The sequence below is a fragment of the Myotis myotis genome, unplaced genomic scaffold, assembly GCF_014108235.1.
Source record: "Myotis myotis isolate mMyoMyo1 unplaced genomic scaffold, mMyoMyo1.p scaffold_m19_p_10, whole genome shotgun sequence".
In the NCBI taxonomy this organism is placed as follows: domain Eukaryota; kingdom Metazoa; phylum Chordata; class Mammalia; order Chiroptera; family Vespertilionidae; genus Myotis; species Myotis myotis.
In genome coordinates this window covers 369,093-505,062 of record NW_023416314.1, presented here as the reverse complement: position 1 = coordinate 505,062, position 135,970 = coordinate 369,093, and the positions used below count along the sequence as shown (strand labels likewise).

Below are 135,970 nucleotides of genomic sequence, written 5' to 3'. Positions count from 1 at the left end.
GGGCTGGCTGGGGGCTGCAGCGGGGTGCGCACCCACGGACTTCCAGCGGCAGTGCCGAGCGGCCCCGGAGCCACGCAGCCTGCCCCCCGCGCCCCCCCCTCCCCCCTCCGCTTTTCCGCGCGGCTGAAGAGCAACTGGAGCAGAAGGCATAGAGCCAGCGGAGCAGAAGACCTCACGGAGGCCCCGCGTGGGCGCCCGGCGGGCTTCCGGGAGGGAGAGGCGGGCGTTCGCACCTGCCCAGCCCATGACCTCAGGCTGCGCCGCACCCCGACCCCGGCTGCGATGGGATCGGACCGGGTGTGGGAGCCGCGGAGGTGCGGAGGCTCAGCCTGATGCACGTAAAGGAGTCGGCGCGTGCCGGTCCCGGGCGGCGCCTCCTTGGTCCCCAGAATCAAGAATTGTCCCCCCACCTCCCCAGCCACAGGAACAACTCGGGTTGTAGCGGAAACCGGGGCGACCTTTGTTGGGGCTCCAGCAAAGGAGCCGAGGCCCTGAGATTCCCTCTCCAGCTCCGCCTGCAGGAGCCGCCGCACCCCCGCGCACCACCACCTACCAGAGCCCGGCGGGCGTCGCCTTAGGACCCAGCGGGCGGAGTGTGCGCCTGCGCCCTGGCGAGGCGGGGCCTCGGAGAGCCAAGTCCAGTCCCCAAGGTCCAGACTTAACCCCGCCACTCACAGTCCTTGGGCGAGGACGCGCTCCTTAGGGCTGGACAATTCTGTTTTCTTGTCTTTAAACGTATTTTTATTGATTTCAGAGAGGAAGAGAGAGGTAGAGAGAGAAACATCAATGATGAAGAGAATCATTGGTTCTGCCTCCTGCACTGGGGAGCCCGCCTGCAACCCGGGCATGTGCCCTGACTGGGAGTCCAACCCTCCTGGTTGTTAGGCCCACGCTCAACCACTGAGCCACGCCAGCCGAATTTGCATTTTTATACACCAATAATGAACTCTCAGGAAGAGAAACCAAGAATACAATCGCATTTACCATTGTAACAAAACAAAAAAATAAGGTACCTAGCCCGGCCCACGTGGCTAAGTGGTTGAGCATCCACCAAGAGGTCACCAGTTGGATTTCCAGTCAGAGCGCATGCTGGGGTTGCAGGCACCATCCCCAGTGTGGGAGCATGGAGGAGGCAGCCAGTTGATATTTCTCTCTCATCGATGTTTCTATCTCTCTATCCCCCTTCCTTCCCTCAATTTTATATATATTATATTAGAGGCCCGGTGCACAAAAATTTGTGCACTCGGGGGGGGGAGAGGGGGTCCCTCAGCCCGGCCTGTGCCCTCTCGCAGTCTGGGACCCCTCAGGAGATAACGACCTGCTGGCTTAGGCCTGCTCCCAGGTGGCAGAGGGCAGGCCCAATCCCTAGGTGCAGCCCCTGGTCGGGCTCAGAACAGGGCCGATTGGGGAGTTGGGGCGCCGCCCCCTGTCATGCACAGAGCAGGGCGATCGGGAGGTTGTGCTGCCACCCTCAGTCATGCTCAGGGTAGGGCCGATTGGGGGGTTGGGGCACTGTCCCCTGTCACACTCAAGGCAGGGTCGATGGGGAGGTTGCGGCGCCACCCCCTGTCACGCACAGAGCAGGGCCCATCAGGGGGTTGGGGTGCCGCCACTCTCACACTCAGGGCAGGGCTGATGGGGAGGTTATGGCTCTACCCTGTCACACACAGAGCAGGGCTGATCAGGGGGTTGGGGCGCCTTCCCCTGTTACAAACAGAGCAGGGTGGATAGGGAGGTTGTGGCCCCGCCCCCTGTCACACACAAAGCCGCAGGGCAATCAGGGGGTTTGGGCGCTGTCCCCGTCACACTGATCCCGGTGCCGGGGGGCCTCGCGGCTCCGCTGATCCCAGTGCTGGGAGGCATATTACCCTTTTACTATATAGGGTAGAGGCCTGGTGCACGTGTGGGTGCCGGCTGGTTTGCCCTGAAGGGTGTCCTGGATCAGGGTGGGGGTCCCCACTGGGGTGCCTGGCCAGTCTGGGTGAGGGGCTGAGGGCTGTTTTCAGGCTGGGGGTGACTGAAGCTCCCAACCACTCCTTTTTTTCTTTTTCTTTTTTTCTTTTTTATTCTGGGCCAGCTTTAGCTTTGAGGCTTGGCTCCAGCTCTTGGGCCTCCACTGCTGAAAGTGGGTTTCTGGCCTTTGCTTACAATGTTGCGATCCTGCTGGCTGAAGCCTGGCGGACTAAAGCAGGTTTCTGGGGTTTTGTTTAGCTTCTATATTTGTTACATAGTTGCTTAGAGTTGCAGCTCAGAGGCCTGCAGCGGCAGGCAGGGAACGTTGGAGTCCTCCGTCACTGAAGCAAGCAAGCCTCATGTTAGTTTCAAGCTGCCTGGCTGCCGGCCGCCATCTTGGCTAGCAGTTAATTTGCATATTGCCCTGATTAGCCAATGGGAAGGGTAGCGGTCATACGCCAATTACCATGTTTCTCTTTTATTAGATAGGAGATATATATATATATATATATATATATATATATATACACACACACACTAGTAGAGACCCGGTGCACAAAAATTTGTGCACTTGGGGGGATGGGGGGTCCCTCAGCCCGGCCTGTGCCCTCTCACAGTCTGGGACCCCTCAGGGGATGACCTCCTGCTGGCTTAGGCCCGCTCCCCAGGGGATTGGGCCTAAGATGGCAATCAGACATCCCTCTGGCAGCCCGGCAGCCCTTGGGGGATGTCCACTTGCCAGCGGGGAGCCGGCCTAAACTGCAGTCGGACATCCTTAGCGCTGCTGAGGAGGCAGGAGAGGCTCCCACCACCACCGCTGTACTGGCAGCCATCAGCCTGGCTTGTGGCTAGGCAGAGCTCCTCCCATGTGAGAGCGCCTTGACCACCAGAGGGCAGCTTCTGCATTGAGTGTCTGCCCCCTGGTGGTCAGTGTGTGTCATAGTGACCAGTCATTCCCAGTCGTTCTGCTGTTAGGGTCAGTTTCCATATTACCCATTTACTATATAGGATAGAGGCCTGGTGCATGGGTGGGGGCTGGCTGGTTTTCCCTGAAGGGTGTCCCGGATCAGGGTGGGGGTCCTGCTTGGGTGCCTGGCCAGCCTGGATGATGGGATGATAGCTGTTTGCAGCTGGTCACACCCCCTTCAGGGTGGGGGTCCCCACTGGGGTGCCTGGCCAGCCTGGATGATGGGATCATGGCTGTTTGCAGCTGGTCACACCCCCTTCAGGGTGGGGGTCCCGCTTGGGTGCCTGGCCAGCCTGGATGAGGGGATGATGGCTGTTTGCAGCTGGTCACACCCACTTCAGGGTGGGGGTCCCCACTGGGGTGCCTGGCCAGCCTGGATGAGGGGATGATGGCTGTTTGCAGCTGGTCACACCCCCTTCAGGGTGGGGGTCCCCACTGGGGTGCCTGGCCAGTCTGGGTGAGGGGCTGAGGGCTGTTTTCAGGCGGGTGGGCGACTGAAGCTCCCAGCCTCTCCTTTTTTCTTTTTTTATTCTGGGATTAATTTACCTTCTATAGCTGTCACTGGAGCTGAGAGCAGGCTCCAGCTCTGAGGCCGTTGCCGGCTGAAAGCAGGTACCTGGGTTTGTTTAGATTCTATAATTGAAACTCTGCTGCCATCACTGGCCACTCTAAGCTCTGAGGCCAAGCTGGCTGAAAGCAGGTTTCTGGGGTTTGTTTAGGTTCTATAATTGCAACATTGTTTCATCCGGAGCTCAGAGCTGAGCTGCGGCAGGTGGGGAATGTTGACTTCCTCCATCACTGGAGTAAGCAAGCCTCATGTTCATGTTCGCTTCAGCTGCCTGGCTGCCGGCCGCCATCTTGGCTGGCAGTTAATTTGCATATCTCGCTGATTAGCCAATGGGAAGGGTAGTGAAGTTATGGTTAATTACCATGTTTCTCTATTATTAGATAGAATATATACATATATACATATACATACATATATATATACTGAGTGGCCAGATTATTATGACCACCTGACGTTTGTAGGCAAATTAGCTATAATTTTGCGCTGAAGTTGCTTGAGGGCCAGATCATTATAAACGTCTGAATAGCACAACATACCAAAGTATCGTTGTTGATCAAGTTCATCCTATCATGTTGATGGCGTATCCCAATGGAGATGGCTTCTTCCAACAAGACAATGCACCAAGCCATGGTGCTCATATTGTGCAGGAGTGGTTTTAAGAATATGAGGGAGACTTTACCTTGCTTAGGTGGCCCCCACAATCACCAGGTCTCAATCCAATGGAGCATTTGTGGGACGAAGTTAAAAGAGCCATCAGGGCCCTAACCAGTTTGGCTCAGTGGCTAGAGCGTTGGCCTGCAGACTGAAAGGGTCCCAGGTTCAATTCTGGTCAAGGGCATGTACCTTGGTTGCGGGCACATACCCAGTAGGGAGTGTGCAGGAGGCAGCTGATCGATGTTTCTAACTCTCTATCCCTCTCCCTTCCTCTCTGTAAAAAATCAATAAAATAAATTTTTTTTTAAAAAAGAGCCATCAGGCAGCACATTCCACAACCATCAAATCTCACAGAACTGGACAGTGCTATTCATCAGGCATGGTGTCAGATTCCTCGCATCACCTTTCAACATCTCGTGGAGTCAATGCCAAAAAGAATCGCCGCAGTATTGAAGGCAAAAGGTGGCCCAAGGAAGTACTGATGGGATGGTCATAATAATCTGGCCATTCAGTGTGTGTATGTATATAAATATATATATATATATATATATATATATATATATATATATATGATCTTATATAACTCAACACTAGGAAAACAAACAATCCGATTTTAAAATGGGCAAAGGAGCCCTAGCCGGTGTGGCTCAGTTGGTTGGAAGCATTGTCCCGTACAGCAAAAGTTGGTGGGTTTGATTCCGGGTCCAGACCCAGGCAAGAGGCAACCAATCAATGTTTCTCTCTCTCTCTCTCTCTCTCTCTCTCTCTCTCTCTCTCTCTCTCTCTCTCTCCTTTCTATCTCTAAAATCAATTTTAAAACAATAATAAAATAAAAAATGGTCAAAGGACCTGAATAGGCACTTCTCCAAAGAGGACTTGCAGGTGGCCTATAGACATATGAAAAAATGCTCAATGTCACTAATCATCACAGAGATGCAAATTAGAGCTACAATGAGGTATCACCTCACACCTGTCATAATGAATACCATCAATAAATCAACAAACAACAAGTGCTGTCGAGGATGTGGAGAAAAGGGAACCCTAGTACACTGCTGGTGGGAATGCAGACTGGTGCAGCCATTATGGAAAACAGTATGGAGTTTCCTTATGACCCAGCAATCCCACTTCTGGGAATATATCCTAAGAAATCTGAAACACCAATCAGAAAAGATACATGCACCCCTATGTTCATAGCCAGTATCTAGAAACAGCTCAAATGCCCATCAGTAGATGAGTGGGTAAAAAAAGATGTAGTACATTGCCCAGCTGGCATGGCTCAATGGTTGAGTGTCAACCTATGGACCAGGAGGTCATGGTTCGATTCTTGGTCAGGGCACATGGCCTGGTTTCCGGCTGGATCACCAGTAGGGGGCATGCAGGAGGCAGCCTATTAATGATTCTCATTATTGATATTTCTATCTTTCACTCTCCCGTCTTCTTTGAAATAAATAAAAACATAAAATTTGTTTGTTGTCCCGGTGCACAGGACAACACCCAATCAACTGAGCCACAGCAGCCAGAGCTTAATTTGGCCAGTTTTTTTTTCTTTTTTAATATATTTTATTGATTTTTCACAGAGAGGAAGGGAGAGAGATAGAGAGTCAGAAACATCGATGAGAGAGAAACATCAATCAGCCGCCTCCTGCACATCTCCCACTGGGGATGTGCCCGCAACCCAGGTACATGCCCTTGACCGGAATCGAACCTGGGACCTTTCAGTCCGCAGGCCAACGCTCTATCCACTGAGCCAAACCGGTTTCGGCAATTTGGCCAGTTTTTACAGAAGAAATTATGCCTCTGATCATTTGATCCTATCTATGTAAAACTAGATTTTTTAAAAAGGTAATATGTGATCACAGTGAATTTTCTCCCTAAGGCTTAAATAAAGAGAAAGCAGTTTCCCATTTAAAAAAGAAAAGAAGCCCGGCCAGTGTGGCTCAGTGGCTGAGCATCAACCTATGAACCAAGAGGTCACGGTTCCATTTCCGGTCAGGGCACATGCCCAGGTTTCATCACTAGTTTTGTTTTTTTGTTGTTGTTTTTTTTTTTTTTAATATATTTTATTGATTTTTTACAGAGAGGAAGGGAGAGAGATAGAAAGCTAGAAACATCGATGAGAGAGAAACATCGATCAGCCGCCTCCTGCACATCTCCCACTGGGGATACGCCCGCAACCCAGGTACATGCCCCTGACCGGAATCGAACCTGGGACCCTTCAGTCCGCAGGCCGACGCTCTATCCACTGAGCCAAACCGGTTTCGGCTTCATCACTAGTTTTACCATGGTTAATTGGAAATGGTTTCCGTCCATCTAATTCATAGAGATGCCTATCTACATGAACTAATGCAATAAAATGAAGGTCTACTTTTTCATCTATATTTGGTGCCTCAGTCTGACCTTCATGGGCACTGGTCTCCTGAGTAACTCGAATAGCGTCATAGTTCTCCAGGTATCTGGCTCGTTCTTCAGGGCTCATTGACACAGACTCCTCTAGGAATTTCTTCAAGGTTGATCCAGATTCAAAATGCATCTTGTCTTTATTGTTGGCAATAGCATGGATCAGTCCAATTGTTCCACAGGCATTGCTGATTGTTTGCTTCATGAAATATACTGACGATTTAACATCTTGTCCCTGAGATTTTATTTTTTCCTCCTCTTCTGTTCTGAATACTTCATACTTTTCTGTAATAGGGAAGAGAAGTAATACTGCACATACTGGTCTTGGTACCATGCTAAGGAGTTCAGGATCCATTCCATATACATCAACAAATTGCCATTTAGGATGCAGACCTAATTGTTTGAGAAACTGGTTGGTGACCTCGGGGTTGGCCTCCAGCGGCAGCCAGCGGTGTCGCTCCATGGCAGCTCCGCCTGGCCACTCACCAGCTCTGACAGCCTTTGCGGTCACCCTGAATCCATTTATTAATATGGTGGTTGCAAATGGGGATTTTTCTCAATATATTATTCCTTCTATATTCATGAGTTGATAATCTTCTGTAAAGAGCTTTTCTCCCTCCCCCTCCTCTCTTTAAAAAGACTAGTATTGCCCAGCTGGGTATGGCTTAGTAATTGAGTGCTGACCCAGGAATCAACAGATCACCGGTTCGATTTCCAGTCAGGGCAAATGCCCGGGTTGCGGGTATGGGCGAGAGGCAGCCAATCAATGATTCTCTCTCATCATTGATGTTTCTATTTCCCTCTCCCTCTCCCTTCCTCTCTGAAATCAATAAAAATACTTTTAAACAAAAAGAGCAACTGGACTTAAAAGAAAATTCTTTTTTTAAAAAAAAAAAGAAAGAAAGAAAGATTCGTATTGTCCTAGCCAGTTTGGCCCAAGAATTGGAGCATTGTCCCCCAGACTGAAGGTTCCTGGGTTCAATTCCAGTCCAGGGCGCATACCTCAGTTGCAGGCTCAATCCCTGGCCCTGGTTGGGGCATGTGCCAGAGGCCAATCTATGTGTCTCTCTCACACTAAAGTTTCTATCTCTCGCTGTCTCTCCCCCTCCATTTCACTCTCTCTAAACAATGAAAAAAATGTCCTCAAGTGAGGATTAACAACAACAAAAGATTAATATCATTGTATTTGATGTATTATAATATGTGGCCACTATAATCTACATTATTGCTCAAATCTATACTAATAAAAGGGTAGAGCCAGTGGTCCTGGATTGCAAGAGGTATGTCTGACTGCCAGTACTCGGACATCCCCCGAGGGGACCCGGATTGGAGAAGGTGCAGACTGGGCTGAGGGACCCCCCACACCCGTGCACAAATTTTGTGCACCAGGCTTCTAGTTGTCTCACATTTGGTCAGTGGGAGTCCTTATATGTTTAACTTTTATTTATTTTAAAATATTTTATTGATTTCAGAGAGGGAGAGAGAGACAGAAACATTAATGATGAGAAAGAATCCTTGATCAGCTGCCTTCTGCACATCCCCTACTGGGAATCGAGCCCACACGTCCAGCATGTGCCCTGACTGGGAATTGAACCATAATCTTCTGGTTCATAGGTCACCACTCAACCACTGAGCCACACCAGCTGGGCTTTTAAATGTTTTCTATCATTCATGTTATACATTATTATTAGCGTAAACTTGGAAAAGACCAAAAAGAAGTTTTAAATGCCAGTTGAAGATTGCCACTTATAATAGAGCATTTCTGATTTTATTCTTTTGTGTATATATATGTGTGTACATATATATCTTAGAATATATAAATATAATCTTTCCCATTGACTTGAAGTTTTCCATTTATTTGTCAGCCTCTCCAACTACATAAATTCCATGAGGATAGACTATGGTCCCTTTACCACTCTACATAGGTAGTGTTTGGTTCAGAGCAAATACTCTGTAAATTAGTAGATGAGCAATCACTCAGATCATATAAACATTTTATATATTGATTTTTTCTGTTATTACATAAACATTTCTAAAAATATATTTTTATTGATTTCAGAGAGGAAGGGAGAGGGAGAGAGAGAGAGATAGAAACATCAATGATGAGAGAGAATCATTGACCGGCTGCCTCCTACAAGTCCCACACTGGGGATCAAACCCACATGTGCCCTGACTGGGAATTGAACCATGGCCTCCTGGTTCATATGCTCAACTACTGAGCCATGCTAGCTGGGCTACACAAACATTTTTACAGAGTTAAGGACTTTGAGCTGAGGAAAGTGAAACAATCAAAATGCTGTTTGCTACAAATTAGTTTGCCATTGAGGAGCAATAGATGGAAGAAAGAGCAGAAAGTGGACAGAGCTATAGTTTCAGTGAACTTTCTAGTAGAGAGAGACAATGGGAATATAGAATCTTGCCTCAGCCACTGCTGATGTTACTAGTTGGCTAGAGGGGAAGGGAGTGGATCCCAGAGTTGACATCAACCAGATCTAGAAAGTCTGGAGGAGTTTCCCTCAGCCACAGTTTAAGGGCAGAGACACCTGACAAGGGCCCTGAAAATTGCCCAGAAATAGAGTTTAACAGTGCTTCACACCTGCAGTACCAACTTAGGTACAATCAAACCTCCTCTTAGCCACAGCTTATGTTGTTATTTGCCTATCTTCTCTCATTTAAGTTCCCTAAAATAAAATATGAATTATATAACCCACTTCAGCATAGCTATGAAAATGAAGTAAAAAAGTTGAAGAGGAGGAGGAGGAGGAAGGAGGAGGAGGAGAAGGAAGAAGAGGAGGAGGAGGAGAAGGAAGAAGAGGAGGAAGAAGAAGAAGAAGAAGAAGAAGAAGAAGAAGAAGAAGAAGAAGAAGAAAAGGAGGGGGAGGGGAGGGGAGGGGAGGGGGAGGGGAGGGGAGGGGGAGGGGGAGGGGAAAGGGAAGGAGAAGGAGAAGGAGAAGAAGAAGGAGGAGGGAAGGGGGAGGGAATGGGGAGGGGGAGGGGGAGGGAAGGGGAAGGGGAAGGAGAAGAAGAAGAAGAAAGAGGAGGAGGAGGAGGAGGAGAGAAGGGGAAGGGGGAGGGGGAGGGGGAGGGAAGGGGAAGGGGAAGGAGAAGAAGAAGAAGAAAGAGGAGGAGGAGGAGGAGGAGAGAAGGGGAAGGGGGAGGGGGGAGGGGGAGGGGAAAGGGAAGGAGAAGAAGGAGGAGGGAAGGGGAAGAGGGAGGGGGAGGGGGAGGGTGAGAGGGAGGGGAAGGGGGGGAGAGGGAGGGGAAAGGGAAGGAGAAGGAGAAGAAGAAGAAGAAAGAAAGAAAACATTGTAAAACATCTTAATGATCAAGTCATAGTAGGGACTCACATGCTAGTTTTCTCACTCTCTATTTCCCAAGATATAGAGAAATAAGGAAAGGAAATGAGATGACATCACAAAAAAGCAAGACAGACTTTACTAAGAGATAATAAAAGCTAATGTGAATAAATGTAAATCAGCCCAGCTGGTGTGGCTCAGTGGGTGAGCATTGATCCATGAACCAGGAAGTCATGGTTCAATTCTGGTCAGGACATATGCTTGGGTTATGGGAGTTGCGGGCTCAGTCCCCAGTAGGGGCCATGCAGGAGGCAGCTGATCGATGGATGATTGTCTCTCATCATCGATGTTTCTATCTCTATCTCTCACTCTCCCTTCCACTCTCTGAAATCAATAAAAACATTTTTTTAAAAATATATTTTATTGATTTTTTACAGAGAGGAAGGGAGAGGGATAGAGAGTTAGAAACACTGATCAGCTGCCTCCTGCACACCCCCTACTGGGGATGTGCCCGCAACCAAGGTACATGCCCTTGACCGGAATCAAACCTGGGACCTTTCAGTCCGCAGGCTGACGCTCTATCCACTGAGCCAAACCAGTGCTGGCAATAAAAACATTTTTTAAAAAATAGAAATAAATAAATGTAAGTCATACTGGATGCCTGGAAAAAAAGCTATCATTTTGATACTGTCAAAATGTTAATCTTTTCCAAGTTCTTTTGGAGTTTTAGAACAGTTCCAATCAAAATTTCAATAGTATTTCTTGAAAACTGGACAAAATTATTTTAAAGATCATCTGGAGGAAAAAATAATCATCAGAATGAGAAGCTTGACCAAAAAAAAAGTAAAGAGGAGCATTTCCATTGCCAAATATAACAATTCTAAGGTTATGGTAATTGTATGGTTTGCAGTGGTTCTCAACCTTCCTAATGCCATGACCCTTTAATACAGTTCCTCATGTAGTGGTGACCCCCAATTTCATTGTTACAAATTGAACATAATTAAAGCATAGTGATTAATCACAAAAACAATATGTAATTATATATGTGTTTTTTCCGATGGTCTTAGGCGACCCCTGTGAAAGGGTTGTTCGATCCCAAAGGGGTCGCGACCCACAGGTTGAGAATCACTGGTTTAGAGTATAGACAGTCATTAAAGGAACAAGATGTACTAGAAACAGACCCTTGCATAAATGATTTTTACTACAATAAAGAAGATATGCTAGCCAGCATGACTCAGTGGTTGAGCATCCATCTATGAACCAGGAGATCATGGTTTGATTCCTGGTCAGGGTACATGCCTGGGTTGTGGGTTCCATCCTCAGTGTGGGTGTGCAAGAGGCAGCCAATCAATGATTCTCTCTCGTCATTGATCTATCTATCTATCTCTTCCTTCCTCTCTGAAATCAATGAAAAAATATATTTTTAAAATAAACTATATTAAAAAAAATTAACAGTGGAACACGGGGAAATTCCTGGAAAATGGATGATAGATTCCTAGTGTGTGTTTGGAGTATGAGTGGAGGGTGGTGGAAGGAGCACAGAGTGACAGAGGACCATAAACCAGTGATGGCAAACCTATGACACCTCTGACACGCGAACTCATTTTTTTGGTTGATTTTTCTTTGTTAAATGGCATTTAAATATCCTATATAATAAAAGGATAATATGCAAATTGACCCTAATAGCAGAACTACTGGGAATGACTGGTCACTATGACACACACTGACCACCAGGGGGCAGACGCTCAGTGCAGAAGATGTCCCCTGGTGGTCAGTGCGCTCTGCTCACCCAAAAACCAGGCTGATGGCTGCCAGCATAGTGGTGGTGGCAGGAGCCTCTCCCGCCTCAGCAGCGCTAAGGATGTCCAACTGCATCTTAGGCCTGCTTCCCGCCAGCAAGTGGACATCCCCCAAGGGCTCCCGGGCTGCCAGAGGGATGTCTGACTGTCAGCTTAGGCCCAATCCCCCCCGGGGAGCGGGCCTAAGCAAGCAGGTGGACATCCCCCGAGGGGTCCCAGACTGCGAGAGGGCACAGACCGGGCTGAGGGACCCTCCCCCCCAGTGCACAAATTTTGTGCGCCAGGCCTCTAGTATAAAATAAATATCAAAAAATATAAGTCTTGCCCTAACCGGTTTGGCTCAGTGTATAGAGCGTCGGCCTGCGGACTCAAGGGTCCCAGGTTCGATTCCGGTCAAGGGCATGTACCTTGGTTGCAGGCACATCCCCAGTAGGGAGTGTGCAGGAGGCAGCTGATCGATGTTTCTCTCTATCCCTCTCCCTTCCTCTCTGTAAAAAATCAATAAAATATATTTTAAAAAAAAAATTATATATATATATATATATATATATATATATATATATATATATATATCTTGCCAAAACCGGTTTGGCTCAGTGGATAGAGCGTCGGCCTGCAGACTGAGGGGTCCCAGGTTCGATTCCGGTCAAGGGCATGTACCTGGGTTGCGGGCACATCCCCAGTGGTAGATGTGCAGGAGGTGGCTGATCGATGTTTCTCTCTCGTCGATGTTTCTAACTCTCTATCTCTCTCCCTTCCTCTCTGTAAAAAAAATCAATAAAATATTTAAAAAATATATAAGTCTTTGTTTTACTATGGTTGCAAATATCAAAAAATTTCTCTATGTGACACGGCACCAGAGTTAAGTTAGGGTTTTTTCAAAATGCTGACACGCTGAGCTCAAAAGGTTCGCCATCACTGCCATAAACTGTGGATAGGAAATAGGGAAGGGGAGAGTTTTTAGGTCTGTAACTCGCTCTCCCTCAATATTACATCATTACGTGAGACAGTTCATTGCTTGCCCTTATTACTGCTTAAGGGCAGAAAACAGCAACCAGTTGAATGTCAACAGGTTGGGGCATCAACTTTCAACATAGGTACAGGCAGGCGGCCTGGATCCTAGCATTTACTCTGCCACTTCAAAATCTGAAGGGCAAAGTGCTTCTAAGCTAGCAAGAGAGCTCTCCAGAAGGGAGTTGCACCGCTGTGGATGATTTTAACATTGGAAAAGTCTTTTTTTTTTTTTTTTTTTTTTTTTTAGAAGTTAAGCACCACTAGGGCATAGATCTTTTTTTTTTTTTTTTAATATATTTTATTGATTTTTTACAGAGAGGAAGGGAGAGAGATAGAGAGTTAGAAACATCGATGAGAGAGAAGCATCGATCAGCTGCCTCCTGCACATCTCCTACTGGGGATGTGCCCGCAACCCAGGTACATGCCCTTGACCGGAATCGAACCTGGGACCCTTGAGTCCGCAGGCCGACGCTCTATCCACTGAGCCAAACTGGTTTTGGCTGGAAAAATCTTTGATCTATATCTCATACAGAAGCCCAATTCTTCAGGGGGGCATATGCTAGGACCTGATCATTAGCCCTTCCTCACAAGTCTGCCAGCCAAGATGGCAAATATCCCAGGGGAATATGAGCTCAAGGGGGAAAGTCTAGACAACTTAAGGAAGAAATCATTATAAGAATGAATTAAACAAATTGAACAGCCTATAATAGACAAGGTACATTGGTGGGACAAGGAGTTAAAATCAACATATTAAAATAACCTCAAAATATTTTTTTAAATATTAATGAAAATATTAGAAAAAACAAGGTCATCAAGGATGTTTTGCTTCTAGTAATTTTTCAGGTCAATCCTCCTGCCAGTAACAATAAAACTGCTGATCAAATTGTGAAATAAGTGCTGGAAGATATCAAACAGCAACCAAAGCACCAAGTTATCAACTGACTTTTGCTGTTAGCTGTTATACAGCAAAATTGTAACCCAACTGAGCAAGTGGGCTCATTGACCACCACTCAACAGAAAGACCAAGTTCTGATGCAATGGTCTTTTGCAGAGAAAATGATTTAATTATAAGGTGGTCAGATAAGGAGACAGGAGACAAAGTTCAGATCTTTCTCCCCAAACAAAGGCTTGAGATGAGTTTTAAGAGGTGAGAGTAAGAGGTGTTATACATGCCATGTGGGCGCCGTCGCGGCGCGGTGCAGCGCGGGGTCGCCATGGCGGACGTGCAGCAGCTTCGGGTGCAGGAGGCGGTGGACACCATGGTGAAGAGTCTGGAGAGAGAGAATATCCGGAAGATGCAGGGCCTCATGTTCCGGTGCAGCGCTGACTGTTGTGAGGACAGCCAGGCGTCCATGCAGCAGGTGCACCAGTGCATTGAGCGCTGCCACGCACCTCTGGCTCAAGCCCAGGCCCTGGTTACCAGCGAGTTGGAGAAGTTCCAGGACCGCCTGGCCCGGTGCACCATGCATTGCAACGACAAAGCCAAAGACTCCATAGATGCAGGGAGTAAAGAGCGTCAGGTGAAGCGGCAGCTGGAGAGTTGTGTGACCAAGTGCGTGGATGACCATATGAACCTCATTCCCACCATGACCAAGAAGATGAAGGAGTCTCTCTCATCCATTCAGAAATAGCAGTCTTTGCCATTGGCCATGGAGGCTGAGGGCAGGAACCTGTTTAAAATGAAGAGTGCGAATGTTGGTCTTTTAAGCAGTGTAGGGATGAAGAAATTAAGGATGGCAGCAAGTTTAAGGCATGTGTCACTTGCCTCTGGACAGGGTTCTTTTATGTTTATTCCTAGAAAGTGAAATGGGGGGAAAAAACTGGTGCTAAAGTTTGGGTCAGAGAGTTTTTGAGGGCCTAAATTTTATGTGGCAAATGCTTATCCTGGCAGCAAGCATTTCCCTCAAATGAAGCCAGAGCCCTCTGAGGTACCGACAAGCTGATAGTGTCCTCTAACCTGCCAGTGGTCTGGTGGGAGGGGAGGAGAGGTGTTTCTGTTTGTTGCCATCCTCCTGTTTACCAGAAGCATTACCACACCATTGTCCATAAGCTGTGAAACAAAACCCATGAGGTTACTAATTGAGAAGCGGAAAAACGGTTTCTGAGTATTTGTTTGGTTTGGTTTGGTTTTAGGTACAAGGGCATAAAGTTCATTTAAGATGTGGAGTTGAGGGAGGTAGTTTGGATAAGAACTTGAAAAGGTTCCTTTGGATAGATATCGTTTCTGTCCCAGATGCTGACATGCATTTAAATGCTCACACATTACACCTTTCAGCTCGGAAACCCTACAGAAACATGAGAGGCAATGTCACCCTGGACATGGAAGCAGACCTTCCTTCTCACTGGCTGCCATGATGGGTCCTAAGCCTGTCTACAGCAGAGTGACGGGACCATCTTGCCGTGGTACTCCACCTTGAAGGGCAAGAGGGTTTTGATTGTGCTGTATACCAATATCCAGGAATAAACAGTGAGAGAGGAACTGTTGCTGCTTCATGAAGAGTTACGAAGTACTGGATTTGGGAAAAAAACCTGGTTTTCAGGAATGAAACCTGAATCCAGTATCGCTTACGTAGCCCCCTCAAATAACAGAGCCCTACTGAGACAATCTTTTGGCAATAGGAAGATCAAGGGAGAAAAAAGAGGGGCAGCCCCCCATTACCAAATACCACTTTTGCCGGGCCCTTTGCAACATAGAGTGTTCCTACCCCAGCTCTGGCACCTTACTGTTTTGATAAGGAGCTGCTGTCTTTTTACCAACTTATTACTTGAAATGATAAAATAGCTTGTCTGTTTGCTGTTTCAAGACTGTGATATATTTTCCTAATGGTCTGGTTTTAAAAAATAAATAAGGTTTAATTTTCCTCTAAAAAAAAAAAAAAAAAAGAGGTGTTATACATATTTTAAGTTCTGATTTTTTTTTAAATTTTACTACAAAGATTTATTTTTTTAAATATATTTTATTGATTTTTTTGACAGAGAGGAAAGAAGAGGGATAGAGAGTTAGAAACATTGATGAGAGAGAAACATCGATCAGCTGCCTCCTACACACCCCCTACTGGGGATGTGCCCACAACCAAGGTACATGCCCTTGACCGGAATCGAACCTGGGACCCTTCAGTCCGCAGGCTGATGCTCTATCCACTGAGCCAAACCGGTTACGGCCAAAGATTTAATTTAAAATCACAGTGTCTCAGCCAGGATACCCACCATTAGGGGTACCTCCAAGTCCAAAGGCTTCAAGGGGCTCCTCCAGGCTCAGCAGCAAGGAGCTGACAGGGTAGCAGCTGTAGTTCTGGCCCCTCAACTTTCCTCCTGAGGGTGACGTCCACTCAAGTGCTCACTGGGGCAGGTTCTGGTGCTGTCGCGGTCACAGGCTCCTTCTGCACTAGTTCAGGCTCATCCTCACCATCATGAGGTGGGTGCACCAGAACCTTGTCTAAGATGCCAAACTCCTAGGGCACCATGGGGCTCATGTAGCGGTCTTTGTCCATGGCTGACTCAATCACCTGTAGGCTCTGTTTGGTGTGCTTGGCATAGATGCTGTAGAGCTGCTTCTTGAATTTATGATCTCTTCTACCTGAATGGTGATGTCTGTGACTTGGCCCCGGGCACCCCCAGAAGGCTTGTGGTTCATGATGTGTGAGTTGTGGAGTGAGTGGCGCATGCCTAGGGTGCCCACAGCGAGAAGCAGGGAGCCCATGCTGGTGGCCTGGCCAACGCACCACGTGAAGATGGGGTTCAGGATGTACTGCATCCTGTCGTAGATGGCCAAGCCCGAGGTCACTATATGCTGCCAGGTCTGTTGATGTACATGTGGATGGGCTTCTTGTTGCTCTGCAGGAGCAGCAGGTGCGCTATAACCAGGCTGGCCACACTGCCACCGATCGAACCCATAACACACACACATGATGCGCTCTCTCAGCAGCTGTGAGTAGATGTCATAGGCACTCTCGCTGCAACTCTGTTCCTCCACGATGAGAATGAGCGTAATAGCTCCACTGTACGGCCAGACCCAACTTGGGTTCCGCTGTGTGGGGATGAGGGTGGCGAGATGAGGCCACAACGCTGATGTCTCTGAGTCAGCAGGTGGGTTGGCTGGTGGTTGGCTGATCTAAGATGGGCTCACGTAGTCTGGCATGTTCCAGCAGAATAGCTTAGTTTTAGTCCCATGGCAATTCCCACGGAAAGGGTCTGAGACAGAATCAAAGCATGCAAGCCTCCTGAAGCCTAGTTCCAGAAATGGTATATTATTGCTTCTGTGTCTTCTATTGGGCAAAACAAGATATAAGACCACCAAGATTCAAGGGATGGAGAAACAGACTCCAGCTCTATTGGGAAGAGCTGAAAAATCACATTGCAAATGTTGTAGATGAAAAATTGCAGTCTTTATTTTTATTTTTATTTTTATTTATTTTTTAAAATATATTTTATTGATTTTTTACAGGGAGGAAGGGAGAGAGATAGAGAGTTAGAAATATCGATGAGAGAGAAACATCGACCAGCTGCCTCCTGCACACTCCCCACTGGGGATGTGCCTGCAACCAAGTTACATGCCCTTGACCGGAATCAAACCCGGGACCTTTCAATCTGCAGGCCGAAGCTCTATCCACTGAGCAAAACTGGCCACGGCTATTTTTTATTTTTGATAAACCTGCCATTCACAGCAAGATCCCAGAGTGAAGAGGAGCACAGAGAAGTGAGCCTACTATTTGGTGCTGTTTGCATCACCAAGGCATTTACCAGTTCAGAAGGAGCTGCTGGGAGGAAGAGAAGTTCAGCACAGCTTTCAAAGGTCTGCTAGGACTGGGGTAACAAAAATTGGAGTTCAAGGCCCACCAAGGAGAAGGCACTCTGAGAAATAGCCCAGGTATTGAGGGCCTCTGCAGGACTGTATTTTAGAAATGAGGATAAGCATTAAATATACAATCTTCACAAAGACTACAATCCAATCAAATCAGCTGAAACCCTGGTTGGATTAAGGCAGCAGTTCTCAAAGTGTAATCTTCAGACGCCTGAGGTTTTTTTAGGGGGTCAGGGAGGTTAAAACTATCTTTATGATAATACTGAGCTCTAATTTGATTTTTTTTTAGCATATTAACAGCTGCACCGATGATGTAAAAGCAAATGGAATATTCAGTTGTTGGCCCCCTGGTGTGAATCAAGACATTGACATGAAGCCACACTTTGCTTTCTTCACTACCACACACTCAGAGTTTAAAAAGGAAAAGGGGCAGTGCTGAAGTCAAATTCTGAGGTGCGGAGTGCGCGGAGCGGGCTGGCGGCGGAGGGCGCGGTTGGCCTTTTCAATCGGGAGGGAGTCGCAGACTCTGAGCTCCAGATACAGGCGAGTCTTTAGGGACCCAGACTCAAACGGGAGAAGCGGGACTGTCTGGCTTCAGTCAGAGCGAGTACAGCTTTCTCTCCGAGGTTTGCACCGGGTGCTGGGACTCAGAGAGGCAGAGCCCCTGGGGACAGGACTGAGAGCCGCCATAACTGCTCTCTCCAGCCCACCCTGTTGATCCTGTGTGACCCGCTCCGCCCAAGCCCTGCACAGAGGCATTTGCCGGATAGCCTCAGGCAAAGGCTAGATTAGCACCTCCCTAGAGGACAGAAGTTCTCTCACTGCAGACACAGCTGATTCTCATAGCCACTTGGCCTGGAGGTCAAACCCTCCCTGGTATTAGCTACAACAATCAAGGTTTAACTTTAAGACTGTGCACAAAGACCACTAGGGGGTGCACCAAGGAAGCATAACAAAATGCAGAGACAAAGAAACAGGACAAAATTGTCAATGGAAGATATAGAGTTCAGAACCACACTTTTAAGGTCTCTCAAGAACTGTTTAGAAGCCGCCGATAAACTTAATGAGATCTACAAGAAAACTAATGAGACCCTGGATGTTATATTGGGGAACCAACTAGAAATTAAGCATACACGGACTGAAATAACGAATATTATACAGACTCCCGACAGCAGACCAGAGGAGCGCAAGAATAAAGTCAATGATTTGAAATGCGAGGAAGCAAAAAACACCCAACCGGAAAAGCAAAATGAAAAAAGAATCCAAAAATGCGAGGGTAGTGTATGGAGCCTCTGGGACAGCTTCAAGCGTACCAACATCAGAATTATAGGGGTGCCAGAAGATGAGAGAGAGCAAGATATTGAAAACCTATTTGAAGAAATAATGACAGAAAACTTCCCCCACCTGGTGAAAGAAATGGACTTACAGGTCCAAGAAGGGCGGAGAACCCCAAACAAAAGGAATCCAAAGAGGACCACACCAAGACACATCATAATTAAAATGCCAAGAGCAAAAGATAAAGAGAGAATCTTAAAAACAGCAAGAGAAAGACAGTCAGTTACCTACAAGGGAATACCCATACGACTGTCAGCTGATTTCTCAACAGAAACTTTGCAGGCCAGAAGGGAGTGGCAAGAAATATTCAAAGTGATGAATACCAAGAACCTACAACCAAGATTACTTTATCCAGCAAAGCTATCATTCAGAATTGAAGGTCAGATAAAGAGCTTCACAGATAAGGAAAAGCTAAAGGACTTCATCACCACCAAACCAGGATTATATGAAATACTGAAAGGTATCCTTTAAGAAGAGGAAGAGGAAGAAAAAGGTAAAGATACAAATTATGAACAACAAATATGCATCTATCAACAAGTGAATCTAAGAATCAAGTGAATAAATAATCTGATGAACAGAATGAACTGGTGATTATAATAGAATCAGGGACATAGAAAGGGAATGGACTGACCATTCTTGGGGGGGAAAGGGGTGTGGGAGATGCGGGAAGAGACTGGACAAAAATCGTGCACCTATGGATGAGGACAGTGGGTGGGGAGTGAGGGCGGAGGGTGGGGCGGGAACTGGGAGGAGGGGAGTTATGGGGTGGGAAAAAAGAGAAACAAATGTAATAATCTGAACAATAAAGATTTAATTTTAAAAAAAATTAAAAAAAAATAAAAAGGAAAAGGCCAGTTTCGCTTAAGACTCTCCTTTATTAAGCAGGAAAAATAATTGACTTTATTAATTTTGAACTTGAGCACATATCTTTTTAATATTTTTAAAATATATTTTATTGATTTTTTACAGAGAGGAAGGGAGAGGGATGGAGAGTTAGAAACATCGATGAGAGAGAAACACCGATCAGCTGCCTCCTGCACATTCCCTACTGTGGATGTGCCTGCAACCAAGATACATGCCCTTGACCAGAATCGAACCTAGGATCCTTCAGTCTACAGGCCGACGCTCTATCCACTGAGCCAAACCGGTTAGGGCACTTTTTAATATTTTGTGTGATAAAATGTGAAGTATCCCAAGCACTTCTGCTGCTTATATATAGAAGTACAATGGCTGTCTGAGAAAAAGCACTCATGCAATTGAGTTGTGAGCTGAGCACAGCCTCTCCTTTCATGGAACATTGTTTTTACTTGAAAGAACAACTGAGAGACAAGCTATGGTTCCCAGCTATGGGTATTTGGCAGACATTTTCTCCAAAATGAACAAAGTAATCCTGTCATGTCAAGGAAAATAACTGATAGTATTTGTTGCCAACATTTTTAAATTTCAGCTTGACATCTTTCCACTATTTTTGGTTGTTTGTTTGTTAATCCTTATTGAGGATATTCTTCCACTTAGAGACAGTGGAAGGGAGAGGGAGAGACAGAGAGAGAAACATCAATGTGAGAGAGACACATGGATTGGCTGCCTCCTGAACACACCCTGACCAAGGCCTAGGATCGAGCCTGCAACCAAGGTATGTGTCCTTGACCAGAATTGAACCCAGGACTCTTCAGTCTATTGTCCAACACTCTAGCCACTTAGACAAGCCAGCTAGGGCCAGCTTTCCACTCTTTTGTCATATTTCCAACAAGATCAGTGGTGATATTACCAAATATCATTTTTTGGTTTTGTGTAATGGAACGTGTTAACATTTGCATAATTCAGTGAACCAACATTTTCCAAATGACCAATGCATGAAGTTAAAAAAGCATGCATTTCCCTGGCTTGTGGTCACGTGTGGGAAGCAACCAATGCTAGATGTTTCTCTCGCTCTTCCCCTCCCTCCCTCCCACTCTTTCTAAAAAATCAATGGAAAAAATATCCTTGGGTGAGGATTAACAACAAAAAAAGCACGCATAGGTAAGAGATCCAAAGTGCAAGCTAGACCAATAGATTTACTTTTTATTTATTAATTTGGAGAGAGAAAGAGAGAGACATCGATTTGTTGTTCCACTTATTTATGCATTCGTTAGTTGTTTTCCTGTATGTGCCTGACCAGGGATGGAACCCAAAACCTTGGTGTATCCAGGCAACACTCTAACCAACTGAGTACCTGGCCAGGGCTAATGTCTTTTTTTAAGCCAGGCATTATAGAAATTTCCAACCAGAATAAACAATCCTAATGCTCTCAAAACTTTTAAAAAACAATTATCTTTGGTCTAGCTTCAGCACCCATGCCGGCCATTTCCCGCCTCACAGCCGGGGTCTCCTCACAGCCTGGGTCTCCTCACAGTTGGGGTCCCTCACAGCCGGGTCTCCTCACAGCCGGGTCTCCTCATAGCCGGGGTCTCCTCACAGCCGGGGTCTCCTCAGCCGGGGTCTCCTCACAGCCGGTGTCTCCTCACAGCCGGGTCTCCTCACAGCTGGTGTCTCCTCACAGCCGGGGTCCCCTCACAGTCGGGGTCTCCTCACAGCCGGGGTCTCCTCACAGTTGGGGTCCCTCATAGCCGGGGTCTCCTCACAGCCCGGGTCTCCTCACAGTTGGGGTCCCTCACAGCCGGGTCTCCTCACAGCCGGGTCTCCTCAGCCGGGGTCTCCTCACAGCCGGTGTCTCCTCACAGCCGGGGTCCCCTCACAGCCGGGGTCTCCTCACAGCCGGGGTCTCCTCAGCCGGGGTCTCCTCACAGCCGGTGTCTCCTCATAGCCGGGGTCCCCTCACAGCCGGTGTCTCCTCACAGCCGGGGTCTCCTCACAGCCGGTGTCTCCTCACAGCCGGGTCTCCTCACAGCTGGTGTCTCCTCACAGCCGGGGTCCCCTCACAGCCGGGGTCTCCTCAGCCGGGGTCTCCTCACAGCCGGGGTCTCCTCACAGCTGGTGTCTCCTCACAGCCGGGTCTCCTCAGCCGGGGTCTCCTCACAGCCGGGGTCTCCTCACAGCCGGGGTCTCCTCACAGCTGGTGTCTCCTCACAGCCGGGGTCCCCTCACAGCCGGGGTCTCCTCACAGCCGGGGTCTCCTCACAGTTGGGGTCCCTCACAGCCGGGTCTCCCCACAGCCGGGTCTCCTCATAGCCGGGGTCTCCTCACAGTTGGGGTCCCTCACAGCCGGGTCTCCCCACAGCCGGGTCTCCTCATAGCCGGGGTCTCCTCACAGTTGGGGTCCCTCACAGCCGGGTCTCCTCACAGCCGGGGTCTCCTCACAGCCGGGGTCTCCTCACAGTTGGGGTCCCTCACAGCCGGGTCTCCTCACAGCCGGGGTCTCCTCACAGCCGGGTCTCCTCACAGCCGGTGTCTCCTCACAGCCGGTGTCTCCTCACAGCCGGTGTCTCCTCATAGCCGGGTCTCCTCACAGCCGGGTCTCCTCACAGCCGGTGTCTCCTCACAGCCGGGTCTCCTCACAGCCGGGTCTCCTCACAGCCGGTGTCTCCTCACAGCCGGGTCCCCTCACAGCCGGGTCTCCTCACAGCCGGTGTCTCCTCACAGCCGGGTCTCCTCACAGCCGGGTCCCCTCACAGCCGGTGTCTCCTCACAGCCGGGTCTCCTCACAGCCGGGTCTCCTCACAGCCGGTGTCTCCTCACAGCCGGGGTCCCCTCACAGCCGGGTCTCCTCACAGCCGGGTCCCCTCACAGCCGGTGTCTCCTCACAGCCGGGTCTCCTCACAGCCGGGTCCCCTCACAGCCGGTGTCTCCTCACAGCCGGGTCTCCTCACAGCCGGGTCTCCTCACAGCCGGTGTCTCCTCATAGCCGGGGTCCCCTCACAGCCGGTGTCTCCTCACAGCCGGGTCTCCTCACAGCCGGTGTCTCCTCACAGCCGGGTCTCCTCACAGCCGGTGTCTCCTCATAGCCGGGTCCCCTCACAGCCGGTGTCTCCTCACAGCCGGGTCTCCTCACAGCCGGGTCTCCTCATAGCCGGGGTCCCCTCACAGCCGGTGTCTCCTCACAGCCGGGTCTCCTCACAGCCGGGGTCTCCTCACAGCTGGTGTCTCCTCACAGCCGGGGTCCCCTCACAGCCGGTGTCTCCTCACAGCCGGGTCTCCTCACAGCCGGGTCTCCTCACAGCCGGGGTCCCCTCACAGCCGGGTCTCCTCACAGCCGGGTCCCCTCACAGCCGGTGTCTCCTCACAGCCGGGTCTCCTCACAGCCGGGTCCCCTCACAGCCGGTGTCTCCTCACAGCCGGGTCTCCTCACAGCCGGGTCTCCTCACAGCCGGTGTCTCCTCACAGCCGGGGTCCCCTCACAGCCGGGTCTCCTCACAGCCGGGTCCCCTCACAGCCGGTGTCTCCTCACAGCCGGGTCTCCTCACAGCCGGGTCCCCTCACAGCCGGTGTCTCCTCACAGCCGGGTCTCCTCACAGCCGGGTCTCCTCACAGCCGGTGTCTCCTCATAGCCGGGGTCCCCTCACAGCCGGTGTCTCCTCACAGCCGGGTCTCCTCACAGCCGGTGTCTCCTCACAGCCGGGTCTCCTCACAGCCGGTGTCTCCTCATAGCCGGGTCCCCTCACAGCCGGTGTCTCCTCACAGCCGGGTCTCCTCACAGCCGGGTCTCCTCATAGCCGGGGTCCCCTCACAGCCGGTGTCTCCTCACTGCCGGGTCTCCTCACAGCCGGGGTCTCCTCACAGCTGGTGTCTCCTCACAGCCGGGGTCCCCTCACAGCCGGGGTCTCCTCACAGCCGGGTCTCCTCACAGCCGGGTCTCCTCAGCCGGGTCTCCTCACAGCCGGGTCTCCTCACAGCCGGGTCTCCTCACAGCCGGGTCTCCTCAAGCTGGGATCTCCTCACAGTTGGGGTCCCTCACAACTGTGGTCTCCTCAGCCCGGGTCTCCTCACACCGGGGTCCCTCACAGCCGGGGTCCCTCACAGCCAGGGTCTGCTCACAGCCGGGTCTCCTCAGGGCTAAGAGCCGCCTGGTGCTCAGGGGCCGCCTGACGCGCGTGGGCCTCCCCTGTGCCCGAGCTGCGGCCGTGACGCTCGCTCCATGGCGCTTCCTATGGGGCCTCCTGAGCGCGTGGCATTGGCCGGGACACCACCGTGGACGAGCGGACCTGGGCCGGAGGGACTGCACCGCCCACGGGCTCAGGTAGGCCAAGCGGCCTGGCGGGTCCGCAGCCGCCGGGAGCGCCTGGGGTGGCGGAGAGGAAGGGCCGGAGCTGCCTGGGGCCTACCCCGCGCCTCAGGCCTCCATCTGGAGGGCGGAAGCGCCCACCTGCGGGTGCCAGCGGCGGTGGCAACTGGTCTGGTCCACGTGTTGGGCGGTCGGCGCCATTAGCAGTGTCGGAGGGATGGCGTGTGCGCTCTGGGGCGGTGACAGGGCCTGGCCCTGCTTTCATCTTGCATTCAGGCGTCTGAGGAAGTGAGTGTCAGGTTTCCTTGGGTTTGTTATTGTGGCGACGGCGACAGCGACGGTGACGGTGACGGAGAGGACAGAGGGACCAGGCGTCCTCGTCCTCGGGGAGGCGCCATCGCCAGTGCTGTGGGTTTGTTGGTTGTCCTGGCTTTGTCTGTGGTGACCTTTCTCCCGAATACCTTTTTTCTTCTTCAAATGGCTTGTTGGTTTACATGAATTTTTTATATGGTCTGGAAATGAACCTTGTTAGAAATATTATTTTCGATCGATGTGATCTCTATATTGACGTATTTTACCAAATGTTTTCTGTTTGTATGGGATTAGCCAAAGTGCCCTTGTGTTTTTTGGACTTTTCGTTCTTGTTCAGGAAGGTGACATTAACTATGGTATATGTGGTCTTCTGTAAAACAGCTTTGTTTCACTTGAGCCTTTTATACAGTTGAAATTTATTTTTTGCCTATGATTATGGGATAAAAAATTTTTTTTTAAATTATTTCACATAGGTAACCAGTTTGGCCAGCATAATTTATTAAATGGTCCAGTTCAAAGCCAAAAAGAACCACACAATACCACGTGGCAGTGAAAAGGAGCAAAACTATTGATACATATCACAAGTGGGATGAATTTCTGGAGAACTGGGCTGAGTGAAAAAAAGATAAAGCGAATCCCCAAAGTTTACATACTATATAATTCCATATATATAACATTCTAGAGTGTGAGTCTAAAATGCAACATTATTTTGTTCTGTATCCTGACAGTATCAATGTCAATACCCTGGTTGTGATCATGTACCATAGTTTTGCAAGTCATTTATTGGGGGACACTAGGTAAAGGGTAAATGGATCTCTTTGTATTATTACCTAAAATCCATGTAAATCTATGATTATCTCAAACTAAAAAGGTTAATTTAAACAACAAAAACATTTTTTAAATATATTTTTTATTTATTTCAGATAGGAAGGGAGAGGGAGAGAGATAGAAACATCAATGATGAAAGAGAATCATTGATCCACTGCCTCCTGCACACTCTCTGAGAATGTTCCCTTAACCAGAATCGAACCAGGGACCATTCAGTCCACAGGCCGATGCTCTATCCACTGAGCCAAACCAGCCAGGGCTGCAAAAAGCTTTATTGTTTCTACTTGGTCCATGGCTTGGGAGACAGCTCCAGAGTGGTTAAAAAACTGCCTCAGCCTGGCTGGCTTGGCTCAGTGATTGAGTGTCAACCTATGAACCAGGAGGTCAAGGTTCAATTCCCGGTCAGGACATATGCCAGGATTGCGGGCTCCATCCCCAGTGTGGGGCGTGCAGGAGGCAGCCTATCAATGATTCTCTCTCATCATTGATATTTCTATCTCTTACTCTCTGAAATCAATAAAAATACATATATTTTTAAAAGCTGCCTCATAGCTGCTGGGAGAGGCTGAGAGAGAAGTCCCAACACAGGGGATGCCAATGGGCCCCTCAAAGGCTGGTGGGCTCTGGAGGGTCCTTGTAGTACTTGAGAGTAAGCCTTTTTGAAGAGACACTCGCCCATCCCAGAGTGAGGGACAACCAGCCTGGGGAGTTTAGGCAGGTAGTTGTCCATCCTCTTGACTTTCACCTCCTCATCTAGGAAGTGGCTCTCCAGGAAGCCATAAAGATGGGGTCTATGAGGGCAGAATCCAGGGCATGCAGACCCAAAGGGCCTGGTTCAGGTTGTCCTGTAGAGCCATGGCAGCTCCCATGGCCTGGTGGATTCTACCCCATTCATCTTGGGACAGCTTCTGTAAGCCCTGGAAGAAAGCATGGCCACCAGGCTGGTTCTGCTTCTTCTAGAGATGCTCAGCGCCCTTTTACTTCTTCTTGGTCAACTCGCAGAAGTGGCCCAAATCCTCCAAAGTCATACCGCTGCCATGGAAATAGAAGCCAAGAGAAAGAAGGAGGCCTTGGAGGCCAGGGGATGCAGGTTGCCCAGGCAATTGACAACATTCTTCATCTCAGGGGAATAACTGTGATGAATCTGAGGACTCAGGGTTGGTCAGCAATAAGGGGCTAAACACACAATACAAAATGGATTTGTCTTGTCCCAGAGTAAGGGGACAGCTGAGAAGAGTTCCAGGAGGTTGCAATTGGAGAGAAGGTTGGAAGATGGAGAGTCCCCAGGTCTTCTCTGTCCAAACACTGTTGAAGCATGAAGCAAGAGACAGACCTGCCAGGACCACTAGGCAGGCTGTGAAAAAGAAATTAAGAAAATAATCTCTTTTACAAATCTCTTTTACAATAACCAAGTAGGTGAAAAGTCTGTACACTAAAAACTACAAAACACTGATGAAACAAACTGAAGGGTAGGGTCAGGGTGGAGCGAGTCAATGCGGGGAGGGGAAGGGCACATCGGTATTACTACTTTCTTTTTTTTTTTTTGGTATTACCACTTTCAACAATAAAGATAATTTTTTTAAAAAGAAAAACAGCTCTAGTTGGTTTGGCTCAGCGGATAGAACGTCCCCTTGGGAACTGAAGGGTCCTGGGTTTGACTCTGGTCAAGGGCACATGCCTGGGTTGCAGGCTTGATTCCCAGTAGGGGGTGTGCAGGAAGCAGCTGATCAATGATTGTCATCATTGATGTTTCTATCTCTCCCTCTCCCTTCTTCTCTGAAATCAATAAAAATATATTTAAAATAATAATAATAATAATAATAATAATAAATATCTTGCCCTGGCCAGTTTTTTTAAAATAAATCTTTATTGTTCCGATTATTACAGATGTTCCTCTTTTTTCCCCCCATAGCTCCCCTCCACCTGGTTCCCACCCCACCACATGCCCTTACCCGCCCCCCCGCCACTGTCCTTATCGATAGGTCTAAGATTTTTGTCTAATCTCTTCCCATACCCCTCTCACCCCCTTCCCCCCAAAAATTGTCAGTCCACTCCTTTTCTATGCCCCTGCTTCTATTATATTCACCAGTTGATTCTGAATAATTTTTAGATTCACTTGTTGATAGATATTTATTTGTTGTCACTTTGTTGTTCATAGTTTTTTTAAATTAAATCTTTATTGTTCAGATTATTACAGTTGTTCCTCTTTTTTCCCCCCATAACTCCCCTCCACCCGGTTCCCCTCCCACCCTCCGACCTCACCCCCCCCCCCACTGTCCTCATTCATAGGTGCACGATTTTTGTCCAGTCTCTTCCCGCATCCCCCACACCCCTATCCCCCACAAGAATAGTCAGTCCACTCCCTTTCTATGCCCCTGATTCTATTATAATCACAAGTTTATTCTGTTCATCAGATTATTTATTCACTTGATTTTTAGATTCACTTGTTGATAGATGTGTATTTGTTGTTCATAATTTGTATCTTTACCTTTTTCATCTTCTTCCTCTTCTTAAAGGATACCTTTCAGTATTTCATATAATCCTGGTTTGGTGGTGATGAACTCCTTTAGCTTTTCCTTATCTATGAAGCTCTTTATCTGACCTTCAATTCTGAATAATAGCTTTGCTGGATAAAGTAATCTTGGCTGTAGGTTCTTGGTATTCATCACTTTGAATATTTCTTGCCACTCCCTTCTGGCCTGCAAAGTTTCTGTTGAGAAATCAGCTGACAGTCGTATGGGTACTCCCTTGTAGGTTACTGACTGTCTTTCTCTTGCTGCTTTTAAGATTCTCTCTTTGTCTTTTGCTCTTGGCATTTTAATTATGATGTGTCTTGGTGTGGTCCTCTTTGGATTCCTTTTGTTTGGGGTTCTCTGCGCTTCCTGGACTTGTAAGTCTATTTCTTTCACCAGGTAAGGGAAGTTTTCTGTCATTATTTCTTCAAATAGGTTTTCAATATCTTGTGCTCTCTCTTCTTCTGGCACCCCTATAATTCGGATGTTGGTACACTTGAAGCTGTCCCAGAGGCTCCTTACACTATCTTCGTATTTTTGGATTCTTTTTTCATTTTGCTTTTCCGGTTGGGTGTTTTTTGCTTCTTCGTATTTCAAATCTTTGACTTGATTCTTGCGATTCTCTGGTCTGCTGTTGGGAGTCTGTATAATATTCTTTATTTCAGTCAGTGTATGCTTAATTTCTAGTTGGTCCTTTATCACAACATCAAGGGTGTCACTAGATTTCTTGAGGGTCTCATTAAGTTTATTGGCAGTTTCTAGAAAATTCTTGAAAAACCTTAAAAGTGTGGTTTTGAACTCTATATCCAGTCGTTTGCTTTCCTCCATTTCTGTCATTTGTGTCCTGTTTCTTTGTCTCTGCATTTTTTATGCTTCGTTGTGTCGATAGAGTGGCTTTCTGTGCTAAGGGTTCTATAGGGCCCAGTGGCTCAGCCTCCCCAATTACCTGAGGTGGACACTCTTGGTGCACCCCCTTGTGGGCTTTGTGCACAGTCTTGTTGTAGTTAAGCCTTGATTGTTGTCGGTAACACTGTGGGGGATTGACCTCCAGGCCAATTGGCTGTGACAATCAGCTGTTTCTGCAGTGGGAGAACTTCTGTGCTAGAGACACCCCTCTGGGACAAGATTTACTTCAGTGGGGCTTTGGTGCTCACTGAGTCTGCCCCCTGAGTGTGTCCTTTATGGATCCGAGGAGCTGCAATCTGGATGGTCCCCCTCTGACCACCGGGCACACTGGCTCCTGGATCTCTAAGGAGGTGCTAATCTAGCCTCTGTCTGAGGCTACCCAGCAGAAGCCAGCTGTGAAGCAATGCAAGATGCTGTGGGGCCTTGGGCCAGCTGCAGTTTGTTAAGTAATTTTCAGATTGCAAAGGGCCAGGCCTTTTATATGCAAAAGGCTCTGTGCATGGCTTGGGCGGGGCGGGGTCCCAGGGGATCAACAGGGCGGAGCGAGCAGTTATGGCTGCTCTCAGTCCTGCCCTCAGAGGCCCCGTTTCTTAGTGTCCCGGCAATTGCTGTGAGCACCTCTGAGAGAAAGCTGCCCTCGAGTTCCAACCGATGCCAGACAGTCCCGTTTCTCCCGTATGAGTCTGGGTCCCCAGAGACTCACCCGGAACTGGAGCTCAGAGCTTGAGACTCCCTCCCGATTGAAAAAGACAACCATGTCCTCAGCCACCAGCCCGCTCCGCATGCACCTCCGCACCTTTGTATTCTACTTCTGCACCACACCTACTCTGAGTCTCGGTATGCTTTTCTCTTCTAGTTGTAGAATTTCCACTCAGCCAGCCTTCCTGTGGTTCTGGATGATGTCCGTTCCTTCTTTTAGTTGTCTTGTTCATAATTTTTATCTTTACCTTTTTCTTCTTCTTCCTCTTCTTAAAGAATATCCTTCAGCATTTCATATAATTCTGGTTTGGTGGTGATGAAGTCCTTTAGCTTTTCTTGTCTGTGAAGCTCTTTCTCTGACCTTCAATTCTACATGATAGCTTTGCTGGGTAGAGTAATCTTGGTTGTAGGTTCTTGGTATTCATCACTTTGAATATTTCTTGCCACTGCCTTCTGGCCTGCATGGTTTCTGTTGAGAAATCGGCTGACAGTCATATGGGTACTCCCTTGTAGGTAACTGACTGTTTTTCTCTTGCTGCTTTTAAGATTCTCTCTTTGTCTTTAGCCCTTGGCATTTTAATTATGATGTGTCTTGGTGTGGTCCTCTTTGGATTCCTCTTATTTGGGGTTCTCTTCGCTTTCTGGACTTGTAAGTCTATTTCTTTCATCAGGTAGGGGAAGTTTTCTGTCGTGATTTCTTCTAATAGGCTTTCATTATCTTGCTCTCTCTCTTCTTCTGGCACCCCCATAATTCGGATGTTGGTACGTTTGAAGTTGTCCCAGAGGCTCCTTACACTATCTTCGTATTTTTGGATTCTTTTTTCATTTTGCTTTTCAGGATGGGTGTTTTTTTGCTTCTTCGTATTTCAAATCTTTGACTTGATTCTTGGGATCCTCTAGTCTGCTGTTGGATCTCTGTATAATATTCTTAATTTCAGTCACATGTTTAATTTCTGACTGGTCCTTTTCCATTTTTTTGGCATTCTCATTAAGATCCTTGAAGGTCTCACTAAGTTCTTCGGAGGTTTGTAGAAGATTCTTGAGTAACCTTATCACTGTGGTTTTGAACTCTATGTCCAGTAGTTTGCTTTCCTTCATTTCTTTCATTTGTAACATGTTTCTTTGTCTCTGCATTTTGGCTGACTGCGAGGACTCGCTGTGTCTATAGTCGAAGAACTGCTGTGCTGGAGACACCCTTATGGGGTAGGACTTGCTTCAGTGGGGCTTTGGTGCTCACTGACTCTGCCTCTTGAGTGTGTCCCTTATGGATGTGAGGAGCTGAAATCTGGTATCTGAGCACTGGGTACCCTGGCTCCTGGATCTCCAAGTCAACCACTGTGTGAGTCCACCCAGCAGGAGCTACAGCGATGTCAGCAGATTTCTCCTCTTTGTTTGGGGTTTGGAAGTTTTGGAGCTCTCTGACCCAGCTGCAGTTTTATAGGTTAGGCTGCAAAAGGGTAGTCGTTTCCTTTGCCCTGCTTGGGTGGGGATGTAAATTGAGTGGGGCGCGGTCTCAGAGAATCACCAGGGCGGAGCAAACAGCAATGGCTGTCATCAACTATCTCCACAACTCCTCGCGCGTCTCTGCGTCCCCCAGTGCCTCTGCATCCCCGAGTCCCGCGCCCCCACAGCAACAACGATCCCTGCAAGCAGCTCTGTGAGAAAGCCACCCTTGCTTTCCGGCCCGCTGCAAGACAGTACAGTTTCTCCCTGTAGGAGTCTGGGTCCTCAGAGTCTCGCAGTAAATGAGTTCAGTGCATTCGAGAGCTTGTATCCCCTTCTGATTGAAAAAAAACTGCGCACCCAGGTGCAGCCCACCTCACTCACGCCTCCGTACCTCTGCTCTTGGTGCCTCTGCACCTCCTACCCAGTCTCAATGCACTTTTTTCTTTCCTTCTAGTTATAGAACTTCCACTCGGCCAGCTTTCCCATGGTTCTGGATGATAGCTGTTTTGTCTTTTAGTTGTATTTTTAATGTGGTTGTGGGGGGCCGCATGTACAGGTTTATACTTTATGCCGCCATCTTGGTTCCTCATCCTGGCCAGTTTTGCTCAGTGGATAAAGCACCAGCCAGTGGACTGAAGGGTTCTGGGTTTGATTTTGGTCAAGGGCATGTGCCTTGGTTACAGACTCCATTCCCAGCCCAGGTGGGGGTGCCTGCGGGAGGCAACCAATCCATGTGTCTCTCTCACATCAGTGCTTCTCTCTGTCTTTCCCCCTCCATTCCACTCCCTCTAAAAATCAATGGGGGGAAAATATTGGGTGAGGAGTAACAACAATAAAAAAAAAAAATAGGTATCACCTCACACCTCTCAGTATGTCTGTTATCAAAAAATATCGGTGAATCCCAACCTGTCTGGCTCAGTAGTTAAGCATTGACCTGTGAACCAGGAGATCACATTTGATTCCTGGTCAGGCTACATGCCCGGGTTGCAGGCTCAAATTGGCTGATCAATGATTCTCTCATCATTAATGTTTCTATCTCTCCCTCTCACTTCCTCAAGGAAATCAATAAAAATATATTAAAATATATATATTGATGAGGATGTGGAGCAAAGGGAATACTTGCACATTTACATGACAGTGGAAATATAGATCGGTACAGCCATTATGAAAAACACTAGAGGCCCGGTGCATGAAATTCGTGCATGGGGGGGGGGTGTCCCTCAACCCAGCCTTCACCCTCTCCAATCTGGGACATCCTTCTCACAATTCAGGACTACTGCCTCCCAACCGCTCACCTGCCTGCCTGCCTGATTGCCCCTAACTGCTTTTGCCTGCCAGCCTGATCACCCCCTAACCACTCCCCTGCCAGCCTGATCGACGTCTAACTGCTCCCCTGCCAGCCCGATTTCCCCTAACTGCCCTTCCCTGCCAGCCTGGTCGCCCCCAACTGCTCTCCCCTGCAGGCCTGGTTGCCCCCAACTTCCCTCCCCTGCAGACCTGGTCACCCCTACCTGCCCTCCCCTGCCAGCCTGGTTGCCCCTAACTGCCCTCCCCTGCAGGCCTGGTTCCCCACAACTGCCCTCCCCTGCAGGTCTGGTCCTTTTCAACTGCCCTCCCCTGCAGGCCTGATGGCCCACAGCTGCCCTCCCTGCTGGCCATCTTGTGGTGGCCATCTTGTGTCCACATGGGGATGGTCATCTTTGACCACATCTTGTGTGTTGGAGTGATGGTCAATTTGCATATTATCTCTTTATTAGATAGGATTATGGAGGTTTCTCAAATAAAACTAACCTGGCCAGTGTGCCGGGGCTGACCAACAGACGCTGAGTGACAGATGAATGTATTATTCTGACATAACATTTTCTGTGAAAGAGAGGGCTAAGGGATTGCCTGGCTCAATGAATCAGACAGTCCCAATTGCCCTCTTGATAGGCTTTTATTGTAGCAGCAGTTTGAGATAAAGTTCATCTTTTAGATACAATCAGTAAGGTAAGTAATATTGGGAGGACACATGTATTTGTAGGGTTCTTTAAGCAAGGACACTCAAAGACTAAGCATATGCATTTCAGTAAACACCCAGGGGTCTGCACATGCACAGACTTGTTTGGAAAGGTCAAGGAATAATTAGGGGCATTGCTTTTGGCACTCCCCTAATTCAGAATGCTGATAAACAAACTTTCTAACCAAGTCTCATGTGCTCTTCAACATATCCCCCTTTTTTGTTTTGCTTAATGTAGAAGACAGAGGGAAGTGATGAACTTTTTGCTTTGGAATGTCAGGGTCCACAAAGTGCATTTACTGCACCAGTTCCAATTTTACAGACTATAAGAAAAACAAAAAGAGCAATGGTTAATTATTTGAGATGTGTGGAGTGTGAGTAGGCTCCAATAATTGCTCAGCCACTGTCATCAGCTTCATCATTCCCCAGGTTATTCCAGGGACCATCTGGGTCTGGCAAAGACACAGTATTTGGTGCTGCAGAGACCCAGGCTCAGATTATTCATTTCTGGAAGAGGATTGGTCCCATGCCATCCCATGATGCAAATTGGTGTCACTCCACTTCGCCCACCAGCCAATCAGATGAGCATGCAAATTAACCCAACAAAGATGGCGGTTAATTTGCATACATAGGCGCCCAGCAGCCTGGGTCCCAGGAACATCATCGGCACCCAGGTCACTTTGAGGTAGGCCCCGTGTGGGCCCTGAGCAGCGTAGGAAGGGCCTGAGCCAGGGGGCTCCTGGTCAGGGCTGAGACTGCAATCAGAGCTGAGGGGGCCCAAGCCTAAAGCCTGGGCAGGGGCGGAGCTGGCGATCAGAGGGAGCTGGGGGGCCCCTGCCCAGACCCCGAGGCTTTAGGCCTGGGCTGGGGCTGAGCCGGTGACCTGTGTGAATTACAGAGTAAACACCTTTTCTGACTGCTCATTGGCTAAACTCCCTGTATGCCACTGGTAATATTCTTAGTAACTTGGGTAATAAGAATCCAAAAAGGTGATCTAGGGTTTTTCCACCATTCTCCTGGAGAAAAAAACCAAGGACCGCTGCTGGAGGGCTAAGAACTGTCATATCCTGCTCTAGCTGGTTTGGCTCAGTGGATAATGCCTTGGTCTGCCAACCACAGGGTCTGGGTTCAATTCTGACCAAGGGCATGTACCTAGGTTGCAGGCTCATCCCTGGCTGGGGCCCAGGTCAGGGCTCATGCAGGAGGCAACCAATCAAAGTGTTCCTCTCACTTTGATGTTTCTCTCTGTCTTTCCCTTTCTCTTCCACATTCTCTAAAAATCAATGGAAACATATCCTCAGGTGAGGTTAAAAAAAAGAAAGAAAGAAATAAATGTCATATCCTATGAAAGAAAGACACATCTTGAAAATGCCTAAAGAAAATTGTCATTTTTTCATGGTGAAGGGACTCGAGTCCGTGTTGATGAAAACACTTTGGTGGCTGCAGTGACTGGCAGTGGCTGCAGCAGTGGGGTGATGGGGCTGGTGCCTTCCCCTGATCAGCCCGGTCTCCACCCACAAAGGGAGGCCAGACTGCAGCTTAGGCCCACTCCCCAAGGGACATCCCCTGAGGACTCCCAGTATGTGAGAGGGGGCAGGCTGGGCTGAGGGACCCCCCCCCTCCAGTGCACAAATTTTGTGCACCAGGCCCCTAGTCTATATATATAAAAGGCTAAGTGACTGACCATATGTCCATCTGACCATATGACCATCTGACCAACCATCCGGTACATATGCCGTGCACTGGCAATTTAAAAATAAACGTTGACGTACATGCACGATACATATAAAGCTCTTGCTGGCACCCCTTTTGAAAGGGACTTGTTCATTCATTGTAAACCAGATCTCAATAATCTGAATGCCACTAAAATGAAACAAATCAGTATCCTGTTTCCAACATTAGATGCAATGATGTATCCTATTCTTTTTCCACATGGTGAAAAAGGCTGGGGAATGGATATTGCATTAAGACTCAGAGACGACAGTGTAATTGACAATAATACCAGACGAAATGTAAGTATGCGAGTCACACAAATGCAGTATTATGGATTTCATCTAATCCATCTAGGATACGTTCAATCCTATTTTAAATGGGGAAAATTAACTCAACAGTATATTGTTGATTCATATTCAAAAATGAAAGCCAAATCAGATAAATTTTATTAAAGCAAAGCAATCTAATTTGATAGTTGAAAAATATAGTGGTTTGATGGATTATCTCACATCTAGATCTGAAAATGACAATGTGTCAGTTGGTAAAATGATAATACTTCTGTCATCTTTTGAGGTTAGTCCCAGAAATATGCAGCAGTGATATCAGGATGCTTTGGCAATTGTAATGAAGTATGGCAAGCCCGATTTTTTTGTAACCATGATGTGCGATTCTTTGTCCTAAAAATGAGCATGTTCATAAACTAAATGAAGAAATTTTGGATATACTCAATGGAAATTTTCACACCTATTTGAGTGATGATTCCATCTATTCAACAGATGATGCCGAAAAGGAAAATTTTCCCATAGAATTTCCTAATAGTATTACTCCTTTGGGAATGACATGTCATAAATTAAAATTGAAAGTAGGTGCAATAATCATGCAGCTGAGAAATCTTAATAGTAAATGGGATCTTTGTAATGGTACTAGATTTATTATCAAAAGGTTGCGAACTAGCATTATCAAAGCTGAAGTATTAACAGGACTTTCAGAAAGAGAAGTTGTTCTGATTCCAAGAATTGATTTGTCCCCATCTGAAACTGGCATCCCATTTAAATTAATTCGAAGACAGTTTCCCATGATGCCAGCATTTGTAATGACTATTAATAAATCACAAGGACAAACTCTAGACCAGCGTTCTCAACCTGTGGGTCACAACCCCTTTGGGGGTCGAACGACCCTTTTACAGGGGTCACCTAAGACCATCAGAAAACACATATATAATCACATATTGTTTTTGTGATTAATCACTATGCTTTAATTATGTTCAGTTTGTAACAATGAAATTGGGGGTCACCACAACATGAGGAACTGTATTAAAGGATCGAGCAGCACTAGGAAGGTTGAGAACCACTGCTCTAGACAGAGTAGGACTATTCCTACCTGAACCCGTTTTCAGACATGGTCAGTTATATGTTGCTTTCTCTCGAGTTCGAACAGCGTGTGATGTTAAAGTTAAAGTTGTAAATGCTTCAACTGGAGAGCATTATGCTAAGTGAAATTAGCCAGCCAGAGAAAGATAGATAATCTCACTCATTTGTGGAATATAGAGAACTACATAGACTGATGAACAGGGACAGATCCAAAGGCAGAGAAACAGCAATCAGACTATCAATCCCCAGAGGGAAAGTAGGGGAGGGTCGGGGTAAGGGGAAGAGATCAACCAAAGGACTTGTATGCATGCATATAAGCCAAACCAATGGACTTGGACAACAGGGGTATGAGAACATGAGGAGGTGGGGAGGTTTGGGGTTAATGGGGGGGGATGAGGACACATTTGTAATACCTTAACCAATGAAGAAATTTTTAAAAAAGTTGTAAATGCTTCATCACAAGGGAAATTAGTCAAGCACTCTGAAAATGTTTTTACTCGTAATGTGATATACAGGGAGATATTAGAATAATGTTAATCAATTTATCAGTCATTGTTTTAATCAGTGTTTTTTTATAACATGTTTTTGTTGTTATATGTCTTTGTTGTTATATCATGTTGTTATTGTTTATTTATTAATCAATTTATATATTATTTTCATATATATTTTACTAATTTTCTTTCATCTCTGACACTTCTATTATAGAGAAAGGGCGAATAGCGATATTAAAATATTTCTTCTAGTTAATTTCCTTTCAATGTGCACGAATCCCTGCACCAGGCCACTAGAATAATAATTCAGAAGGAAAATTATAGATAATATTCTTCCTCTTTCTAAAATCAATAAATCAAAATTTAAAAAAGACCTTAGTCTTTTTAGCTTATGGAGATAATTCAATGAAATATAAACAAACTACAACACAGTGTATCAAAGACAGACTGAAAAGCTACAGCACTGCCATCCCTCTCTAACACCAGCACTACTCATTGCTCTTCAAGTTCATCCCCCAAGGAGAAGGTGGATAACTAAAAAGATCTTGATTTTTTAAATATATTTTTATTGATTTCAGAGAGGAAGGGAGAGGGAGAGAGAGATAGAAACATCAATGATGAGAGAGAATCATTGATTGGCTGCCTCTTGCACACCCCGCACCAGGGATTGAGCACCACAATGTGCTCTGACCGGGAATGGAACCTGGGACCGTTCAGTCCACAGGCCAACACTTTACCCACTGAGCCAAACCAGCTAGGGCTAAAGAAATCTTTATACCATGGCTCTGAGAAAGCAGATTTCTGACAAATCAACTGGTGGTACAAAGCCGCTCCCAGAATGTGCCCTCTATTGGAGGGGTGAAGAAACCTCATGTTTACAGGCCTGGAACCTCAGCACTCCCTGAAATTAGACGTTATCAGAAGTCCACTGAACTTCTGATTCGCAAATTTCCCTTCCAGCATCTGGTGTGATAAATCGCTCAGGACTTCAAACAGATCTGTGCTTCCAGAGGGCAGCTTTTCGCAGGAGCAGGAGGCCTATCTGGGTAGCCTTTTTGAAGACACCAGCCTGTGTTGTGCCAAACGTGTAACAGTTATGCCAAATGGCATCCAGCTGGCACACCTCATATGTGGAGACCATGCGTAAGAATCCACTATGATGCCTTAGCCAATTTGGCTCAGTGGATAGTGTCAGCCTGTGGACCAAAAGGTCCCGGGGTTCGATTCTGGTCAAGGACATGTACCTCGGTTGCAGGCTCTTCCCTGGCCCAGGTCGTAAAAAATTAATGGAAAAATAACCTCAGGTGAGGATTAAAAAAAAAAAAAAAAAAAAAAGAATCCACTTTGATGCCCAGTTGTGTGACTCAGTGGTGGAGCATTGACCCATGAACCAAGAGGTCACTGGTTCAATTCCTGATCAGAGTACATGCCTGGGTTTGGGGCTGGATCCCCAGTAGGGGGCATGCAGGAGGCAACTGATCAATGATTCTCTCTCATCATGGATGTTTCTATCCCTCTCTCTCTCTCTCTCCCTTCCTCTCACTCTAAAAAAACCCATTTAAAACATATATTTAGAGAAACCAAGATGGCGGCATAGGTAAACACCGGAGTTTGCTGCCTCGAACAAACACTTCAAAAATACAACTAAAAGACGGAACAGACATCATCCAGAACCACAGGAAGGCTGGCTGAGTGGAAATTCTACAACTAAGGAAAGAGAGAAGCATACCGAGACTCAGAGGAGGTGCAGTGTGGAAGTAAAATACTAAGGTGCGGAGGTGCATGCAGAGCGGGCTGGCGGCTGAGGACAAGGTTGTCTTTTTCAATCGGGAGGGAGTCTCAGGCTCTGAGCTCCAGTTCCGGGCGAGTCTCTGGGGACCAGGCTCAAATGGGAGAAGCGGGACTGTCTGGCATTGGTTGGAACTTGAGGGCAGCTTTCTCTCCAAGGGGCTTGCAGCAATTACCGGGACACTGAGAAGCAGAGCCTCTGAGGGCAGGACTGAGAGCAGCCATAACTGCTAGCCCCGCCCTGTTGATCCCATGGGAGCCGACCCCCCCCCCCAAGCCCTGCAGGGAGGCTTTTGCTGGATAGCCTTAGGCAAAGGCTAGATTAGCACCTCCCTAGAGATCCAGGAGCCAGGAAACCCAGAGGTCAGAGTGGGACCATCCAGTTTGCAGCTCCGTGGAACCATAAAGGACACACTCAGGGGGCAGACTCAGTGAGCACCAAAGCCCCATTTAAGCAAGTCTTGCCCCAGAGGGGTGTCTCCAGCATAGAAGTTCTCCCACTGCAGACACAGCTGATTGTCACAGCCAATTGGCCTGGAGGTCAATTCCTCTCAGTGATAACTACAACAATCAAGGCTTAACTACAACAAGACTGTGCACAAAGCCCACAAGGGGGTGCACCAAGAGTGTCCACCTCAGGTAATTGGGGAGGCTGAGCCACTGGGCCCTAGAGGACACACAGCACAGAAAACCACTTTATCAACACAGGGAAGCATAAAAAATGCGGAGACAAAGAAACAAGTCACAAATGACAGAAATGGAGGAAAGCAAACTACTGGATATAGAGTTCAAAACCACACTTTTAAGGTTTTTCAAGAATTTTCTAGAAACTGCCGATAAACTTAATGAGATCTACAAGAAATCTAATGAGACCCTCGAGGTTGTAATAAAGGACCAACTAGAAATTAAGCATACACTGACTGAAATAGAGAATATTATACAGACTCCCAACAGCAGACTAGAGAATCGCAAGAATCAAGTCAAAGATTTGAAATACGAAGAAGCAAAAAACACCCAACCGGAAAAGCAAAATGAAAAAAGAATCCAAAAATACGAAGATAGTGTAAGGAGCCTTTGGGACAGCTTCAAGCGTACCAACATCCGAATTATAGGGGTGCCAGAAGAAGAGAGAGCACAAGATATTGAAAACCTATTTGAAGAAATAATGACAGAAAACTTCCCTTACCTGGTGAAAGAAATAGACTTACAAGTCCAGAAAGCGCAGAGAACCCCAAACAAAAGGAATCCAAAGAGGACCACACCAAGACACATCATAATTAAAATGCCAAGAGCAAAAGACAAAGAGAGAATCTTAAAAGCAGCAAGAGAAAGACAGTCAGTAACCTACAAGGGAGTACCCATACGACTGTCAGCTGATTTCTCAACAGAAACTTTGCAGGCCAGAAGGGAGTGGCAAGAAATATTCAAAGTGATGAATACCAAGAACCTACAGCCAAGATTACTTTATCCAGCAAAGCTATCATTCAGAATTGAAGGTCAGATAAAGAGCTTCATAGATAAGAAAAAGCTAAAGGAGTTCATCACCAGCAAACCAGTATTATATGAAATGCTGAATGGTATCCTTTAAGAAGAGGAAGAAAAATAAAAAGGTAAAAATACAAATTATGAACAACAAATACACATCTATCAACAAGTGAATCTGAAAATCAAGTGAATAATCTGATGAACAGAATGAACTGGTGATCATAATAGAATCAGGGGCATAGAAAGGGAATGGACTGGCTATTCTTGTGGAGGAAAGGGGTGTGGGGGATGCGGGAAGAGACTGGACAAAAATCATGCACCTATGGTTGAAGACAGTGGATGGGGAGTGAGGGAGGAGGGTGTGGTGGGAACTGGATGGAGGGGAGTTATGGGGGAAAAAAAGAGGAACAAATGTAATAATCTGAACAATAAAGATTTAATTAATTAAAAAAAAACCCATATATTTAAAAATGAAATTTAGTATGATTATTGCCCTGGCTGATGTGGATTGGTGGTTGGCATCCCCCAGTAGACCTAGGAGTTCCTGGTTTGATTCCCAGTCAGGGCACATGCCCAGGTTGCAGCTTGGCCCCCAGTAGGGGGCGTGCAGGAAGCAGCTGATCAATGATTCATCATTGATGTTTCCATCCCTCTCTTCCTTCCCTTCTCTGAAATCAATTTAAAAAACGTAAATACAGCCCTGACTGGTTTGGCTCAGTGGATAGAGCGTTGGCCTGCGGACTGAAGGGTCCTGGGTTCGATTCCGGTCAAGGGCATGTATCTTGGTTGCGGGCACATCCCCAGTAGGGGGTGTGCAGGAAGCAGCTGATCAATGCTTCTCTCTCATCAATGTTTCTAACTCTCTATCTCTCTCCCTTCCTCTCTGTAAAAAAATCAATAAAATATATTTTTTAAAAAACCGTAAATACAATAAATAATATAAGAACAAACTCTTGTGCTCGCAACTGTAAACCTTTTCCCAACTCTGTACATGCAAATTCTCTGTACTATCTGCTCAATTTATCAGTGAACCTAAAAAATAGTCTATTAAAAAGATTTGTAGGCCCTACTCAGTTTGGCTCAGTGGATAGAGTGTTGGCCTGAGGACTGAAAGGTCCTGGGTTTGATTCTGGTCAAGGGCACATGCCTGGGTTGTGGGCTCAACCCCCTATAGGGGACATGCGGAACGCAGCCAATCAATGACTCCCTCTCATCATTTATGCTTCTCTCTCTCCCTCTCCCTTCTTCTCTGAAATAAAAATATATATTTAAAAAAATTTTTTAGGTTCAAAACTTTTCTGACCTGTTCAACCTTTAGAGAAAATTATAACCTTAATAGTCATTATTCAACTGCTTAAACATGCAAATGACTGACTGGAGTGATCTTCCTTTGGTAAAATAGGCTCCATCACAACTGATGGACAATCCAAATTAATTGTGCTGTGAATGGGAAATCTTGTGTCAACATTCTGTGTCAGAGTAGTAACAGCAAGAACTAATAGCTCAGAATTAAGTTCAAACCTAGGTGAGGCACTAACACCCCTAGTTCCTTGGACAAATTACTGAATCGCTATGAATTCTTGATTTGTAAAATGCAGTTATTTTTAAAATGGAAGTTACCTAAAAGATAAAAGTGACCCTTGCCGGTTTGGCTCAGTTGGTAAGAGCTTTGGCTTTTGGACTGAAGGGTTCTGGGTTTGATTCCAATCAACGGCACATACCTGAGTTGTGGGCTTGATCCCCAGTAGGGGGTGTGCAGGAGGCAGCCGATCAATGATTCTCATCATTGATGTTCCTATCTCCCGCTCCCTTCCTCTCTGAAATCAATAAATATATATATTAAAAATAAATAAAATAGTGGTCCAGAGAGAATCAAGATGGCGGCATAAGGTACAGACCTGTGCGTGCTGCCTCCCACAACAACATTGAAACTACCAACTATAAGACAAACAGTTGTCATTCAGAACCATGGGAAGGCTGGCCCAGTGGAAGTTCTACAACTGGAAGGAAAGAAAGAAGAGCATTGAGACTGAGTAGGATATGCAGAGGCGCCAAGAACAGAGGTACGGATGAAAGGGCGAGTCGTCATGGGGCCTGACCACGCTGCTGGCGGCCTCGGGCACCGACTCCCCAGCCCGCGGCGGGAGCCTGGCGCAGGCTGCCACCCGCCCGCCACCCCCGGACCGGACCCATGCGGCAGCAGCGGTGGCGGGGCGGGGCGTGTGCCCTCACCCGAGGAGATGGAGGAGGAGGCGATCGCCGGCACCCCCGGAACGAGACGGAGGACGTGGACTTCCTGTCTGGGCTGGAACTGGTCGATCTGCTGGACCCCCGGCAACCGGACTGGCCCCTGGAGCCCGGGCTCAGCTCGCCCTGGGGGGGGCTAGGACTGCGCCCTCCATCTTGCCCTGGGTCCTCCATATTTGGGGTGGCCGCCATGTGCTCAGGAGAGTGCCTTCTTCCCGAAAGCCCAGGCCCCTGCTGGCCACGCCCAGGATTTCTTTACCCGACTCGCTCCTGGCCAATCGGCGGGGCCCACAGTCCCCTCCCCTGCCCTTACTATAAAACCCACAATCCCATCAGGCCTCGCTCTCTCGGCCACTGGGGCTTACCGTTGCATCGGTGAGTGTGGTTGGGGAGCCGAACTAGTTCGAAATGAAGGACTCTTTGCTTTTGCATCAGACTCGCTGGCTCCCAGGTGGGCTTTTTGGGAACCTTGAAATCTGGGCACAACACGGAGTCGCACGCCAGGCGGACTGCAACTGGATGTGCGGTTTTTTTCAATCGGAAGGGGTTACAAACTCTCGAATCCACTGAGCTTGTTTGGGGCGGGATCCTGAGGTCCCAGACCCCTACGGGGAGAGGCGGGACGGCCTTGCAGCGGATCGGAGAGCGAGGGTGGCTTTCTCACAAGCTGCTCTCTGGCACTCGGGGTCATGGAGACGCCATTGCTGTTTGCTCCGCCCTGGTGATTACCTGAGACCCCGCCCTACTCAATTTACATCCCCACCCAAGCTGTGCCAGTGGCACAAAAGGAACCACCTGCGCTTTTGCAGCCCAACCCAACAAACTGCAGATTTCAACTCCTCACATCATAAGGGACACACTCAAGAAACAGAGTCAGGTTCGGAGGAAGCCGGAGCGAGACCCGGCTGGGCCGGCGACATGGAACCGCTGTACCAGCAAACACACAAGCAGGTCCACCAGATCCAGTCTCACATGGGACGCCGGGAGATGGCAGACAAGCAGTCTGTGCACTTAGTAGAAAACGAAATCCAAGCAAGCATACCAGATATTCAGCCAGCAAGCACCTGGAGATTTTGTCCAGCAAGGAGCCGCCCAACAAAGGACAGAATGCCAAACTTCGTGTTGACTTGTTAAAGTATGATGTCCAGCACCTGCAGACTGCTCTCAGAAACTTCCAGCATCGGTGATAAGCAAGGGAGCAGCAGGAGAGAGCAAGAGGAGCTTCTGTCTCGCACCTTCACCCCCAACGTGGGATGCGGCCCCCCCTGCGAGGCTGTGTGAGGCTGAGACGGCCCCTGCAAGGCTGCGACGCGCCCTGCGAGGCTGTGACGGCCCCCACGAGGCTCCGACGGTCCCTGGGATGCCAGCGGAACCGCGCGAGCCGCCCAGATGGCTTCATCGACAGCCCGCGAACCAGCACGCAGCCCCACGCACAACTATCACCCGAAGGGCGAGAGGGGCAAGAGCAGCTGCAGTGTTGCTTTCTCCTCACTTTTGGTAGCGAAATCCTCATTTTAAACATAAGAGGACATTATTTTAAAAAGCCATTACGTGGCTCCATACCCTTTCTGAGTAGAGCGTGAACAAGTCGTGAGAGACCTTTCCAAACACAGGGACACGTTGTGGATGGAAATAGCTACATTTTCCATGTGTATGACCTTTGACCCCGCAACAAAAAGCATACACCTATGGATGAGGACAGTGTGGGTGGGGGGGGTAAGGGCAGAGGGTGGGGTGGGAACTGGGTTGAGGGGAGCTATGGGGGAAAAAGGGGGAACTGTAATAATCTGAACAATAAAGATTTATTTAAAAAAAAAATAGTGGTCCAAATGTCAGGAGACGAATAAAACCCCAATTTTGTCTTCCAAAAAAAGAACATATATGATCTCAACTAATTCCAAAATGTTAATGTTTCAGTGATAATTTTATTATTCAAGCTTCTAACTTCCAAATTTTCTATAATATCCATTATTTATATTCAGTAAATAAAGTTTTAAAAACCACAGCACAAAAATTGTAGAAAATAATATTTTATTGAAAGTTTCTCAATTAACAATGGAGCAAAAGTACAATTTGACTCAAATCCGCCCAACCAGCCTCAACTGCTATTGAAAGAACTCAAACACACAGGACAGGGTGGGACCCTTAGGTTTCATTTCTGCCAATGTGGCAAAAAAAAGGGGGTGGGGGGGACACACAACCAGGCTCCCCTCGATCTAGGAACTGAGGTGGCAGCCCTGGCTCCTGCTACAGACAGAACACTGGAGGCCAGGCTCCCAACATCAGCCTAGTGGGTAAAGGCCTCTCCCTTCACCCGCAGGCCTGCCTCAGAGAGGTGGCGTTTTTACATTCACGCCATGTTCTCTCCTTCCCTAGGTCTTGGGATAGGGACTCACAGTAGAAAGCACACTTTGGTCAGCCCAAGGGGTCAGGGGGTTGAGGGAAAGGCTGTCTGGGCAGGCAGAGGAGAAAGGGGGGCACATAGTCAAGGGATATGGAGTACCAGGCTAGTGCGAAGAGGCAGACTGACAGTGCTTGCAGGATGCTGGCATTCCTGGCCGAGTCCACAGGTGGGAGCTACAGGGCTTTCACAGGGCTCAGCCCTGGAGAGGTGGCTGGATTCCCTTCCCTTTCTCCGTCTATGCTGGCCACTAGGTGTTGGGCGTGCAGGAGAATCGACTGAGATTTATTTCAGCAAGTCTAGACGGAAGGGCTTTGGGCAGGAGGCTGCCCAACTTACAACTGCAAACCAAGGAAACCCGAGGAAGAGGAGCCAGTGAGCATGGAGGTTTAGGGAAAGAGAAGGGCGGAGAGGAGAAAAGAGCATGAATAGGCACTCAGAGAGCAAACTTGGGAACCAAGGCTCTGCAGACACTGGCTGCTGTGTGACCTGGATTGCCTGTGGAAGGGAAAGAAGAGCAGGGGTGACGACAGAAGATGGGGGACTCTAATAACCAAGGACATCCTTCCTTCCACTACCAGGTCTGCCAACACTGACGACCATTCTCTTACCTACCCACAAATTTTAAGATAGAATAGTGACTTTTCCCAATTTGGGGCCCGGGTAGATACAGAACCAGGGGATAAGACTGGGGAACAGAACAATTTCAACTGTAACCACAGAACTACTCTGGAAGAAACTGGTGAGATAGATGTCTCTTCCTTCCTCGTATCCACACCTTCAGTCACAGGTGCAAGAAAGGAACTTAAGCCTCTGAGGACAGGACTAAACCCTCCCCCAACCCGCGATGTTTAATAAATAGTGGTAGGAGAAGGGGATGGGAAGGAATGTGGAACTGGAAGGTGGGGGTTATAGTTCATCATTCTTCAGAGCTGGCCTCTGTCCTGTAGGCTGCTGCTTCTGTTCAGATTCTGTTGGGAGTTGGGGAGACAAAGGAACAGCAGCAGATGAAGTAGAGGTCACTGGCCCCAGTTCTGTGCAGATACTTCCCCCAGACCCTACTCGGCTTCCTGGCACCTCCCACTCCATCCTCACCTGCTCCAGAGCCTTCCAACTCCAGAGGCCCCGTGTCTGCCGGCTCAGATCCTCCTGCTAAGGGAAGGAACAGTTTAGGGTCTGCAGAAAGAAAGAAAGGGCTAAAGCGGTGGTTGGCCAACTTTTTCTGTAAAGAGCAGAGAGTACATATTTTAGGATTTGTAGGCCACACTCAGTCTCTGCATTTTTTTTTTTTAATAACCTCATGGCTGTCCAAAACCAAGCTGTGCCTGCCCGTTTGCCAACCCCTAGACTAAGCAATGTCCATATTCCCAGTTTCCCCAACTCACGAGTCTCTTTCTCAGGTTCTAAAATGGGCTTTGCATCTTCAGTCTGGCCTGAAGGAAAACCAAGAGTGAAAATGTGATTCCAGAGGGAAAGGTTTTCTTCTGCCCAGCAGCACCTGGAGCCAGGTACCCTGCCTTACCTGGTGGGTGGATGACCGTCTCCCCCTGGTCATTGGCACTGGCATTGAGTGGAGGTTCTGCCCGGGTTTCATTCTTATCCTTGGGCTTGGGCCGGGGCTTGGCAAACTTGGCCTTGTTGAGCAGATACTGCACCTCACGGTCCAGGGCCATCATCTTGGCTTCGATGTCTTTGGAGAGCAACACTGGCTTCTCTGTGGTGGGCAGCTTGGCCTGCTCGGCCAGCGTTGCATTCTTCCAGGCCTGTGGATGAGGCCAGCACAGCTCAGAGCTAACAATGGAGACAGCAGACATCTCTGTCCCAGATGACCCACAACTGCCTCAGGTTCTTCCCTTGGACCTCATCACTCTGCCACCTTTGGTCATCAACCCCACCCGGGTAAGCAAACTCCTTAGAATGGCATTCAAGGCTCTCCACAAGGGAGTCTCAACTACACATTTTTGTCTCATATCCTATTGCTTTGTAATTCCAGCTGAACCACTTGATTGTTCCCTTCTCTTTTAAAAAAGGTATTATTTTTTAGTGATTTCAGAGAAGAAGGGAGAGGGAGAGATAGGGACATCAATGATGAGCGAGAATCATTGATCAGCTGCCTCCTGCATGCCCCCTACTGGGGACCAAGCACCATAACCCAGGCATGTGCCCTTGACCAGAATGGAATCTGGGACCCTTCAGTCCACAGGCCGACTCTGCGCCAAACCAGCTAGGGCTGATTATTCCCTTCTTGTCTCTTCACTTCCGGGCTCTGGTTCAAAAAATGTCCCCACACACCCAAAAGTTTCTTCACATGACAAATCCTTCTCACCTATCCAAACCCCGGGCCACTCTTGGAGTCCACCTCATGCCCTCGCTCCTCAAGCAATCCTTCTCTAACCTCACAGGAATGGGCCCTGTTGCTCCTCCAGTTTGACCACTCCTGGCTCTAACCCTTGTTTAGGACAATCAGACATGGCCTCAAATGCAACATCTTTGCCTTCCTAACTAGCTGCTAAGCCAGGGGGCAGAGGCCTGCCGAGTCTCCATTTCTCCGCACCCCCATGCTGCCTAGGATGGCACGCTTTGCCAGGTGAGTACCCAGTTAAGTATTTACACAGGGATTACCCAGGTCTCATTGATGACTCTCTCTAAGGTTGTCATCTCCACCTCAGTGAAGATCTGGTCCATCTCTGGGATAAGCCGGGCCCCTCTGGAAGCCAGAGGAGAGACAATCAGCTCAGGAGGAAGTGGGGCCTGGGGAGTGGGCGTGGGTCATGGGAAATTGAAGGGAACAAGGTCAGTGGGCGTGGCAAGACTGAATAAGGAAGAAAGGGCCAAGGAGCTGCTCACTTGAGGAACATGCTGGAATGGTTGAGGAGATTATCAAGGGCAGACAGCCGTTCAGGCCACTTCTTACGCTCTTCCACCCGAAAAAACAACCCGTGGCACAGTTTTCTCAGCTCAGCCAGCTTCTCCTTCAACATCTGATGGAGAGGGGTTGAAAGGATAACAGGACAGCCCTGAAGCCAGCCCCACAACCTTCCGTATGGCCTCATTCCCCGGCTCTTCTGACCTCCTCCGACCCTGGAAGGAGACTCCCATCCACCCACCGTATCCTGGGAGACCCCTCACCACTGTGGTGGCCCCAAAGCCTTCATCCTCCAGCCAAGTGGAAGCGGCACTGAGTCTCCCGGAGATCTCCTCACGCTGCTGCTCGGTGGACACTTCCTGGTACTCGGACTGGTATAGCTTGTCCTGGGGAGGTGCACCCAAGGGCAAACATGCAGCCAGCAGAGGGTGAGGCTGAGTCAGACCCTCCCAGACACAGGGCCCAGGGTAATCGTGACTCCCACCCTACCAACCTGGGTCTCAAAGATGAATGCTTCCAAGCTGTTGGCAGCTTGCTCCCGCTCCTGCTTCTCTAGATCTCGGGCTGTCAGGTCTTGAAGTCTGCGGGACAAATGGAGAGATAGGCAGAGGGAGAGGCATGCACACTGGAGGCACCACTGTGCATCCTGCCCACCTCCGAAGGCACACACCTACACCCACAAACATACACTCAGTCTTGACTTACTTCTGTGCCGAGCGGGCCAGCTCGTCCTCGGACAAGTCAGGTAGGTCCAGTACAACCAGCTCCACCCCGACCTCCTCGACCATCCTCTGCTTCCGGGAAGGCTTCTGCTTCTTTTCCTCCCCTGGGGCTGGAGGGACACCCTCAGACCTTGCTTCCCCCTTGTCACTTGGCTTCTGTGGAGAAAGATGAAGATGTCAAGACAAGCTCAGACCCTTCTATCTCCACAGCCAGGGATCCAGGGGAAGAGAAACAGGCAGAGATCTGCTCCCTTCACATCTGGGTCCAGCCTGGAGCTTACCTGGGCCTCAGACTTGTCCCCATTTTCTTTGTCTGTAGCCTTTTCTCCCTCAGAGGCCACACTGCCCTTAGGCTCAGGGGGTGGGGGCAGAGAGGTGTCCTCCACTGGGGGCTCTCCTTCCTCCCGGTGCTCCGCTTGCTCTCCAGGCTCATCCTTGCTCCCCTCAGCAAGGCTTTCCTCTTCCTCCTGGAAAACAATCACAAGCCACAGAGGACAGTCAGGACCTTGGGAGAAAGACCAGCTTCCCAATGCCAGGCCTCATGGCTCTGAAGAGATCTCAGTGTGAAGACAGACAGGACAACTGCAGGGAGACAGGCACTGCACTGCTTCAACTGCAGCCACCTGGTCAGACGAGAGGGTCTGGAGATGAGGGAAGTGGGCTGAGACCTTGAGCACAGAGACAACTCCGAATGCAGAGGAGGGTATGCTTGCTTGTCATGGGCTAAGGAGAGGGAGAGCTATTACACTAGGCAGCTGGGACACCCACCCACTCCCTGTCCCACACACCAGCTCCCAGGCTCTCCTGGCTCCATTCTGGGCTTACCTGAACGGTGCTGGTACCATTCTCCTTGGAATCTGCTGTGGTGCCTCCTCCAAACAGGCTGGAAATGGTGTTGCCAAGTTCTAGGGGTAAGAAAGCCCAAGGACTCAAAGGGGACCCTAGCAGTGGCCCTGCCTCCTCACTCAAAGGCAAGGCGTGCTCAGCTCCCCAACATGCACAAAAGTATCCCCCCCACACATACACACACTCGCACACACGCATCTCACTGGTCAGAGTCGATTCTTCTTCTGGGCTGTCTTCCACCAGTGTCTCAAACACAGACTCCACCTGAAAAGAGGGTTCAAGAGGAAGAAACACATGTGCTTTTGCCACGAACCTCCTGCCCTGGTAAGTCTGTGATGCACATTTATGACTCCCAGCTGTGCTGGCTTATTCTCCCACCGACCTTCTTCTAAGGGCTCTTGGATCAAGCCCCCGGCCCCACTTGGATTATGGGTCCTCTGAACACAGGTCCCTTTTTGCCCCGAGCCTGCACTTCTCCATTGGGCAACAGAATGGCCATTGTTTCCACACTATGTATGCTCAGAAAGATCTTAGCCCTCAGAATTGTTCTTCAAAACTGGGTTCCTCGGCTATTGTACAGACCCTGACATTTACAATGCCCATAAGCATTTACAGGCTATAAGAAAGGCTACACCACATCCCTGCCTGGTTAACTTCATTTAAAGCCACTCCGAACCCTTCTCGTTTCTCATCTTCTAGAAAGGCTGGGAGGCTGGGCCTCGCCGGCACCCCTGTGCGTACCCTGTCCAGGCTGAGCACGCCGCTCTCATCCAGATTGAAGTGAGCCTTGATGCCCTTGGACTCATGGTTGGGGTACTTCCTGAAGCTTTCGCCCACACCTTTGAGCTTCACTGTGGTCAGATTCTGGGAGCCAAACACCCTGGTTGGGAGAAAAGAGCAGTTCAGGGGAACCCGCTCAGCCTGGCACAGGATGCTGAGGCCCTCCCCTAGGACACACTCAGGAGGAGGGCAGCACCCTCTAGAGAAGATGCTTACCCCAACCCCAACCCTGGGCTAGCCCTGTAGCCCCCGGTCCTTCCCCCGCCCCAGCCCCTCACCGAAGATCCTCAGGCCCCAGGAAGCCCAGGTCACCATAGTTGATGTGGAAGTTGAAATCATGGCTGTAGCGGTTAAAGGTGATAACTTTTCGTTGAGGGTAGGGCCCCATCCGGGAGAAAAGAACACGCTTATTGTGCTTCAGGCTGCGAACGCCAGCCTCCTCGTCCACCTCCCTGGTGAACTCAACCTACACGGCAAGCAGAGGAGGCACAGGGAGAAGCCAAGAAGTTCGGGGATAAGGGCGGGTGAGAAACATCGGAGGGCAGAAAAACAAAGAAACAGACTGGAGTGGGCAGAAGGGGAGTTCACACGTGGAGGGGGGAAGGAGACTTGCCGCCAAGCACACAGGCTAACTCACCAGGACAGGGTAGATCACCGCATCTCGGACTATGAACGGCTTCACCTTGAAGGCTTTGCTGAGCGCGGCTGCCTGGTACACAGCGCCCATGGCGGCTGCTTCGTCTGCATTGATGTTCTTCCCTAGCTCCTCCCTGTCAAAGGCCCGAGCGTCAGGACCGTCTATTCTGTAGCTCCCAGCCTGGCCTCCCTCCTCTCAGCCCTGCAGTCCTCGCCCCAGACTCACTTGCCCACAGCCTTCAGCAGCACCTCCTGAACTTTGGGGACCCGAGTGGCCCCACCCACCAGGATCACCTGCTCAATCTCATCCTGCAGAGGGAGAAAGAATGTGAGATGGGATAGCAAGTAACGGACTCCCTCCTCAGCACTGCCTCTGCCTCTGATGTTCCTGCTCCCTCCTCCCACCGCCTAATCACCACTATCCCACCTGCCTCCTGCCCCAGGCCCGCCGCCCACGCCCCACTCACCAAGTTCATTTTGGCACTCTGGAGGGCTTGCTGCACAGGCCCAGGCACCCGCTCAAATAAGTCTGCACACAGCTCTTCGAACTCCGCTCTAGTCACCTTTGCCTTGAAGTCCACGTCATCCATGAGGCCCTCAATCTGGAGAGGACAGGCATGTCAGAGTTCCCGCCCAGGCCCCGCTTCCTGGGCGGGCAGGCAGGAATCAGGGAATGGGACTTCCCAAGGACGGCAGGAGGCATGGGGAGAAGGGCTGGGCCACGCCAGGCACAAGTAGCCTGGTGCTAGGCAGTGGGTCTTCCACCCTCTGAGTGAAGAACATTGCCCTCAACCAGCGACATGTGGGCACCTGTGCCATGTGGTCAGCGTTGGCACTCAGGACAGTTTTGACTCGATTAGCCTCTCGCAGCAGCTTGGCCATGGCACGGGGGTTCTCCCTCACGTCCTTTGCGCTCTGGCCCTTGCGCTGCTCATTGAAGAGCCCAGCCAGGTGCTCACGCAGCCGGAGCTCCATCTCCAAGCCTCCCAGAGTGCGGTCAAACCTGCTCAGGAAAGGCAACAGGAGCAACCCCCCAAGGACCCCTTCACCTACACAGGGACCTGACTCTCCCACACGGAGACACCTCAGTGACAGTTCACCCGCCCATTCATTCAACTGCATTTACGAGGCATCAACTATGTACTTGTCTCTGGGGATGTAATTGTGAGAAGAAAGATAGGGTTCCTGCAGACAAGGAGTATACAATCTAGCAGTCAAATAAATGTGAAATTTTAACCACTCCACGTGTTTTAAAGGAGAGGCAGACAATGCTGTTAGAATCTGTAATGAGCAAGTTCAGCTATTTCGAGATGTTGGAGAAAGTTCTGTGCAGAAGTGAGCTTAAGCTGAAACCTGAAGGATGGTTCAGTTAACTAGTGAAGAGAAAAGGCATTCTAGACAGGAAACGGCCTGGGAAAGACCGTGAGAGCATGGTCAGTTCCCAGCGAGGGCAAGTATGGCGAAAGCTCCAAGAGCAAGAGGCTCGGGTTTAGAGACAAGCGCGCTGGCACAGCCTTATACGCCCAGGTAAAGGTTGAAGCCACTGAAGGGGTTTGAAGCAACGTGTTATAATCAGGTTGGCCTTTTGGAAAGAGCCCTCTAGCTACAATGTGGAGGAGGAACTGAAGGAGCCCACACTGGAAGCAGGCCTTTGGAATGCTCCAAGTTAGAGGTGACGGTAGCCTGAACTAGGATGGTAGTAGTAGAGATGGACGGAAAAGGATGGGTTCAAGAAATAAGGTAATGACAGTGGTAAGTTATTAAGTAAACTGGAATGGTAAGACAGCGAATGGACTGAATCTGACATCCTACATATGGCCTACAGCCTTGTGTCTTCTTAGAAGTCAGTAGGTTCCCTGCCTTTCAACCTTCCCAAACTGTCCTCCCTGCCTCCATCCTCCCGTGGTTTTTGGCAGAAGTACCCTACAATGATTGACAACACCGTAACCAGACAGCATTCCTGCAAGGAGCAGGAAAGTGAGGCAACTGCCCCTCCAAGCAGACCCCCCGACCTGAGGGTCTCTCAGCAAGCAGCCTTCCTCCCAGAGCCCACCTACCCGACTCCCTGGATCTGTAGCTGCGGCTGCATCCCCGCCTCCTTAGTCTTCACTGTCTGGTAGGTCACGATGGTGCACACAGTGCTGCCTGAGCCCATGTCATAAAACATGATGTTCTACAGAGACATCAAATCAATCGTCACAGGAACTTTATCCAACTCCAGGGTGCCTGCCTGCTCCCATGGGGCTGCACCAACTCTCAGCTAAAGGCCCAATGGCTCCATCCAGCTGGGGTGGCTCTGGCTGAGCGTCGACCTATGAACCAGGAGGTCACGGTTCGACTCCCAGTCAGGGCGCATGCCGGGGTCGTGGGCTCCATCCCTAGCTTAGGGTGTGCAGGAGGCAACCAATCAATGATTCTCTATCATCATTGATGTTTCTATCTCTCTCTCCTTCTTCCTTCCTTTCTGAAATTAATAAAAAAAATATATATTTTTTTTAGTGGAAAAATAAAAACCCAATGGCTCCAACAGGGGCTGAGCAGAGTAGGTCTGTGCTAACAAATGCAAGATGTGGCCTCCATCCTCAGAGCAAGTCACCTGCAGTCTGGTCAGAAGTTCCTCCCTGGCTCACCTGGGCAGTGGTGTTGATGTCTTTCCGACGGAAGACACCGTAGCTGAGGGCGGTGGCGGTGTTGTCATTGATGAGCTGCAGCACTTTGAGGCCAGCCATGCGAGCAGCTTGCAGCACAGCTCGGCGCTCGGCCTGATTGAAGAAGGCTGGCACGGTGACCACTGCATCCTTGATGGGCTGCTCTACAGAGGGCAACAGAGCAAGGTTCCCACCAGCTCCGTCCCTTAGGCGAGGGTTGTCCAGTCTTGGAACGATTGACATGTTGGACTGGACGGATAATTCTTTGTGGTGGGGGCTGTCTTGTGCATTGTAGGGTGTTTGACGGGATCCCTGGCCTCTAATCACTCACTGCCAGTGGCAGCTCCCCAGCTGGGTAACCAGAAATGTCTTCAGACAGAGCCAAATGTTCCCTGGGAGACAAAATGGCCCCCATCTGAGACCCTAGGGAACCTGGCCACCATTGGCCTCATCTTGGCTGCTTACCTGCAAAGTCTTCAGCCAGGGAACGGGAGTAATTGAGAACCATGCCCAGTACCTCCTCAGGTGAGAACTGCAGCTGCCTGGGGGGAGGGAGGGGGGAGTTAGAGGCGAGGACAGCCAGGCAGGAAGGGAAGCCGCTTCCCCAGCAGAGCACTCACGGGCTGATCTGGAAGCGCACAGTCTGCCTCTGCGGGTCAAAGCCCAGCTCATGCTCTGGGAACCGCTCTCTGTAAAGGGCCACGTGGGGGTTATCCTCCTGCTTCCCCAGCAGCTGCTGGAAGTAACGCAGCGTAGCCTTTGGATTCTTGATGGCCTGAGAGGAAGTAAAAAGGAGCAGAGCATTAGGCTCCGAGCCCGCCACCACCTCCCTCTGGCATCAGAGTTGCTAAGGGCATGGCCTTGGCCTGTCGCCTCCTCCCCTCTGCTCACCACCTCTGGGAAGGGAGTGGGCTGCCAGCTCACCATGCTTGCTGCACTGTCTCCAAAGAATCTTTCATTTTCCTTCAGGGTCACAGTCACTGGGGTTTTCCTCCGGGATTCTCTGAGGAACAGACATTGGGCCCAGGTTCCCTTAGCAGGGTGTGGCCACAGGAGCCGAAACAACACACACTCACTCACTCACACACCTAAGTCTGCTGTGGGCACTTCGAAGAACACAGCAGCTTAGAGCCCACAGTTCCCACCCCCCACCCCCCGAGGCACTGGGGCTGCCCTCACTTGTTCAGGACAATTTCCATGGGAACTCCAGGTTTGACGATAGCCACCTTCATGGACTCGCTGCCCAGGTCCACTGACATCACTGCCAGCATGTCTGAAAGGGAAATCCATTTGTCAGTTAGTCCCTCTTCCCCTCCCTTCCTGAGGCGCCTCTCATCAAAGCGCACACTTTTCCAAGGAGAAGGTGAGATAGTAAAAGACATAAAGGAAAGGCCTGGGTCCTCATCGGCCCTTCCCACCATGTCTCCTTCGCCCTTCACTCATCTATTCCTCCTTCCATCCCGCTGCCGGGTACACACCACTCAGTGCCAACAGGTCCGCCAAGAGCAGAGCCATCAAGGCCCAACCAGCTCGCCTCCTCTGCGTCCTGCCCATGGCTGCCATTCTGCCCCTGGGGAGTAGAAAAACAACCCTTGTAACTGGATGCTCTGAGCGAAGGAGACAGAACCTCACCCCCAAACTGAGACGCTTTAAGGTTCATACCTACTCCATTCGCACCCGGGCCGAGCAGCCTGCATGCCCTCCTCTCCCCCCGATGAGGACGAAGCCTCCCATCACGCCCGGAAGGGCCCAAAGCCCCAGGTGAACCAGCAAGGACAGGACACGGGGCCCAGACACTTCTACTGCACAGGCAGCAGCGGCCGCCCCGCTGCACGGGTCCTGCCGTCTGACACCGGGGCTGTGGCCAGAGGTCCCCGCCCCCGGCTCCACCACCTCCCCGCACCGGCGCCTTCCCACACGGGAGCTCCCCGCCGGACGGAAGGCCAGGCCGGGCCTGGAGGGAACGGAGAGGCGGTGACGTTGAGGGAGGCCGGGATGCTCGAGGGCCTGCCTACTCCTCGGCATCCCTTCGGGTCGCGCCCCGGCCCGCCGCCGCCATGGACGCTGTGCGGGGACGTCAGGTGCCTCGCTCAGCGAGTCCGGCGAGCCCGGAGTCCACCTAAGCCTCACCCGGCCAAGGTGGCGGCTCCCCGCGCCGGGAACCGGTCCCTGCCCACCCCTAGGGCATGGGGGCGCCCCAGGACCAAGCCGTGGGGGCCAAGCGCCCCAGTGTCCGTGCGGCCCTCGCTCCCACTCCCGACCCACTCGCAGAGCCGGCGCGCTGCCTCCCACCCCACCCCACCCCACCGCCACCTCTACCTCGGCCTCCGCTCCAGCGGGCCCAGCTCCGGGACAAACGCGGCGCGGGCAAACCACGAGGCCGGCAGCGCGCCCCAGCCCGCGCCCTTCACGACTCCCCTCGCTTTGCAAACTGTTACGGTAGCCACCGACCTCTCCGCGGCGTCTCGCGCACCAGCTGCCCGGACGCGGCGCACGCTCATTGGAGCCGCCGCCGCGCCGCCCTGCGCCGCGCGCCGGGCCCCGCCCCCACCGCCCGCCGCGCGCTCCCATTGGTCCACGTCTAGGCCCGCCCCTCCTCTCCATTGGGCCACGTCCTTTGCCCGCCCCTCCGCCGTCGCCCCTCCTGGTCCGCCGCGGCGGCCCAGGGCAGAGCCACGTGCTGGCCGACGTCACGGGCCAGGCGCCCGCCCGGGTGCTCGCGGGACCTCTCCAGCCGCGCGTGGGTGCCTGGCTGCCGAGTGGGGAGTGACGGGGCCTGGCGAGTGGGCGCTCTTCTTCCGGTCACCGGGGCGTCCCTGGCGCCGAGTGGGACTGGCCGGCCTCTGTTCTTAGCCTCGCCGAAGGGGCGCTCGCCGCCGGTTGGTATGGAGCTGCCCTGGGTTTGGGGTAGAAATCAGAGCGGCTGCGCTTGGGTTCAGCCCCTCGTCAGCCCCCTTTGTGTCACCGAGGGGGGAGCAGAAACACCCAAAGATATGTGCGCGGCGGGTCGGAGATCGCACCCGCATTAGCGGCAGAATTTGGCCTAAGCCCCATGTTGTAAGAGAAAGAATATCCCAACACCACATACCTCTTCTTTGTGAGGCTCTATTGGCGGAGCGTGTGTGCACCCCTCCTGTTTCTGTTCCCTTGAATCTTGTTCATTAAAGCAGGTCCGGCCGAAACCGGTTTGGCTCAGTGGATAGAGCGTCGGCCTGCGGACGGAAAGGTCCCAGGTTCGATTCCGGTCAAGGGCATGTACCTGGGTTGCGGGCACATCCCCAGTGGGAGATGTGCAGGAGGCAGCTGATCGATGTTTCTCCCTCATGGATGTTTCTAACTCTCTATCTCTCTCCCTTCCTCTCTGTAAAAAATCAATAAAATATATTAAAAAAAAAAAAAAAAAAAAAGCAGGTCCGGCCGGTGCTGGGCGGTCCTCGCGCCCTGCTCTGCCCGTACAGCGCCCGCCCGCAATGTGCGCAGGCCTTGAGAGCGCACATTCTTCACTGTTTCCAGTTTTACTTGAGATGAGCGTGCTTTTCTTTTTTAAATATATTTTATTGATTTTTTACTGAGAGGAAGGGAGAGAGATAGAGAGCTAGAAACATCGATGAGAGAGAATCATCCATCAGCTGCCTCCTGCACACCTCCTACTGGGGGTGTGCCCGCAACCGAGGTACATGCCCTTGACCGGAATCGAACCTGGGACCCTTCAGTCCGCAGGCCGACGCTCTATCCACTGAGCCAAACCGGTTAGGGCGAGCGTGCTTTTCTTAAATGTTTTCGTCTTTCCCAGCTTTGACGCCTGGCCTTCCTTCACAGAAGCCCTCCTGAGAACCTGGCTGCCGGCCAGGACTCGTTTAAGGAACTTTTATGTGTTCCTTTCCCTACATTTTTCATGAGGGAGACAGAGTAGTCGGGTGTCAAGGCTTAGAAGATAATTCTACTGGCAGTGCCAGGGAGAGGTCTAGTTTTCTTCCCTTCAAGAATAGTGCAGTCTTAGGTAAAAGAGAAATTGGGCCCCAGCCGGTGTGCTCAGTGGATAGAGCCTTGGCCCACGGATTGAAGGGTTGCAGTTGGATTCTGGTCAAGGGCATGTACCTCGGTTGCAGGCTTGCGGCAACCAGTCAATGTTTCTCTCCCTCTCGTCTCTCCCTTCCACTCTCTCTAGAAATCAATGGAAAAATAAGTTATTTTATTAAAAAAAAGAGAAATTGGTAGAAATAAGGAGAAATTCACTTAAATTTTTTAATAATTTTTTATTGATTTCAGAGAAGAAGGGAGAGAGAAACATAAATGATGAAAGAATCATTGATTTGCTGCCTCCTGCACGCCCCCTACCGGGGATCGAGCCCACAACCTGGGCATCAAGCTCACAACCCGAGCATGTGCCCTTGACTAGAATCGAACCCGGGACCCTTCATTCTGCAGGCTGATGCTCTACCCATTGAGCCAAATCGGCTAGGGCTTGCTTAAATTTTTAACACAACTTAGTTACACAAATACAATCTTGAAAAGGACTCAGATATTCCAGCTAAAGCTAAATCCCTTAGACGCCATCGGCACCCTCTCTCCGGAGACGGATGCCGGTGATCAGTGCAGTGTGCAGCCTCCAAGCCCTTTTCCTCTACTTTTACACACAGACCATGCCTCTTGAAACTTGTAGGCACTGTTCTTTTATAAATGGTAAAATTTTACGCAATAAATTGTTTGGAACGTGCCCTTTGGGGGGTAACTAATAATTATGTAGCATTTTCCATATCCGTATCATTGCTGTTGCTCAGTGGTTAGAACATTCGATAGTGGGTGTTGTTTAGCTATAATGATGGACATATAAGTTGCTATTTCAGTCCACAGAGAAAGACTTTATTTCTCAATAACTGACTCTACTCTTGACCATCTGTCCTGTATGGTAGGTTTTTTCCCATCTGTTTCGAACAGTACACATTTTAACATCTCTTGGGCCTCTGTCATATGTAAGCACTGCGTTCTGTACTGGGATTGCAAAGATGGGATGACCCTGTCCTTTCCTTTAGAGAAATCAGACTGTCGGGAAACAAATTCTGTATTTTAATGGTTTCATGTAGTTAAAAACCCATTGAATGGCCCTAGCCTGTTTGCTCAGTGGTTAGAGTGCCGGTCCTTTGACCAAAGGGTCCATGTTTGATTCCCGGTCAAGGACACATACCTCGGTTGCAGGCTCAATCCCCAGGTGCATGCGGGAGGCAACCAATCCGTGTGTCTGTCTCACATATGTTTCTCTCTCTGTGTCTCTCCCCCTTCCACTCTCTCTAAAAATCAATGGAGAAATATCCTCAGGTGAGGATTAACAACAAAACGATTGAATGGCTGCAAATTGGGAGACTAGGAAAGGTAGCTTCCCCTGCCCCTAAGTGAGCTCTCAGCCCAGAACGCCCTTGGTGGGAGCACAGCTTTACTGAGCAAGGGCTTTGACCTGTGTGTGTCTGTCCCCTGGGAGGTGCAGCAGGTGCAAGTGCTCTGGGGAGCCACCTGTTTTGTTCTCTGACTAGAGAGGAGAATAGCGTTTGTAAAAAAAATAGGGAAATGTTTCATGTAAAACACCTGATTTAGGTTGACCAAAGCAGCTGAATCCACTGGTTCTTGTCCAGAATAACTTGTTAATAACATTTGAGGCCTACATCCCTTCCCCATAATGTTCAGAAATCTAAGGGAAGTTGCTGTCCTGCAGGACCTGTGCCAAACTGACAAGAGTAAAATGAACTCAGTTAGCAAGGGCATATGCATACATTATTAACCATGCCCGTCACGTAATGGGCTGAGGGTCATATTGTTCAGGGCAAACATCCTCCTGGTCCAGATTTTAAAAAATTAGCTGTCACCCAGCACCTTCATGCTTAGGTTTATATCTAACAAATGTAGACATGTGTTCACCAAGAGACAAACAGTTTTATTTATAACGGCTGGAAATTGAATACTAATGCCCACCAACAGTTAGATGGATAAAAAAGTTTTGGTAGATTCACACCATGGAATTGTACATAGCAATGAAAATGAATGATCTGCTATGACACATGACAACATAAGTGAATGCACAAACATAATATTGAATGAAAGCCAGGAGCCAGCAAGTACATATTTTATGTTTCACTTATCTAAAGTTTAAAAACAGGCAAAATGAAGCTGTAGCAATAGAAACTGGGATAGTATTTACTTTGTGGGGAGGGAGTGTTTAGAAGTGATTGGACAGTTAGGTTGTTCCTTTTTGCTATTATAAAATTATAATAGACATCTTTATGACACATTTTTATGCAAATGAATCCATTATCATCTACTTAAGATAAATCCCCAGAAGTGAAAATGCATGCTTAAATTCATCTTTTTAAGCATTTTATACACACTGCCAAGTTGCTCTCCAGAAAGGCTTGCCAATATGCAGTGAATGACAACCCCTGTATCTTTAACACTGGAAAGTCTTGGTATTATGAATTTGATAGGATATGGGGTGGGAAGTGAGGAGTCAAGGATTGGGAACATTTTTTGGCCTGCATTGAATGTCTCCAGAACAGAGAAAGCAAGACGTTGAGGATTCTTGAATTCTGTGACTTCATGATACCATAGAAAATTATTCAGACTTGAATGGTCTAAAAAAATAATTCAGTTGAGCACCCAGAATACAGGGCTTTGGAGTTTGACAGGCCTGGATTTGCCTGAGAACTCCACCACTGCCTGCCGATGTGACTCTAGGCAAGTTGTTTAGCTTCCCTCAGCCTCGGTTTCCACTTCTTAATAGAGGCATGATGGTACTTGCTTCACAGGGTTGGTGAGAAAATTAAAGAAGGGGAGATATGTCGACAGTTTCGCTCAAATAAACTCACAGAAATTCCCCCAAAAAATTAAAGAAGGGGGTATTGTGCTTAACACAGTGCTTGAGACATCCTAAGCACCAAATACACATTAGTTAACATTGTTTTTCTTACTAGTCTAGAGAGATAAAACTAAAAGTTGATATTGCAGTGTTAAAGTCTTGGTTAAATGCTTTGCCAAGTTCATGGGGAATTTTATTTACTTTTTGTAGGCTGGATTTTTCACAATCAAAAACCAACAAGTTGCCTTTTTGTTCTTTTTTTATTTTAATATGTTTTTATTGATTCCAGAGAGAGGAAAAGAGAGAGATAGGAACATCAATGATGAGAGAGAATCATTGATTGGCTGCCTGTAACCCGGGCATGTGCCCTGACCTGGAATTGAACTTGGACCTCCTTTTAAAAAATGTATTTAAAGTACTGGAAGTACTAGCCATTGCGATCAGACAAGAAGAAGAAATAAAAGGCATCCAAATTGGAAAAGAAGAAGTAAAAATGTCCTTATTTGTAGATGACATGATACTGTACATAGAAAATCCTAAAGACTCCATCAAAAAATTATTAGACTTAATAAATGAATTCGGCAATGTAGCAGGATACAAAATTAATGCCAAGAAATCTAAGGCATTTCTTTTTTCTTTTTTTTTTTAAATATATTTCATTGATTTTTCACAGAGAGGAAGGGAGAGAGACTGAGAGAGTCAGAAACATCGATGAGAGAGAAACACCGATCAGCTGCCTCCTGCACATCCCCCACCGGGGATGTGCCTGCAACCCAGGCACATGCCCCTGACCAGAATTGAACCCAGGACCTCCCAGTCCTCAGGCCGACGCTCTATCCACCGAGCCAAACCGGTTTCGGCCTAAGGCATTTCTTTACACCAATAGTGAACTTACAGAAAGGGAGACTAAAAAAGCAATCCCATTTACCATCGCACCAAAAAAATTAAGATACCTAGGAATAAACTTAACTAAGGAGGTAAAAGACTTATATGCGAAAAACTACAGAACACTGAAAAAAGAGATAGAGGAAGACATAAACAGATGGAAGAACATACCATGTTCATGGATTGGTAGAATCAACATCATCAAAATGTCCATACTACCCAAAGCAATCTATAGATTCAATGCAATCCCCATTGAATTACCAACGGCATATTTCACAGATCTAGAACGAATGTTCCAAAAATTCATCTGGAATAAAAAGACCTCGAATAGCTGCAGTAATCCTGAGAAGGAGAACAAAGTAGGTGGGATCTCAATACCAGATATCAAACTGTATTACAAAGCCACTGTTCTTAAAACAGCTTGGTACTGGCACAAGAACAGACATATAGATCAATGGAATAGAATAGAGAACCCAGAAATTGACCCAAAGCACTATGCCCAATTAATATTTGACAAAGGAGGCAAGAGCTTACAATGGAGTCAAGGCAGTCTCTTCAATAAATGGTGTTGGGAAAATTGGACAGATACATGCAAAAAGATGAAACTAGACCACCAACTCACACCATACACAAAAATAAACTCAAAATGGATAAAAGACTTAAAGGTAAGATGGGAAACCATAAAAATACTAGAGGAATCCACAGGCAGCAAAATTGCAAACATATGCCAAAGGAATGTCTTCTCTGATAATGCTCCTAGGGCAATGGAAACTAAAGAGAAAATAAACAAATGGGACTACATCAAAATAAAAAGCTTTTGCACAGCAGAAGAAACCATCAACAAAACAACAAGAAGACCCACTGCATGGGAGAACATATTTGCCAATGATATCACAGATCAGGGTTTAATCTCCAACATTTACAGGGAGCTCATGAAACTTAATAATAGGAAGATAAACAATCCAATCAAAAAATGGGCAATGGACCTAGATCAGCCGTGGGCAAACTACGGCCCGAGGGCCGGATCCGGCCCGTTTGAAATGAATAAAACTAAAAAAAAAAAAAAAACCGTACCCTTTTATGTAATGATGTTTACTTTGAATTTATATTAGTTCACACAAACACTCCATCCATGCTTTTGTTCCGGCCCTCCGGTCCAGTTTAAGAACCCATTGTGGCCCTCGAGTCAAAAAGTTTGCCCACCCCTGACCCAGATAGACACTTTCCGAAAGAGGACATACAGAAGGCCAAAAGACATATGAAAACATGCCCAAAGCCACTAATTATACGAGAGATGCAAATCAAAACGACAATGCGGTATCATCTCACACCTGTCAAAATGGCTATCATCAACAAATCAACAAACAACAAGTGTTGGAGAGGATGTGGAGAAAAAGGAACCCTTCTGCACTGCTGGTGGGAATGCAGACCGGTGCAGCCACTGTGGAGAACATTATGGAGCTTCCTCAAAGAACTAAAAATGGAACTCCCATTTGACCCAGTGGTCCCACTTCTAGGAATATATCCCAAGAAGCCAGAAACACCAATCAGAAAGGATATATGCACCCCTATGTTCATAGCAGCACAATTCACCATAGCTAAGATTTGGAAACAGCCTAAGTGCCCATCAACAGATGAGTGGATTAAAAAACTGTGGTACATCTACACAATGGAATACTACGCTGGGGTAAAAAAGAAGGAACTCTTGCCTTTTGCAACAGCATGGATGGAACAGGAGAGCATTATGCTAAGTGAAATAAGCCAGTCAGAGAAAGATAAATACCACATGATCTCACTCATTTGTGGAATATAGAGAACCACATAGACTGATGAACAGTGACAGATCCAAAGACAGAGAAACAGCAATCAGACTATTAATCCCCAGAGGGAAAGTAGGGGAGGGTGGGAGTAAGGGGAAGAGATCAACCAATGGTCATGGACAACAGGGGTTTGAGAGCATGACGGGGGGGGGGGGGGGGATGGAGGTTAATGGGGGGGATGAGGACACATTTGTAATACCTTAACTAATAAAGAATTTAAAGATAAAAAATATATATTTAAGAAAATAAAAAATTAATTTAAAAATTTTATTTTTTTATTTCAGAGAGGAAGGGAGAGGGAAAGAGAGAGAGAAATATCAATGATGAGTTAGAATCATTGCCTCCTGCACACCACCCCTCAACCCCACTGAGGGTCGAGCCCGAAACCCAGGCCTGTGCCCTGGCCAGAAATGGAACCCTGACCTCCTGGTTCATAGGTCGACACTCAACCACCGAGCCACACCAGCCAGATGCTAGTCAATTCTTTTTTTTTTTTTTTTTTAATATATTTTATTGATTTTTTACAGAGTGGAAGGGAGAGAGAGATAGAGAGTTAGAAACATCGATGGGAGAGAAACATCGATCAGCCGCCTCCTGCACATCTCCTACTGGGGATGTGCCCGCAACCCAGGTACATGCCCCCGACCGGAATCGAACCCGGGACCCTTCAGTCCGCAGGCCGACACTCTACCCACTGAGCCAAACCGGTTTCGGCGTTAGTCAATTCTTGATTCTGAGTTGTGATCTCTAATTTCAAGCTAAAAATTTGAATTGCTTCTGTATCTTTAGTCCCTTCAGAACTTGAGTTCTCTGTATATAAAACTTTAATTTGTACACATAACCATTTACTGTGCAGTCTGCCTGCTTATCTTCCTCACTCTCCTGGCGTTCCTGCATTCAGACAAGTGGAGCTGAAAGACAAACCCTGGTGTGTGTCCTGACAAGTGGAGCTGAGGTTCACACCCCAGCAAGCAACCTAATGAAGGTAGGGAACTGAAAAACTTGTTTTATTCCCAAAGAACTTTGATGTGTTTGCCCAGAGTCACTTTAGCCTCTCTGATACTCCATTTCTCATCAAAGATAATGATCTTCTGCAGGTGATTGCTGTGAAGAGACCATGAAAAGTGAAAGCACTTTGTTAGATACAATTCACTACACAAAATTAAGGGCTGGTTACTGTCAGTCCATTTTATGTCCCCTGTGATGGTGGTTGAGCTCCCTAAAGGGCAAGAACCATGTCTTATTGCCCAGTGGGTATGGCTCAGTGGTTGAACATCAACCTATGAACCAGAAGTTCACAGTTCAGTTCCTGGTAGGCCACGTGCCCAGGTTGCAGGTTGGATCCGCAGTGTGGGACTTGCAGGAGGCAGCCAATCAGTGATTCTCTCTCATCATTGATGTTTCTATCTCTCCCTCTCCCTTCCTCTCTGAAATCAATAAAAATATATTTAAAAAATAAAGAAAAGTGTTTTGGGGGAGTGCAAAAACAAACTTCACAAATACCACATGGCCACTTTTTTTGACATACATACTTTCAAAATGACTATGTCACTTCTGTACAGAGCCCTTTGTGATACACAAACAATACACCTTCAGTTTTACACGTGACCTATTGGTTTTGACGGATTTGGGGATTGTGGGTGGCCATGGAATATCTTAGACAGCAAGTTGTTAGATCACCAGCTCTCAGAGCTGCCACTTGCAGGTTTTTTGCTGTGTTCTGTTTATGTCCCATGCCCTGCCACTATGAAAAGGGGAAGAAAGCCCAGGTTCTTGGGAATTCCCACCCTGTTGGGATTTCCCAGCTTCTTTAAGAAACATATTTTAGCCCTGGCCTATAGCTCAGTTGGTTAGAGCATCCTCCTGATAAACCAAGGTTTCGGGTTCGATCCCCAATTAGAGCACATACAGAATCAACCAATGATGCATAAATAAGTGGAACAACAGGTGAACGTCCCCTCCCTCCAAAAAAAGAGAAATAAACACATGTTTTAAATGTGTATTATAAGCTATATACTCTAACAGAGGGACACAAAAATGAATATAAGAAACTGGCTATGGTGCACAGTCTGTATCTGGTGACAGATACAAACTTTTAATATTGCCCTTCTACAGTTGAAAAACCAGTTTCAGACATAGTAGTTCATTTATGTCTCAAAAGATCTATCTGTTTGTTCTTATGCCAGTACCAGGCTGTTTTAATGGCCTTGTAGTATAGTTTGAGATCAAGCATTATGATCCCTCCAACTTTGTTCTTTTTTTCTCAAGATTGCTGAGGCTATTAAGGGTTTTTTAGTTCCATATACATTTTTGGAATACTTGTTCTACTGTGAAATATGCCGTCGGTATTTAATAGGAAGTGCGTTGAGTTTATGGGTGGCTCTGGGTGGTATGGACATCTTAATGATGTTAGCTTTTCCAATCACAAACACAGTGCGTGCTCCACTTATTTGCATCTTCCTCTCTTTTTTCCTCAGTGTCCTATAGCTTTCCAAGTGCAGGTCTGTTACCTCCGTGGTTAAACTTATTCCTAGGTGCTTTATTTATTTTTTATTTTTTAAATATATTTATTGATTTCAGAGGAAGAGAGAAGGAGATAGAAACATCAATGATGAGAGAGAATCATTGATCGGCTGCTTCCTGCACACCCCCCACTGGGACCAAGCCCGAAACCCAGGCATGTGCCCCTGGTCCCTATCGAACCTGGGACCCTTCAGTCCGCAGGCTGACGCTCTATCCTCTGAGCCAAGCCGGCTAGGGCTAGGCACTTTATTTTTTATGTTGCAATAGTAAATGAAGTTGTTTTCTTAATTTCTCTTTCTGATAGTTCATTATTGTATAAAAATACCACCTTTTTTTTTTTTTTTTCTCACCCGAGGACATGTTTTCACTGGTTTTTAGAGAGAAGAAACATGGGGATGAGTGCCTATTTGTACCAGCCTGATGGGTGTGATTGGTCGCTTCCTGTATGCGCCCGCCACCGGGATCGAACTCCGAACCTAGGCATGTGCCCCCACTGGAAATCAAACAGGCAACCTTTGGGTGCACAGGACACTCCAATCGGGGCCAGGGCGCCACCGACTTCTGAGTATTTATTTTGTGTAGATATTCCTCATCTTGATCCCTCAATGCCTGGGCTTTTAAAATATTTTTTAAAATTAATTTCAGAGAGGAAGGGAGAGAGAGAGAGACAAACATCAACACATCAATGATGAGAGGATCAGCCATTGTCTGCCTCCCGCCTCCGACTGGGGATCGAACCCACAGCTGGGGGATGCGCCCCAACAGGGTATGGAACCTCGGCCCCCTGGCTCAGAGGCCGGCACCCAACCACCGAGCCTCGCCAGCCGGCAAGGGTCAGCTCTTAAGAGCATTTCAGCCAGCGCAGTCTCAGGCCGCAAATGGTAAAGTGCGGGTTTCAAGGGGTGGGCGGGGTGGCCGCCCTCCTCCCGCGGCCCCGCCCTCCCCCGCGGCCCCGCCCTCCCCCGCGGCCCCGCCCTCCCCCGCGGCCCCGCCCTCCCCCGCGGCCCCGCCCTCCCCCGCGGCCCCGCCCTCCCCCGCGGCCCCGCCCTCCCCCGCGGCCCCGCCCTCCCCCGCGGCCCCGCCCTCCCCCGCGGCCCCGCCCTCCTCCGCGGCCCCGCCCACTCTCCAGCAGCCGGAAAGCTCTCCCTCCGCTTCGGAGCGCCCGGGCCTTCAGGCTCCAGGAAGCTGTGAGTCATGTGATTCCGGGCGCCTCTCACGTGACCTCCGACTGGAGGCCGGGGCTTGGGCCAAGATGGCGGCCTACCTGCAGTGGCGGCGCTTCGTTTTCTTCGACAAGGAGGTGGTGAAGGAACCGCTGGGCAGCGATGGGCCCGCTCCCGGGCCCGCGCCTGCCGCTGGGCCCGCTGCTTCCAAGCTCCTCTGCCTCCCTCCTGGCATCACTGTCTGCGACTCAGGCCGAGGGAGCCTTGTCTTTGGAGATATCCTTCCTCTGGCGCTGTCCCTCCCGGACCCCTGCGGAGGCCCCGCTGGGACGGAATCGGCCCCTTGGAGGGTTCGTGCCGCCTGCCCCTCTCCTGTCGGTGGGCGCCGGGTGCCGTCTGTGGTCTGAGGGCTGGAAGAAGGCCATTCTCTCACTTGCCAACCGAGTCATCCCCGGCAATCGTTGAAGCTCCCCAGGCTTCAACTTCCTTATCTGTAAAAGGGTATAAAGTGCCAGTTTGCAGTAGAGTTATTTTAAGATCAAGAAAGGGTGCAGGTTGGCTTTCAAAGATGAGTATGTAAGGTGTCCCCGTCTCCGCTGCCCATATGGGAGTGGCAGGTAAATGAGAGTAGGAGTTTGCTGCTTTGTTCTTCACGGTGCTGCTTCCAAACTCTGGTCTCTAGGGAGCCCAGGAGATAATATGGACAAATCCATGAAAATTTGAAGAGTGCATGTATGTTAGTTGTTATCTGGCTTCTGGTCTAAATGTAAGTCCCCGTGGAGAGGAGGCTCCTTGACTGCGCCGCACATATGGAAGGTCAGGTCTGGTTCTTGTCCCGCTCCCTCCAGCTTACGGGCTTCCAAGCCTACAAACTACGGGTGACACACCTGTACCAGCTGAAGCAGCACAACATTCTGGCATCTGTTGGTGAGGATGAACAGGGCATCAACCCCCTGGTGAGTCCTGGGAAGGTAGCGGGAAAGACCCAGAGGTCTGGGAATGTTTGTTTGCTGGAGGGTGGTTAGCATTCATCCATCTGAGATCTGCCCACAGGTGAAAATCTGGAACCTCGAGAAGAGAGATGGTGGCAATCCACTCTGTACTCGAATCTTCCCTGCCATCCCTGGAACAGAGCCCACTGTTGTGTCCTGTTTGACTGTCCATGAAAATCTCAATTTTATGGCCATCGGTAAGCACAAAGAGGGCAAAGCCAAAGCTCCAGGATTCTTTTTTTTTTTTTTTTTTTTTTTGGAAAGACACTGTTTAAGTTACACCGACGGACTCCGGGAAATAATTTCCAGATCAGAGTCCAGGATTCTTTGTAGATGTTTTTCAGAGTTGCTTCTGCAGCTCATCTTTATTGTTTTCATGGGACCACCTTGTTCTGAGATATTAGAGTTTGGAATAGGAAAGGATTTAGTTTTGTTCTTTGAAAAATGAGTCAGTGAGTACCTATGTCCATGTTAACCATTGGAGAAGCTGGGTATGGAGAGAGATCTCATCACTTCTGAGGAATGCTTCAAGTGGTCGTCTCCCTCTGTGCTTCCTGGCCTTGCAGCTTCAGTGAAGTCATTTCCTGCTCTTTACAGGGTTCACGGATGGCAGCGTTACCTTGAACAAAGGAGACATCACTCGGGACCGGCATAGCAAGACCCAGATTTTGCACAAGGGCAACTACCCTGTAACTGGACTGGCCTTTCGCCAAGCGGGAAAGAACACTCACTTGTTTGTTGTGACGACAGAGAACGTTCAGGTATGACCAGGACTCCACTGTTAGGGGCAAGTGAGAAAGGCTTCTTTCTCCGTTGCTTAGGGAGCTATCATAGGAGCTGACGAGAGGTAGGATTCTGACATTTGTCATCATGTAGCCTCGAGTCATTTGCTGAGCTTATTTCTTCATTTGAGAGAGTAGGAAGAGTTAGAGTTAGGAAAAGAACTCTGGGCTTGTAAGAAAAGACCTGAATTTTTTTTCTAACTAACTTGTGAAGTGACGTTGGACAAGTTGCTTTACTTCCCTGGATGCTGTTGCTCCTAATTTATAACAGCCTACTCTCAGGAATAGTCTTTTGATAAAATAATAAAAGATTGTATTTCTCTTACTTGCAGAATTCCTGTAGCAGATAGTGACGATATACAGGAGGAGGAAAGGTGGTCTCTGCTTGTGTATTTAGTAGATGGGTGATGGCTAATGGAGAAGGCAAGCGACAGGGAAAGTCTTAGGGGGCTGAGAATGAGAAAGAGTTAGTACGGAGATGGGAATACCTTGGGGAAGGCTTAGATGCCGCCGTCTCAGAGGGTGCCTGATAACGCCTTTCTTACTTCTCGAAGTCCTATATAGTTTCTGGAAAGGACTGCCCTCGTGTGGAGTTGGATACCCACGGTTGTGGCCTGCGCTGCTCAGCCCTAAGTGACCCTTCTCAGGACCTGCAGTTCATTGTGGCCGGGGATGAGTGTGTCTACTTGTACCAGCCTGATGAACGGGGGCCCTGCTTCGCCTTTGAGGGCCATAAACTCATTGCTCACTGGTTCAGAGGCTACCTTGTCATTGTCTCCCGTGACCGGAAGGTTTCTCCCAAGTAAGAACTCCAGGGAAAGGGAGAGGGCTGTGCTTGATCCCCAGAATTGACCTGATCTAAAAACCCTACTACCTGGATCCTGTCAGTCTCCTACTTTGGTTTTATGTAGATTGTGCTTACACCTATAATCAGTTACAATGTTTATACTGAAAAATGTGTTGTGCTGCAGACATTTGTTGAGCAGTCCTGATGCCCTAGAATGTTCCAGAGAATTTTGGACATGGTATTGATTTTTGTGCTCTTTAGTAAAAATAAATTGGGGCAGAGGAAGGAGGGATTAAGTAGTCAAAAACACTGTCTCTCCCCCTTCCTCTCTCCCTAAAATCAATCAATAAAAAAATCAAAGTGGCCATTGGAAAGGAAATAGAGGGGAAGCTGAGGCAGAGAAGGTACAAATGTCTGGTGCTTTTTCTTTCCCACACAGGTCAGAGTTTACCAACAGGGACTCACAGAGCTCCGACAAGCAGATTCTCAACATCTATGACCTGTGCAACAAGTTTATAGCCTATAGCGCTGTCTTTGAGGATATAGTGGATGTGCTTGCTGAGTGGGGCTCCCTGTACGTGCTGACGCGGGATGGGCGGGTCCACGCACTGCAGGAGAAGGACACACAGACCAAACTGGAGGCAAGGCCACCAGGTTCCCAGCGCTGGCCATAGGCACCCAGATACTGCTGTAGGGATAGGCTCCCAAGACACGTGGGCCAGAGTGTATCCTTCTCTTTGGGTCATAGCCTTACTCAGCTCCCTTGGGGTAGAAGTACAAGGTAAATGGCCTGGGATGAGGCTTTAGAGCAAGCATGTCAAACTCGCAGCCCGTGGGCCACATGCAGCCCATAATGAATATTTTTGTGGCTCAGCCAATATAACAGTATGTAAGAAATGTTTTAATAGAAATTTCTTAATTTTTACAATATCCTGTAATACATAATTATTAATAACGAACTATAACTGACTGATTGCTATAATCGTGTTGCATTCATTTCCCTTACGTTCAGGCGCACCATTTCTCTCCATTAACACTAGCAGCGAATATTTTAGCAGCCAGTGGCCACATTATTAGTCTTGTACTGACTTGTTTGGTGTGCGCAACAGGAAATATTTCACTTTCGGAGAACAAGAAAATAGGTTTATTTTTGCTTATTAATTTGTGCAGTTACTCAGTGTCTGGTAAGTTAATGTTCAAGAAAAAATATTAATTTTTATTAAAATGTTCTATTATTTTATGTTAACGATGACTCATTTATTTCAGCCCTTTGTATCCAGCATGTCTCTATCGAAACAAACCTAGGTTTCTTTGAAAATTGAAGCTGTAGTTTTTTTTGCAGCCACATACACTTCAATCTTGTTTATTTGGCCCGTGTTAGCCTTTGAGTCTGAAATGCTTGCTAGAGGGAAGTAATGGCTAGGAGCCTGAGCCCACTTTCAGGGTCCACTCTCTGCAAAGAGCCTTAGGAGATAACCTGATGTTGGTTTTGAGGGTATCAGAGGTCTCACCCTGCTAGGATTTAGGCAGATAGGAACTTCAGGACTGTCTGGCATGTGTGTTGTGGGTTCATTCTGGGGAGGTGTCGCCTCAGGACTGCATCTACCAATTTTCCAATCTCTTTCCTTCTAGATGCTGTTTAAGAAGAACCTATTTGAGATGGCGATTAACCTGGCCAAGAGCCAGCACCTGGATAGTGATGGGTTGGCCCAGATCTTCATGCAGTACGGGGACCATCTCTACAGCAAGGGCAACCATGATGGGGCAGTTCAACAGTATATCCGGTCAGTCAAAGGGTGCTTAAGGGTTTTTAGCTCTGAATGCAGAGACAGGCAGCCAGATAGGCTAATACCTGTGCTCGGGGGAAGCGAACGGACTCCACCAGGAACCTTCCTTTTTTTCTGCAGAAACTGTGATGCCTTGAGGGAGAAGACAATATGTGGAAAGAGAATGTTTAGGGTGAAATATTACATGACCAGTATGCGATTGAGCTGATGAACACCTATTATTTTAAACTGCAGTTTGGCCTTTGTTAATATTCATTTTTACCTAATTCTCCCACACATTCTTTCCTTGGTGTTAATTCTTGGAATTTCCTGCCCTAATAAGGGGTGTTAAGACCCTTTCTAACTTCTTTCCCAACTTCTCTAGAATTCCTGTTTTCAGCCAACTTTAAGAATTAGTACTCTGGAGGCTTGTTACTCATGTGGTCCACAGTCTAGCAGCATCAGTATCACCTGGGACTTCGTTGGAAATGCAGGCTCTCTCGGGCCTCTCTGCAGCCTTGTTGAAAAAGAATTTGCATTTTAAGAAGATTTGCAAGTGCCCGGCTGGTGTGGCTCAGTAGTTGAGTGTCAACCCATGAACCAAGAGGTCCCTGATTTGATTCCCTGTCAGGACACATACCCAGGTTGCTGGCTCGATCTTGGTGCGGGGCATGCAGGAGGCAGCTGATTGATATATGTCTCTCTCATCACTGTTTCTGGCTCTTTATTCCTCTTCCTTCCTCTCTCTCAAATCAATAAAAAATATTTTTTTAAAAAGGAAGATCTGCAAGTGATTCCTATGCATGTGAAAGTTTGAAAAGTACACTGATCCAGATGCTTCTTTATGCATGTGTCTCCCTAGAACCATTGGAAAGTTGGAACCATCATATGTGATCCGCAAGTTTCTGGATGCCCAGCGTATCCACAACCTGACTGCCTACCTGCAGACCCTGCACCGGCAGTCCCTGGCCAATGCCGACCACACCACCCTGCTGCTCAACTGCTACACCAAGCTCAAGGACAGCTTGAGGCTAGAGGAGTTCATCAAGGTGCAGGCGGGGGTCGGGGGTTGGAGCAGAAAGGGTATCCCTTGAGGCCCCCACTGAGCACAAGGTGGCGCCCCCAGGGCTTGCCCTTCTTCAGCAGGATGTAGGGAGAGGAAAGAGCTGACCTTATTTGGGGACCAGGAAGGACCCTCTGGCCTATAAACTGGGAAGAGGAATAGCGTTTCCCGCCAGTTCTCTCCTGTCTCCCTTCTTGCTTTATGATGCCAGAACTTCCCTCAGTATCTAAGCCCAGGGAAGTAGTAGTGGGGTACCCCTTTGTCCCCAGAGGAGTCCCTCTAAGTCAGTGATGGCGAACCTATCACAGCTCTGACGCGAACTCATTGTTTTGGTTGATTTTTCTTTGTTAAATGGCATTTAAATATATAAAATAAATATCAAAAATATAAGTCTTTGTTTTACTATGGTTGCAAATATCAAAAAATTTCTCTATGTGACACGGCACCAGAGTTAAGTTAGGGTTTCTCAAAATGCTGACATGCCCAGCTCAAAAGGTTCGCCATCACTGCTCTAAGTAGTAGGGGCAGAGGAAAACTTTGGCTCTTAGGAACTTTTTGAGAGGCAGGGGATCATACTATTTTAAAAGTGTGGACTTTATTATTATCTTAAGAATCTGGTCTTGAATCAGACGCATGTGTCCTGTCCTTTCCCTGACCACACCCTCTTCTGTGCGTGATGCTGTCTACCGTTCCCGGCAGACAAAGAGCGAGAGTGAAGTCCACTTTGACGTGGAGACAGCCATCAGGGTGCTGCGGCAGGCTGGCTACTACTCCCATGCCCTCTACTTGGCCGAGCACCATGCACACCACGAGTGGTACTTGAAGATCCAGTTAGAGGACATTAAGGTAGGGGAGACGCTTTTTTTCCCTTAATTTTCGTGGAGGTGTTTTCATGTGTGTGTTGTTGTTAATCCTCACCGGAGGATATTTTATTCATTGATTTTTAGAGAGAATGGAAGGGAGGGAGGGAGACAGACAGACAGACAGACATCCATCAGTGTGAGGAGAGACACATAGATTGGTTGCCTTCTGAACTCAGTACCCAGGCTGATGCTCTAACCACTGAGCGAGCACACAGGTCAGGGCACTAGGGGAGACTCTTGACTCATAGTTCTGTTCTTTCTCTAGGACATTGGGAATGATGACAGTGCTCTCTCCTAGTGGGTGAGACAGGAACATGCCCTTACTCTGCCCTTTACATTTCCACAGAACTACCAGGAAGCCCTTAGGTACATTGGCAAGCTGCCTTTTGAGCAGGCAGAGAGCAACATGAAGCGCTATGGCAAGATCCTCATGCACCACATACCAGAGCAGATGACCCAGTTGCTGAAGGGACTTTGTACCAACTATCGGCCCAGCTTTGAAGGTCAAGGTGACAGGGAGTCACCAGGCCGCAGGGTGAGGTCCTGGGAGAATGGCTGTTGGACAGCAGGGATCACCTTTGGGGCATCTTAGGTACCAAGCTCACTCACTCCGCCTCCTCTCTCCTCCATTGCCATCTTAGGCCAACTCAGAGGAGTTCATCCCCATCTTTGCCAACAACCCACGAGAGTTGAAAGCTTTCCTAGAGCACATGAGTGCAGTACAGCCCGACTCACCACAGGGCATCTACGACACGCTCCTTGAACTACGACTACAGAACTGGGCCCATGAGAAGGATCCACAGGTGAGGCCTGGTAAAAACTGCAGGAGGTACTGGAGGAAAGACAGTTCTTCCATCTTCCGTGGTTGCTTTGGCTGCCTTCTATAGACCAATAACACCACCATTGGTGGGCAAATGGTCCTCAGTAAGAAGGAGATTGGACTGAGGAGAAGAGATAGTTGACTTGCCTTCCCCCAAGAGGCCTTGTGATTTTTTCCCTTATGTCCAGCAGCTCTCCTCTCTCCTGCCCCAGGTCAAAGAGAAGCTTCACGCAGAGGCGATCTCCCTCCTGAAGAGTGGCCGCTTCTGCGACGTCTTTGACAAGGCCCTGGTCCTATGCCAGATGCATGACTTCCAGGATGGGGTCCTGCACCTCTACGAGCAGGGGAAGCTGTAAGTTTGGGGAATGTCAGGGAAGCGGGAAGGGTCCAAGTCATTTTCCAGGGACAGCCCCTGAGGTGTGCCTGACCTCGCATAGGTATCAGCAGATGATGCACTACTACATGCAGCATGAGCAGTACCGGCAGGTGATCGAGGTGTGCGAGCGCCACGGGGAGCAGGAGCCCTCTCTGTGGGAACAGGCGCTCAGCTACTTTGCCCGCAAGGAGGAGGACTGCAAGGAGTACGTGGCAGCTGTGCTCAAGCATATTGAGAACAAGAACCTCATGCCACCACTTCTAGGTACTCGGGAGGACAGGGTGGGTAGGTAGGTGCCAACTGCTGAAAATCAGGGGCACTGGGGCAGGAGCACTTCAACCCTGTCCAGTGGGTACTGCTCGGTTCATTGTTTCCTCCTGGACCCCAATCTCAGTGGTGCAGACCCTGGCCCACAACTCCACCGCCACCCTGTCTGTCATCCGGGACTACCTGGTCCAGAAACTGCAGAAACAGAGCCAGCAGATTGCACAGGACGAGCTCAGGGTGCGGCGGTATCGAGAGGAGACCACCCGCATCCGCCAGGAGATCCAGGAGCTCAAGGCGAGGTACTGGCATCTGGACAGGTGGAGGGGTCCAGGGGATAACCTTGTCCTTCACAGGGTGTCATTAAATGCTTTCAAAGACAAAAGATTATACGGAGTGTGTTTGAGCATTTCATGCTTGAAGATATTTTATTGGAGGAATTCCAAAAAAGATCGTTATTTATCGCGCTTTGGAGGATATTATCTAGTATAGGTACTTTTCGTTCTGTATTTGCTTCTCTATATTTTACATTTTCTAAACACACATCTAAGTTGTGTTGTTAGAAGCCAGTCAGAAGTAAAAACTTTGCTTTAGAAAATACAAAGCCCTTACTGGTTTGGCTCAGTGGATAGAGCATCGGCCTGCGGACTGAAGGGTCCAGGTTGGATTCCGGTCAAGGGCATGTACCTGGGTTGCGGGCACATCCCCAGTAGGGCGTGTGCAGGAGGCAGCTGATCGATGTTTCTCTCTCATCCATGTTTCTAACTCTCTATCCCTCTCCCTTCCTCTCTGTAAAAACATCAATTAAAACATATATTAAAAAAAAAACAAAAACAAAAAGTGGCCTGGCCAGTGTGTGGCTCAGGAGGTTGCCCGGTCAGGGCACATGCCTGGTTGCAGGCTCAACTCCCAGTAGGGGGTGTGCAGGAGGCAGCCGATCAATGTTTTTCTCTCATTGATGTTTCTCTCTCTCTCCCTCTCCCTTCTTCTCTCTGAAGTAAATAAGAACATCTTTTTTAAAAGAAAAACAAAAGTGATTATATGTATGTATAGTAGACATTAATGCTAACTCTTTAAATATTATTTGCCCTTAATATTGTAAAATGTTTATTAGAGAACAATCCCACAAATATTTACTGAGGCCCTATTATGTTCCAAGTACTGTTCTTTTTTTTTTTTTTTTTTAATATATGTATATTTTTAATTGATTTCAGAGAGGAAGGGAGATGGAGAGATGCTCAACCACTGAGCCATGCTGGCCAGGCCCAAGTACTGTTAGCAGCACAGTGGAGCTTACATTGTAGAGGTAGAGACAGACAGTTAACATATTAAATAAGCAAAATGTTATAGTATGTTAGATGGTGTTAAGTTCAAAAAAGAAAATTGAGGAAAGGAAGTAAGGGTGAGGAGTGTGTGTGTGAGAATTTCTAAGGTGTTCGGGAAAGGCCTCTCTGAAAGGGCCACATCTGAGTAAAGACCTGAAAACAGTTTTGTAGCAATTGTGAGGCTGAAAGAGAAAAGTATCCCTTGGGTGGTTGGGCTTCCTGGAACATGCTGAGACACTGCAGGCCCAGCACTGTTGTTTTCTGACCTTCATAAGGTGGTAAGGAGAGCAGGGCCTGGATCTCTCTCCTTAGTGACTCCAGCTGCCTTCTCTCTCAGCTTGGCTGTGGGCCCTGCCCTCACTTGCTGGGGTCCAACCCCAGCAGGTCCAGGGGTCCCCAAAGGAACAGTATGCCATATATGCCAGGTCCCTTGAAACAGCAAGGATGGACCGGCTCCCAGCAAATTCCCCGTTTTTTATTTTTTAAAAGCAGGCATTAAAAAGAAAAACCCCAAATGCTCTCTTGTATCCATTTTAAGAGTAGGATTGGCGCTTTCCGCTATTACCTGAGTCCTGATCTATCACCCCAGGGAGAGCTTGCCAATCCTGCACTTTCCCAGGGTGGAAAGGCTGCAGTGGGGTTAAGGATAAGGCTCCTTGGGCCTACCTCCTCCCATGCCTTTACATTTACCTTTCCTTCCTCAGAAAAGCATGGACATACTTCTTGTATAAAACGTTCTGTCTGACTGGGAGTAACCTTAATTCCTCTGCTAGCAAGCATATGTGTTAAAAGATCAATACAGAGTCTTATTTCTTTAGACTCAGTATGGCACATCTTAATCTAAAGATCAATACAGAGTCTTCTTTCTTTGGACTCAGTATGGCACGTCTTCTCAATCTAAGTTCTGTACTATCCACCTTCTTACCCTACTTATCCTCTATAGGGGGGTCTGCAGTACCCTGGTGGAGTCCTATCCGTCCCGAGTGTGGGGTTCTCATTGGGGGGGTGGGGGGGCTTACCTAGGGGAATCCTGTTCCAGGGGTCCCCAGAGGTGTGGACGGAGTCGGCGAAGACTATCCACCCTCTTCCTATGGTGGAGTCCTATCCATCCCGAGAGTGGGGCTTACCTAGGGGTCCCTGTTCGGGCGCCAGATGCTGGGGTCCAACCCCAGCAGGTCCAGGGGTCCCCAAAGGTGTGACGGAGTCAGCGAAGAAGGAATGACACAGAGACAGCGTTCAGATGATCAGCAGCCTAGCCAGGATCTATAGCCAGGATCTCCAGCCAAGTTCTGGTTAGGATCTCCAGCCAGGTTCTGTGTCCATGTTCTCTTGCTAGGTTCTCCAGCCAGGTTCTGTCCAGGTTCTCCAGGCAGGTTCAGTCACCAGGTTCTAGTCAGGTTCTCTTGCCATGTTCTATCCAGGTTCTGTAGCCAGGTTCTGTCTCTAGGTTCTTCAGCCAGGTTCTCTCGCTAGGTTCTGTCTCTAGGTTCTGTGGCCAGTTTCTGTCCAGGATCTTTTCCATGTTCTCTCCAGCGAAGTTCTTCTGTCTCTAGGTTCTGTGTCTAGGTTCTGTGTAGGTTCTGTGTCCTGTTGTCTTGTTACATCTGTATTTATACCAGTTGATTCCAATCCTATCAATCTCTATTCCAAAGGTTAGGGCGTTTCTTATCTCCATTCCAGGGAGTAAAGATTATGTAGCTTAAGCATGATTGTTCGTAGTTAAAGTGATTAATTACCCGCCTGGCACTTAGTTAAGGGGTTTTATTCCCTCCCTAACTTCAGGGGAAAATCCCTACCTGGGGAAACAACCTTTCTCAGAGAGGTGACCTTGGTTAAAACACATAGTGCCAAGAAGGTGAGCAAACATATTAAGAACAGTATGCCATATATGCCAGGTCCCTTGAAACAGAAAGGATGGACCGGCTCCCAGCACTCACTGTTTGCCACTCCTTTCTGGTCTCCCTTGCCTGTAGTCCGAAGATTTTCCAGAAGACCAAGTGCAGCATCTGTAACAGTGCCTTGGAATTGCCCTCAGTCCACTTTCTCTGTGGACACTCTTTCCACCAACACTGCTTTGAGAGTTACTCGGAAAGTGATGCTGACTGCCCCACCTGCCTCCCTGAAAACCGGAAGGTCATGGATATGATCCGGGCCCAGGAACAGAAACGCGACCTCCACGACCAGTTCCAGCACCAGGTTGGAAAGAGTGGCTAGATGAGTTGGGAGCACTGCAGGGGAGCCCATTTGAGGAAACAGGCACTTCAGTTCTGATTCCTTCTTCTTTCCCACAGCTCAAGTGCTCCAACGACAGCTTCTCTGTCATCGCTGACTACTTCGGCCGAGGCGTTTTCAACAAACTGACCCTGCTCACTGACCCTCCCACGGCCAGGCTGGCTGGAAGCTTGGAGTCTGGGCTGCAGCGGGACCTGCTTGTGCACTCCAGGAGGGGCACTTGAACAGCTTGAGGGCAAGAGGGGGGTGATAATGGAGGCCGAGCAGCAGGAATCCAGGACTGAGGCAGAGCTAATGCCCAGGAGTCAGGCAGGCATGTCCCGGCCTCTGCTGTGATACCCTTCAGGACTGAAGGGGATTTTTTTTCCTGCCTTCTCTTTGGCCAGCCCACTGTTTTTCCTGTTAACTTTCTGAGCAGCGTTGATTATTCAAACCCTGGGGGAGGGCACCTCAACAACCTCCAAGTATAGGCAATAGCTGCTTTATTCTCCATCCGAGAGCACCAGTCTGTGCTTGGGTCCTTGCTCCCAGAGCCTATAGATAAATGATTTCAGCCCTGGCCCGTGTGACTCGGTTGGGTGTCATCCCATACACAGAAAGGTTGCTGGTTTGATTCCCAGTCAGGGCACATGCCTGGTTTTGGGTTCATTCCCCAGTAGGGGGCGTGCAACAGGCAGCCTATCAGTGTTGCTCTCATTACTGTTTCCCTCCCTCACTAAAAAAGCATTTAAAAAATGTTTTTTAAAAACTGATTTCGGGGTTGATAAAGTTATTCTGGGGACTCGCTGATTCTTTACTGTAGAATTACTTCTCTTCCTCTGCATTCCTAGAGCTCCACGACCCACTTCCTTCACAGACCGCTTTAAGATCTTGGTTTGGCTTCGTTCCGTGAGTGGGCGGGGCCTGTGGCATCTGGTAGGGTCCCGCTTACTGAAGAGCCGCCGCAAAATTCCAAGGACTGAGGCCCCCCAAACAGTTCTGCTCTCTAGTCTGACTGGCTCTGTGGTTCTTTGGACAAAATACTTAGGTGGGAAGCAGGTTCTGGTAAGAGCCTTGGGCCTAAGTCTGCCTTCACGGAAGGTACTCGGTATCGGAGGATAAGCAGGATAAAAAGGTCTGCAAAGGGGAGCAGGGGCTTCATCTGGGCTCTCAGCCACTGACCATCAGCGTTGCGCGCCGAACTGTGGAGGTGGAGGTAGAAAGGAGCAGGCGGGAGGCTGGGTTTCAAACCAGGAAGACGGGCAAGGAAATCGCCGTCGGCCTCAGCTGGACCGAGTAGGGGCGGCACCGCAATGGCCCCGTCTCCGTCGTAATCCTAATTCCCGCCCAGGGCAGGCACCGCCCCTCCGAGGGCGGGCGCCGGTAGTGACGTAGCCGGGCCAAGTCGGCGCCGCGGACGGAGCGCAGGCTGCCCGTGGCGCCCGTGCCCGCCAGCCGGTGCCGCCGGCGTCCCGAGTTCGGAGCCCTGCGCAGGCCCTGCTGACCGGGCACTGCCATGTCGGCCCCCAGCCACGCGGCCTCGCCGGCGGTGAGTCCTGAACCCGTGACCCTCGGGACTTCGGTGTCCAGACTAGGGATGCAGTGATTGGCTTCGGGTTACCACCCTCTGTGTCGTCTATTGGTCGGAACTACTGTCCGTCTCCCCCCCTCTCGGGCCCGCCCCATAGCTGTTATAGGGCCAGTCGCTGAGCCGCCCTTTGGAAGGAGAGGAAGTGGGCGGGCGGTGCGGAAGGGGTTAAGAATGGAGGATTGTCCCCTCCTGCTGGGTCCGGGTGGGAGTCCTCCAGGGCTGGCACCGGCGGGTCTAGGTTCAGGTGGCCCAGACCGAGGAAGCTCGTGCGCCGCAGTAGCGCCCAGACCGAGAAGACGGGCCGTTCCCCGGGATCCCTTCCCAAGGGCCGGGCCGCGGTGGGGTCCCCCCATCTTGGGAAATGTTCCACGTGCATCCAGAGGGGAGAGCACGCCCCCAGTCTCAGAACTGCACACACACATCCAGGAAGAGCACCTTCTTCCCTTTTTCCGTCTCACCAGTCACCCAGCCCCAGCCTTCTCTCCAAACCCCAGCTGCGCCCGGCGGTGTGGCTCAGTGGTTGAGCGGGGACCTCTGAACCAGGAGGTCACGGTTCCATCCGCGGTCAGGGCACAGGCCCGGGTTGCGGGCTCAGTCCCCAGTGTGGGTTGTGCAGGAGGCAGCCGATCAGTGATTCTCTCTCATCATTGATGTTTGTCTCTCTTCCTCTCCCTTCCTCTCTGGGATCAATTTTTTTAAAAAAAGCTGCAACGCACCCCTGGGTCACTACCCTGGGGGCGGGAGGGGAGCGCCCTCGCCCTCGTGTCTCCCTATCCCCAGCTGCTCCGCGGGAGCTCTGGGCTGGTGCAGATGCGAACTGCAGAGCCGCTGGAGGCTGCTGCCAGCCTGAGATAAGAAAGAGATGGGCAGCTGCTTATCTGCCGCTGTCCAGCCTGCTAGTGAGTAGAGGATTCCTTGCCACTGCAGACATTCCTGAGCACTGGACCGGGAGTAGAAAGGTCTGGATTCCAGCTCCAGCCCTCTGCCCATTAGGAGCTGTGTGACCCTGGACAAGTCACGTCACCCTTTGGAGCCTGGCTTTGCTGTTACAACATGGTCCCAAAGACGTCTGCCCTGTCCACCTGATATGTGGCGGTGAAGATAAAAGCGGTAGCTCTAGCATATACATGCTAAATAAACCAGTTTCGATGGAATCATTTAACTTGACTATGTTGTGCAGACTCAGTGAACTTAAGGGATTGCCTGAACCTAGCAGTTCTGGGACCTTAGATGTCTTTCTGTGGTTTTCCTGTAGCCCAGAATTAGTGGCCATGTTTAGCATTCCAAGCCTAGCCTAATTTCTCATGCTCCCCCAGGGTTGGTTTTTGTTTGTTTAATGTTTTTTTATTGATTTCAGAGAGGGAGAGAGAGAACCATCAATGATGAGAGATTCATTGGTCAGTTGCCTCCTGCACAACCCCAATGGGGAATCAAGCCTGAAACCCCAGGCATGTGCCCTGATGGGGAATTGAACCATGACCTGCTTCATAGGTTGATGTTCAACCACTGAGCCATGCTGGCCGGGCCAGTGTTTGTTGTTTAGAGAAGAGATAGGAATGGAATATACTGCAGTCCAAGACCAACTAGCTGTCACCTACTCCTCAGGTGCCGCCTAGCGAAACAGCTCCCTGGGCTAAAGATCCCAGAACAGGGAAAGTTGGAAGTATCTACAGTGGCAATTGTCAGGTCTAGAAAGAAATAAGGTCTCAGGCTGAAGAACCCAGTTCTGCTTGCTTGGCACCGAACACCTTTGTCCTGGAAGGAGAGTGTGTTGAGTTCTTGATTTGATGTCCCAATATTTCCTTGTTGGTGAAACCACAGGTAGAACTCCAGGTGCATGTCTCTTAGTCTTATAGAACATCAAAGACAAATGATACCTGGGTCCAAAACTCTTCATTTTATAGATGAACAAGAAAGTACTGAAGGGGTGATGTGCCCAAGGTCACCCAGCCAAGAGGCTGAGCAGGACTATACATCAGGTCTGTTGACCTCAGTCCCTTGTGTAATCATTCGATCAGATTAGGGGGTTCATGGTTTGGCAGCTGTTGGATAGCTCTTGGATCTAGGTGGCACTGACGCTTAATGCCTGTTCTGCTGTGGATGCTTGAACTTGTCCTCAGTGACTCAGCCTGTGTGGCCCCAGCTGCCCTGCCCCTCCTGCCGCAGTTCCCACCCTCTCTGTGGCCACGTTGATGGCCCTTATCTCTTTGCCCACCTGGCTCTGTGCAGCACTCCACTGCCGTGGCCAGGATGGGCTTGTGCGTTCAGTGTCCTGGTTAGTGCAGCAATAGCAGATCCTACTGTCGTTTCCTTCTGGTCTCTGCTTCTCTAGGTCTGTGAGGAGAGCAGAAGGTACCGGGGACAGGAAAGGGACCGGCCTTGGGTGGCTGCTGGCCAGGGGCTGAGATTCCTTTCTTCCAAGCCAGTGATCTGTTTCTTGGACAAGGTGTTGAGGAACACAAGGAACAGAGGGACTGTGACCTGGGAATTTTTTTTTGCAGGAAGAAAACAGCCCGAAGATGAGAGTGATTCGCGTGGGTACGCGCAAGAGCCAGGTGAGTGCAGGTACTGGGTGGAGGTTTGTGGGAAGAGTCTGTGTGCACAATATTATAAGTTGGGGGAACCAGCAACTCAGGACTGGAGGAAATGGGGTAGCTGGGTGTTAGAATTTTATGCACAATGGCAGATTGCATTCTGTGGAGAGAGAGTCCCTGGGCTGGGGAAGTTGTTGGGGTGCAGAGGACTCCCAAACCAGACCCCTCTCCTCCCAAGGTGGACATTCAGCACCTTCTTTGAATTCCAATCCCTTCAGGATTGTCTTGACCCTATGAGAATCTGAGCTCAGGGCAGTGGCCAGGGAAGGACAGGACTAATGCCAATTTCTGCCCCCAGCTGGCGCGCATACAGACGGACAGCGTGGTGGCAATGCTGAAAACCTTAAACCCAGGCCTGCAGTTTGAAATCAGTGAGTTTTCCGGACAGTAATGGAAGTAATGGGAAGCCCTCACCTGCTCTGGAGGGGAGAGCACAGTGTTTCCAGCTTTGCCTGGGACCACAGCCTGGTCCTGTTGCTGCCAAGAAATCTTGCCTACTCCCAGTTTGGAAGACTCCTCACCCCTCTACCGGGGCTAGCCTGGCATTTAATGTCTTTTGCATTGAGCCTATTTATTTATTTATATTTGTTAATCCTCACCTAAGGGTATTTTTCTATTGATTTCAGAGAGAGTTCAAGGGTGAGGGAGAGACAGAAATATCAATGTGAGAGAGACTCATCGATTGGTTGCCTCCTGCATGCACCCCAACCAGGGCCAGGGAACCTGCAACCGAGGTACATGCCCTTGACTGGAATCGAACTTGGGACCCTTCAGTCCCCAGACCGATGCTCTATCCACTGAGCCAAACCAGATAGGGCTTGGGTCTTTTTATGAGGGTGTTGATCTTCCTGAGAGATTGTACATTCCCAGAGGGTTGGAGCTGGGGCTTATGTGCCCCTGTGTCTACCCTGAATCTTAGCAGAGTGCTGGGTTTAGTAGGGGCACAATGAATACTGACCAATGTGTGACTGGTTGACTCTCTCCTCAGTTGCTATGTCCACCACAGGGGACAAGATTCTTGATACTGCACTCTCTAAGGTAGTAATGCCCGCCCACCCCAACCCTTGTCCCTTCCTCTTTCCTTCTTCCAAGAGATTCATTCTCTCGCTCTTGTGTGGCAGATTGGAGAGAAGAGCCTGTTTACCAAGGAATTGGAGCACGCGTTAGAGAAGAATGAGTAAGTGAAAGACAGGAGAGTGTGGGCCCTCCCAGCCTCTGTGTGCAGCAGACCTGGGTATCAGCTAGGCTGCTGGGCTTAGACTCTTGGATAGGCTCAAGAGGGAGTCATATGTGTGTTTTTTAGGCATCAGAAAAGGAGAGTGTCCTGATTCTGAGCCCAGAAAGATTGATGGGGAGGGGGGAGGAGAGGAGGAGAGTGGGGAGAAAGGGAGAAGGTCTCAGGGTCCTGAGGTCTCAGGCCTGCTTTTGGAACTGCTCCTGGCTCGGCCACTGAAGTAGAGGCGGGATGGATGGAGCAGAGATGGAAGCTGCTGCCTGGACCCTTCTCCTGCCCCCATCCCATCTCTCTAGAGTGGACCTGGTCGTTCACTCCCTGAAGGACCTGCCCACTGTGCTTCCTCCAGGCTTCACCATTGGAGCCGTCTGCAAGTAAGTGCCCTCTGCATCTGGGCCTGGGCTGGGGAGGGGGCAGGATAGGCAGTGAGTTAACCTTGGCTTTTCCCTTTGGGACTTGGCCCTCTGCCCCTAGGGCTGGCTCCCCTGCTCTAACGAGTAGTAAGCATGGCAGAAAAACTCAGAAAATGCCAGTTAGTTGGCTATCAGGAAAAACTGGATATGACCTGAACTGAGACCTCTCACTCTACAACCCTCCCTCCACCCCCTAGGCGAGAGAACCCCTATGATGCTGTTGTCTTTCACCCAAAATTTGTTGGGAAGACCCTAGAGACCTTGCCAGAGAAGAGGTGAGTGGGGCCTGGCTAGGCATCTTGGTGGAATATGCACAGAAGCTGGAGGACGGGGAGGAGGAGGAAAGGAACGGTGACTGGGGTTACATCTCGCTTTCCACCCTGTCTTTGAGCAGTGTGGTGGGAACCAGCTCCCTGCGAAGAGCCGCCCAGCTGCAGAGAAAGTTCCCACATCTGCAGTTCAAGAGCATCGTATCCTTTTAGAGGAGGGCGGGGCGCAGCTGGAAGGCGAGGTCCAGAGGGCCTGAGAGTCCCTAAAATGGAAAGAACTTCCAGAGGAAGTGGACCATGGGGCAGTGGATTAACTGTCCTTCCATTCATCCACTCATAACCCTTTCACATCAGCATTGCCCCTGCTCAGATAGAATTTACAGTTTGGGGAGACAAACAGGCATTGATAAAACAGTGATGCTGAACAGTGATTACTGAGGGGGGAGGGAGGTGATGGGGAAGGGCTGGGCACTTCCATTTTTATGTTCTGTATTGTTTTGAATTTTACAATGAATATGTAGTGTGTTTTATAAAATAAAATGGTATGTGATAAGTGCTCTAATGTGCAAAGTAGGGAATTCTCTGGAAGCTTCTAACTGGAACATCTAAACACAGATTTTGGGGGCAAGGAAGGCTTCTGAGAGATCTTTGTAATCTTGGGCAATTTATTTGACCTATCATTTTCCTCATCTGTAAAATGTAGATACTAATAAAACCTTCCTCATAGAGTTTCTGTGAAAACTAAATCAGTTGGCATATGTACATAGCATTTTAGAATAGTATCTGGCATATAATATGAATTAAGTGTTAGCTGCTTCCATTAAGCTGAGAACCTAAAGATGAGAAGTTGGCCAGCTAGAAAACAAAATAAGCCAATCAGAGAAAGATAAGTGTCACATGATCTCACTCATATGTGGAATCTAATGAACAATGTAAACTGATGAACAAAATAGATCCAGAGACATAGGAGCATGGAACAGACTGTGGAATCTGAGGGAAGGTGGGGGTGGGAAGAGATCAGCCAAAGACCTTGTATGCATATATGCATAACCCACAGACACAGACAATAGTGTGGTGAAGGCCCGGGGATGGGGGGAAGACGGGGGACGTATGTAATACTTTAAACAATAAATATTTAATTTTTAAAAAGTTAGGCAGCTAGAAAGTTTCAGGCAGAGAACAATGCGCATGTCCTTAGCATCTCTCCTCAGCGGGGAAACCTCAACACTCGGCTTCAGAAGCTGGACGAGCTGCAGGAGTTCAGTGCCATCATCTTGGCTGCAGCGGGCCTGCAGCGCATGGGCTGGCAGAACCGCGTGGGGCAGGTGGGGGCCATCCCCTTCCCCTCCCAGTTCATCTTTCCCCCCTGCCTGTATTTAGTGGTAGCTAATGTTCTTTTTGAACACCCTGCCTCTAACACTAAGCTGGAAAGAAGTTTCAGGGAAGATTGGGAATCAGAGGCTGACTCCCTCCTTTGCCTGTCCAGGCTTTCTGTCTGATAGGGAGCCCCCCGCTCACTGCAGTATGTCACTCTGTCTCTATACTTCTGCCTGTTCTGCCCCCACAGATCCTGCACCCCGAGGAATGCATGTACGCTGTGGGTCAGGTATGTTTGCCCAAGGAGCTGGTTTTACAACCATGTGCATCAAAGTTCCCAGGGAGGGGCAGGCCTTGGAAGGCTACTCGATCAAAGGGCCTTGGGGAGCAGTTGAAGGTGGGCTGGTTCCCACCCTTAGCTCCATTGGTCGGGAAAAGATTGGGTCTGATGTCTTAGGCCAGCGGTTCTCAACCTGTGGGTCGTGACCCCTTTGGGGGTCGAACGACCCTTTCACAGGGGTCACCTAAGACCATTGGAAAACACATATATAATTACATATTGTTTTTGTGATTAATCACTATGCTTTAATTATGTTCAATTTGTAACAATGAAAATACATCCTGTATATCAGATATTTACATGATGATTCATAACAGTAACAAAATTACAGTTATGAAGTAGCAACGAAAATAATTTTATGGTTGGGGGTCACCACAACATGAGGAACTGTATTAAAGGGTCGCGGCATCAGGAAAGTTGAGAACCGCTGTCTTAGGCTGTTCTTCCATCAGGGAGCCCTGGGCGTGGAAGTGCGAGCCAAGGACCAGGACATCTTGGACCTGGTGGGCATGTTGCACCATCCTGAGACCCTGCTTTGCTGCATTGCCGAACGAGCCTTCCTGAAGCACCTGGTAGGGCCTGTGTTCCACCTGTGGTGGAACAGGAGTTGGGATGGGTGGTGGGGAGACTGTCACATTGATGCTCTGTATTTAATGGTAACTTATTCTTTTTTTTTTTTAATATATATTTTATTGATTTTTTTTTACAGAGAGGAAGGGAGAGAGAAACATCGATCAGCTGCCTCCTGCACACCCCCTCCTGGGGATGTGCCCGCAACCAAGATACATGCCCTTGATCGGAATCGAACCTGGGACCCTTCAGTCCGCAGGCTAACGCTCTATCCACTGAGCCAAACCGGTTAGGGCTGGTAACTTATTCTTGAATGTTGTGTATGAAGAGGACCCAGGTCTGGGCCCTTAGCCTCCTTTTCAGTGATGTCCTCACAGGCCTATGAATTTCTGGACTCTGGGCACAGGGTAGTTAAGGGTCTTTGGGGTTCACAGGGAGACCTTCTTCCTGCAGGAAGGAGGCTGCAGCGTACCTGTAGCAGTGCACACAGCTATTCAGGATGGACAGGTAAGCAGGGAAGTGGGTGGAAAGGTAGGGAAGGACTGGCATTTCTCCCTGTGCATCCCCTGTTGCCAGCAAGAGCTCTGGATTCCAAGTGGTTTCCTCTCAGGATATACTAAGGCACCTGTTTGCTTTCCCAGCTGTACCTGACTGGAGGAGTCTGGAGTCTGGACGGCTCAGAGAGCATGCAAGAGACCATGCAGGCCACCATCCACGTCCCTGCCCAGGTGCCAAGGCGAGGGTGAGGGAAGGGTAAGAAACAAGCCTGCCTCATCTCCCCTTGAGTGCTCACCAAACCCTACGTTCTTCCCTCACCCAGCATGAAGATGGCCCTGAAGATGACCCACAGTTGGTGGGCATCACTGCCCAGAACATTCCACGAGCAGCCCAGCTGGCTGCTGAGAACCTGGGCACCAGCCTGGCCAACTTGTTGCTGAACAAAGGAGCCAAGAACATCTTGGACGTCGCACGGCAGCTTAATGATGCCCACTGACTGGTCTGTGGTGGGCTGCTGCTGCCCAGGCTGGCACCCTAGGCCTCAGGGGCCTGAACTGCAGAGTCAGACTTCCAGGGACGGCCTTGCCTGCTCAGTAGGTGGGGCGTCTTCTCTTTAGAGCCCAAGCCTTTGAAATGTAATCGAGTCTGCTAATAAACCAGCTCTGAAGGTGCCTTTGTTTTGGTGGGCTTGCAGGGAAGAGGACAAATGAAACCCTTTACTCCTTCAGAGGCTGGGAACGGCCCAGAGCGCTTCTGGAACCTCCTTGTTTCTGCCTCCATCGTTCTCATTTCACCTCCAACAGCAAATTGTCTCCCAGGGACATTAAAGAAGCTATAATCTTAAAAGTCCTGTTTGCTCTATTAACCAGTCTTATAACAGCGTCTCCCCTCCCCCACTGTCCCCCCCAGAACAGAGGGACCTAAAGTCATCAATCCTACAAGGCTGCGGGGCAAAATGAAAACAGGATACATTTCTTAAAAAATCCTTTAATAAACAAAATCTGTCCATCTGAAACTTCCAAGTACCTGCTCTTGGGTGGGCTAGCTGCTGAATTCCAGTTCGGAAACCAGCGAGGTTGGGCCCGGGTGGGGTCCCCGCACAGTGCTGGTGTCTGTCGCGGGACGAGCGGTGAGGCCTGGCCGCCCTCCCGCCCGCGCCAGGTCCGGGCAGCCCCGCACGGGCCCAGGAGGTCGATGGGGAGCGGGTGGGAAAGGCCTGGGACCTGGCAGCAGAGGGGAGGACCGCGCACAGGTCAGGGTCCGAGTCTCCGCCGGCAGAGCCGGGAGGAGTCCACAGCCGAGGCCGAGGCGGCGCCCGAAGCGCGCACCTCCCAGGCCGCGGTCGGCGCTGCGTCAGGGCCGCGGCCCGTCGGCCGCTCCAAGGGCAGGGCGGCCGGGTCAGCGCCGGGGAGCGGGGAGGGCGGCGGGGTGGGGGCGACTGCGGCTCAGCTCTTCCCGCGAGGCGGTGGTGGCCCTTAAAAGGGCCTTTGTGGTGGGGGGCGGCGGCGGCCTCAGTACTCCTGGGAGGCCTGCGTGGCCTTCTTGCCCGCCGGCGCCTTGGGGCCCACGGCCGCGCTCGTCTTCTTGGGCAGCAGCACGGCCTGGATGTTGGGCAGCACGCCGCCCTGCGCGATGGTCACGCCGCCCAGCAGCTTGTTGAGCTCCTCGTCGTTGCGGATGGCCAGCTGCAGGTGGCGCGGGATGATGCGCGTCTTCTTGTTGTCGCGGGCCGCGTTGCCCGCCAGCTCCAGGATCTCGGCCGTCAGGTACTCCAGCACCGCCGCCAGGTACACGGGCGCGCCCGCCCCGACCCGCTCGGCGTAGTGGCCCTTGCGGAGCAGCCGGTGGACGCGGCCCACGGGGAACTGCAGGCCGGCGCGCGACGACCGTGACTTAGCCTTGGCGCGGGCCTTGCCGCCGGTCTTACCGCGGCCCGACATGCTGCGCGAGGCGGAGGAGCGGGAGCGGCGAGGAGAAGCGGACAGCAGACACGGAAAGGAAGCTGCCGACGCAGTCCAAACGCTGCCGCGCGCTCGGGGGGGCCGCCCTTATAAGCCTCCAGGGCCCGCCTCCGCGCCCTGCTGATTGGCTCTTTTCTCTAATAGCGTCTCTGGTTGGTTGCAGTTAAGCCTTGGTGACCCGTCTTAGCTGAGGGAGCGCGACAGCCGATTGGTCGAATTTGAAAACCTTTTGCCCGGGGAAAACGGCGAGGAGCACGGCGCGCAGCCAGCCCCGCTCCCTCCCGCAGCCAATCCGCAGGGAGCGCGCCAGATTCAAACGCTACGCCGGCGACGCAAACCGGAAGCCAGAGGGTGGAGTCTGAATCCGCCTGGAGAACCACGGGAAAGTGTGTGGAGCTGGGCCTTTTAAAAGGGTGCGCTCTCTAAGTCCCCGGCCACCCCTTCCGGTCTGGTCACTCCCTTCTCCCTCCCATACAGCGAAGGGAGTAAAATGGGGATGAGAGCCCGTGGAAGTTCCGGTCCCACACCCGAAAGCAGATCACTCTAGTCTATGGCCCTTCCTGCTACTTGAAATATCAGGATTTCAATATTTATTAAACAGGCTCTGTGGGTCTCAGTTCTTTCTGCTCACAGTCTTTTTTTTTTTAATATATTTTATTGATTTTTTACAGAGAGGAAGGGAGAGGGATAGAGAGCCAGAAACATCGATGAGAGAGAAACATCGATCAGCTGCCTCCTGCACATCTCCCACTGGGGATGTGCCCGCAACCCAGGCACATGCCCTTGACCGGAATCGAACCTGGACCCTTGAGTCCGCAGGCCGATGCTCTATCCACTGAGCCAAACCAGTTAGGGCAATCTTTTTTCTTTTTTTTTTAATATATATTTTTATTGATTTTAGAGAGGGATAGATAGAAACAACGATGAGAGAGAATCATTGATCGGCTGCCTCCTGCACGCCCCCTACTGGGGATCGAGCCCACACACAGCATGTGCCCTTGGCCGCAATCGAACCTGGGACCCTTCAGTCCGCAGGCCAACGCTCTGTCCACTGAGCAAACCGACTAGGGCTCTGCTCACAAGTCTTGCTAGAAGGGGTCTGGGGTACTGGGGGGCGAAGTGGGTGGGGGCGGAGGATAGGGCAGAGAGATAGGCATCTTCTTGGAGGAAGGGCCTCAACCAGCCCTCCCAATCTACCCTAGGATACCCAGGAGGAAACACACTTGGAGGGACAAGAAAAAAAACATCGCTTTATTGTTACCACTGGGAGCACCTGCACCCCCAACTTCTTTTACTAATTAGAACCCTTAATTTACAGTCTCATGTGAAGTCTTCTCCCAGCCGTGTCCCTGTCAGGAGCCAGGGCTCTGCCCCAGGCCCAGCCTATTGTTTGAAGGTTGGAGCTGTGGAAACCGAACAGCCACATGTCCCCCCTCAGGGGCTGTGGCAAGTGGAAGAAACTACAGGCAAAGTCCAATCAATGGTCACTGCCCAGCATGTCAGTTATCACAGGGGAAATGAAAGGCTGGGAAGGAGGAGGGGTGGGAGGGGCCTGGGCTGAGAGGCAGTCTTGGTCTAGATAGAACGAGGTTGGCCTGAGTCCTTGGCCTGAGTCAGGAGCCCTGGAGACTGTGAAGTGAAGGCAATGATCAGGGAGCTCAGACATCATAGAAGAGCCGGACAAGCTGGTACCGAATGGAGAAGGTGACAGCACTGCCCAGGACCTGCAAGGAACAGTGAGCTGCAATGAGAACCATGGAAAGGGAGGCAAGGAGGTGCGAGCCCTGTCCCCAGCCACACCTGTAGCAGCAGCAGCAGCAGGGTGAGGTTCCTCTCATGCATGGGCCCAAAGACTTTAAGGAGCAGGTTGATGAGGGTCATGTTGTTACACTCAGTGAAGGCACCATCCTCATCCTCACTCTGGCGCACTGTCACCAGCTGCAGACTCTCTGCTACCTGGAAGGGCCGAGGTGGAGAGAACGCAGCTAATACCTATGCTTATCGAATGGGGACTTGCTTAGTGCTTCCAACTCCCCTGGGGTCGAATGCAGGCCTGGTTCCCCACTCCCTGGAATCAGGATGGTGGCCTAAAGCCTTACCTCCTCGTTCCTGTTACCTTTAATTATGTGTGTGGGTTTTGGGGTTTTTTTTCCCCGACTGATGTTAAGAGAGAGTAGAAGAGAGAAGGAAAGACGGAAACATCAATGTGAGAGAGAAACATCAATGTGAGAGAGACATATCGATTGATTGCCTCCTGCATGTGCCCAGACCAGGGCCTGGGCTGGGGAGGAGCCTGGAACTGAGGTTTGTGCCCTTGACTGGAACCAAACCCGGGGCCTTTGGTCCACAGGCCGATGCTCTATCCACTGAGCAAAACTGGCTAGGGCATGTGTGTGGGTTTTTTAAAATTGATTTTAGAGAGAGAGGAGGGAGAGGAAAGAGAAACATCGATCAGCTGCCTTTTGCACAAACCCCAACTGGGGATCAAAACCACAACCTGGGCATATGCCCTGACCTGGAATCAAACTGGAGACCTTACGTGCACAGGATGGCACTCAACCAACTGAGCCACACCAGCCAGGGCCCCTGTTACCTTTAGAATAAAGGTGCCCAAGAAAGACAGGCTCTTGGTCTTGAACTTGGAATAGCTCATCTCCAGTTTGCCTGTGTTGGTATTAAGTCTGCAGGGGAAGAGAGCTTTATGTAACTGGGCCTTACTGAGAGTGTGGTTATTTAATAGGATGAGTCCTGAATGTGCAGATCTTTCTGGCTCTGCTGCTTACTATATGTGATCAGAGCTGCTGTGATCATTAAATGAGATCACATAGTAAGTGTGCTCTGTCATTTATAAAATGCTAACCACGGGGGACAGTCAGCCCTTCTTTGGGCCCACTGCCTTTACACAACAAATGTCTAAGGCTGGTTTTATGCATCCCAAGCAAAAAGGCCATGATGTCCCTTTCAAGCCCCAAAGCAACTACCTGGGCACACGGTGGCGAGGGCAGGGGATGATATGCAGGAGCTGAGGCAAGGAGTAGAGAAAGTTGAACACCTGGGGCATGAAGAAGAGTAGCATGGTCTTGCTGAAGTGTCCCAAGATGCCCACCACGGCAAAGGTCATGCCAGCGAAGTAACAGAAGGTGTCGCCCACAAACACCCGTGATGGGTACCTGTGTGGGGAGGGGATCTGAGCCAGTGGCAAAAGGCATTATCAATCTTTCCTCTCACTCTGGGCCCTGGGCTAGCCCTGACCCCAGTTCTGACTCAGACTCCAGCTCTCCCAGCAACTCTCCAGACCCAAGGCCCTGAACTCATCTATTCCTGTGGCTCCACAGCACTTGGACCCAGCCACTGCCGGTTAGACAGCAATTAAGAACACGACCAACTCAAGACCCAGAAAACAATGCAGGTGTGCACAGACTTCGCCTCTCCATTAGGAGATGGGTCGTGATCAGGGCCATACCTGCCACGTGTTAAAACAGTCGGCCCCCATCTACAGGCCTGCTTACCAGTTGTGATAGAGCAATCCCAAGGTGGTGGAAAAAAAGGGCATCATGAAGTAGAGGGAGAAGACGTGGTCGTCTCGACAATCACCTTAGAAGCAGGGAGAAAAGAGGGAAAGTGAGAGCCTCCTCCGCATACCATTTCTGTCTAAGTTCTGTCTCCAGCTTTGCTGTCTACCTCTCCCAAGTCACATTCAAGAACTCACTACTGTCCAGCCAGTGTGGCTCGGGGGTTAAAGACCTATGACCCAGGAGGTCACGGTTCGATTCCTGTCAGGGCACGAGCTGGGGGTACAGGCTCGATCTCCAGTGGGGGGCGTGCAGGAGGCAGCCAATTGATGATTCTGTCTCATCATTGATGTTTCTATCTCTCTCTCCCTCCCTCTCCATTTCTCTCACTGAAATCCATTTTTAAAAAAAGAACTCACTACTTCTTTTATGTCACCCGGGCAATTTTCAACATTCCAGCTCTTTCATGAGCCCTTTCTAAACTAGTTATTGCCTTAAATTGATTTAGACCGTTCACACCTAGGTTTGAATACAAGCTTTACTCCTAACTGTGTAACCTTGGTCATGACAAATTTAACTTCTCGAAGCCTCAGTTTCCTCATCTGTAAAATACAGTTCATAACACCTGTCACACAGAGCTGTTACAAAGTTTAAATGTTTTGAAAGTGCTTAGCTTTTTTGTTTTAATCCTCACCTGAGGATATTTTTTCCATTGATTTTTTTAGAGAGTGGAAGGGAGGGTGGAGGGAAAAAAGAGAGAGAAACATCGATGTGAGAGAGGCACATCAATTGGTTGCCTCCTGCACACACCCCACCGGGGCTGGGGATTGAACCTGCAACCCAGGTATGTGCCTTTGACTGAGAATCAATCCTGTGACTGTTTGGTTTGCAGGAAGTAATTCTGAGGAAGATGCAAGGAGGCAGAGTTTTGCACTGGTCTGGGTGCTGTCAGTAGGAGCAATTCTATGAGCATCTTAGCCTTTATCGAAGTGGAAGGAGCTGAGTTAGAAGGAAGCAGCAATCACGCATGTTAGCCAAAAGAGGTGGTCTTGGTCACTGTGGCGGGGTCCCAGCGTTCTTATGGTTTTGTCTGTGCTCACACAGTTACGGAGGGTCTGGTTTTTGTCTTACTCTCACGGCCACAGAGTGACTTGGAGGTTCTGTGAAGTTGTTTATGTTCAGTAAGAGAAGACCACAGCCCATCTATTAGTGCCAATCTAGCTACAAATGACAAGGCTGCTATTTTTCTCACATTTAATAAATCTAGTTATTTGCAAAATAAATTACCTTCCCTTATCTTCTGTACTTATTTGTTATATTTTTATTGATTTCAGAGAGGAAGGGGAGAGAGAGAAATAGAAACATCAATGATGACAAAGAATCATTGATTGGCTGCCTACTGCACACCTCCCACTGGGGATTGAGCCCATAACCCAGGCATATGCCCTTGACCAGAATCGAACTGTGAACTGGTTCATGGGTCAATGCTCAACCACTGAGCCACACTGGGCATATTTTTATTGATTTTTAGAGAGAGGGAGAGAAATATTGATTTGTTGTACCACTGATTTATGCATTCAGTGGTTGATTTTTGTATGTGTCCTGGGAATCAAACCCACAACCTTGGCTTATGGGGACAATGCTCTAATCAACTGAGCTAACCAGCCAGAGCTCTTATATTTTATAATTATTAACATATTGCTTTTTCCCCAAATTCCCCAAAGCCAGATATCAGGCAACTAATTCTCTTAACACTCAGTCTTCTCTCACTCTTCCCCAGTCCCACCTACCTTCCAGCTCCACCAGGTTGAAGACGATGATGGAAGCAGAAATGACTAGCGACTGGCCAGCCTCTAGGCCATTGATCCCTGCGAGGATGTTGATGGCGTTGGTGCAGAACACTGCCAGCAGCCCCATGTACACATAGTACAGGATCCCTGGGGAGAGGACAGGGAGAAAGTGGTACCAAGTACAGAATGAGGCCCTAGCCAGTTCATGGATAGAGCATAGGCCCGTGGACTGATGGGTCCCGGGTTCTATTCCAGTCAAGGGTACAGGCCTCAGTTGCAGGCTCCTCCCTGGCCCCCGCCCTGGTCAGGCACGTGCAGGAGGCAACCAATCCATGTGTTTCTCTCCCATCGATATTTCTGTCTTTCCCTCTCCCACTCTCTCTAAAATCAATGGAAAAATGTCCTCAGGTGAGGATTAACAACAATAAAAGTATAGAATGAGGATTTAAGGATATTCTTCTGGAAAAAGTGGCGAGGACAGGATGAAGGGCCAACAGAGGGGATCTGAGAAGACAGCCAGAGCAGGCGCACGGAGGCGGTATCTCCCGGGGTCGGGGTGCCCGGAAGCAGGGGACACAGGAGCCGTCGTCGCAGGGCTACTCACCCAAGTCCAAATGCAGGCCCAGAATCGGACGAAAGGGCTTGGGTACCACAATGGTCGTGTTGCCAAAGTTGGTGAAATAGACCATGAGGAGAGGGAGCGAGGCCGCGGTGGGCAGCAGCAGCTTATGGCGCCAGCGCAGGTTCAGGACGTCGTCCGCGAAGCCCAGGAAGATCATGCAGCAGATGGCCAGAAGCGCGCCTATCAGGGCCACAAACTGGGGGAGGCTGGGCAAGTCACGCTCCACCGACCCCGACTCACTCAAGAAGAGACAGCCCCTCTCCCCACACCAAATCCCCCGACCCCCCAAATCTCGGGGAACGCCCGCCCACTTACTTCATGGTGGGGGAAGGCTTTGCACTGCTCCTCCACAAAGCAGGTCAGGAAAGGGAAGGGGATGAAGCAGAAGAGGATGATGAGGAACACGGCCCCGCTGATCACTCCCTGCGACTCGGGGCTGTGGCCCGGCAGCAAGCGGGGTGGTGGGGAAAGAGGGGCGCGGTCACGCCCTGGGCCGGCGCTACGGTAACGCACGGGGGGTGTCGCTGCTGGAGCCCCCTCCCCCTGGCCCAGTGCGGGCCAGGCTGCCCTCCCCTCCGGGCAGCTGTCCGCGGTGTGGGCGCTGCGTCCCGTTCGCGGTCGGACACCCCTTCCCAGCCCGCCCCCCGCCCGGGCCCGGGGCGCCGCTCACATCGGCTCCTGGCCCGGCTTGTTGAGGTCCTTTCCACAGAGGCGCGCGGCGATGAAGTGGTCGCGAAAGGCTGGGATGAGGGTGACGGTGGCCGCAAACCCCAGCAGCGAGCCCATCAAGTTCACCAGCAACGGCGTCGGCAGCTCCGGGAAGGCCCGCATGGTGGCCGCCCGGCCCGGCCCGGCCCGCCCCGCTCCGGCCCGAGCACACGCGACCGCCGGACTCGAGCCGCCCCGGACCCGGAGCCTCCGCAACTCAGCCCCGCCCACGGCAGTTCTCTCCGCTGGTTCCGCCCGGAAGAATCGGATTCGCGGAGCAACCTGGGCTGCTGAAGGCGGAGGCGGCCGTTTTTAATGTGGGCAGGAGCGCGGGGACAGGATTATTTTAAACGACGTCCATTATTCCGCCCGGACGGATCTGGTTCGCAGGGCAACCTCGGCTGCTGAGGCGGAGGCGGCCATCTTGACTATGGGCAGAAGAGTGGGCAGTTACTTTAAACTCTGTCCTTTATTCGAGGATGGAGTCATCACGTGGGGATTGGGAAAGCAGCGAAAGGCCGAAGCAGACACTTTCCTAACTTATGAAAGATGTACCACCCAGAGCGGAAGCTCCTGGCCCGGAAGCAAGGCCAGCGACCCCTCGACCACGTGTCCTACGCCACTCACTCCGAGTTCCACGTCAGTCTGACCTCCTGGGCCTCCGCCGCTCACGTTTAAAGGGCCAGTGCCCCGCGTCGACTCGGGGAGGACGCAGGGTAGTCGGAAGCCAAGGTCAATACAACTCAGTTCCCGGAAACGCAGCTACAGTTTGGGAGACGATGTAAATCCTAAAGCACAGGCACTCTAAACGCCCCTCCTGGCCAGTGTTTCTCTTGCCCTCCCCTTGCTCTTTTCCTAAGCATCCCGCCCATCCTATCCCCCGCCCCGCTTGTTAGCTTGCAACCAGCACTTCCCCGCTGAAGGGGCTGGGCGTGCCCTCGAGTCTTGGATTTAACCCGGTTGTTGATTTCTTTATATATATATATAATATATATATATATATAATTTTAATTGATTTCAGAGAGGAAAGGAAAGGGAGAGAAACATCAATGATGAGAATCATTGATCAGCTGCCTCCAGCGCACCCCACCCTGAGGATGGAGCCCGCAACCCGGGCATGTTCCCTTAATCAGAATCGAACCGTGACCTCCTGGTTCATAGCTCAATGCTCCACGTTGAGCCCCGCGCTGGGCTCGACTTTTTCCTGGTCCTGGCGGGATCACTGCCTTGTGCCAAGCTGCTAAACCTAGGAGGCGAGGCTAAAGCATTGGGAAGAGCTAAGGGAGCAGGAGAGCCAGACGCTCTCCACACGTGGCTTCCTGTGAACTCTGGTTCCTCCCTCCAGGTTCCTGTGCCTTTGGCTTGACACCTGTTTCCTTGCAAATAACAGTTTACCACCAGCATCTTCATTCTCTTTCATCCTCTCACAGGCTCTTAGGTGACAAATGACTTCTATTCCTGGAGAGGAAATCACCTCCAGGGAGTTTGGGAAGACGACTCAAGTATCCCGGCCCTTTGTCCATTCTTTGGACTGTGACCTGCTTGAGGAATAAGGGTCAGGTTGACTTTTTTTGGCCGTCTCTCAAAACCCGTTGCGAAATGTCTCTTCTGCTTGAAGGTGGCTCTAATTAACTATGAAAAACCATCTATTTATAAAGTACACTTTATAGACATGAAGTAATCCTGGTAATTTACGTGATAGAATTTCATCAAATTTTCAGTACTTATTATCCGACTGGTATTGTTGTTCTGTGTGTGTGTGTGTGTGTGTGTGTGTGTGTGTGTGCGCGCGCGCGCGCGCGCGCGCACGCATATACATGCACGTGCATCTGTGCCTGACTGGAAACTCCCTAGAGCAGCGGTTCTCAACCTGTGGGTCGCGAACAATGAAAATACATCCTGCATATCAGATATTTACATTATGATTCATAACAGTAGCAAAATTACAGTTATGAAGTAGCAACAAAAATAATTTTATGGTTGGGGGTCACCACAACATGAGGAACCATATTAAAGGGTCGCGGCGTTAGGAAGGTTGAGAACCACTGCCCTAGAGTTTTCTGACCCACAGGACTAAGGATACACAGGCATCTGTATGTAAGGCATCATTACTCATAATGAGCCTGGGTCTGAAAGAGGTACAGGCAATAGGAGCACATTTAGTGTCATCAAGGGAGGCGATAGGACCTTGAGGAAGAATAGCATCTCCAAAGATTTCAGTGAGTGGCAAGATTGGAAGATCTTCCAAACAGGGAAAGGACCAGGCGGGAGCAGATGGGAAGGCTGCGGCTTCCGGTTCCTCCTGACTGGAAGAGGGTGGAGAGACGTTCAAAGACAAGACACTAGGGATTCATCGTCCAGGGCACACGTTCCCATCAGAACATAGTTACGTGAATACTTGTCATATAATCTGACTATTTTTGTTCCCGAGATGGTAAATGCCCAGTTGATTATCAGACTAATGAGAAGAAACAAACACATCGTTTGGCCACACTTGAAATGTCATGCCTTTCCTGGCAAGAGTTCAGAGCATTTGCATGAGAGCTGAGCTCACCCCAGGCCTCAGATAGGGGAGCTGTCAACGCTTCAGCTGGTTTCCTGCGCTGAGCAGACAATGCCTGAGAAGAATATCTGCTGCTAGGGAGTCCTGAGTGCCTCCCAGGGAACAAGGCCATTGTTAAGTCTGATTGCCTCACAGCTTGTCCCCAAAATGTCCCACAGTGCCAAAAAGGCCACGAGACAGCTTGGGAGAGTCTGGGACTAGGACAGTGGCAGGACCAAACCTATGGCTCTTTCCAGGCAGCTGAGTTACTGTTTTTGCTTTTCTTCCTGCTCCCCAACCCCATCAGTTTTTCAAAAACTGTTACCTTGCCCTAACCGGCTTGGCTCAGTGGATAGAGTGTCGGCCTGAGGACTCAAGGGTCCCAGGTTCGATTCCGGTCAAGGGCATGTACCTTGGTTGTGGGCATATCCCCAGTGGGGAGTGTGCAGGAGGCAGCTGATCGATGCTTCTCTCTCATCGATGTTTCTGACTCTCTATCTCTCTCCCTTCCTCTCTGTAAAAAATCAATAAAATATATTAAAAAAACAAAACAAAACAAAAAAAACCCCTGTTACCTAAAAGGTAACAGATCTCCCATTCTACTAGGATGACATGAATGAATTTTCAAAAGATGGAAACAGTGTAGAAATTTTTAGCGTTTACATGTATATTGGAATATTTTTTGTTAGACTTCTAAAAATTACAAAGAATTGACTAATCTCTTACTATGTGAATGGAAAACTCTTAAGTACTGTAGGGACACAAAGTAATATAAGCACAGCTTTTTTCCCCTCAAGGAGTTTACTTCAGCATCGGAAAGCAACTTGGATGAATATGAGGGAAGAGAGAAGAGTAAAACAGGGCTCTACTCTTTAAAAAAAATATATATATATACATATATATATATATTTAAATATATTTTATTGATTTTTTTTTACAGAGAAGAAGGGAGAGGGATAGAGAGTCAGAAACATCGATGAGAGAGAAACATTGATCAGCTGCCTTCTGCATACCCCCTACTGGGGATGTGCCTGCAACCAAGGTACATGCCCCTGACCGGAATCGAACCCAGGACCCTTCTGTCCACAGGCTGACGCTCCATCCACTGAGCTTAAACCAGCCAGGGCTTTTTAAATATATTTTTATTAATTTCAGAGAAGAAGGGGGAGGGAGAGAGATAGAAACATCAATGAGGAGAAAGAATCATTGATCGGTTGTCTCCTGCATGCCCCACACTAGAAATCAAGCCAGCAATCCCAGCATGTGCCCTTGACTGGAATTGAACCTGGGACCCTTCAGTCCACAGACTGACGCCCTGTCCACTGAGCCAAACCAGCGAGGGCAGAGCTCTACTCTTTTTTTTATTATTATTATTATTGATTTTTTACAGAAAGGAAGGGAAAGGGATGAGAGAGAAACATGGATCAGCTGCCTCCTGCACATTCCTTACTGGGGATGTGTCCGCAACCAAGGCACATGCCCTTGACCGGAATCGACCCCAGGACCCTTCGGTCCATAGGCCGAGGCTCTATCCACTGAGCCAAACCAGTGAGGGCAGGGCTCTACTCTTAAGCAGCTTCTGGGTGCGTGGGAAAAGCAGACATATAAACAGCCAGCTAGACATAAGGCAGAATGAAATGAGTGCTGCAGGTCTAAGCCACAACTGAAAGGAAGCGTGGCAGCACTGGCGCAGCCGTGGGCAAACTACGGCCCATTTGAAATGAATAAAACTAAAAAAAAAAAAAGACCGTACCCTTTTATGTAATGATGTTTACTTTGAATTTATATTAGTTCACACAAACACTCCATCCATGCTTTTGTTCCGGCCCTCCGGTCCAGTTGAAGAACCCATTGTGGCCCTCGAGTCAAAAAGTTTGCCCACCCCTGGTAGGGAGACTGGTGGAGACTGAGTTGCGAAGCAGCATCTGGCCACAGAGGAGCAAGGGCTTGGGACGAGTTGAAGCAGTAAATCCAAGATCTCAGGGAAGCGAGGCCCCTGGGAGGTCCGAGGCTCCTGAAGAAGGGTTCTTGGGAGAAGAGGGTCCTCAGAGTGAAACTTGGCACGTGGAACCTGCTCCCCTAGCCTGGCTGCTCTGCCCACCGACAGCTTCCTCCTGCACCCCAGGTTCTGCCCTGAGTCTCCTCCTTTCATCTCGTGTCGGCTCCTCCCCTCAAGATTGGAAACCCACACTGTGGGAATCTGCCGTTGCTTTTGGTGTTCAATGATGGGCCACAGCAAGGGAGCAGTGAAACCCAGGGGTGCCCCCACTCCCCACCACCCACCACCTCCTCTGGCTCAGGCACCTTGGTACTGACCTGCCAGCTTCTGTCTCGCTCTGCAAGTCTCTACTTTAAAGAGGTTGCTTAGCCTGGCTGAGCGTGGACCCAGGAACCAAGAGATCAAGGTTTGATTCCCCTCCGGGCTCATGCCCGGGTTATGGGCTTGATTCCCAAGGAGGGCGTGCAGAAGGCAACAGATCAATGATGTTTCTCTCTCATCAGTGTTTCTATCTCTCTCTCCCTCTCCCTTCCTCTCTCTAAAACATGATAAACACACACACACACACACACATTTTTAAAGCATTGCTTGCTTCCAGGCACTGAGATGACCAACTGGGTTTGGAAGAGAGAGATTTAATACTTTCGCTGTTGAGCTTCTAAGGAAGGCACTGGGTGCCAAAGTCCTTGCGATGTGCATGTGGAGAAGGGCCTCTTGGGGAAGGAGATTCTTTGAATCCTTTTGTAGAGTTTTCCTTCCCCTTCCTCCAGAAAGCAATGACAAGCTCCTGTCCTATAGAAATGGAGTGAACCCCCTTAAATCTAGGACAGGTGTGCCTACACCACAATTCTGGGTGCTTAATGGGATATTAGACACTTGGAGGGCAGGGTCCTCTAGCAGAATCTACTGACAGGCCAGTGCTACCACCAGCTCCCTGCTCGTTGCCACCCCCTCTACACATGCTCCTTAGGCAGGAGCTGTTACTATGGAAATATATTATTTTTTAAAAAGCAAGCAGCCCCAGGCTCAGGAAATAGCACCTGAACAAGCCCCCAGCAGCAGGGAGGTTAGTAGGGTGCTCCTGTGTCCTCGCTCCAAGGCGAAGTGGGGTGGGAATGGCAGGGGGGATAATGTTCCATGTTCTAGCCCAACCTCGACCAGCGACCAGGTTCGGGCTCTGCTCTCTCCCTGGTCAGTATCAGCTGCACCTGGACCAGGCACTGCTACCTGGGAGGCCACTCGGAGCCTACAGACCCGGGGCCTAACTTCGCCAGGAAATGGGAGTCAAGAAGCTGCTGAGCCGCCCAGCCCGTGTGGCTCAGTGGCTGAGCATCAACCTGTGAACCGGGAGGTCAGGGTTCCATTCCCTGTCAGGGCACAAGCTGGATCCCCAGTGTGGGGCGTGCAGGCAGCAGCCGATGGATGATTCTCTCTCACCATTGATGTTTCTATCTCTCCCTCTCCCTTCCTCTCTAAAATCAATAAAAATATTTTTTAAGAAGAAAAGAAAAAAAGGAGCTGCAGAGCCTGGGGGAGCTTGGAGAGGGGAAACGCTGTCCATGGGAGTCACCTCCTTAACCCCACAGGCGTCCGAAATGGAAGCAGCAGAGGGGAGAGCGGAGCAGCTTCCCAGGTGAGCGCAGCTACTCCGCGGGGAGCTGGGGAAGGAGGAGCACCCCGGTTCCAGGATGGGGCGGGAGGTCTAAGATCCCGCCTATTTTCAACCCCGGAACCACCTCCGCGGCCGCCTCGCCCTCCCGCCAGACTCCCCAGCGGCAGCGCCCCAAGCCCCAAGCCCCGCCCCTCTGGGTGCGGCCCCTTTAAGGCGGTGGGGGCGGGGCGCGCGGTGTTGTCAGTGTCAGCCCCACACGCAGCCCGGGAGCCCAGCGGTGCTGCCGGAGCCCCGCGTTCCTGCAGACGGCCCGGCGGGTCCAGGGGGCTCGCGCCTGGGCGGCGGAGGAGCCCGGCGCGGCTGGCGACTCACCCGAGCGGGACTGCAGGACCGAGGAGCGACCGACCGCGGAGAGGGACCCGGCGCGGTGGCCCCGGGACCCCCTGATCGCTCTCCGTGCACCCACCTTCCCGGCGCCCGCCCCGCAGAGCGCCCGAGCCCGCGCGCCCAGCCCCGGGGGAGCCGCCCGCCCCCGGCCGCCCGGGCCATGCTCCCCCGGGGCAGCGGCTGAGCCCGAGCGGGACCGGGAGCGCAGCCCGCGCGGAGCATGGAGCCGGGCCGGGCCCTGCGGGACGCGGGCTGGGCGGCCCTGCTGGTCCTGTTCGCGGCCTCGCTGCTCACGGTGCTCGGCTGGCTGCTGCAGTCCGCGCGCGGCTGGTGGCGGCGGGGGGCGCCCGGGGACCGGAGCCCGGGACCCGCTCCAGCGGCCGAGCCCGCGGGGCCCCTGCGGGAGCTGGGAGTGTGGCGCTCGCTGCTGAGGCTGCGGGCCGCTCCGGCCGGCGCCCCGGGGGAGCCCGGCGTCCGGGGCCTCCTGGCGTCCCTGTTCGCCTTCAAGTCTTTCCGGGAGAACTGGCAGCGGGCGTGGGTGCGAGCGCTCAACGAGCAGGCCTGCCGCGCCGGGGTGAGTCTGACGGGACACCCAGGGAGGGACCGCTTGCTGCCCGGAGGGCCGGATGGGGGCGGGGATCAGCGGGGGAGCCCGTGGCCTCTCTTCCTCTTTGGGATCAGAGAAAAGGGTGCAGGTGAGGCTGGAGGCGGTAGAAAGCCGGCTGGGTCCCGGGTTCAGTGTTCCTGTGGTCGGGATACCCTGGCTCCAACCCCGGTCCAAACTGCTGTTCTCATAGCAACGCTAACCCTGAGCCCGCGGGCGCTTCCGCCCAGTGAGTGTGCGGATGGCTTTGGGGGGCGGGGGGCGGGGGGCGCTGCGAGGTTGGGAGGGAGACAGGTAATACTCCTTCCCGGAATTTGCCTGATTCTCCTGCCCCCACACCCAGTTGACATTTCGGGTCCCAAGTCCCTGATGCGATCAGGCATATTCCAGAGGAGCCTGATTTACCCTCCTCCGGCCTCAGGAACCCACTGCTCCCGTCTAACTCTTCTGTTTCCATGCTGATGTGTTGAGGGGAAGGTGTCTGGGTGGAGAGCAGATAGTCAGTCCACACTCTCCCCGGGGATGAGCCTAAGCCGGCCACCAGCTAGCCTAATCTACTTCCTCCCCCCCCCCCCCCCCCCCCCCCGCAAGTCCCAGGAGGTGGGGCAGGAAGCTCTCCTGAGTCTGAGAGGTGGGGTGGGAGGTCGAGGTCTCCCTCTCCGGGGCTCCTGTCCACCCTGGCCCAGGAATCGCTCGGTGCTCTCACTCCACCAGGCCCCTCACTCAGAGGCGTCTCCACCCCCACTCCTGGGAGGGCTTTACTAACTGCCCAGATGCCTAGACACAGAAGTGACCACAGGAGAAGTTGCCCATCTCCTGCCCAGGTGGCTGGCAGAAATCCAAATGGCATCTTTCAGTCCATGCTTGGACTCACACATCTCCGGCGTTCCCCGCACCTTGTCCCTTGGTCAGGAGTGACTCCCAGGGCAGCTGACTCAGCTGGACATTGGCCTCTCTAGCAGGGAGTGGGGAGATTGGGGTTCCAAGCATCCGTCTCGCCATCTCCTGGGGCCTGGCCTCCAGATGTGACAACTGCAGAGCCAGGAATTGGCTTCCCTGAGTTCGGCAGGCAGATGAGCCCTGTGGATTTGTTTCCTCCCATCCCAAGGCCCAAGGAAGAGCTGTCAGTCCATCTGGGCCCCTGCCCAGTTCTCCTTCCCTCCCTGCTCTCCAGACAGGGCTGCAGCAAGTTGCCTCCACTGCAATGAAAGAATTAGGAAGCTCTTTCAAGCCCTAAGCTAAGCAGCTTTTTGCTCCCTAATACCACCCTGCTGTCTGCCTGGAGGGACCCAGACCTCTGGACCCTGCAGCCCTTTCAGCTTGCTTTTCTTCCCAGTCCCTCTGGGAAAGCTCCCCAAGGCCAGGCTGAGCTGCCTTCATCTCCAAGAGCATGGCTAGAATCATACTCGTGTGCACCCACATCCTATTTATCTGGAAGAAGCTTGGCCTCATTTCTCCAGCTCTTGCCTTGAATAAGTGGGCCTTACTGTTTCTACCCTTAGCTCAGTCATGTCTCTGTCTGCCCAACTATCATATATAAGTGACAACCTACAACGTGATTATTTTTTCTGTGCACCCCTTTCCTTTGGGTGGAGGATGGAGGATGAAGAGGAAGTTGGGGCGAGAGGAGGGAGGCTCCTGGTATTCCAGGAGAAATCTAGGGCCTTCTGCTCAAAGTGACCTGGTCTCTGCGGTGGGCTAGCTCCCCACTTCTCCCTGGCAGCTGCAGGGCCCTGGAGAGGTGGGTTTGGAGGACAACACATCCTATTTGAAAGCCCTGAGCCAAAGAGGGGTCAGGAGCCAGCCTGCAGCTGCGGCCTCAGCAGTGCCAGGTCCCGGCCAGCAACTCAGCAGGCTCGCCCTGCAGAGGCAGCTCCAAAGACCTGACCTATGTCCACATTACTCCCTCAGAGCTCCATCCAGATCGCCTTTGAGGAGATGCCCCAACTCTTACCCAGAGCCAGCATTGGTCATGTGACCTGTGTAGACCAATCAGAGAACACCATGGTAAGGGTTGGCTGGGCAAGGCTTCTTTAGGGTCTCAGAGGGGGCTGATTCCAAGAGTTCCCTTTAGTCCAAGGGCTCTTAACCTGAGGTTGATGAGTGACGAAGGGATCCAAGGATTGGCTTCAGGAGGTCTGAGAATCCCACTAAAGTGACATGCAACATGCAGTACATGTGTTCACATCTGCATTTTTCTGGGGAGAAGAGTCTTTGGCTTTTCTACGATTCTTTTATGGACTTGTGGCCTCCAAACAGTAAAGTCTCAAGGACAACTGAAGTGGGGAGGGTCTGCTGATCCATCACAGAGCAGGGCAAAGCAGGATGGCGCATCCTTCCTCCATGCCTAACCCTCATTGCCTCCATGCTTTGCCTGTCCCAGGTGCTGCATTGTCAGCTCTCTGCTGAGGAGGTGATGTTCCCAGTTTCTGTGACCCAACAGTCCCCCGCTGCCGTCTCCATGGAGACCTACCACATCACTCTGACACTGCCACCAACACAGGTGTAGGGGGTGTGGGAAATGGAGTTGGGCAGCAGGTGGTTCAATTGCCTCCGCCTTTTCAGCTGGGCTCCTTTCTAAGAGGGGGTTGGGGTGGGAGGGCCCTGGAGAGTGGGAATAATTGGGGGAGTAGGCAAGTCATCTCAGTCTCTTGGTCCCTGTCCCTAGTTGGAAGTTAGCCTAAAGGAAATCCCTGGCGAGGGGCTCCTTGTGTCCTGGGCCTTCAGGAATCGCCCAGATCTCAGCCTGACAGTGCGTCCCAAGCTGCAGGCCAGAGAGGTAAGGGAGCAGGGCTGGGGGTCGGGGGAGGCAGGAAGAGGCAGAGCAGGGAAGGGGAGGCCGAGCTGGGGGCCTGTCTCTGTGCTCCTCTTCTCCCTGCAGAGAGGTGAGGAGCAAGTGGAGCTCTCCACGATTAAGGAGCTGATAGAGGATGCCATCGTCAGCACCCAGCCAGCCATGATGGTCAACCTCAGGGCGTGCTCTGCCCCTGGAGGGCTGGTGAGTAGACACTGAGAGCAAATAGTTTGCACCCTGACCGGTGTGGCTCAGTTGGTTGAGAATCATCCCATGCACCAAAAGGTCACCAGTTCCATTCCTGGTCAGGGCACATGCCGGGTTTTGGGCTCGATCCTCAGTAGGGGGCTTGCGGGAGGGAGCTGACTGATGTTTCTCTCTCTCTCTCTCCCTCTCCCTCTCCCTTCCTTTCTCTCCAAAAATCAATAAGAAGATATTTTTCTATATATACATTTTATTGGTTTTTTACAGAGAGGAATGGAGAGAGATAGAGAGTTAGAAACATCGATCAGCTGCCTCCTGCACATCTCCCACCGGGGATGTGCCCATAACCCAGGCATATGCCCTTGACCAGAATCGAACCTGGGACCCTTCAGTCCGCAGGCCGACGCTCTATCCACTGAGCCAAACCGGTTTCGGCAAGAAGATATTTTTTAAAAAATCAAATTGTTTGCAGGCATAGTGTCTTCAGGGTACTATGTTGGAATTCTCTTTTGACCTTTTGTATTTAGATACCCAGTGAGAAGCCACCCACACTGTCCCAGGCCCAGCCAGCCATCCCCAGACCCACCCGGTTATTCCTCCGGCAGCTTCGAGCATCGCACCTGGGAAGTGAGCTGGAAGGTGAGAGCTCGCCGTGGCTAGGGGCTGCCGAGGTTATGGTTGCAGGCAGTTGGCCTCTCTTTTCCTTAGTGGCTTCCCATCTTTGATCTGAGCATCTAATTTCTGTCTCCTCCCAGGCACTGGGGACCTGTGCTGCATGGCCGAGCTCGACAACCCCATGCAGCAGAAGTGGACCAAGTCTGCGAGGGCGGGCCCCGAGGTGGAGTGGACTGAGGACCTGGCCCTGTAAGGATTCCCGCCCCACCCCATTCCCAGGCAGACAGCCATCCCTTCCAGCAAAGCCTGGCACAAACCAGCTCTGTTGTCACTAAACCTTGATGTGTGCCCCTTTAGGCCAGGCCCCCACTAGGTCCGGGAGTACAGATGTGACCACGATTCAGTGCCCACCTCGGTGTGGTTTCCGTGTCAAGGCAGAGATAGATGGATGCAAAGAGAATGGAATTAGTGGTCTCTTCGAGGTTAAGTTAACAAAAAGTGCACAGGAACGCCGCCTGGGGAGAGTAATTCCGAGAGGGGAATCAGCATCAGAGCAGGCTCGTGGAGGAGGGGATATTTAAACCACACCTTCCAGTATCAGGAGGGTTTCAACACGTGTTCCCGGCAGAGGGAAGAGCGTGAGCAAAGGGAACATGGCGGTTTGACATAGAGACAGAGACGGGAAGGCGGAGGGGGGCAGGGGCGGCGGGGCTTGAATGCCCCGCTGAGAAGTATGGTCTCCACTCGGGCCCTCTCCTATTCTCCTGGGAGAGGAAGTCCTTGGAGGGCAGGGGTGACTCTGATTGGAGCACTCATACCATCTCATTTATGTACATCACTGTCTGCCTCTGTCCTGTGATCAGTTGGAGGGTGGATTCCTTTTGCTAACCTCCCCCCTCCCTGCCCCTGCTTCTCCTGGCCGCAGGGATCTGGGCCCCCAGAGCCGGGAGCTGGTCCTCAGGGTGCTGAGGAGCAGCCACTGTGGAGACGGTGAGTAGGAGGCCGGAAGGCGCACCCTGGGGGGCATGGGGAGGCAGGTGCTGAGTGGAGCCTGACCATGAGCCCAGCTCATGGTGCTGCCCCTTCCCCAGCTGAACTCCTGGGCCAGGCCACACTGCCCGTGGGCTCCCCTTCCAGACCACTGTCCCGGAGACAGGTGTGCCCACTCACCCCGGGGCCTGGGACAGCCTTGGGACCCGCAGCCACCGTGGCAGTGGAGGTGAGGAGCGACCCGGGAAAGATGGGAGGAGGTAGCACAGGATGGTCTTTGAGGCCCGGGCTCTTTGTGCTCCCACCCCTCGACAGCTTCAGTATGAGGAGGGTTCCCCCTGGAACCCCACCCCCTCCATGCCACGCCCCAGCATCACACCTACCAAGAAGGTCGAGCTGGACCGCACCATCATGCCTGATGGCACCATTGTCACCACGGTCACCACTGTCCAGTCCCGGCCTCGCACTGTAGATGGCAAGTCAGGTAAGAAGGAGGAGCTGAGAGCCCAGCAGTGGCCAGGGGCCTTGAGCGGCAGGTCGGTGGAGGGACAGGGAGGGGCAAGGAAAGCTCTAACCCTAACCACCCCTGTTCTCCACCGCATCGTCCTCATTATCTCTGTCTCCCTCGGACTTCCCCTCTCACCCTCCCTCTCCCTGACTGGTCCCTCCCATGTCAACCCTGGGCCCACCCATCCCGCCACTGCGGGTGACTTGCACTTCCACCTCCTAAGTTTCCCGTCTTTTCACGGGTCCGGGTCCGTTCCCCTCTCTTTCCCCAGCCCCACTGCCTCCTCTTCCCTCCCTCTAGCCTCGGGCAGCCAGTGCCCTGCAGGACCCTTCCACACGCCCAGGGCCCTCCATGACATTCCTCCCATCTCTAGGGGTCCCGTGGGACTCCCCTCCGTGCAGGGGCCCCATGTGCCATCTCGCACTCAGTGTTTTCTTTTCTTTTTTTTTTTTTAATACATTTCATTGATTTTTTACAGAGAGGAAGGGAGAGAGATAGAGAGCCAGAAACATCGATGAGAGAGAAACATCGATCAGCTGCCTCCTGCACATCTCCCACTGGGGATGTGCCCGCAACCCAGGTGCATGCCCTTGACCGGAATCGAACCCGGGACCTTTCCGTCCGCAGGCCGACGCTCTATCCACTGAGCCAAACCGGTTTCGGCTCGCACTCAGTGTTTTCATGGCGTCTCCCCACACTCCCATTAGTTCCTGTGGTGCCTCTGTCCCCAGGGCATCTTCTTCTTCCTGTTTTTTTTTTAATAAGGAATATAAGATATTTTTTTGTTAAATATATTTTATTGTTTTCAGAGAGGCAGAGGGAGAGAGAAACATCAATGATGAGAGAGAACCATTGATCGGCTGCCTCCTGCACACCCCACACTGGGGACCAAGCCCCCAAACCGGGCATGTGCCCTTGACCGGAATTGAACCTGGGACCTTCAATTCACAGCCTGATGCTCTATCCACTGAGCCAAACTGGCTAGGGCCCCATGGTATCTTCATAATCACTCTTGTGATTCATCATCTCTGAGTCACCCCTGCCCTCTGAGTCACCAAAGTCTACATCTCAACAAAGATGGGATGGGCGGGGGCCATTCTCAAACACCCCCAGCTCACTGACCCTCCCCCACCCAGCAGACTCCCCCTCCCGCTCCCCGTCCAAGGTGGAGGTGACCGAGAAGACGACGGTGCTGAGTGAGAGCGGTGGCCCCAGCAGCACCTCCCACAGCAGCAGCCGTGAGTGGGGACCTGGAACGTGGGAGTGTCAGCTGGTATTGGGGCCCCAAAGTCAAAGCCATTTTGGGTGGGGCCTGGGGGTTCTGGTCCAAGGGGAGCTGGAGCAGAGTCGGGTCCACCCTCTGCCCAGCAGGGGAGAGCCACCTTGCCAACGGCCTGGACCCTGTGGCAGAGACAGCCATTCGCCAGCTGACAGAGCCCAGCGGGCGGGCAGCCAAGAAGACACCCACAAAGCGGAGCACCCTCATTATCTCAGGTGTTTCCAAGGTAACAGCTCTGGGGAGAGCAGCCAAGGTGAGGAGGAAGCCCGCACGGATCATTGCAGTCCATTCAAACCTGTCCCTCTCGCCAGGTGCCCATCGCGCAGGACGAGCTGGCGCTGTCACTGGGCTACGCGGCCTCTCTGGAGGCCTCGGCGCAGGACTCTGCCCGAGACAGCAGTGGCCCCTCTCCCCCGCCCTCGGACCCCCCAGCCGCCTTTCCAGGAGCCCTGGACGCCCTCTCCAGCCCCACCAGCATCCAGGAGGCCGATGAGACCACACGTTCGGACATTTCCGAGAGGCCGTCGGTAGATGATGTCGAGTCGGAAACAGGATCAACTGGTGCCCTGGAGACCCGCAGCCTCAAGGATCACAAAGGTGGGGAGAGGTCGGCAACCCCCTCCTCTGATACTCAGTGTCATGACCTGGGTCCTCCTGGAGCCTTAGGGACATGAAGGCCGAAGCCAATGGGCTGTGTCCTTCCACAGGGGCTGCCAGAGGCCCAGCCGGTCTCAGCCGAGCTACAGTAGAGAGGGAGCTGGATGCGCTGGGTCCTGTGGCATATTTACCACAAGTTTCCTTTTTCCCGTGTCTAAGTGTGTCTCTTCCTTCCCTTGTGTGTTTTTTTCTTCCTTCCCTTTCTTTTATTTTCATATATATTTTTATTGATTTCAGAGAGGAAGGAGAGAGAGATAGAAACATCAATGATGAGAGAGAATCATTGATCGGCTGCCTCCTGCACGTCCCACACTGGGGATCGAGCCCGTAACCCAGGCATGTGCCCTTGACCGGAATCAAACCCAGGACCCTTCAATCCGCAGGCTGACGCTCTATCCACTGAGCGAAACTGGCCAGGGCTCTTTCTTCCCTTTCATTATGTACTCTTTCCCCTGTGAGTATATGAATCCTACCCTGGGCCCTAACCGGTTTGGCTCAGTGTACAGAGCAGTGATGGCGAACCTTTTGAGCTCGGCGTGTCAGCATTTTGAAAAACCCTAACTTAACTCTGGTGCCGTGTCACATATAGGAATTTTTTGATATTTGCAACCATAGTAAAACAAAGACTTATATTTTTGATATTTATTTTATATATTTAAATGTCATTTAACAAAGAAAAATCAACCAGAAAAATGAGTTTGCGTGTCACCTCTGACACGCGTGTCATAGGTTCACCATCACTGGTATAGAGCGTCGGCCTGCGGACTGAAGGGTCCCAGGTTCGATTCCGGTCAAGGGCATGTACCTTGGTTGCCGGCACATACCCAGTGGGGGGTGTGCAGGAGGCAGCTGATCGATCTCTTTCATCGATGTTTCTAACTATCCCTCTCCCTTCCTCTCTGTAAAAAAATCAATAAAATATACTTAAATAAAAGAAAAGAATCCTACCCTAGGCTGACCTAGGACTGTCCCTGCGCCTTGTGGGCGGCTGGGGTACTCCTCACTTCTAAAATGAGGGCCTCCCCCAACATCTTCAGCCCTCTGTCAACGAGTCTGAGTCTGTCAACCACAACGGCACTTAACCATTAACCATTTACGGCTGAAGCCGGCATCACTTCTTGGGATAATGAGTTCCCAAACCCAAAGCCTGCCGAGTGAGCGCCCCCTCATGACCCTGGTCTGAACGGACCTCTTGGACGCACCCCTTCCTGCTCACATCCTGTAATTTGTCGATGAGCCCGTTTCAGGCGATCTTGTTCTTCCATGTCTGCCTCTGAGGACATTTCTTTTTTCTTCTTTTAAAAATATTTTTGATTTCAGGGAGGAAGGGAGAGGGAGAGATAGAGAGAGAGAAACATCAATGATGGGAGAAACATTGATCGAGCGCCTCCTGCACGCCCCGACTGGGGACTGAGCTGCAACCACCATATGTGCCCTGATGGAAATCGGAAATGGAGCCCTGACCTCCTGGTTCAGGGGTCAACACACAACCACCCAGCGACCACCGGGATGAGGACATTTCTTTAGAGACACCCTCTGTCAGCCTTGTTTTCCCACAGCGAAGAGTCGGGTGGCCAGTCTGTGGGCACAGAGCAGCAGCCCTCACTGCTCCGCGGCCAGTGCTCAGCAGGGCGCAGACTCACGCGGCCAGGACCAGGGCACGTGTCTCTACCTTCCTCCCCAGGAAGCCCGGCTCCCAGGCCCAGGGCCTGGTCTGTTCCGCGCGGCCCACCCTTCCATGCTTGGTCTTTTTTTTTTTAATATATTTTTATTGACCAGAGAGGAAGGAAGAGGGAGAGAGAGAAACATCCATGAGAAGAGAGAATCGTGGGTTGGCTGCCTCCTGCGCGCCCCGCACTGGGCTCTGGCCGGGTGGTCCTCCCTCCGCACCCGGCCGCTCAGCGCCCCCTCCCCGCTCAGCGCCCCCTCCTCCCGCTCAGCGCCCCCTCTCCCCGCTCAGCGCCCCCTCCTCCCGCTCAGCGCCCCCTCTCCCCGCTCAGCGCCCCCTCTCCCCGCTCAGCGCCCCCTCCTCCCGCTCAGCGCCCCCTCTCCCCGCTCAGTGCCCCCTCCCTCCGCTCAGCGCCCCTCCCTCCGCTCAGCGCCCTCTCCCGCTCAGCGCCCCCCTCCGCTCAGCGCCCCCTCCCTCCGCTCAGCGCCCTCTCCCCGCTCAGCGCCCCCTCCCTGCTCAGCGCCCACTCCCCCCCTCCCCCGCTCAGCGCCCACTCCCCGCTCACGCCCACTCCCCGCTCAGCGCCCTCTCCCCCCCGCTCAGCGCCCCTCTCCCCCCCCCCCCCGCCGCGCCCCGCCCGCTAGCGCCCCCTCTCCCCCGCTCAGCGCCCCCTCCTCCCGCTCAGCGCCCCCTCTCCCGCTCAGCGCCCCCCTCCTCCCGCTCAGCGCCCCCTCCTCCCGCTCAGCGCCCCCCTCCGTCAGCCCCCTCAGCGCCCCCTCCTCCCGCTCAGCGCCCCCTCCCTCTCAGCGCCCACTCCTCCCTCCCCCCGCTCACGCCCACTCCCCGCTCAGCGCCCACTCCCGCTCAGCGCCCTCCTCCCCCCGCTCAGCGCCCACTCCCCGCTCAGCGCCCACTCCCCCGCTCAGCGCCCCTCTCCCCCCCGCTCAGCGCCCCCTCCCGCCCCCCTCCCCCCCCCCCCCCCCCCCCCCCGCTCAGCGCCCCACTCCCCGCTCAGCGCCCCCTCTCCCCGCTCAGCGCCCCCTCCTCCGCTCAGCGCCCCCTCTCCCCGCTCAGCGCCCCCTCCCTCCGCTCAGCGCCCTCTCCCCGCTCAGCGCCCCCCTCCCTGCTCAGCGCCCACTCCCCCCTCCCCCCGCTCAGCGCCCACTCCCCGCTCAGCGCCCCCTCGCCCCGCTCAGCGCCCCCTCTCCCCCCCCCCCCGCTCAGCGCCCACTCCCCGCTCAGCGCCCCCTCGCCCCGCTCAGCGCCCCCTCGCCCCGCTCAGCGCCCCCTCGCCCCGCTCAGCGCCCCCTCGCCGCGCTCAGCGCCCTCTCCCTCCGCAGTGAGCTTCCTGCGCAGCGGCACGAAGCTCCTCTTCCGCCGGCGGCCCCGCCAGAGGGAAGCTGGGCTGAGCCAGTCGCACGATGACCTCTCCGACAGCATGGCCGCGCCCAGCGCCCGCAGGAAGGCCGGCAGCTTCTCCCGCCGCCTCATGAAGCGCTTCTCCTTCAAGTCCAAACCCAAGGCCGCCGGCAGCCCCAGCCCGCAGCTGTGAGGCCTCCTCGCTGAGCCGGGAGGGCGGCCGGGCACGGGCACCGGCGGGGGAGCGGGAGCCATGGGCCCTGCGAGCGGCGAGGACGCAGGGGTGCGGGGAGCAAGCGGGGGCGCTGCCTGGCACGCGTGGCCTCCCAGAGCGGTGCCCGCAGAGGGTCCCGGGTGCTCAGCTCCCCGACATCCCTCCTAATTTATTCGCTTTTCTATTTGTACGTCTGGGAGCTCCTGCTCGCGCCCAGGTGGCCTTGCCCATCTCAGGAGGCGGGCGGTCCCTGTGGGCTGGGGCTCCCTCCCTCCCAGCCCTGCGCAGCCCTCACCGTGTCCCTGAGGACATGGCAGCCCACAGGAAGCCGGGGTGGGGCAGGTCCTCCCTCCTCCGCCTCCGCTCCTGCCCCGCCCCCCCCTTTAGTACCGTTTTTTTTGTACTTGATGCCTCGCTGGGAGATCTCCTGGCGGGACCCCTCCCTGTACTGATGGCTCTAGGGGCCTCATTGAAAGACTGCCTGATGATGGACACGAGCGGAAGCAGGGGTCTTCCGCGGTGTGTTGAGAGATGATGATGGCCTTTGCTGTGAGATGATTTGGAACTTAATTTATTAAAGTCAAATTGGAATTTATAAACTGGACCATTGGTTATCCTTTGAAAGGGGAAGGGGCAGGGAGGCTGTGGGGTTGATGGGGTGGGAGGATCCCACACGGCCCAGGGAGGGGGGAGGGGACACACATATTGGGTTTTCTAAGAACTTCCTTCCTACCCAGCCAGTGTGGCTCAGTGGTTGAGCATCAACCTGTGAACCAGGAGGTCATGGTTCCAATCCCAGTCAGGACACATGCCCCGTTGCTGCTCGATCCCCAATGTGAGACATGCAGGAGGCAGCTGATCCATGATTCTCTCTCATCATTGATGTTTCTATCTCTCCTTCTAGCTTCCTCTCTGAAATCAATAAAAATACACATTTTTAAAAAGTTCCTTCCTGCAGGGAGGAAGGGACATGTAGAAAGAAGATGAAGAACAAGAGTCTTTAAAGAGTGAAGTTATAGCAAAAAAGGCAGTTTGCTAGTACAGTCTGAAAGGGTGAGGGCTACGCCCTCCATCTTGCTCCGGATCCTCCATTTTTGGGCAGCAGCCATTAGCCATGTGCTCAGCAAGGAGCTTCTTCCCGGAAGCCCAAGCCTCTGCTAGCCACATCTAGGATTTCTTTAAACTAACCAATGACAATCAAGGGAAGTGCTCGCCATAGACACAACCACATCCTGTGTAACAAGACCCTGACTTGCACCTGGCCAATCGACAGGGCCCACAGTCCTCTCTCCTCCCCTTACTCCAACCCCCCTATAAAGCCCCTCTTCCCACAGGGCTCTCTCTCTCTGCCCCCTGCTGCTGCGTTGGTGAGTGTGGTGGACGGAGAGCTCGAGCTAGCTCGAATAAAGACTCATTTTGCTTTTGCATCGGACTCGGCTGGCTCCCTGGTGGTCTTTTGGGGATCCTGAAATCTGGGCATAACAACTGGGGGCTCGTCCGGGATCCCAAGACCCTTGAGGGACCCCTGATCCAGAGAGTCTGACTGGCCGCGGTAGGTGTCTGTGTGTTGTGTATTCTGTTCTGTGTGTTATATGTTCTGTCCTATGTGAGCTCACTTCTGAAATTCTGTAGTGCCCGAAGCGGTCTAGGTGGATGCACTGCTGAAGGACCACGGGCGGGGAGAGTCGGAAGACGTTCTGCTCTTCAGGAGGGATGTGTATTCCCCCTCGAGGATCTGAGACGAGGTGGGTCCCTCCCGCCGGTTGGCATATGGCCATCGTCTAGCTTTCAGGTTTGCTTCCATGGAGTTGGAAGGCTGTACTTGTGGGCCCTTTAGTTGTCTGTTTGTGTTTTGTTTTTTTTTTTAATATATTTTATTGATTTTTTACAGAGAGGAAGGGAGAGAGATAGTTAGAAACATCAATGAAAGAGAAACATCGATCAGCTGCCTCCTGCACATCTCCTTCTGGGGATGTGCCCGCAACCCAGGTACATGCCCTTGACCGGAATCGAACCTGGGACCTTTCAGTCCGCAGGCCGACGCTCTATCCACTGAGTCAAACCAGTTTCGGCTGTTTGTGTTTTTTTATGTTTTATTCTGTGGACTTACTGTACGGACATTATGGGACAGACTCAAACTACTCCTTTAAGCATTATGGTCGATCATTCTAAAGAGGTAAAGGGAAGAGCCAGCAACCTCAGTGCGGAGGTCCGGAAAGGCTGGTGGCAGACTTTTTGTTCCAGGGAGTGGCCGACTTTTAACGTCAGGTGGCCGCCGGAGGGGACTTTCGACCTCCCCACCATCCGCCGGGTTAGGGACGTCGTCTCCCAACCCATGGAGGTACATCCTGATCAACTCTCTTACATTGTTACTTGGCAGGACCTCGTGGAAGACCCGCCATCTTGGCTTAGGCCCTTCCTACCTCCATGCCCTCCTGGGCCGAAGCCCATTCCAGCAGGGCTTATTGATCTGTTAGATTCTGTCCTTTTCACCCACCAGCCTACATGGGACGACTGCCAGATCCTGTTCACAACTGAGGAGAGGGAAAGAATCCTCAATGAGGCCTGGAAAGTGGTTCCAGGCATGGATGGGAACCCAACCACCAACCAGGCCCAGGTAGATGTCTCTTTTCCCTTAACTTGGCCTGAATGGGATTTCAACACGGCAGAAGGTAAGGAGAGGCTTCGGGTCTACCGCCAGACTCTAATGGGGGGTCTCCGCATGGCTGCTAGAAAGCCAACTAATTTGGCCAAGGTGGGGAATGTTCAGCAGGAAAGGGATGAGTCTCCAGCTGCCTTTTTAGGACGGATCATGGAGGCTTACCACACCTACACCCCCATGAGTCCAGAAGCTCCTGAAAACAAGGCAGCTGCAATCATAAGCTTTGTAAACCAATTGGCCACGGATATTAGAGTTTTGAGCTGGAATCTCTTTACAAATGTACAAAATAAAACCCCAAGACTGAATATTTCCTAAGAAAAATGGCAAAATTTTACCCAAAGGAAAAAAGATACTGGCTAGATTCTAGCAGCAGGATTGGCATTTCCATAATAAAGGACAGTTTTTAAATGCTAATGAAGGGTGTTAAAAAGTTAACTTCAAGGCCTAAAAGGAAATTCAGTAAAATTGTCTCTGTTACAAAAATTTGCTAAAAAATATGACTTAAAATAATAATTTGAATTTGAATCTTAAGAATTATTGAACTATATTAATTATAAAAATCTAAGTAGCCCCAGTAAAAGACGGCTATGCCCTTTAATTAAGGCTGGCTTCCCAAGGCAATTTCTAATGGGAGGAAGGGCTAGCCTCCCTTCCCCCAACAGAACAAGCAGGTAGGCAAAAATTTCCCGCCAGTGGCAACTTCCAAAGACAGGCTTGCTTCCCAGTTTCCCATCCTTGGGAGAAAGAATGTAAATAATTTACATTTTAATGGTTACCTGTTTCCAGTCAATGGCAGCCCAAGGCTTTGGGAGTTTGATAAATTAAATTAGATCTTCTGAAATAACAAAATGCTAAAATATTAATCTAAATTTGCCTCATGAAAATTCTAGAGGACAGAATTAAATCTGTTGGTTGATTATGTCTTGCATTTTTGAAGTTTATTCTTAAAAATGTTACTGATTGAGAAATGCTAAATATTTGACTTGCCAGCTAAAAGTTTAAGGTTCAGATTGAATTGGGAGAAATTGTGTAGTTGTGGTAGCTAAATGTGTAAAGTGTAGAAGTTTATTTTGAGAAAATAATTTTTTGTTTTCTCTAAAATAATTAGAAGTTCAAAATGTTACTCATTGGTCTGATAAAAAGAGGATTAATTTTGTGATCTCAACTGAAAATTTTAATACAAAAACCAGTTTAAATTTAATAGATATTCTTTAAGATAATTATAAAAGGTATAAACAGCTAATGGGATTTCTGTTTGTCTGCAATATAATGTTGGCCATCTATCTTTTAGGGATTTTGGTTTGCTCTTCCCTTGTTTATTGTGAGAATAAGGAAATCATCTTTTCTGTCAGAGAACAGTTTAGACAGCCACAATGTTGAGTTGCGTGACATGGCAGCCGCCATGTTGGCCGCATGGCTTGCCACGCCCCTGGGTGCCGCCATCTTGAAACAGCAAAGGCCCCTCCCTCTGACTTAGCCAATCACAAAAGGAATGTCTGCTCACTGCAGCAGGATGGGATTTCAGGGGTGGAGCTTTAAGGCGGAGTTTTACTGCAGAAATGCGGATGGGGCAGGAAGTGTGCTTGCCTCTCCCTGGTGGATTTATTTAATACTATTTTTAAGGTAATCTCTTAAATCTAGAAAACCCTGCTTTCCTTAAACTAAGGACAATTAAAGGTTATATGTTCCCTCCCTAAACAAAAGTTAAGTAGCTTATGTCAAAGTCTTTAAAAGGGACTGATAACAGTAATCCAATTTCTAAAGTGAAGTATGATAAAATTAAGTTGTCATGATATTCTTACATGCTATTATTCTACAAGTTTCATTAATATTTTTTTGATGCTTTATCCCAAACAAACTATAAATTAATTCTTTGAACGTTTGGCAGCAACCTAAGGACATGAAAGTATTTATTCCCTTCCACTGTGTGAAGGTCCCCTGGGAAGGCACTTAAGCATTCTGTATTGACCTCTCTTGACCTTTTTTTGCCAAGAGGATTCCAATTGTCTACAGCTGTTATCTGAGCTCTCCGTTCAAGCTGAGATCATGAAAAGCTGGTACCATGGATCTGTTTCTTGCCCAATGGCGTAAGCTGGGCCCTCTCTGGGGAAGAAACCTGGGTTCCCCATGATCAAGGCCAGGGCCCCGCCAGCAGGTGAGGGGATCCAAAGGCAGTTGCTGGGCATGGAGGCCAGAGGGACATAGGTTAACAAGGAGACATAATTGAACCTCACATCACCCTACTTGGCCCAGAGGATGGCTGGTATTCAATGACGGGTAAGACCCCCCCCTCAGGGAGGGGTGACCTAGGACAGGCACAGTTGGGGGGCCAGTAGGAGAGAACTTGGGGTTCAACAAAGGTGGGGCACAGATCCTCACCCCCCCAAAATTGTGCAGGGGCTTGAACACTAGCCCCTTCTGAGGAAGGTCTCCTGTTCCCATGGCTGCTTCTTGCTTCCCATGCCCAGCCCAGATCAGGAACCAAATAACAGAAAGATATTTGGTCCAGCTGAAATCAGAATCCAGATAAACGGAGGCTTGGCTAACAGACCCTATGTCTAAATCTAGCCTAACAACAGGAATGCTCAGAGCCTTCACAAGGATGTAAATTAAAATTATTGTTAGAATATTAAATTTGACAGTAAAATAGTTGTCAAGTTTTCAAATTAGTTAAATTTGGCTAACTTGAAATAGGTAATTATTCAAAAGGTATTAAGCAAAATTTTCATTTCGTGGTAAGCTGCTGGAAGACATCTTACCCAGGTATGGTTTTCCTGTTATGATAGGATCCGACAACGGACCAGCCTTTATTTCACAGGTAACACAGGTAGTAGCCAGGGCTATTGGGGCAAATTGGAAATTCTTATAGGCCCCAGAGTTCAGGGCAGGTATAAAGGATGAACAGAACTCTAAAAGAGACCCTTACCAAATTAACCATGGAAACTGGCGGGGACTGGGTGGCTCTCCTACTGTATGCCCTTTACCGGGTAAGGAACTCCACTTACACCCTGGGCTTTACTCCCTATGAAATCATGTTTGGCAGGCCACCCCCTATCATTCCTAACCCTGCCTGTGACTGTGTTTTGTTTGACTTGCTGTTTTCAATTGTTTGTTGGAATCTTCATGGAGGACATGGCCTGGTCTTTTTCTTCCTCCCTCCTCCTGATTCTGAGAGCGTCTATAGCTGGATTTCGGGTGATCTCCAGGCTTTCTGTCTGCAGGAGACCTCCCTATGCACCCGTTGTCTTTCCAGGCTGACTAGGAGTCATATTTCCCCACAGGTCGGACCCCAGCCTCCGGGATGGAGGACTCTATAGGAGCAGTCTGTAGTTTTCTTTGAAACTCCCATTGATTAAAGGGAGACAAGCAACTGGCCTGGGCTGAGACAAGGGGGGGCGGGGGTGTTAGCAGTTATGTTACCAGCTGCAGACCACTAGAAAAGCAGAGGAGGAACAAAGCTGAAGTCACAACACCGCCCAGCTCCTGAACCACCTGCTTGAGTCCATGCCACTGCGAGAGGGCAGTGACTTACGGGATTTGCTGGGGGACGCTCTGGCCGGGCCCCCGGGAGACCCTAGGTGAAGCAGCTGGCTCACAAGGGGGGCTGATGTCCCCTCTGGTGCACTCCCTTGGAGGAGGCCTGGTTGCTGCTCTGCCACAAAGGGAACTGGTGGAAAGGCAGGAGAGCGGAGCGCTGTGGCTGATGGGCAGGGTTAGCAAAGGGACACTCTCCCTGGACCTGGAAGCCATCGGGACTTTGAAGTTCTCCAAGAAGAGGAGGAGTCTGACTCAGAGACTGGCTGAAACCTTGTTGGGTTAGGAGAACCGAAGGCTGAATGTTGAGCTTGTAGACTGCAGTTTGCTGGGCAGAGATCCAAGCCCAGTTATATAGGGGTTGAGCTACCTGTGTGCAGCAAAACAACTTTCTCCCATGCCAGAATACATTTTAAGGAAATTGGACAGACTGTGTTTGTCACTAGAAAAAAGAACTGGCCACAGTGCACAGCCCTGACAGTGACCTGCAGAAAACTGTATAATAGACTCAGGTGAAGCCTGCATCTTCATGGACATGGCTCCAGAGAGATGAGGACAATTTTGCCTTATATAGAAGGGTCAGGAGTGGACTTTAGTCACCTCCCTAAGATGTTTGTATAGCCCTGCCATATCTCCTGTTTAGTAGCGGAGGATTTGGCTGCCTGAAGCGGCCATGGTGCCAATATTATATTTCACTGTATTAATATGTTGTATTAACCTTTGATTCTCTTACAGGTTTAAATGTAGCTGTAGCTGCCAGCAGTTGCTGTAGACCGGTGATGGTCTACAATCCTTGGTAGTCTTTGGGAGCAACTGGCAAGTGTCCAGTCTCCCACACTGAGGGACATTGTCATAGCTATGTATTAGCTGTCCTGGAAGGTGGTCAGTTACCATTCTTGTTGTGTTTAAGTTGTTGAAGCTGAAATGGTTTCTTTCCCTTCCACCGGACCATTTGTTATAGTTTGTCTCTGCCAGGTCGCAAGCCCAGCTCCTTCTGTGCCCAGGACAGCAGGGAGCCTGAGTTGAAGGTGACCTCTAACCAGACACACCCGCTGCAGATCACCCTCAAGCAATAGTTCTGCGTACCCAGTACAGGCCTCTAGAAGTAGAAATGCAAACTGACACATGATTGGGCCTGTAAGTCTCAAGACAGGGGGGGAATGAAAGGGCGAGGGCTACGCCCTCCATCTTGCCCCGGATCCTCCATTTTTGGGCAGCAGCCATTAGCCATGTGCTCAGCAAGGAGCTTCTTCCCGGAAGCCCAAGCCTCTGCTGGCCACACCTAGGATTTCTTTAAACTAACCAATGACAATCAAGGGAAGTGCTCGCCATAGACACAACCACATCCTGTGTAACAAGACCCCGACTTGCACCTGGCCAATCGACAGGGCCCACAGTCCTCTCTCCTCCCCTTACTCCAACCCCCCTATAAAGCCCCTCTTCCCACAGGGCTCTCTCTCTCTGCCCCCTGCTGCTGCGTTGGTGAGTGTGGTGGACGGAGAGCTCGAGCTAGCTCGAATAAAGACTCTTTTTGCTTTTGCATCGGACTCGGCTGGCTCCCTGGTGGTCTTTTGGGGATCCTGAAATCTGGGCATAACACAGGCATTTTCATTTCCCTTTTTAAAATTTTTATATTTTTATTTTTAAAAAAATTTTCTCTCTCTCTCTCTCTCTCTCTCTCTCTCTCTCTCTCTCTCTCTCTCTTTCATTTCCCTTTCTTGAACAAGCTGTTCCTTCCAGGGTATTACAGAGTGCGGAGGGTGGACTCTGGATCTAGGTTGCCTGGATCTGACTCCTGGTTCCGTTAATTGCCGTTGTGACCTTGGAAAGTTATGTAACTCAGGGTGCCTCCATTTTCTCATGTGTGAAATGGGGATGTCATAATAGCTATCATTTGGTTGTAGATGAGAAGTGATTAAAGTGCTTAGCACTCTCCTGGCATATAGTCAGTGAGCACGAAGGGTTAACTAGTGTCTCAAAAGAGATAGATTAGGAGGGGGAAGTCTTTTTAAAATTTTTCAATTACGGTTCAGATATATAGAATAGTGTTTAGACATTTATATAATTTATGAAGTGATCCCCCAAGAATTCTAGTACTCACCTGGAACTATACATCATTATTACAATACTAGAGACCCGGTGCATGAAATTCATGCACAGGTAGGGTCCCTAGGCCTGGCTGGCAATCAGGGCTGATCAAGTTCCCTGCCTCCCCATCTCCCCGCCTCCCCACTTCCTCCTTCCCTCACTCTCTCAGTGCCCTGCTGCCACTGTCGCTGGTTGCCTGCCATGTTCCATGCCGCCCCCTGATGGTCAGCATATGTCATAGTGAGGGATCGAACTCCTATTCTCCCAGTCAAACTCCTGAGGGGACACTTTGCCGATTAGCCTTTTATATATATAGGTTATTATACTAGAGGCCCGGTGCACAAAATTCATGCATGGGTGGGGTCCCTCAGTGTGGCCTGCAGAGATTGCAGAGATTGGGCCCCAGCCTTGCAGCCCCGCAGCCCTGCCTAGCACCCCTCTTGACCTGGCACCACCCGCTCACCCCACCCCTTGCGTCTCTGTCTGTGGGGTGATTGGCGCCCACTCACCTGCTCCATCATCCCGCCATGGTCCTGCTGTCATCGGGGCCCATCAGGGCCGGCAGCGCCTCCACTGTCACCCGCTGCCAGCGCTGTGTCGCCGATGCCCACCATGTTCTACACAAGTCATAGCAAGCGATTGAACTCCTGGTCAGTCGAACTCCTGGTAAATGACCACCCAAGGGGACAATTTGCCTATTAGGCTTTTATTATATAGGATTCTCTAAGCTACCCATTTGTACTTCTTAATTCCTTCACCTTTTTCATCCAGTCCTCCAAACCCCTCCCCTCTGACAACCACCAGTTTGTCTTTCTGTTTTGTTTATTTTGTTCTTGATTCCACATATAAGTGAAATAATATGGCAATTGTCTTTCTCTGTCTGGCTTATTTCACTCAGTACAATAACCTCTAGGTCAGCAGTTCTCAACCTGTGGGTTGCGACCCCTTTGGGGGTCAAATGACCCTTTCACAGGGGTCACCTAAGACCATCGGAAAACACATATATAATTACATATTGTTTTTGTGATTAATCACTATGCTTTAATTATGTTCAATTTGTAACAATGAAATTGGGGGTCACCACAACGTGAGAAACTGTATTAAAGGGTGTGGTATTAGGAAGGTTGTGAACCACTGCTCTAGGTCCATGCAAATTGTTGCAAATGGTAAGAGTTCATTCTTTTTATGGCCAAGTAACATTCCATTGTGTACCTGTACCACATCATCTTTATCCACTCATCTATTGATGGCACTTAGTTGCTTCCATATCTTGGCTATTGTAAATAATGCTGCAGTGAATACAGGGTGCATATATCTTTTTGAATTAGTGTTTTGGATTTCTTCAGATAAATACCCAGAAGTGGAATTTCTGAGTTATAAGGTAGTCCTATTTTTTTTTAATTAAATCTTTATTGTTCAGATTATTACAGTTGTTCCTCTTTTTTCCCCTCATAGCTCCCCTCCACCCGGTTCCCACCCCACCCTCTGCCCTTATCCCCGCCACCCACTGTTCTCATCCATAGGCGTACAATTTTTGTCCAGTCTCTTACCACACCCCCCACACCCTTTCCCCCCCCCCCCCGAGAATAATCAGTCCACTCCCTTTCTATGCCCCTGATTCTATTATATTCACTGGTTTATTCTGTTCATCAGATTATTTATTCACTTGATTTTTAGATTCACTTGTTGATAGATGTGTATTTGTTGTTCATAATTTGTATCTTTACCTTTTTCTTCTTCTTCCTCTTCTTAAAGGATACCTTTCAGCATTTCATATAATACTGGTTTGGTGGTGATTAACTCCTTTAGCTTTTTCTTATCTGTGAAGCTCTTTATCGGACCTTCAATTCTAAATGATAGCTTTGCTGGGTAAAGTAATCTAGGTTGTATGTTCTTAGTATTCATCACTTTGAATATTTCTTGCCACTCACTTCTGGCCTGCATAGTTTCTGTTGAGAAATCAGCTGACAGTCGTATGGGTACTCCCTTGTAGGTAACTGATTGTTTTTCTCTTGCTGCTTTTAAGATTCTCTCTTTGTCTTTTGCTCTTGGCATTTTAATTTTTTTTTTTTAAAAATATATTTTATTGATTTTTCACAGAGAGGAAGGGAGAGAGATAGAGAGAGTTAGAAACATCGATGAGAGAGAAACATCGATCAGCTGCCTCCTGCACATCCCCCACCGGGGATGTGCCCGCAACCCAGGTACATGCCCTTGACCGGAATCGAACCCGGGACCTCTCAGTCCGCAGGCTGACGCTCTATCCACTGAGCCAAACCGGTTTCGGCGGCATTTTAATTTTGATGTGTCTTGGTGTGGTCCTCTTTGGATTCCTTTTGTTTGGGGTTCTCTGCGCTTCCTGAACTTGTACGTCTATTTCTTTCACCAGGTAGGGGAATTTTTCTGTCATTATTTCTTCAAATAGGTTTTCATTATCTTGCTCTCTCTCTTCTTCTGGAACCCCCATAATTCGGATGTTGGTACGCTTGAAGTTGTCCCAGAGGCTCCTTAGACTATCTTCATATTTTTGGATTCTTTTTTCTTTTTGTTTTTCCGGTTGGGTGATTTTTGCTTCTTCATATTTCAAATCTTTGACTTGATTCTTGTGATCCTCTAGTCTGCTGTTGGAACTCTTCATAATATCCTTTATTTCAGTCAGTGTATGCTTAATTTCTAGTTGGTCCTTTTTCACAACCTCAAGGGTCTCACTAGATTTCTTGAGGGTCTCACTAAATTTATCGGCGGTTTCTAGAAAATTCTTGAAAAACCTTAAAAGTGTGGTTTTGAACTCTATATCCAGTAGTTTGTTTCCTCCATTTCTGTCATTTGTGACATGTTTCTTTGTCTACACATTTTTTATGCTTCCCTGTGTTGATACAGTGGCTTTCTGTGTTAGATGTCCTCTAGGGCCCAGTGGCTCAGCCTCCCCAATTACCTGAGGTGGACACTCTTGGTGCACCCCTTTGTGGGCTTTGTGCACAGTCTTGTTGTAGTTAAGACTTGATAGTTGTAGGTATCACTGGGAGGAATTGACCTCCAGGCCAATTGGCTGTGAGAATCAGCTGTGTCTGCAGTGGGAGAACTTCTGAGCTGGAGACACTCTTCTGGGGCAAGACTTGCTTCAGTGGGGCTTTGGTGCTCACTGAGTCTGCCCCCTGAGTGTGTCCCTTATGGATCTGAGGAGTTGTAATCTGGATGGTCCCACTCTGACCACTGGGTACACTGGCTCTTGGGTCTCTATGGAGGTGCTAATTTAGCCTCTGCCTGAGGCTACCCAACAGGAGCTATGGAGAGATTCCTCTTCTTTGTTTGGGGTTTGGAGGTGCCCAGATGAGGCCCAGCTGTGAAGCAATGCAAGCTGCTGTGGAGCCTTGGGCCTTCTTTTGGAAGTTCTAGGTCTCTCTGATTCAGCTGCAGTTAGTTAGGTAATTTTCAGGTTGTAAAGTACCAGGCCTTTCATATGCAAAAGCCTCTGTGTACAGCTTGGGTGGGGCGGGGTCTCAAGGGATCAACAGGGCAGTGCAAGCAGCTATGGCTGCTCCCCAGTCCTACCCTAAGAGGCCCCCCATCTCAGTGTCCCGGTAATCGCTGCACCTCTGAGAGAAAGCTGCCCTCGAGTTCCAACCAATGCCAGATAGGCCAGTTTCTCCTCATATGAATCTGGGCCCCCAGAGACTCACCCAGAACTGGAGTTCAGAGCAGTCGGGAGCTTGAGACTCCCTCCCAATTGAAAAAGACAACTGTGTCCTCAGCTGCCAGCGCTCTCCATGTGCGCCATGTCCTCAGCTGCCAGCCCTTTCCGAGTGCGCCCAGCTGCCAGCCCTCTCCATGTGCGCTGTGTCCTCAGTTGCCGGACCTTTCGGCGTGTGCGTCCATACCTCTGCACTTTACTTCTGCACCTCCTCTGAGTCTCAGTGTGCCTTTCTCTTTCCTTCTAGTTGTAGAATTTCCACTCAGCCAGCCTTCCTGTGGTTCTGGATGATGTCCGTGTTGTCTTTTAGTTGTATTTTTGAAGTGGTTGTGCGAGGCAGCAATTTCTGGTGTTTACGTATGCCGCCATCTTGGTTTCTCCAAGGTAGTCCTATTTTTAAAATATATATATATTTAGCACTAGGTGGTTTGACTCAGTGGATAGAGCATCAGCCTGTGAACTGAAGGTCCTGAGTTTGATTCCAGGAGCACATAGCCGGGTTTCAGGCTTGATCTCCAGTAGGGGCGTGCAGGAGGCAGCCGGTCAATGATTATCTCTCATCATTGATGTTTCTATCTCTCTCTCCCTCGCCCTTCCTGTCAGAAATCAATAAAAATTAAAAATAAATAAATAAACAATATATCTTTGTTTATTTCAGAGAGGAAGGAATAGGTAAAGAGAGATAGAAACATCAATGATAAGAGAGAATCATTGATCAATCAGGAATCGAGCCTGCAACCTGGGCATGTGCCTCGATCCAGAATCAAACAGTGACCTCCTGGTTCATAGGTCAACGCTCAACCACTGAGCCAACGCAACCAGGCAAAGTAATCCTATTTTAAATTTTTTTTTTAAATATATTTTATTGATTTTTTACAGAGAGGAAGGGAGAGAGATAGAGAGTTAGAAACATCGATGGGAGAGAAACATCAATCAGCTGCCTCCTGCACATCTCCCACTGGGGATGTGCCCGCAACCCAGGTACATGCCCTTGACCGGAATCGAACCTGGGACCCCTCAGTCCGCAGGCCGACGCTCTATCCACTGAGCCAAACCGGTTTTGGCCCTATTTTTAATTTATTGAGGAGTCTCCATATTGTTTTCCATAATAGATGCACCAGTTTCTAATCAGGAGGGGAAATCTTATAAAGGTTTCATCATAATAAAAGTTGTTTCATTCCTAAATGTGGGCTAATTTCAGGAAGTTATGGATACTAGCAAACTCTATGTCCCTGTTCTCTGGAACTTTACCCCAGAACTTGAAACAGGCAACCTCCTGCACTGAGCCAGGGACTGAAAACCTGAGTGTGCCACAGACCCACCAGTGACCTTGAGCAGACCACTTCCTTCTGGACCTCAGCATCCTGGTCTCTGAAACCAGCAGTGGCCTGGATCATCATTCAGGTGGCTCTCAGCCTGGCCACTGTGGCTTATCTATCGAGGGTGTTTGTAGGAGGCAGCATGGAGTTGTTAATAGCCCCACAGTCCTCAGTACTGTATGTAGAACGAGGGGCAGAATGTGGATATTTGTTAATTTGAATATAGCAATATGTTCAACTTTAGGCCATGAGGACTCAGACTTATCAAGCTGTTTCTCCTGAAATAAGGAATGCAGCTCTCAGCAGGTCACAGAGGGCCAGTTTCTTTGTTGACAATATGACAAGACAGCCAAACACACTGAACTTGAAATTTCACAAGAAACGTTTTTAAAAAAATATTTTTAAAATTGATTTTAGAGCCGAAACCGGTTTGGCTCAGTGGATAGAGCGTCAGCCTGCGGACTGAAAGGTCCCAGGTTCGATTCCGGTCAAGGGCATGTACCTGGGTTGCAGGCACATCCCCAGTAGGAGATGTGCAGGAGGGAGCTGATCGATGTTTCTCTCTCATCGATGTTTCTAACTATCTCTCTCCCTTCCTCTCTGTAAAAGTTCAATAAAATATCTTTTTTTTAAAAAAAAAAAATTGATTTTAGAGGGAGGAAGGGAGAGGGACCGAGATAGAAACATTGATGAAATGATCAGCTGCCTTCTGCATGCTCCCTACTGGGGATCAAGTCAGCAACTTGGGCATATACCATGACTAGAATCAAACGTCGATCTCCTTGTTCATGGGCTGTTACTCAACCACTGAGCCACACCGGCCAGACACAAGAAACTTCTTTTTAAAAAAAATATGCTTTTATTGATTTTTACAGAGAGAGGAAGGGCTGGGCCATGCTGGCCAGACCACAAGAAAATTCCTGATGGGAGGGCAGGTATTCCAATTCCCCCTGGACCCCTGGATTGAATGGATGGTAACTGGAAATTGTATTCAGCTTACAGTGCTGAGCTGCCCAGAACTCAATGGAACCACTTACTTCATAGAGAAGAAGAGCCAGATCACAAAATAGGGATTTTAAAAGTGAATGCAAAAGATCTAACAAACATAACTTAATCAACTTTACCCACTTTACACTTTCAGAGGAGAGCACAGCTTTTGATGAGTAGGAATTGTTTTTAAGTTTTTGTGGCAGCTTTTAAAGAACAAATCTCAGTTCTGCTGGAGTGGCTCAATGGTTGAGCATTGACCTATGAACCAGGAGGTCACAATTGATTCCCAGTGTGGGGCGTGCAGGAGGCAGCCAATCAATGCTTCTCTCTCATCATTGATGTTTCTACCTCTCTCTCTCCCTCTCCCTTCCTCTCTGAAATATATATATGTGTGTGTGTGTGTGTGTGTGTGTGTGTGTGTGTGTGTGTGTATCTATATAATAAAAGCGTAATATGCTAATTAGACCGGACGACCTTCCGGACGAAGCGGGGGCTGTGAGGGAAGCCTGGGTCCTGGGTACCAGAGGGAAGCCGGTGCTGACAGCCGGGGGAAGGAAGGCCTACTGTTGCACTAATTTTGTGCATCGGGCCTCTGGTATATATATGCAAGTCTCAGAATGTGTCTGAGCAATCCAGCCAATATTGAGACTATTTTCAAAAGAAGCAGATTGAGATAGAAGGAAATTATACTGTAATACACTTCCTCAAATTTTGGAAATGTGTGGATCGCAGAACTATCCTGAATTTTTGTTCTGTCAAAATTGAGTGTACACAATTCTGCAAGTGAACTTTTTCTTCATGAAATTGCTAAATGAAAGCTACGAGCCATCTTTAGAAGTATAAATTGAATTAAAATAAGATTGACATTTCATGAAGTATTACTATAACCATGCTTTTGAATGAGTAAAGTTGATGAGATATATTTTATTATTGTATTATTTTTTAAAATATATTTTATTGATTTTTTACCGAGAGGAAGGGAGAAGGATAGAGAGTTATAAACATTGATAGAAACATCGATCAGCTGCCTCCTGCACACTCCCTACTGGGGATGTGCTCGCAACCAAGGTATATGCCCTTGACCAAATCGAACGTGGAACCCCTAAGTCTTCAGGCCAACACTCTATCCACCGAGCCAAACCAGTTAGGGTTATTGTATTACATTTTAAAACAAGAACAAAGCTATAATACACAGTTGTTAATAAACTTCATGTGCAAATTCCTGATTTTACTATAACTTTGCTTTTTGTTTTGTTTTGTTAATCCTCACCCTAGGATTTTTTTCCATTGATTTTTAGTGAGAGGGAAAGGAAGAAGGGAGAGAGACTGAGAGAGAGAAACATCGATGTGAGAGAGACACATCAATTGATTGCCTCCTGCACATACCCTGAACTGGGACGGTGGATTGAGCCTGTGACCAAGGTACATGCCCTTGACAGGAATCAAACTTGAGACCCTTCAGTCCATGGGCTGATGCTCTATCCACTAAGCTAAACCGGCTAAGGCTTACTTTGCTATTTTTAATGGCATCTTTATCTTATTTATATTGAATATTTAATTGTTTTCTGATCATATAAACTATACAGGCTTATTTTTAGGTTAGAAATATATAACACAATAAAATAACTATTTATCCCAATGAACTTTACTAAGGAACAGAATTTATTTAACAAATGTATCCTGAACCCGTACTAAATTTCAGCCACTAGCCTAAGTGGTGGAATGATAAAGGTGAAGAACACCTATACCCCTGCCCTCTCCCACTGAACTGAGTCTGGTGCAGAGTGCGGACAAGGGCACAGGCAAATGCAGGAGATGATAGCGCTATCAGAGGGAAATACGGGGCGGTGATGTCAAGAACTTCTTGGAAAAACAAGCATCTTCACTGAGACCAGAAGAATGGGTAGCAATCACACAGGTACACCTGGGAGGGGGAGAAGTGGAAGATTGTCCCAGGCAGAGGGAACAGCAACCACAAGGCAGGAGAGGTAAGAGGTGGCCAGCAACTAGTCGTGGTGGAGAAACTGAAAGAACTTTGAGGTTCCTGGCTGGGTAGCTAAGCAGGTTAGGTTTTTGGGTACATACAAGAGTCAACCAATGAATGCAAAAATAAGTGGAACAACAAACCTCTCCCCGCACCCCTGTTCCTCTCAAATAAAAAAATAAAAATAAAAAACAAACAAAATTGGGGCTGGAGCAGGAAGTGAGGTGGAGAAGGAAGGATTCAAGACACAGCTGAAGAGTTTGCAGGACCCACATGCTGACCGGTCTAGGACAGCGGTTCTCAACCTGTGGGTCGCCAACCTGTGGGTTGCGACCCCTTTGGGGGTCGAACGACCCTTTCACAGGGGTGGCCTAAGACCATCGGAAAACACACACATAATTACATATTGTTTTTGTGATTAATCACTATGCTTTAATTATGTTCAATCTGTAACGATGAAAATACATCCTGCATATTAGATATTTACATGACGATTCATAACAGTAGCAAAATTACAGTTATGAAGTAGCAAGGAAAATAAATTTTTGGTTGGGGGGTCACCACAACATGAGGAACTATATATATTAAAGGGTCGCGGCATTAGGAAGGTTGAGAACCACTGGTCTAGGAAGCCTCAGTATGGTTTTGGGGTCTTGCCCTGAGGCCAACAGAATGCCTTTGACTTGAGTGTTCAAAGCAAAGTGGTTGTTTGATCACTTTTGCTCTCTGTGAAGATCACTTTGAATGTTCCATCCAGGATCATTTGTAGCAGCTGTTAACGTAAGAAACATTCAAACCTGCAGAGAATTTTTGTGAGTTTATTTGAACCAAACTGTGGACAGTTGCCAGAAGCAGAATCTCAACACATGGAGACAGTGCTCCGGAAAATGGTTGTTCACCCATTTTTATAAACCACCATCAGCGGTGACATACGCGGGTTACATGAAATCCATTGTTGATTGATTAGGGAGGCAGGAGAAAGTAAAGCGGGGAAACCTCTGGGATTGGATAAAAAGTAAGATGAGTCCAGCGTCAACCTAAGAACCAGGTCAGGGTATATGCCCAGCGGCGGGCTCCATCCCGTGTGGGGCGTGCAGGAGGCAGCCGAACAATGACTCTCTCGTCATTGATGTTTTTCTCTCTCCTTCTCCTTTCCTCTCTGAAATCAATTTTTTTAAAGAAGGATTAAGAGGGTGAAAGATAGCGGTAGGATCCAGTTCGAGCCGAGCCAAGTCGGTAGCACCGGGCACCCAGCTTCTGACACCTCCGCCTCGCCGCCCAGGCAGCCAGCTGAACGCAGGAGCCAGTCCGGGAGGTGAGACCCGGCCGGGCACCGCCCCGAGGCCTACGCAAGTGCAGTGGGGCCCGCGCGCCGCCCGCGCAGTCGGGGGACGCAGCCTCGGGCTCCCTGGCTGCGCGGCGCAGCGCTAGGCTCCCTGCGGCGCCCGCCACCCTCCTTTTCCCTACAGTCCGTCGCTCCGCGCGCCCGCCCCTTCCGGGTTTTGGCGCGCGTCCGCACCATCAGTCGCAGCGCCCATTGGCTGTTAGAGAGATACGAGAGCGGCGATTGGCTGTCGCTGACGTCGCTCAAGTGCCCTCCCGGAAATGGTCGCGGTGGAAAGGGGAGCTGGAGAGACGCCGGAGCCGAGGGGCGGTAGGTAGGACCCCGCGCCGGGTGGGCAGTGCGGGGGACCGCGGGCTTCGACACCGGGCTCTTCCCGGGTCGCCCCGGCGAGGCTTCCTCTCGCCGCTCGGCCACGGCGTCGGCCTGCTGCCTGCGCGCCCCAAACCTCCCTGCTGTCTCAGCTGGGTCCCCGCGGCGCTGCGACCCGGTCTCGCCCGCCTTCGGGGGCAGGGCCCGGGGCACTGCGGGGCCGCGCCGGAGAGGCGCTGCCCGCCGGGAGCGTCTCCTTTCTTCTCTCCGAACCCTATGTCCTTGCGGAGCCGGCGCCCACCGCGGGGGCGGGACTCCGTGTCCGCCTGCGCGCTGCGAGTTCTGCCTTCCCTCCGCGGGCGCTTTGTTTTGGTCGCTGTCGTCACGCGTCCGAGCCTTCCCTCTCCTGCCGAACCGTGAGTCTCGAGGAGGCGCGGAACCCGGTCCCTTCTTTGCCCGAGTGCCATTCGGGGTTCCGTCGGTGCCTTGCGTTGTACCCACCCGCCAGCACTTGCTGATGGCGTCTTCCCATGATTCCTGTGAAAAGTGTGAAGGACCCTCGGGTTTTCCGTTGGTTGACCTTTTTGTAGAATTAGATCAAGCTTAACATCAGCGCACCACCAGGAGCAAGGAGACGTCACGAGTAGCTAACATTTGTTGAGTTCGAGTGGTGTGTTTTGCTGAGCACTTTAATATTGTGTAAGTTGGTTCATAAATAAGTTCAGTGAGGCAGGCATAATTATTCCCATGTTACTTTGCCTAAGGTCGTGTAGCTAGTTGGAGCTTTCTGACTAGATCTGTTGTCTCCATTCCCCATTACTGAGATATTAGTATTCCTTTTTACATTTAAGGAAACAGGTTTAGAGAAGCTAAGTGATTTGTCCAATAATAAAATAATAGCTTCGTTGGTTAGAGCGTCCTGCCAAGGTTGTGGGCTCCATCCTCAGGGTGTATACAAGAATCAACCAATGAATGCGAAGGTGGAACAACAATCCGATGTTTCTCTATCTCTCCCTCCCTCTCTCTAAAGTCAGTGAATTTAAAAAAAGGTAATAAATTAAGTTTGCTTAAACATTAAGAGACCCCCTAGGAGGTATGTGCTGGCCCTGCAGATAGAACTGAACAGGGCGAGGGCCAGGCTCTCTAAGAGCTTCCAACATAGTGGAGGAAACTGACAAAGGAACTATTTAGTGAGCTGTTGTGGGGGTTGTGTATATAGATGTGATGTCTGCGGGAAGGAGGGAATCAAAAGGAGAAGTAAGACAGATATAGGAGGAAAATGGAGCTAAACTCATTGGCTTTGAATTCCTTTTCCATCAATCTCTAACTTTGTGGCATTAGGTAACTTACTTAACCTAATCGGCCCATTTCTTCATCAGTGAAGTAGGATAATAATGGTACCTACCTCAGTAGGGTTCCTGTATTCACTTTTATTTACTTATTAATATTTTTTATTTCAGAGAGGAAAGGAGAGGGGGAGAGAGAAACATCAGTGATGAGAGAATCATCGATCAGCTGCCTCCTGTACGCCCCACACTGGGGATGGAGCCTGAAACCCCGGCATGTACCCTGACCAGGAATCAACCTTGAACTCCTGATTGATAGGTCAGTTTTCAACCACTGAGCCACGCATGCCGGGCTATTAATGCATTTTTATATAAATAAGACGCTTTGAATAGTGCTTGACACTTACATTCTAGGCATAGCAAAGTCATTGAAACAAAAACTTGAACCCAGGTCTTACAGCTGGTCCAGTGCTCCACTACACACGTTGTTGCCTCCTTGCATTCCCTGCCTTGGGAAAATGTGGCGGTCAGATAGTCACTCTGTCCCATGACTCCCCGGGGTAGAAATAAGCAGGGCACAGGAGAGAAAGAAAGGAGGGGGGCAGTGAAAGAGGGATTCGGGGAACTTGCAAGGTTTCAGGTCACTCTAGATACCTGGTAGCCTGCTTCCTGGCTTTACCCCAGTCCCAGCAGCAGTGTGCTTAGAACATTTGTGCTCAGTACTGTGCTGGCCACAGTGTTAGGGACACAGGTGGGTGTGAAATGGCTTCTCAGAAGCAGCTAATATTGCCCAGTTGGGTAAATGAGAATAGAACACAAACAATCATGTTGACCATGAGCAGCATAAAAATAGGGTTGAGATTTTCTGGTGTCAGCCCAGCAAACCCATGTTTACCCCAGAGTGTGGAAGGTGACTAGATTCTTCTCGGGGGAGGGGCAAGGGCTGTAGATTGAAAAGGGGTTTCTCTGGTAAGCAGTTAGGTATAGTAGGTTCCTGTACTGGTGGGCATGCAGGATTTTATGTATTTTGTATTCTCTCTCTTCCCACCGCCTCTCAGTATGCAGTAGAGGCCTTTTTCGTAGGTCTTGCCGGTCTCAGGGAGGCCAGAGGGAGCAATGCCTACTCCCAGGGTCCACATGGTAGGGGCATTGAGAATCATTGAGAATTCTCCAGGTGAGGTGACACTTGGGACAGAGTCAAGGCCTCTAGCATCCTCTCATCCCCCAGAACTTTTGCTTACAGTGTCATCCTCTGCTGTTCTGTTTTCTTTTAATGGGGAAAATTCTATTGCTCTTCAAACTCTGTTCTGGAACTGCCCACCTGAGAATGGAGTGCTGAGTTAAAGGGGCAGATTTCTAGGCTTAACCCCAGCTTCCTGAATCCAAACCCCTAGGTGGGGAGCAGGAGAACTCTGCATTTGTATGCTTTATTAAAAGTTATTGTTTGTTTGTTTTAATATATTTTTATTGATTTGAGAGAGGATGGGAGAGGGAGGGAGAGAGAAACATCAATGATGATCGGCTGCCTCCTGCACGCCTCACACCTCATACTGGGAATAGAGCCTCAACCCGGGGATGTGCTCTGACCAGGAATCAACCTCGACCTCCTGATTCATAGGTTGAGGCTCAACCACTGAGCCACACCAGCCAGGCAAGAACCTTTCGTTTTTTATTTAGCTTTTTTTTTTTTTTTTTTTAAATATATTTTATTGATTTTTTACAGAGAGGAAGGGAGAGAGATAGAGAGTTAGAAACATCGATGAGAGAGAAACATCGATCAGCTGCCTCCTGCACATCTCCTACTAGGGATGTGCCCGCAACCCAGGTACATGCCCTTGACCGGAATCGAACCTGGGACCTTTCAGTCCGCAGGCCGACGCTCTATCCACTGAGCCAAACCGGTTTCGGCTATTTAGCTTTCTTCAACAAATATTTAATACATACTTAAGCATGCTGAATACACATTAAGTATGATATCAACTAGACAGATTTGGCTTCTTTTGTTCAAATCAAATCTGCATTTTATATATTTATTTATGTTTAGTACTCAGGCAAGAGGTTTATTAAAAAGCTCATGAGCAAGAGGGAGTTATCCCCTCCCCAAGGAAAAGGAAGAATGGGCTTCTCTCTCTTTTTTTTTTTCCTCTTTACATTTTTGTTTAGAGGATGTTAGGGGAGAGTCTGAGGAAACCACCGGGTAGGTTAGGGAAAGGCAGATTGTATGGCATTTTGAGAGTCTGGCAGGGGCGTTGTGATGTGATGCAGTAAGAAATAAGGAGCTTTGGGTTCATTTGCAGGCTGTGAGGTTAGAACAGCCGTGGGCAAACTACGGCCCGCGGGCCGTATCCGGCCCGTTTGAAATGAATAAAACTAAAAAAAAAAAAAAAAAAGACCGTACCCTTTTCTGTAATGATGTTTACTTTGAATTTATTAATTCACACAAACACTCCATCCATGCTTTTGTTCCGGCCCTCCGGTCCAGTTTAAGAACCCATTGTGGCCCTCGAGTCAAAAAGTTTGCCCACCCCTGGGTTAGAATAGAAGGAGCATGGACTTTGGAGTTAGCCCAACCTGACCTTGTCAGACCCAGTGTGTGGCCTTGAGCAAACCAGTTAATCTCTCTGAGCCTCAGGTCTTTATCTGTAAATAAAGTTAGCCTGGCGGCATGGCTCCTTGATTCAGCATTGACCTATGAACCAGGAGGGCACATGTCCAGGTTGCGGGCTCGATCCCCAGTGCAGGAGACAGCTAATCAACGATTCTGGTCATTGATGTTTCTCTCTCCCTCTCCCTCTTTGAAATCAATAAAAAAATATTTTTAAAAAATTGTGCTTACCTCATAGTGTGATGAAATTAAATTAACCGACATAATGGAAATGAAGCGCTTAGTATGGTGTTTGGCATATAGTAAGTGCGAAATTAAAAACAAGGTTTTGGTACCCCATTTTGAAGCTGCTGATGTTCAGGAGTAGGAGGGTTGTTACTTGGCTGAAGTCACACAGCTAATAGATGCTGGTCCCCGGAGTCTGGATTTGCACTGGTTCTTCTCCAAGGCCATCTCTGAACCTGAGCTTTGTTCTGCTTCCCACAGGAGTCATTCCCAGGTGGGTTGCTCTGAAGCTATATGAGAACATGTTAAAGTTCTTAGCTCCGTGCCTGGCACGTGCTAATAAACTAGGTTAGTTTGTGCTCTCCTTTCCCGAGAACACAGAAAGCTTCGGGATTTTGAGGAGCTCTTCCATCCTTGTTGGAAAGGCACAGGCTTTCTCCCAGGCAGCTGGAAAGACTCTGCTGCAGGTTCTGGGAAGGCTGCCTACCAGGCTCACCCCTAGCCACACGGGTGTAACCCTGCAGCTGTGGACCTTTTCCTCCTCCTCCAGGGTGAAGGCCATGCCGCCCCCTGGGAAAGTTCCCCGAAAGGAGAACCTGGGGCTACAGTGTGAGTGGGGGTCCTGCTCCTTTGTGTGCTCAGCCATGGAGGAGTTCTGCGAGCATGTCACTCAGCACCTGCAGAAGCACCTGCACAGCTCGGGGGAGGAGGAGGAGGAAGAGGAGGAGGACTTGCTGGGTAAGCAGAACACGGGAAGGGAAAGAGCTGGAGGGAAGGTGGGGCATCTGACTTTCCTTCCCGCAGACGGAGAAGGCAGCCCAGGAAAGTGGTGGTTTAATTTCCTAACTGTGCTTTTGTTGTTTATAAAAACACTAGGGGGCTGGTACACGAAATTCGTGCACTGGGTGTGTGTGGGGGGGTGGGGGGAGTGTCCCTCAGCCCAGCCTGCCCCCTCTCACATACTGGGAGCCCTCAGGCGTTGACTCCCATCACCCTCCAATTGCAGGATTGGCCCCTTGCCAGGCCTGATGCCTCTGACAGAGGTGTCAGGCCTGGGCAGGGGACCCTCATTTCCCCCCATCACTGGTTCTGCCCCCAGCCCAGGCCTGATGCCTCGGCCAGAGGCGTAGACCCCCATCACCCTCCGATCGCCTGATCGGCCCCTTGCCAAGGCCTGACGCCTCCGCCAGAGGTGTCAGGCTTGGAAGGGGACCCCCATCTCCCCCCGATCACTGGCTCTGACCCCCGCCCAGGCCTGAGGCCTCTGGCCCAGGAATCATGCCTGGGCAGGGGACCCCCATCTCCCTCTGATCGCTTGCTCCACCCCCCGCCCAAGCCTGACGCCTGGGCAAGGGGACCATCATATCCCCCCAATCCCCAGCTCCGCCCCCCCCAGCTCCCCGCGGTTGCAGGCTCCGCCCCTGCCCAGGCCTAACGCCTCTGGCTTGGGCGTCCGGCCCGGGCAGCGGGGACCCGCAGCTGCAGCGGCCCCGCGATCGTGGGCTCCGCTTTAGGCCCAGGCAAGGGACCCCTAGCTCCTGGGACTGCCAGCTTCGACTGTGCCCAGCTCCCATCGCTGGCTCCACCCCTACTTCCTGCTATCACTGGCCAGGGCGGCAAAGGCGCCTGATTCACCGATCATGGCTGGGGGACAGGGCAAAGGCGGCCCCAGGGCCGCCTTTGCCCTGCCCCCCAGCTCTTAGCTCCCCCCTGGGTTTCCAATCACTGTCAGTGGCAGGGGGCTTCTTCCTGCTTTCCCTTTCGCCTCCCTGCATTGTGCCTACATATGCAAATTAACCGCCATCTTGTTGGCAGTTAATTTGCATATAGCCCTGATTAGCCAATGAAAACGGTAGCGCCGTACGCCAATTACCATTTTTCTCTTTTATTAGTGTAGATTGTAGATGCATAGAAAACTCATTCGACAAGGATTTTCAACATGAATCTGCTATCTTCCC

At 50.1% G+C, this 135,970-nt stretch overlaps 10 protein-coding genes, 2 long non-coding RNA genes and 1 pseudogene across 37 annotated transcripts in view; 7 read left to right on the top strand and 6 right to left on the bottom strand.

Moving 5' to 3' along the window:
• SLC37A4 (solute carrier family 37 member 4) overlaps window positions 1–569 on the bottom strand; it is a 6,644-nt gene extending 6,075 nt beyond the window's left edge. Inside the window, exon 1 of one of the 2 annotated variants that reach the window (XM_036324070.1) lies at window positions 554–569. The gene's annotated coding sequence lies outside the window, so the exon portion shown is untranslated. Of the gene's footprint in view, window positions 53–553 lie in introns of those variants that run through there. The other variant, XM_036324069.1, reaches the window with a different exon arrangement.
• The window catches only part of LOC118664093 (ubiquitin carboxyl-terminal hydrolase isozyme L3-like), a 6,971-nt gene extending 60 nt beyond the window's left edge, over window positions 1–6,911 (bottom strand). The window contains exons 1-2 of the mRNA XM_036323969.1: window positions 6,396–6,911; window positions 1–134 (exon numbers count right to left, since the gene is read on the bottom strand). The exon at window positions 1–134 is cut by the window's left edge and continues 60 nt beyond it. Of these exons, the coding sequence (XP_036179862.1) occupies window positions 1–134; window positions 6,396–6,894 (633 nt within the window). The 5' untranslated portion in view covers window positions 6,895–6,911. The remainder of the gene's footprint in view (window positions 135–6,395) is intronic.
• Window positions 6,912–13,826: 6,915 nt separating this feature from the next.
• LOC118664203 (protein FAM136A) lies at window positions 13,827–15,510 on the top strand. The gene has a single exon (XM_036324067.1). The coding sequence runs from the start codon at window positions 13,863–13,865 to the stop codon at window positions 14,277–14,279; it is 417 nt and encodes a 138-aa protein (XP_036179960.1). The 5' UTR covers window positions 13,827–13,862; the 3' UTR covers window positions 14,280–15,510.
• Window positions 15,511–15,977: 467 nt separating this feature from the next.
• LOC118664092 lies at window positions 15,978–26,110 on the bottom strand (annotated as a pseudogene).
• Window positions 26,111–43,753: 17,643 nt separating this feature from the next.
• On the bottom strand, window positions 43,754–55,169 carry HYOU1 (hypoxia up-regulated 1). Of its 4 annotated transcripts, none has more exons than XM_036324063.1 (26): window positions 55,090–55,169; window positions 54,117–54,208; window positions 53,818–53,911; window positions 53,563–53,641; window positions 53,259–53,413; window positions 53,104–53,180; window positions 52,621–52,802; window positions 52,048–52,163; window positions 50,801–50,993; window positions 50,458–50,592; window positions 50,217–50,299; window positions 49,992–50,124; window positions 49,633–49,820; window positions 49,316–49,454; window positions 48,778–48,838; window positions 48,554–48,633; window positions 48,010–48,195; window positions 47,712–47,884; window positions 47,500–47,587; window positions 47,270–47,392; window positions 46,988–47,121; window positions 46,763–46,847; window positions 45,663–45,903; window positions 45,526–45,573; window positions 45,236–45,292; window positions 43,754–45,111 (listed from the first exon to the last, which is right to left on the bottom strand). In XM_036324063.1, the coding sequence occupies exons 1-26, from the start codon at window positions 55,137–55,139 to the stop codon at window positions 45,050–45,052; spliced, it is 3,054 nt and encodes a 1,017-aa protein (XP_036179956.1). In that variant the 5' UTR covers window positions 55,140–55,169; the 3' UTR covers window positions 43,754–45,049. The 4 variants fall into 4 exon arrangements, with proteins under 4 accessions (XP_036179956.1, XP_036179957.1, XP_036179959.1 ...); XM_036324064.1 differs by having other exon boundaries at window positions 45,236–45,289; XM_036324066.1 differs by having other exon boundaries at window positions 54,958–55,091.
• A 145-nt stretch (window positions 55,170–55,314) lies between these two features.
• LOC118662596 lies at window positions 55,315–65,596 on the top strand. Its single transcript, XR_004969797.1, has 3 exons — window positions 55,315–55,521; window positions 63,044–63,172; window positions 65,089–65,596. It is a non-coding gene; the product is annotated as an uncharacterized LOC118662596 (long non-coding RNA).
• Window positions 65,597–65,870: 274 nt separating this feature from the next.
• Window positions 65,871–78,672, top strand: VPS11 (VPS11 core subunit of CORVET and HOPS complexes). Of its 4 annotated transcripts, none has more exons than XR_004970260.1 (16): window positions 65,871–66,223; window positions 66,722–66,829; window positions 66,927–67,062; window positions 67,463–67,626; window positions 68,202–68,449; window positions 68,874–69,075; window positions 70,067–70,218; window positions 71,063–71,249; window positions 71,963–72,109; window positions 72,473–72,661; window positions 72,768–72,929; window positions 73,159–73,298; window positions 73,384–73,586; window positions 73,703–73,888; window positions 76,885–77,107; window positions 77,203–77,344. XR_004970260.1 is itself a non-coding variant. In XM_036324051.1 (16 exons), exons 1-16 carry the CDS (start codon window positions 65,963–65,965, stop codon window positions 77,365–77,367), a joined length of 2,859 nt encoding a protein of 952 aa, XP_036179944.1. In that variant the 5' UTR covers window positions 65,877–65,962; the 3' UTR covers window positions 77,368–78,672. The 4 variants fall into 4 exon arrangements, 3 of the variants coding, with proteins under 3 accessions (XP_036179944.1, XP_036179946.1, XP_036179945.1); XM_036324051.1 differs by having other exon boundaries at window positions 65,877–66,223; window positions 73,717–73,888; window positions 77,203–78,672; XM_036324052.1 differs by having other exon boundaries at window positions 65,879–66,149; window positions 66,681–66,829; window positions 73,717–73,888; window positions 77,203–78,672.
• On the top strand, window positions 78,533–86,794 carry HMBS (hydroxymethylbilane synthase). Of its 7 annotated transcripts, none has more exons than XM_036324059.1 (14): window positions 78,533–78,671; window positions 81,215–81,268; window positions 81,606–81,678; window positions 82,296–82,345; window positions 82,429–82,484; window positions 82,838–82,915; window positions 83,152–83,229; window positions 83,349–83,424; window positions 84,435–84,548; window positions 84,791–84,829; window positions 85,333–85,452; window positions 85,904–85,957; window positions 86,092–86,178; window positions 86,271–86,794. In XM_036324059.1, exons 1-14 carry the CDS (start codon window positions 78,639–78,641, stop codon window positions 86,442–86,444), a joined length of 1,086 nt encoding a protein of 361 aa, XP_036179952.1. In that variant the 5' UTR covers window positions 78,533–78,638; the 3' UTR covers window positions 86,445–86,794. The 7 variants fall into 7 exon arrangements, with proteins under 7 accessions (XP_036179952.1, XP_036179948.1, XP_036179947.1 ...); XM_036324055.1 differs by having other exon boundaries at window positions 82,766–82,915; XM_036324054.1 differs by having other exon boundaries at window positions 82,763–82,915.
• Window positions 86,795–86,919: 125 nt separating this feature from the next.
• On the bottom strand, window positions 86,920–87,996 carry LOC118664201 (histone H2AX). The gene has a single exon (XM_036324061.1). It carries the CDS (start codon window positions 87,886–87,888, stop codon window positions 87,460–87,462), a length of 429 nt encoding a protein of 142 aa, XP_036179954.1. The 5' UTR covers window positions 87,889–87,996; the 3' UTR covers window positions 86,920–87,459.
• Window positions 87,997–89,139: 1,143 nt separating this feature from the next.
• DPAGT1 (dolichyl-phosphate N-acetylglucosaminephosphotransferase 1) lies at window positions 89,140–95,322 on the bottom strand. Of its 6 annotated transcripts, XM_036324044.1 has the most exons (10): window positions 95,169–95,322; window positions 94,504–94,969; window positions 94,149–94,332; window positions 93,816–94,029; window positions 93,212–93,358; window positions 91,419–91,503; window positions 90,891–91,079; window positions 90,503–90,590; window positions 89,710–89,865; window positions 89,427–89,633 (listed from the first exon to the last, which is right to left on the bottom strand). In XM_036324044.1, exons 2-10 carry the CDS (start codon window positions 94,662–94,664, stop codon window positions 89,568–89,570), a joined length of 1,290 nt encoding a protein of 429 aa, XP_036179937.1. In that variant the 5' UTR covers window positions 94,665–94,969; window positions 95,169–95,322; the 3' UTR covers window positions 89,427–89,567. The 6 variants fall into 6 exon arrangements, with proteins under 6 accessions (XP_036179942.1, XP_036179937.1, XP_036179939.1 ...); XM_036324046.1 differs by lacking the exon at window positions 95,169–95,322 and having other exon boundaries at window positions 93,816–94,039; window positions 94,149–94,172; window positions 94,504–95,111; XM_036324045.1 differs by lacking the exon at window positions 95,169–95,322 and having other exon boundaries at window positions 94,149–94,269; window positions 94,504–95,095.
• Window positions 95,323–100,910: 5,588 nt separating this feature from the next.
• On the top strand, window positions 100,911–112,576 carry C2CD2L (C2CD2 like). Of its 3 annotated transcripts, none has more exons than XM_036324041.1 (14): window positions 100,911–101,655; window positions 103,597–103,692; window positions 104,069–104,188; window positions 104,354–104,464; window positions 104,567–104,683; window positions 105,211–105,322; window positions 105,439–105,547; window positions 106,224–106,288; window positions 106,390–106,517; window positions 106,604–106,772; window positions 107,933–108,034; window positions 108,165–108,301; window positions 108,387–108,672; window positions 111,742–112,576. In XM_036324041.1, exons 1-14 carry the CDS (start codon window positions 101,302–101,304, stop codon window positions 111,951–111,953), a joined length of 2,118 nt encoding a protein of 705 aa, XP_036179934.1. In that variant the 5' UTR covers window positions 100,911–101,301; the 3' UTR covers window positions 111,954–112,576. The 3 variants fall into 3 exon arrangements, with proteins under 3 accessions (XP_036179934.1, XP_036179935.1, XP_036179936.1); XM_036324042.1 differs by having other exon boundaries at window positions 100,912–101,655; window positions 107,936–108,034; XM_036324043.1 differs by having other exon boundaries at window positions 100,913–101,655; window positions 107,936–108,034; window positions 108,168–108,301.
• Window positions 112,577–113,367: 791 nt separating this feature from the next.
• On the top strand, window positions 113,368–119,670 carry LOC118664193. The gene is made up of 3 exons (XR_004970259.1): window positions 113,368–113,526; window positions 113,607–113,719; window positions 119,620–119,670. It is a non-coding gene; the product is annotated as an uncharacterized LOC118664193 (long non-coding RNA).
• Window positions 119,671–129,748: 10,078 nt separating this feature from the next.
• The window catches only part of LOC118664191 (histone H4 transcription factor), a 14,455-nt gene continuing 8,233 nt past the window's right edge, over window positions 129,749–135,970 (top strand). Inside the window, exons 1-2 of one of the 6 annotated variants that reach the window (XM_036324036.1) lie at window positions 129,749–129,896; window positions 134,563–134,750. In XM_036324036.1, the coding sequence (XP_036179929.1) occupies window positions 134,573–134,750 (178 nt within the window). In that variant the 5' untranslated portion in view covers window positions 129,749–129,896; window positions 134,563–134,572. The other 5 variants (XM_036324034.1, XM_036324032.1, XM_036324038.1 and 2 more) reach the window with 5 other exon arrangements.

What these genes read in the sequence shown, in the direction of transcription:
- LOC118664203 (XM_036324067.1), top strand. Translation starts at nt 13,863, where the DNA reads ATGGCGGACGTGCAGCAGCTTCGGGTGCAGGAGGCGGTGGACACCATG.
- HYOU1 (XM_036324063.1), bottom strand. Translation starts at nt 55,139, where the DNA reads ATGAGCGTGCGCCGCGTCCGGGCAGCTGGTGCGCGAGACGCCGCGGAG. An exon ending in CTACAGATCCAGGGAGTCGG is followed by an intron (nt 50,994 to 52,047) that starts GTAGGTGGGCTC and finishes TTTCCTGAGCAG; the next exon opens with GTTTGACCGCACTCTGGGAG. An exon ending in GCTTTGGGGCCACCACAGTG is followed by an intron (nt 47,122 to 47,269) that starts GTGAGGGGTCTC and finishes CCTCTCCATCAG; the next exon opens with ATGTTGAAGGAGAAGCTGGC.
- VPS11 (XM_036324051.1), top strand. Translation starts at nt 65,963, where the DNA reads ATGGCGGCCTACCTGCAGTGGCGGCGCTTCGTTTTCTTCGACAAGGAG. An exon ending in CCCATGAGAAGGATCCACAG is followed by an intron (nt 72,930 to 73,158) that starts GTGAGGCCTGGT and finishes CTCCTGCCCCAG; the next exon opens with GTCAAAGAGAAGCTTCACGC. An exon ending in ATCCAGGAGCTCAAGGCGAG is followed by an intron (nt 73,889 to 76,884) that starts GTACTGGCATCT and finishes CCTTGCCTGTAG; the next exon opens with TCCGAAGATTTTCCAGAAGA.
- HMBS (XM_036324054.1), top strand. Translation starts at nt 78,639, where the DNA reads ATGTCGGCCCCCAGCCACGCGGCCTCGCCGGCG. An exon ending in GGCAGAACCGCGTGGGGCAG is followed by an intron (nt 84,549 to 84,790) that starts GTGGGGGCCATC and finishes CTGCCCCCACAG; the next exon opens with ATCCTGCACCCCGAGGAATG. An exon ending in CCATCCACGTCCCTGCCCAG is followed by an intron (nt 86,179 to 86,270) that starts GTGCCAAGGCGA and finishes TCCCTCACCCAG; the next exon opens with CATGAAGATGGCCCTGAAGA.
- LOC118664201 (XM_036324061.1), bottom strand. Translation starts at nt 87,888, where the DNA reads ATGTCGGGCCGCGGTAAGACCGGCGGCAAGGCCCGCGCCAAGGCTAAG.
- DPAGT1 (XM_036324044.1), bottom strand. Translation starts at nt 94,664, where the DNA reads ATGCGGGCCTTCCCGGAGCTGCCGACGCCGTTGCTGGTGAACTTGATG. An exon ending in GGATTGCTCTATCACAACTG is followed by an intron (nt 91,080 to 91,418) that starts GTAAGCAGGCCT and finishes CTCCCCACACAG; the next exon opens with GTACCCATCACGGGTGTTTG. An exon ending in CCTCGCCACCGTGTGCCCAG is followed by an intron (nt 90,591 to 90,890) that starts GTAGTTGCTTTG and finishes CTTCCCCTGCAG; the next exon opens with ACTTAATACCAACACAGGCA.
- C2CD2L (XM_036324041.1), top strand. Translation starts at nt 101,302, where the DNA reads ATGGAGCCGGGCCGGGCCCTGCGGGACGCGGGCTGGGCGGCCCTGCTG. An exon ending in TGACACTGCCACCAACACAG is followed by an intron (nt 104,189 to 104,353) that starts GTGTAGGGGGTG and finishes CCCTGTCCCTAG; the next exon opens with TTGGAAGTTAGCCTAAAGGA. An exon ending in CCAAGCTGCAGGCCAGAGAG is followed by an intron (nt 104,465 to 104,566) that starts GTAAGGGAGCAG and finishes TTCTCCCTGCAG; the next exon opens with AGAGGTGAGGAGCAAGTGGA.